Here is a 118,959-nt window from a genome sequence, read left to right as displayed (position 1 = left end):
AACTATACAGGTATTCAAGGGCAGGCTCTAAGATGGTTTAGATCCTACCTGTCCGATCGCTACCATTTTGTTTATTTAAATGGGAAGTCATCTCATTTATCATCAGTAAAATATGGAGTGCCACAAGGATCCATCCTAGGTCACCTTCTATTTTCAATATACATGTTGCCCCCTGGTAATATTATTAGAAAATACGGAATTAGCTTCCACTGTTATGCGGATGATACTCAGCTATATATCTCAATGAGACCAGATGAAAACTCTAAATGATCTAAGCTAACAGAGTGTGTTAAAAATGTAAAATATTGGATGACCAATAATTTTCTCCTATAAAATTTGGATAAGACAGAGATATTAATTATTGGACCAAAAAACAGTACACAGAATCTTGTAGATTACAATTTGCAGCTAGACGGATGTACTGTTTCTTCCTCTACAGTCAAAAATCTGGGTGTTATATTAGACAGCAACTTGTCTTTTGAAAACCATATTTCCCATGTTACAAAAACTGCATTCTTCCATTTGAGAAACATTGCAAAGCTACGAAACATGTTACCTGTTTCTGATGCAGAAAAGCTAGTTCATGCATTCATGACCTCTAGACTGGACTATTGTAATGGACTTCTAGGTGGTTGTCCTGCTTCTTCAATAAACAAGCTACAGGTAGTCCAAAATGCAGCAGCTAGAGTCCTTACCAGGTCAAGAAAATATGATCATATTACCCCAATTTTACAGTCTCTGCACTGGCTACCAATTAAGTTCCGTATCAGTTACAAAATATTATTACTTACCTATAAGGCCCTAAATGGTTTAGCTCCTGCGTGCCTAACTAACCTTCTACCACGCTACAATCCATCACGCTCCCTAAGGTCACAAAACCTTAGTTCCTAGTTCCTAGGATAGCAAAGTCCACTAAAAGACGTAAAGCTTTTTTTCAGCTTTTTTTTGGCTCCCAAACTCTGGAAAAGCCTTCCTGATAATGTTCGGGGTTCAGACACACTCTCTCTGTTTAAATCTAAATTAAAAATGCATTTGAATAATGCATCTCTTAAATTGTGACTGCAGTTGCATCTGATTAATGTGCATTCTTATTCTTGCTTGGGTTAAACTAATTAATTTTACCTTGTTGGAACAGCAGCTATGTTAATGAAGTCTCTATTTGTTTCTCTGTTTTGTCACGGGATTTACATCCCATGGTAACTAGGATTTACACAAGCTCCAGTCTGGATCCAGAACACCTGAGAAGAGATGATGCTGACCCTCAGAGGACCTCGGATGATGCTAACCCTGAATCAACAACAGAACTAACAAATATTGCTACAAGTGTGACTGCATCATATAATAATTGTTGTTAATAATGTTATCGTCTGGCTGACTACGTCTTGTATTAATCTTTCTGAAAAATCCTGTCATATGCACACAAACTGACAGTCACCACTTATAAGCTACTACTAAATATTGTAGAATCACAATTTTCTGTAAAGTTGCTTTGTAATGATTTGTATCATAAAAAGCGTTTTACAAATACACTTGAATTGAATTGAAGCTATTAGAAATGTTAACCATTTTAAATATTAATATAAATATCTAGCCCATACAAATACTGTATATATCCACCCATATCCACAAAAATGTATATTAAACATATAGGTTTTTGTATGTATATTGTTTTAAGTTGGATTTATAAATAAAATATATTTTGTTGACATATGTGGTTGATACATATTATACCAAATAAAAAAAATCATCACATAGATATTAATTACTAATGTACAAATACAAATTTTACTAATTTTACACTTAAATCTTCATCTCCCAGAATGTACATGTATTAAAATTAAAGCTTTATAGCTAAAATATATGGCAATATCACTATTGCCATTAGGCAATATATTTCAATATAGGATTGCATGCTAAAAATCACAAGTTACATAGATAATGGGTCATTTCCTATTCCTGTAAAATGTATTTTCCTAATCACTTAAACGAATTGAATTGCCGGCATATTTTCTAGTGCTGTATGATTGCACAGTGAAAAGTAGCATAATAATTCCTCTTCTTCTCATAGCATGTGGTTCACTGTAAAGCACTCTTCATATTTCAAAGTATGGCTTTTGTGTGAGTCATGAATAAAGGCAGCGGTGCAGTTGTTTGCTCTGCTGAGTTGTTAGAGGAAAACAGTTTTGGAACTGGCTAGGTAAGACTGTATGCGCAAGACTGTAATTTCTGACCTATCTGTCTGGGATCTGAGGAAACACACCAAGCACACCCTCACACATTTTCACTCACACTTACTGCAACTTTTGAATTGAAACATTGCATTACTACAGCTAAGCTTCAGCCAAGTGACATTCATACGAATGATTACTGATATTTTGGTTATTAGGTATTTGTGTTTGAGTCTTTTGGTTCATCATTTAGGAATGTATTCTGCCCTCTGATCTAGGGCTCTGACTCATGTGTATATCAGAATATAATTATATGAATGCTGATGATGTGAACTCGTTACAACTTTAAAACTAAGCTCTTAAACTTTTAACATTGCCAGTCACATTCAAGTTGCGCTGCTCTGAAAAAAAATATCTAAGGACTGAAATGCACTATAAAAGCTCTTATATATGGGAAATGTTTATAAATCCAATATTGCATTAGCATGAATTTTTACATTTATAAAAAGTAATCATATTTATTTAAATTCTGAATTGGTATACATAAACAAGGTCTCAGATTGTTCATGAACAGATTTTAATTTGAATTAACACACCAGTGGCTGTTATTAACATTATGCACAACATTTATCTGAGATAAAAAGCTTTTGTATTTAAAGGGGTATTAAGCAGGTGCCAGGGGAAGCTTGGAAATATTGTGCATTTTCTACATCTATAAATGAAATAAAGGATATTATGATATCCTTGATATCCTAAAACATGTTAGGATTATAAGGAATTGAAATGGTAATAAAATAAACAAAAACTAAAATGTATTTTAAACACATTATATATCAATACATAATTTAAATTCCATTAAATATTGTTTCACGTTTTTAGTAGGCATCACAAAAAGCTTTCAGCAGTGCTCCATTGCAAATTAAGGCCTTCTAAGAACTAAATTGTAAATAAATTGTAAATTGAACCTGAGAGAATTAACATAAATATATACCCATATATACATTTAGATAATTAAAATGACATTAGCTTTGCAGCACTTTCCACACACAGTGACGTGCCTCATCTCGGATAATAAGGGCTCTGTTGCTCTCTAGCGGTGTCAGAAAGTAAACCAACTCAGTTTTAGCCCCTCCCCATTAAACATCAAAATGGCCAGTCAATAGCATTCGAAGTGTTTAGAACAGTAAGGGACCAGCTAGTTTACTAACAGAATATACTGTGGCTGTTTGGAGCATCCCGATAGTTTATAATTCAATCAAATACACGGTGTGTCATTTTATAGGTGCGTTTTACCTGTAGTTTGATGTTCAAAATACGATACAGAACCTCTCCGTCTCTGACTCACTCCGGAATCATATTTAGTTGGCGCACCGGTACACACGTGGGTTAACTGCGTAGTGTGTTTTGGTGGAAAATCTCCTCGAAAATCACCGTCGATCCGGTTATTTGGACCATGCTGAAATCCAAGACATTTGTGAAGAAGACCCGCGCTGGTGGTGTGTTGAAAATAGTGCGCGAACATTACCTGAGAGATGACATCTGGTGCGGAAGTGAAGTTTGTAAGGAGTGTAAAGATGAAGCGCCTGTGCTGCAGGAGGACGCGTGCATAGAGAGCAACCTGTGCTCATATCCGCACTATCTAATCCCAGACACCAATGTACTTTTACATCAGGTATCTACTTTTTATTTAGTTCATTATTTCTTTTTTATTAATATAATCTTATTAAAATAAGCGTATTTGTTCTGAACAACTTTTGTAAACAATTAACTGTCATCAAAGTATTTGTGTAAGAATTTGAGGAAGTCTTATTTAGTCAATGTAACGTTATATAGCTAAACTACACACCAAATAAATCTATTACACATAAAAGAGGCAGGGTTTCCGGTGATTTTATATAACATTCATTCATTCGTTCGGCGTTAAAGGTTTCATTTCTAAGTGGGTGGCCCAAAAGCGCGAATCTTAGAACACAATTTACTTCGTCATAATTCATTCTTTATCATAAAAACTGTTACATGTCAACAGTAACACAATTTGTGGCATTTCAAATGTTCTTAATATGCAAAATAGACATTTCATAATGAAATATGCGCCAATTTGCATATATTACCAGAGGTGGGTAGAGTACCCAAAAACTGTACTCAAGTAAAAGTACTTATAGAAATATTTACTCAAGTAAAAGTACTAGTCTGAATAGTTACTTGAGTAAGAGTAAAAAAGTATCAGATAAAAAATCTACTCAAGTAGTTAGTTACTAGTTACTTTGGGTCATATATACTGAGCCTATTTTTATTTAGATATATAGATCAAATGTATGTGTGTGTGTATAAATATATATATTTCATCAGCCTTTACTCAAGTCTTCAATGTCACATAATCCTTCAAAAATCATTCCAATATGTTGATTTTCTATCAATGATGTTCTTTTTATCATAATCCTAAACAAAATCACAGGTTCCAAAAAAATATTAAGCAGCAAAACTTAGAATTATATTAGAATTATATATTTAAGGATCATAACTCTGAAAACTGGAGTAACGGCTGATGAAAATTCGGATTTGCATCACGAAATAAATTATATTTTAAAGTATATATTATATATAAATAACCTTGACACAGAGAAGAGAGAAAACTCCTCACATGACCGTTAAGTTACAGAACATCTGTCTGTTTACTTAACCGATATAGGTGTCATGCCATAACATATTTTTAATACGACTGACTTTATATTAAATGTGAATTTAACATTGAAAGTCAATGTGATATAAAAACTGCTACTAATCTTTCATTGTTCATAGAGAGAGCAACATTTACATTATCAAAAATCATTTTCACTGACAGTCTAGAGTTCAACCACTCTCAGAAACTCCCATTAAAATCACTGAAACTGTTAACACTGTGAAATCAATATCTTATTTGCCGATTCGTACACACATCTGCACTTTGTTGTTTCTGACGAGAGAATTTACCAGAAAGAGGTTTTCAGTCAGTGAGCGAGTGAAGGAAGCACCAGCATTTCAGCGATGACTCATCTGAACACCTCTGATTGGCCATTGCATTCATAAGCTCAACAGAATCGTGTGTGATTGGTTAAAATGCACAGCGCTGTAAAAACCCGTCTGGGTCAGCGCCAGCCAGCGAACACAGATCTGAATTTAGCAGCTGATCATATGACTCGCTGAACGTTCTCACGCCGGTGTGATTATATTAATATTAATAAAATCTTAATCGGCTATTTTTTTGTCTTTTGGAAGCTGCATTCAACTTGGTTCCCTTCTGTTATAAGTCACACGTACAACAAACTAATGTCACAGGTATCGTGTACTGTAATCGATAGTAGCCCAAGTTATTACCTGTTAAACAGTAGACAGCACACGCAGTGTTCATCTAATAAAGATCTTCATCGCTAGCAAATAATAGCCTTTGCAGATTTGCTTTCTATTCAGTGCAGTTCCATAGCCACGTTTTCAACGCATCTGATGTTAAACGATACAACTCTGAGTGAACCGCTTCAGACCCTCAGCGCACGCTGCATGGAACTGAACGAATCATTCAAACTGATTCATGAACCTATTCACTCGTTTGCCAACTGGTTTGATCAAGCCTTTGAACAGAATTGACTCAAAATAATGAATCATTCGCGAATGAGCATCCCTCATTGCCCAGAGAAAAGTAGACAGCGCGTTTGGAATAAACTGAAGCATTTATAACATTTATTGCATTAAGATAAAGTAACGAGAGGAGCGCCGCCCACAGTAACGAAGATTTTTTCCAAAAAAGATACTCAAGTAAAAGTACCCCTCTTTAAATATACTCAAAAAAGTATTAGTTACCCAAATAATTTACTCGAGTAAATGTAATGAAGTAAATGTAACTCGTTACTACCCACCTCTGTATATTACAGAACAGAAATTATTTTGTTGTATTGTTGGTGTTAAAGGTTATTACATGGAATTTAACATTTTCCTTTTTATCACTCATAAATAAGACAAAATAAATGAATAAATTATAACCATATTTTTAGGAATAAGAGATTTATGGTTAGTTAGGATAGGACAATAATTGGCCAAGATGCATCTATTTGAAAATCTAGAATCTGAGGGTGCAAAAAATTATAAAACCAATTATAAATCAAAATATTGAGAAAATTGCAATGAAAGTTATCCAAACAAAGTCCTTAGCAATGCATATTACTAATCAAAAATTAGGTTTGGATATATTTAAGGTAAAAAATTAACATTATCTTCATGGAACATGATCTTTACTTAATATCCTAATGATTTTTGACAAAAGAAAAATCTATAATTTTGACCCATTTGACCTATTGTTGGCTATTGCTACACATATACCCGTGCTACACATGACATATGGTTTTATGGTCCAGGGTCACAAATATTGAATTACAATATAGAGTCGCAAATAAAGTGTAAAAAAAATATAGGCTTAAATGTGTATTTAGGATGTTTTCTTTTCACTGGTCTGAAAAGCCAAATTTCATAATTGACCAGTCCAGTGCATGCATAGCACAATAGTCTTGCTTTGAATGAGCCTAAACTGATTTGGTATTCTATTCTGGCAGATTGACATTCTTGAGCACACTCTGATCAGGAACGTCATCATTCTTCAGACAGTTTTACAAGAGGTCAGACACAGGAGTGCCCCAGTCTACAAAAGAATCAAGGATGCTATTCATGAGAAGGAAAAGCACTTCTACACGTTCACTAATGAGCATCACCGGTAACACATTCTAAGAGGCTGGATTCCTCCTAACACTAGTTTTGGATTTGGCTTGAATACAGGTTCACAGACAGTGCTTGATGTTAGGGCTGTGCATGTCAGTGTCTCATTTTTATTTTTGTTTTAAGGGAGACATTCATTGAACGAGAGCCAGGGGAAAGTGCTAATGATCGTAATGATCGAGCCATCCGTGTCGCTGCTAAATGGTACGCAGATCACCTCGCTAAAAACACCAATGGTGGTTCACTGAAGGTGGTTCTGCTGACTGATGATCGGGCCAATAAAGAGAAGGCAGAGCAGTATGGTCTGACTGTGTATAGATGTAAGAGACACTTATTTTTGTTCTTTTTTTTGTTGTTCTCTGATATAATTCTGTTGTTTTTTCTTTATATTCTTCCATTCAAAACTTGAGGATGTTATTTTCCTCTTCAAACTAATACATACTTTAATTCAGTCTAAAGCAACACTTAATAGATTTATAATGTTACTAAAAAAGAAAAGAGTACACACACACTCATATGTGCGTGCGTGCGTGCGTGCGTGCGTGCATATGTATATATACTGTATATTTATAGTTATTTTAAATTGTAATATTTTACAGTATAATTGTTCCACAATCAGTTAAATGCAGCCTCAAAAGAGACTTCTTAAGACATAAAAAAAAATCTTACCAAACCAATCTTACCAAATAATAACTTATTATTACCGTAGTAATTTTTCTTGACAGCCCTAATCTTCATATATGGCATAATTATTATTTAATTTTTAATATTAATGGCGGTTTTGTATGTTCTTTTCTCGTGTAGGTGAGGAGTATATCAAGAGCTTGATTGGCAACCCTGAGCTTGTGGACAGACTCGCATTGAAACCTGATGACCAAGTGCGTACACTGTGATGGATGATCAAGAAAGCTTGTTTTTATTGTTTTATGTTATATTACATTATGATATGATTTGTCTTTTATGATTCATTATAGAACGAAATCATTGGCAGTAAGTTGCTGTTTCCAGAACATCTGCCCTTATCCAGGATTCAGAGTGGCATTAAGAACGGAGTACTGCTTCAAGGCACGTTCCATGCCAACAGAGATAACTATCTGGAGGGCACGGTCTTTATAAATAGAGAGGGGGAGGATATCAATGAGGTAAGGAGGCTATCATGTAGAAAGGATGAGGAAGAGATGTAAAGCTAAATTTCCCCAAATCTGTTCTCATGAAACTCATCTATGCCTTAGATGGCCTGAGTAGATTTTTAGCGAATGATCATTTTTTTGGGTGAACTATTCCTTTAAAAACATTTTTGAGCAGGAAAATCTTTTAACATCACGTGTTCTGGCAGGTTCTACTTCAAGGCCTTCAGAATTTAAACCGGGCCGTTCATCAGGATGTAGTGGCTGTAGAACTGTTTCCCAAAGAACGCTGGGTTGCTCCATCGTCTGTTGTGCTGCAGGATGATAGTCCAAATGATGAAGATGCTGAGGAAGATGAAACTGAAAATAAGGTTGAATAAGTCGTTTGACTTTAAAAGAATTGCTCAAAGGTCACCGTGTAGTTGAATCCCAAAGGTTCTCTTTTGGAAGCTGTGTAGTGTAGAACCCATAACTATTACAATGTACTGAATGTTGGAATATCTTTATGACCTGTATGTTGTGTTGTAGCTGAAGGGTGTGCCACCAAACTCTAGCGTTCTCAAGCCCACGGGACGAGTGGTGGGTGTTATAAAGAGGAACTGGAGGCCTTACTGTGGAATGCTCTCACAGTCAATGATCAAAGAGGTAACAGTGCTTTACCACTATACAATAATATAAACCAGTTTTATTTGTAGAGCTGGGATATCTGCATTCCCACTAGCCAATTTTCAGTCACTGAGTTCAGTCGATTTTAAAGACAACTCTCAACTTGCTTAAAATTTCTTGATGGTGAATTTGTCCTGCTTAGAGCTGATTTGAACTTTGCCCTTAGTACATTAAAAATAAAACAAATTGTGCAAAGGGTGATTGTTATACATGGTGATTGTATAGGTGTTTATTTATTTAGAAGTCTGGGCTCAGTAAGATTATTCATTTATTTATTATTACGTCATATTACTTTTATTATTAATTTCTTAAAGAAAAAGAAACTTTTATTCAGCACAGCGGCGGCCAGTTCTTAAAAGAAAATGACTACATACTGCTTCATTTAGGGTTAAAAGAATTGTTGCCAAACATGTAACATGTCAGAATGTTAATCACTGCAGTAATAATCCAATTCTATCCAAATGGGTTTTTTTTTTTTTTTTTTTTTTTGGCCAGGCAGTGTATATCAACGGTTTTATCAAATAAGCATAAAAGACCAAGATCAACAAATTATATAATAATAAAATTCAGTTTTTGTTAATATAACCACTGTATTTTGATGACTGTTAAGTCATTTTAAGAATCTATGTTTCTTGACAAATCTGATGCATTGCGTCAATTAACTTTTGAATTTCACACCAGGCAACAAGGCACCTCTTCACCCCAGCAGACCGACGAATCCCACGGATTCGTATTGAGACCAGACAAGCCGCCAATCTGGCTGGACAGAGGATTATGGTTGCTATCGATGGCTGGCCTAAAAACTCCAGATACCCAAACGTAGGTGTTCGTGATTTACGGTCTCATTTTATACAAATGATGACCAGTTTTAAGCCACAGACTTCCTCAGAGATGCTTTTTTTTTACAGTAGGTTATTTTTAATTTTATTGGTTTGTGTATATATAGGTTTATATTTTAGCCAGAAAAATATGCGTTGTACATAGAGTATAGCATATGCTAATTTGGTTCTCGAGTCCCTTGAAAGGCATGATGCAAACTTGCATTGAGGATTATTAATAATGCTTATTGTGTATTAATAGCCACCTTTTCTGAATTTTTATTTAGCCTTCGTGTGGAGGCCTGAATGCTGAGATTATATTTCTTTTCTTTATGTCTCTCAGGGTCACTTTGTGAAAAACCTTGGCTCTGCTGGAGATAAAGAGACTGAGACAGAGGTGCTTCTCCTGGAGCATGATGTTCCTCACCTGCCCTTCTCTCCGGCTGTTCTGAGCTTCCTACCCAAGATGCCCTGGAGTATCACTGAGGAGGTAGTGTAGTCCTGCGTGTCAGAATGTTTCATGAAAACAGTTCAAATGCTCAAAGCTTGATCTTTATCTGTGCTTTCCTGCAGGATATGAAGGTCAGAGCAGATCTCAGACACCTCTGCGTGTGTAGTGTGGATCCTCCTGGCTGTACGGATATTGATGATGCTCTTCATTGTCGGGAACTAGAGAATGGAAACTTGGAGGTATAGCAGCTTGTGTAAATGATCACAAGTGGTAAATCCATCGGGTTTTTGTATTGAGGGTGGTATGCTTTTGTTTTAGGTTGGTGTTCACATTGCAGATGTCAGCCATTTTATTCGGCCAGGAAATGCTCTAGATCAAGAGGCAGCAAGCAGAGGCACTACAGTCTACCTCTGTGGAAAGGTACGTATGGAATAATAATGGGCTGTATTAACAAATAGAAATGCACTCAAAACTGACAAATGAAAATGAACCGTTAAATAAAAGAAAAAAAAAAAGAAAAAAATCTATTAGTGTAGTTCTAAAGATTTTCAGGAGGAAAATGAAAATGCAATTTTATGTATTTATTTAAGCAGATATATTGCGCATTTTCTTTTAATTGGTAAATAGAATCATTTCTTTTCACAGAGAATTGACATGGTTCCGGAACTTCTGAGTTCCAACTTGTGTTCTCTGCGATCCAATGTTGAGAGGTGTGCTTTCTAGCATAACTACCAGTACTCAAGTGGATACCTTATGTATACTCTTCTTATTATATATTTACATAGTAAACATAATTTAAAACCTTCACTGTCTGATGAACACTTCCTCCCTCAGGTTAGCATTCTCTTGTATTTGGGAGATGAACCACAATGCTGAAATCATCAAAACTCGCTTCACAAAGAGCGTCATTAACTCCAAGGTTTGCTGCGTCTAATTTTCAAAAATGGATTTAAAAATGATGGGTTATGATTGGAATGTGCACTGTAAGGAACTGGTGTTGTTTTTTCACGTAAGGCCTCCCTTACATACGCCGAAGCTCAGATGAAGATCGATGACACCACCATGAATGATGACATCACGAAGAGCCTGCGGGGCCTTAACAGACTGGCCAAGATCTTAAAGGGTCGGAGGACTGAAAAAGGGTATTTCCATTTGAATAAAATATATATTTTTAAACATAGCTTTATACATGAAGCAGTTGATCCAGTTTGTAAGAGTTGCTTATTTTACTCATTTTCAGAGCACTGACCCTCTCCTCTCCTGAAGTGCGTTTCCATATAGACAGTGAGACGCATGATCCTATAGATCTGCAGGCCAAAGAACTCAAGTGAGTGCTATATGCATCTTTCTGACAGAGGTGTTAAAATGTTCATGATTTTACTCGATTGTATGGCGAAATATAATATTGTTCCCAAACTGTCTGTGTCTGGACTCTGGAAGTTCAAACTTTGACAAACATTTTTCTTCAGGGAGACAAATTCTATGGTGGAGGAGTTCATGTTGCTGGCGAACATCTCTGTAGCACAGAAGATCTATGATGAGTTCTCCGAATGTGCCCTACTGAGGAAACACCCCTCACCACCGCCATCAAACTACGACATCCTCATTAAGGCTGCAAAATCAAGGGTGGGTGGAAGTTTCATTTTTATATAACCCACACCAAAGGGGCTGTGTCTTATGATGCTGAACACTACACTGAACAGATTCCTGAAGGGTTTTGACTGACGTCCACAGCACAAACATTTATAAACGTTGCGTATACACAAAATAGGCATAGAAATTGCACACACAATTTTGTACCCACATAAAGGGATTTATAAAAAATAAACGTGGCATAAGAATTTTGCGCTTGATCACTTTTCCTGTTGCACGCTGCTTTGACGACAGCGAGGAGTGCTATAGATCTTTAATCTAAACTGCAGATCTCAATCTATGCGAAAATATTTTAGTGAGAACAGTGATCAATGATGTACACTTACTTCGATATTATGGGGGACACTGCTGGATTCAGTGATCCAACGGTCCATTGTTCGGTTTGAATAGGTCCAATGATAATAGCTTACTGTACAACCGCAGCTGCACGGAGGTGTTGATGTCGTGTGAAGTCATCTCTACAACATAATGAAAAATGCTACTGTATTTGAAGGATACAACTTGAAAAAATGTGCATGTTTTCTTTTTAAAATAGGCTACTTTGTCAGTGACTCGCCGAGTCAGACAATTCTATTTACACTGCAATTAATTTTGGCTATCCTTACCAGCAAAACTGCATAACTTAAGTTTGATATTAATTGTTTAAAACAATTTAACTACTATCTATATTCTAAAATATTTATCTGAGAACTTCATGATTTCGGGGAGGAGACGAGATGGAGATGCACTTACGCACAATCTTCCCCTGACTGGGATTTATAAAGGGATTTTTGGGCAGGTTCTGGAGTAAATTCATATACACAATTAAACGCCACTCTCAGCATCATGGGTAGTGTCAGAATGATTGATACCGTTTCACACCTATTTCAAACGAGACTTCACCTTGAGTGAATCAGGGCTTTTACACCAGTAGGTGGCGAGCAGTGAGTGTCTTTTCTATTGTGAGTTCTTTTCCTTTGATTTTTGCCTTATTCCCTTTTTTCCAGGACCTTGACATCCACACAGATTCAGCCAAAGCTCTGGCTGATTCCCTGAGCAATGCGACAGTTAAGAACTTTCTGTACTTCAACACCCTGCTGAGGATTCTGGCCACCCGCTGCATGATGCAGGCTGTGTATTTCTGCTCTGGCATGGACAGTGATTTCCACCATTATGGCCTGGCATCACCCATTTACACACACTTCACATCCCCCATCAGGAGGTGAGACGCACTGGACCACTGGAGTCGATTTAAAGGAACCGTTGACCTTAACATGAACCTTTTCTCATGATTTGCTTCTCATGCCAACCCACATGTGTATGCCTTTCTTGAGATGAACACAAACAAAGGTTTATAGAACAATACTCTGAGTCCATATAATGCTAACTAAATAGGCGCCCAAACATTGATGCTCCTAAAAGCCACACTGCCATTGTGACGGGAATCCATACGACCCTAGTGGATGAAAAAGAGGGAAAAAATACTAATATTAAAAAACCTATTTGTGAAATACAAGGCGTTACTTCTCGAGATACTGTTGAATGTGCATTCATAAGAGGGTTGCATATGGCAGTTTTGTGAAGCAATTGTTAATAGTTAGTTTAAAGAGTCAGTTAAAGGTTTTTAACATTGTTTATCTGGTGTTTTGAAATTGTGGAAAATCAACCTAACAACCGTTACTTGTCCGACATTGTAGAGAGATCATTCCAATGTGTCAAATAATGTTTTTTATTTTGTAGATATGCTGATATCATCGTTCACCGTCTGTTAGCAGTGGCTATTAATGCAGACAGTACATACCCAGAATTGATGGACAAGCATAAGCAGTCATCCTTATGCAACAACCTCAACTACAGACACAAAATGGCCCAGTATGCACAGAGAGCCTCAGTGGCGTTCCACACTCAGGTAAAGTGCAAACCAAAAAATCCTGACTTTAATGGTTTTTGGAATAACTGTCGCAGTTAACAGAAAAAAAAAAAAAATATATATATATATATATATATATATATATATATATGTTGTCTTTAATCTTTACCCTTTAGCTATTCTTCAAGAACAAGGGAATCATAAATGAGGAAGGCTTCATTCTTTTTGTAAGAAAAAATGCCATTATCATCCTCATCCCTAAGTTTGGAATGGAAGGCACTGTGTTCTTTGAAAACAAGGACAAACCCAGCCCTCATCTCAAATTTGATTCTGAGGTATGGATAAATATCAGTGATATCAGTGTGTGGGGCCAGGAGTTATTAGCCTTACAGGTCACGTTCATAAGATGTTGCATGCTTATGTATACATAATAGAACCATTTTTTTTTCTCCTCAGGGTCCTACACTCGAAGTGGAGGAACACACGTTCCACATGTTTGACAAAGTTAAAGTAACGATCAGCCTGGACGCTTCCAACATCCAGCATCAAAGGATCAGAATGGCTCTCATTGAACCTGTGGTATGTTTTTGTTTTCTAACTTCTAAATTATGATTAGCGTCTCCAACGCTGTGCAAGTCTCTTGAATCCATTCACGTTTCTTACAGCAAAATATTTTGAACTAGTTTGTATGATTTACAAGATAAAAAGCTGTTTAATTAACAAAATAAATCTCTAGGCTGATCAGGACTCTGAAATGAAGGTGTTTTATATCCTCTTGATGAGCATCATTTACGATAATTAAGGGATTTATTACACAACATCTTGCCAATAAGTATAATAAATGCACAAAAATAAATTTGTTTTTTTTTACAGTAACCATTAGTGTACATTTTCATTTATCCTTTATATCCTTATAGTTTATTGCTTGTGGTGATATCTCCCCTTAGTTTCAAAACGTGTTTATTGTTATTAGCTACAACTCTAGACACACGTTAGATCATCAGGATCAAACAGTTGAAACTATATAGAAATAAAAATAAAAAAAATTTACCACTAAAGTATAATTTTGTTTTTTTCCAGATCCCTGGGGTTAGTGTACCTGTACCCGAGTCAGAACCAGTGGCCAAAAAACCCAAGCTTGACTGCTGACACCTGAGCACCAAAAATCACAGGAAAAGCCTTCGGTTCATCTACACGGGAAACTTGTGTGAACGCATAAGTGGAAAATATTGACATGAAAGGAGTGTTGTTTTGTTGTGGTTTTTTATCAATTTACACCTGTATTGTTTTTGCTTTTGTCTCCATTTTAACTTGATAATGTACTGGTTTTTATAGTCTTAGACAAACGGTGGAATTATTATACATTCCATTTGAGCAATAGAAAACAGCATATTAAAATGATTGAAATTCTGGTTTTCAGTTACCTGTTTTGTCATTTGAATACAGCCATTTGAAATGGGCTTTCACAGAGATTATATTGTTATATTCAGGGTTGTCACTCACTCTTATCAATGAATTTCCATTACTTAAAACTAAGATGCCAAACCACAACATTTTTGAAGTTGACACCAGTGTGATTTTAACTTCGTTGATGTTCAAAAAACATTTGGCTAAAAACTATTTTTAATACAATCCACATGAACACCCAGCCTCAAGTCTTTTTGGGTATGATGCTACAAGCTTTGCTCATCATCATTTGGGAATTATCTGCCATTCTTCTCCTCATCTCTACACCTCTCAAGCTCTGCCAGGTTGGATGGGGGCAGATGCTCTTTTTCCAGAAACATTTGATTGGGTTCAAGCTCAGGCTCATCAGCTTCTTGGTCACCACTCTTAACTAAAGCCTTTTAGTTCTCTTAACATGCACTGTTAACTGTGGGTCCTTATATAAACAGCTGTGTGCCTTTCCAAATCATGTTCAATGAATTTACCACAGGTGGACAAACAAGTTGTAGAAACATCTCATGAATGATCGGTGGAAACAGGATGCACCTGAGCTCAATTTTGAGTTGAGTACATGTGATTTTTATTTTATTATATAAAAATTTGCAAAGACTTCAAACAAACTTCTTCCACGTTGTTATTATGGGATATTGTTTAGAGAACTTGGAAGAAAATAATGAATTAAGGCTGTAACAAAAAAAATGTGAAAAAAGTGAAGTACTGTGAATACTTTCTGGATGCACTGTGTACAGTTACAGGACCACATGATTAGCCTGAAAATGTTATTTTATTTTAGGATAAAGCAGGGTAACAAAATAATCCATGGTTTTTCCATAACTGAAAATTATATTGACTTATTTCATAACTTTTTCAGGCCTGGAAATCATCATTTTAAATTATTTGCTTTTCCATGACAAAGGAACCCTTAATATTGTGTTGTGTAGCATTCCAAAAAGAAAAACCTGTGCTTTAGTTATAAATGTTATATTTGCTCCCTTTGAGAACAGCAAAGCACACAGCTGTCAGTACAAGTGACTTTACTAATTGAACTCAGCTATGTACAACCCGAATTCCGGAAAAGTTGGGACGTTTTTTAAATTTTAATAAAATGAAAACTAAAAGACTTTCAAATCACATGAGCCAATATTTTATTCACAATAGAACATAGATAACATAGCAAATGTTTAAACTGAGAAAGTTTACAATTTTATGCACAAAATGAGCTCATTTCAATTTTGATTTCTGCTACAGGTCTCAAAATAGTTGGGACGGGGCATGTTTACCATGGTGTAGCATCTCCTTTTCTTTTCAAAACAGTTTGAAGACGTCTGGGCATTGAGGCTATGAGTTGCTGGAGTTTTGCTGTTGGAATTTGGTCCCATTCTTGCCTTATATAGATTTCCAGCTGCTGAAGAGTTCGTGGTCGTCTTTGACGTATTTTTCGTTTAATGATGCACCAAATGTTCTCTATAGGTGAAAGATCTGGACTGCAGGCAGGCCAGGTTAGCACCCGGACTCTTCTACGACGAAGCCATGCTGTTGTTATAGCTGCAGTATGTGGTTTTGCATTGTCCTGCTGAAATAAACAAGGCCTTCCCTGAAATAGACGTTGTTTGGAGGGAAGCATATGTTGCTCTAAAACCTTTATATACCTGTTTCGATTCAAGATGAATGGCATGCTCAATTCCTTTTAGGTTTGATTTGGGTGCTCTTCGGTCCAAGGTAGAACATTTAAAAAGGGCGTGTAGAGAAAAGAAATCTCTGATGGCCGAGGCACTCCTTAATTAAAATGTCTTTAATGAAAAAATGACATGTCCTAAATGGTCCATTTAGGACATGTCATTTTTTCATTAAAGACATTTTAATTAAGGATTTAGGACATGTCATTTTTTCATTAAAGACATTTTAATTAAGGAGTGCCTCGGCCATCGGAGATTTCTTTTCTCTACACACCTTTATATACCTTTCAGCATTCACAGAGCCTTCCAAAACTGCCCATACCGTATGCACTTATGCACCCCCATACCATCAGAGATGCTGGCTTTTGAACTGAACGCTGATAACATGCTGGAAGGTCTCCCTCATCTTTAGCCCGGAGGACACGGCGCCCGTGATTTCCAACAAGAATGTCAAATTTGGACTCGTCTGACCATAAAACACTATTCCACTTTGAAATAGTCCATTTTAAATGAGCCTTGGCCCACAGGACACGACGGCGCTTCTGGACCATGTTCACATATGGCTTCCTTTTTGCATGATAGAGCTTTAGTTGGCATCTGCTGATGGCACGGCGGATTGTGTTTACCGACAGTGGTTTCTGAAAGTATTCCTGGGCCCATTTAGTAATGTCATTGACACAATCATGCCGATGAGTGATGCAGTGTCGTCTGAGAGCCTGAAGACCACGGGCATCCAATAAAGGTCTCCGGCCTTGTCCCTTACGCACAGAGATTTCTCCAGTTTCTCTGAATGTTTTGATGATGTTATGCACTGTAGATGATGAGATTTGCAAAGCCTTTGCAATTTGACGTTGAGGAACATTGTTTTTAAAGTTTTCCACAATTTTTTTACGCAGTCTTTCACAGATTGGAGAGCCTCTGCCGATCTTTACTTCTGAGAGACTCTGCTTCTCTAAGACAAAGCTTTTATAGCTAATCATGTTACAGACCTGATATCAATTAACTTAATTAATCACTAGATGTTCTCCCAGCTGAATCTTTTCAAAACTGCTTGCTTTTTTAGCCATTTGTTGCCCCCGTGCCAACTTTTTTGAGACCTGTAGCAGCCATTAAATTTTAAATGAGCTAATTAAGTGGATAAAAGTGTAAAATTTCTCAGTTTAAACATTTGCTACGTTATTTATGTTCTATTGTGAATAAAATATTGGCTCATGTGATTTGAAATTCCTTTAGTTTTCATTTTATTAAAATTTAAAAAAAACGTCCCAACTTTTCCGGAATTGGGGTTGTACTAAAACAATGGTACATTCTACTGTGATGCCGTTTTGTTAATATATTAGATGACAAAGATGAAGTCTGATATCATCATCTGTAAGAAGAAATTGCAAGCAGATAAAACGATCACCATATTTATCTAGACATTTTATTACAATTTAGATGCAAGTCACCATAATATGTATTCCTAGTAGTATCTCCATGTTTATTAGTGAATGATTAATTCATAAATAATTTTAAGACTGTAGAAAAAAAGGCCCTATAAAAACAGCTAGAGGAAATGGTTAAACACCTGCCACCCTCTTCTAACAAATCACAAGTAATGAAAGCTACATTTCACAATCAATAAAACCCATACATAATCTTAAAACTAATTCAAGTTTTCTCAGTATAAAAGTCATCTCTTTTTTGGAGCAAGAATAAATACTGTAGATTAGTCAGTACAAAAACTTTCACAAGGCTCAGACAGTAAAACCAACCACGGTATTCAGCATTCATATGAGATGACATGAGCACCATACAGCTTAATGTGCCGCGCATGTCCTCCTCAGCTTTGGGGGTAAGAGAGTGTAAAGTGCCTGTTCTGTCCCTCATGCTCAGTGCGGCAGGGTGAGCAACTGCAGAACAAAACATTTCTTAGTGTGGCTATGCACAGTGTATTCTACCATCAAGTATAATAAAGTGAATACAGTGGATCTTGAGTGTACAAAACTAAAGCAACGAAACAGCTGAATGAAGTATTAAAATGTGACAAGAGTGAATGTTTTTTTTTTTTGTGAGTGTGTGAGACTTTACCTTTGGTTTAGTGTGTCTAGTGAAAGGTACACCCTCTTCAGCAGTGTGTGTGTCCAGCATGTCCTTACTGTGGCTGTCTGAACTGAGGGTGTCCATTAAGCTGGTAGTGCACACTGAGTGAGTGTTATAACCGCTATCCACCTGCAGAGAACATGAGGGACACATTAAGCCTAACAATTACTTAAAGACCATAGTCCACAATTCCATCATTAAAAGCTAGCAAAAATCATTAATAAAGCATAAACTTAGTCATAGTAACAATAATGACTACTACATTTTAGTCTCATTAAATAGTGCTACTATAATAAAACATAACTACGTTTCTTAGAGCAAAAGAGATTCAGTACAGCAGCAGCTGCTTCCAGACAGTTTTGCAGTGGTTTTATGTCAACTACACCTGCTGGGCTACTAATGAAATGGCTCTTTATTTAGTTGTCTAGTGTTTGGAGGCTACTTGGAAGCAGCTGGCATTCTGGTCATCTGACAGCATGCATACTAACCTGCATGCTAATGTCGTATGGTGTAATGCTTCCTTCCGCGAACATGTGCGTACTCTCAGCGTTAGGCAAACTGCCTGTTTGAGAGCTGGACAGTCTAGCTGGTGATGCAGTGTCCTCTTCAGGAACCCAACCACAGGATTCCTCTCTGCTCCTGCTGATGACCTCATTCTCATCTTCCCTTCTGTCAGACTCATTGTTTCCTCCACTGCCCTTCACAAATGGCTCGTCTTGATCCATCTGCTCAGAAACAGCCACGGAGGCCTCTGACTCACTTTCCCCAGATCGGTGTCCATCTCGCTGGACATGAGGTTCTGTCGAGTTAGCGTCCAGGTCCATGGGTGGTAAAGGTTCACTGGGATGGATGTTCTCCTTGTCCTGGAGGATTGGGTGAAGGATAGGGGAAATGTGAGAAGGAGAGGTCCACATACAGGCTCTGTTTCTGGGTCGGGATTGAAAGGGGGAGCAGCTTCGAATAGGGGAACAGCCCTCCACCAATGGGCTTTCTCCACATCGGTTCATGTCCATGACTGAGCCGCCCGTAGGAATGCCATCAGGGGACAAAAACGACAGCCTTTTCCTCTCACCTATAAAGACAAAGTTTTATGTGACTTCACATTTATCCAAAGTCTAAGCGGGGGTTTATGACTTGGTGAAGAGATAATAATTATAATTAAATTATATTGCAAATGATTCATTACAAAAATTATTAAATATTTTAGCCATTTACTTGCTGGTCACCTGACCATTACCCAACAACAGAGAACCATACACATGCAAATGTGTTGTTAAAGGGATAGTTCAATAATTACTCACCCTTGTGTTGTTTTATACCCATTTAGAACACAAATTAAGATATTTTGATGAAATCCGAGAGCTTTCTGATCCTGCATAGACAGCAAGGGTACTGACACGTTCAAGGCCCAGAAAGGTAGTAAGGACATCCTTTAAATAGTCCACGTTACAGTGGTTCAAATGTAATGTTATGAAGCTACTTTTTGTACGCAAAGAAAACAAAAATAAGGTTTTAATTCAACATTTTCTTCTCTTCTGTGTCAGTCTTCAATGTGGAAACTTGCATTCTGACATAGAACATCAGTTCATCATCTGTATATTCTGGTTCAAATTAGTGTGGCTGGGCAGAAAATTGCAAGCCATCATCTCTGTTAAGATCTTCAGACATTTTTAGGAAGACTGTTTTATGTACAGTGTGCATCTTCTGCTTGTAAACAAGCCCCAGTGCATCTGGGTTCTACGTTACAATGCTGGCTCCTGTGTCAGCAGCATCACACACATGCATTGTATTGTGCATATGCATTGTAACATTTAATGTATTATCGGATATCACAATATATTTAAAGAAAAATGTCGGAGGATTTTGAAATAAGCCAAGAGGAGACTAGTTTTCCTTTGCTAAGGTAAGGAAACCAAGTTTCCATCTTTGCCCGTACACACAGAGGCGCGCGTGCAACCCATATGTCTTCCATCTTACGCCTGCATGTCTTCCGCATCCCACAGTCAGCAGATGTTAGAAAAATCTGGATCACAGAGAGCAGCTGTTACTACACAGAGCCGTTGTTAACTGACTAGCTGCGCAAATACACGTTCATTATCAGCATTTATTTGCGCAGCTAGTCAGTTAACAACGGCTCTGTGTAGTAACAGCTGCTCTATGTGAAATCACGCACCTGATGGAATTTACCGCTGATTAGAGAACCGGCATTACTGACAAGATGCACATTAATGATCGGATAATCTTTATCATGCACCCCTACCGCTTACCCCACTGAAAGGCTTGGAAAAGCAAGGCCAATTTTTAATATAACTCCGATTGGATTATTCTGAAAGAAGAAAGTCACACACACCTAGGACGCTTCGAGGGTGAATAGAACATGGATGAATTTTCATTCTCGGGTGAACTAAACCTTTAACCTCTGTATTAATGTTACCTTCTCAGGGGCTACTTTAAGTAAAACATTTTTATGTCTACGGGGTTCAGCTGACAAAAAAAAGGGTTCAAGGAACCCCTGCACTACATATATAGGCATGCATACAACATAAAAAAAAAACCTGGCACCATCATAGATTTCTCACCTGATACAGGCGTCACAGCATGCTGAAGTCTGATGGGCGACAGAATAGGAGACTTGAAAGCAGACGACGATCTTTCTGAAAACATGGGACTTGCATCACTGCCCAGACTGTATGCTCGACCCTGGCCTTGGATGGGACTGGATGAAAACTGGCCCTGAAGATTACGGATCAAATACAATATTACATTTGAAAGATCTCAGATATCAAGTACCCTTGAACCACATTTTATTGTTCTAAGTACAAGGGTGTAGTTTCACCCTTGTAGTGTCATCATCTATGATCTGGTACATACAGACAAGGGCGTCCCAGTTGGAATGCCACACTGAAGTGGAGAGACAATAACAGAAGACACCGTCTCTCGACTGCTGGGAGGAACATTATGGGAATATCTGTCTGGGCTGGAAGGGGTAGAGGACTCAGAGCCACTGTCATGGCCATCAAGAAACAGCTTCCGCCGCAAAGAAGAGGAGCTAAGGCTCTCCTGCACCTGTTCGGTTAGCTCTTCTGTCTTGTAGTAATCACCTGGTGCAACAGAAAGGAAATGCTCAAGTTAATATCAAAATGTATCCAAGCAAAGAAAATCATGCAAATATTTGCCACATTTAAATAATAAATAGACAAGACCTGACACCCCAAAATTTAAGAAGTGCAATGAGGTTAGACTGTTAACAACCTATTTGCACTTGACCTTATATTGTACTCTGTCAAAAGCACTTTCAGGATTTTGTGAAGGGTGTTAGAGATATAAGTAGTCATTGCATAAATAGCTTGTAGACATGTTTTAATATGAATAAAATGGCAACCAAGTAAGATTTTTTAATTCCACTCGTATAAGTTTTTTAAAGGACAAATGTTGAATCTTATTTCTCAGTTAATTAAGTCATATGACCATGCATTCAAATATTATTAAGAAAAGCTAAATGGTGATTAAAAATAATTTCAGAAGGAATACAGAATGTCACACTATGGAACAATTTAAAGATCCCAGTAAAGTGATGTTAAGCCCCTAAAATACGAATTTTACCAAGGGAAACCCACCAAAAAAAAAAAAGTGTATTTTATCGCCCGGAACAAAACGCGATTGGGCTAGTTTTGAGATCAATTGGAAAGGGTTTTGTTTTTTAAACCTGGCAATCCTGATCTGAATGCACGTGCTGGAGATATACTAGGAGTGCCTTTACTGACTAGATGCGCGTGAAATCGCCTTCGATTTTTTGCACAGCCCTAATTACAATAAATAAAAAAATTCTATGTTAATATATTTAAAAATATCAATTATTCCTCTAATACAAAGGTGAATTTTCAGCATCATTACTCCAGTCTTCAGTGTCATGATCAGAAAATGTTCTAATATGTTAATTTGCTGCTCAGTATATATTGCTTATTATATATGTTTAAAACAGTTCTGTATTTTTGTCCAAACCTTTGTACATTTTTTGGATTATTAAAATGGTCAAAACCTATCGATCCTATACTTTTGAACAGCATTTTATTATAAACTACATGTTTGCCTTCATTTTAAAATAAAGTAATAATTAAAAAAAAGGTTACCCAGAACTTTTTCAAGATTGAAGTCCACAGGTAGAGACAAGACCGTCTGACAGATGGCTAAAACACAAAAAAAGTAAAGACCAGTTACTCTAAATCCAAACAGATACATTTCTATATTTACAGTCTTGATCACTTATAAACTGTCTTAGAGCTGCTTAACAAACCATTTATTTTCTTTGATGACTGAAGCGTCTCTGTTACCAGTGGGGACAAAGAACCTAATGAGACCAATTTAGTTAATATCTATGAAAAACTACATTGGTTGTAATAAAGTAGCATGAGAACATCTCTTGTTTTATGTTCCATGACTTACTGTTAGGATGTGGCATTTTTACTGGTTTAGCCGCTGGTGGTCCCCATGGAGAGGGAACAATTGCACCTTTAGTGAAAAACTGAACAAACAAAAATAATAACACAGCTTTCTCTCTAGTTAAAATAAAACATTTTTATGAACAGGCATTGTGTTATAAGAAGTAAAGCAGTATTACCTGTTCAATAGCATGTTGCCGTTTTTCCTCGATCTCAGCATCTGCCCTTGATGTGTTAAAACACAACTGAGTTAACATCATGAGAATATTAACAAATATTTACAAAAATAAATAAATATTATTTTAAAACACTTCAAATAAACATACTAACAGCAATACATACCTGGACTGGCTAAAAAACACAGCCTGGCGGTGAATGTCCTCTGGGTCTATTTCCACAGGAAGTAAATTTGCCATCTCATCAATCGACCATTTGAACTTGGCTGGTGTCTACAACAAACACCACACACACATTGACATTTCTATCCTTGATGATGATTTCCCCTCACATGCAGAGTCACGCACTCACCGCGGAGGAGCTCGTGGAGCTCTTGAAGACGGACGGGCTGGGCATCAGGGGCTCGTGCAGACGGTGATAGTCGTTAGGGCTCTCAAACGGGTTCCGGATAGCGGGTCTTCCAGGAGTCTCGGGTGTTATATGAATCTCTGCTGTATCCCCCATCTTAGAAACGGCGTCCTGCCAACCAGGCTACGTTTTAACAACACAGAAATGAGTGCAAGACTGGAGAATCCTTCAGAATATCAATATATAACGTTACGTTATATCGGTCATGCAGTTTGATTAACTGCGTTATATCATTGCATCTCGATTGTGATGATCAAACGATTATTGATCGGATTCTTTTTTTTTTTTTTTTACCTTTTTTTAGTCTGCAGTCTTAAAATCACATGTGTTTAAATAGACAAAAACGGGTAAGAAATGTTATTAATTAATAATACTCACAACGCAACGAAACTCAAACAAGCCAAACAGTGATCGCTGAATGGCTCTAACGTCTGATTTAATTTTCGCTCAAGAGGTGCTAGCCAATCACAATTCAGCAGTCCGGACGTAACGTTAACTTCCTTTTGAACATCTACAACTTTATTGATAGGATTGCCGCAACAAACACCGCGAGGTCTGAACAGAACTGCTTTCAGTTAGTTCGTTTATGGATTGGAGACTGTGTGATGAGAGATTTGAGACGCTGCCCGTTTTTTAATTAGCAAATTGTTGGAAGACATCAGAGATTAACAGGAGTAGACGTTTTAGGTCTTCTGAACGAATGCTAGTGCTTTGTTATTGTCGTTAATTATTTAAATAGCTTTAGCACGTAGCATCATGGCCAGTCCCGCGAGCGCGAACATGAACGCTGTCCGGGAGACTATGGATGGTATGATTAAAATGTTTACAAAAAAGAAATACTCTTTTTAAAAATGCTGTTTTTTCGAAACATAATTGAAATCTGTATTGTTACACACTGGTTTGCACACTACATGATTCATTCTCATAAATCGCACTGTTAATTCAGTGGAGCAGTTATGTGGCTCATGTATCTCTGTGTTTTGTTCTTACATGTCCAGCTCTCCTGGAGATATCCAGGTTGTTGAACACAGGATTGGACATGGAGTCTCTGTCGATATGTGTCCGTCTCTGTGAGCAGGGGATCAATCCCGAAGCTCTGTCATCAGTTATCAAAGAGCTCCGAAGAGCATCGGACGCATTAAAGGTAACGTCAGTGTATGTATTTGCAGTGACAGCCTTATTTAATCTTCACTCATTGGTTTTATCCACTCTGCCTTATTTTGCTTTGATGCAAAATCTTGCATAACTACAGGGCTTAAAGTTTTCCGACACCAAGCCGGATTTCCGACAGTAACAGTAGCCAGTCAGAATGTTTTGCTTTTATAAACATGATACGCGCATAATAGTATTCAACTGCAGAGTCGCAGCTCTGATGAATGGAGAAGCGCGACAAAAAGCTGTGAGGCGAAATGGTCAAATATATCCATCTAGCACGTAGCACGTATTTACATAGAGAAGCTCATTATAAAGCAGTGGAGCTTTGTAAACAGCTCAGAGTAATCATGTCATCTCCATAAGAATGATATGATTGCCAAAACATATTTACCGGGATTTCTGAAAAGGTCCTGTTCACACATGATCTATTAATGGTAACTTTACCAGTAAAGACAGTATGTGTGAAAGGGGCTAAACTCTTCCTCTGTATACGCTTGTGAATTTTATTTGCTTAACGTAATCTGGAAAAAATGTGTGCATTATCTCATTAGATTTGTAACGTAAATCATTTATAAGCCTTTGCCAACACAGCAGATATATCGACCTACGTCTAAATATGCCATTGTATTGTACATAGCGATTTCAAAATAAATGTTTCTGCACGAGGCCAAATATTAAAATTGAATGGATTTAAACATTGTTTAATCAAGCTGTAAAGTTAAACGTAACCAGGCCGTTGGCGCCCTCTGCAGGTTTTTGTTGTAATACATAATGTACTTAAGTTATGTTAATGTTATATATATAGGCATATTACATTATGTATTTTAACAGTGTTGTTCAATAGAATCTTGTAATTTCATGGTTTTGATGTTTTATTTGAGCCAATTATTATTGCCTCATTGTTAGTTTATATATAAATAGTCATACTAAAGCCTGGTTTTCACTTAAGTCTGTTTGTTACAACAACAACAAAAAAATTTGGATTACTCAGTTGTCAAAATAATTAGTAGATTAATTGATTCCCGAAATAATCATTAGTTACAGCCCTAGATTAGTTAAATATTTCTAAATACAACTGCATTGTTTTACTTTTTGTAATAAAAAGACCAACTTTTTTTAGTGAAAACTTCTTAAAAACAGTATTAAAATATTGTCACATTCTAGTGAACCAAGTATCTGTACTTTGTCTCATCTCATTAGCTAAGTGTATTGTTTCACCCCTAGTGTCGATAAGCAATGATATAGCTCATAATTTTCCAAGTGTATGATACAGCTTTCATTCTGCAGGTCAATCATATATTTATGAAAAAGAAAATCAGTTTGAATAAAGAAAGCAATAACTTTGCCATAGTATCCTTTCAAATGTTAAAGTTATCACAGTCATTGCATGCTTTGCATGTGCTGCCCCGCCCCACCCCCGGAAAAAGTTCATGCGCAGGATTTTTTTTTTGCTTTAACCCCTGTATCTATGCATATATTCAGTAACCTAATAAAATTAGGTAATGTCTGATAAGTAAAAATTTCAAAGTGCAAATCCATGCATACCATGCAGTTCACATATTGTATACTCAGTTTGTTTACCTGGTAGAAAACATTGAAGTTTCTGTAAAATGATTACTAAGCAATGTATGTTTTTGGCTGATTAGAAATAACCTGTTCAATTTCTGCCAGAGGAATAATTTGAAGCAAGTACTCTATTTTAATGCAAGCAGATAATATTAGGCTTGGTGGGGATTTTTCCACTTTTCAGCATTCATTTGTCACTACTAAACTATTTAAATAAAAACCGTGAATGCAGATGTAGCTTATATGCCTTAAATATACCATTTACTTTTATTTTTTAATCAAATGTGTATTTGTTGTTTTATTTTGTCATTTCTTTAACTTTCATCTTTTATTGATCCTTTAGGCTTCTGAAATCAGCACTAGTCAAGGATGACCTATCAAAATGTCATTGATGATGGAGTGGTCCCTGTTTGAGACGAAAGAAAACTGCACAATGCATTGTGTATATAAACATGTACATAGGATTAATTTGTTAAAGCAGTTGTTTTGCCTTGTGTTTGACCTACTTTCAAGTGCCTCAGGATGTACAATTGGACTATTAAAAGTGTCCTGTTTTTCCTTTTTGTGTGTTATTTAAATATTGTTTGCTAAAAGGAAAAACATCCTCAAAATAGACATTACTATGTGGAATCCTTTTTGCCTCCGTTTAAGTCAGTAAAAAGGGTGTGTGAAGGTTTTTTTTTTTATTTTTTTTTTACCCTAACTGTGTTGTTTTTATGTGTACCTCTGATCATTAAAACACTTCATCTGTACCTTTATGTGCGTTTACGTCTTTTAACCACGTGATGGCGATAGCAGTGCATTTATAGTTAATTACTTCTGCTTTGTGTTGTCATAACATTATAATTGCAGTCCTTTACCATTTATTTCTTTTAATCATTTACGGTAAATGTCATGGCCATGCATATTACACAATAAAGGTTGGATCAGATGTTCTCCAACTCACAGGTGCTTTTTTGCACAGATCTGACATCAGTCTCTGGGAACGATAAAGGTCACGCTTGGTAGAAGCACTGTGGATCTTAGATCAGCCAAAAAGACATCATACCTGGCGAGAGCTTCATTAACACCCAGCCGTGCTGAGAGGGAGAGGTGGCTGTGTCCTTGGTTCCTGCAGACAGGAGGCATAATGTTTCACTCCTGCAGCGAGAACTCCTTTATGTGTCTAATCACCTCAACCTTATGTCTGCTCTTATTGCTAAATATTAACCCCGAGTCCAGTCGTTTCTCAAACAGACGTTTTCGGCAGAATGTGCTATAGTTTAAAGAAATAATTAACCCAAAAAGTAATACATCTCTTTCTCACCAATGGATCGGGTTTCAAAAAGGGTTCTGATAGAGTTTGTGTGGAAGTTGTGGCCTAGTGGTTAGAGAGTTTGACTTCTAATGCAAAAGTTGTGGGTTTGAGTCTCAGGCCAGCAATACCATGACTGAGGTGCCCTTGAGCAAGTTACTGAACCCCCAACTGCTTCCTGGGTGCCACAGCATAAATGGCTGCCCACTGGTGCATGTGCCCACTTTGGATGGGTTAAATGCAGAGCATGAATTCTGAGTATGGGTCACCATACTTGGCCTTTTATTTTTATGCTTGAATCCACTAAATAAGGCTATACTCATAGTTTGAGTATGGGTCAAGGGTGCACCATCTTCAGGCCTCTCCACTGAGTCACCTTTTAAGAAAGACACAAGCAGCAGCAGCATGTGTAGAAAGATTGCGACCGCTTGTTGGAATGACAGGTGTTATCAACTAAAGCGGACCAGGCGTGTCTCTTCATGAGGCCGGCTAATGATGCACAACGATGGGGTAGTTTATTCCTCACTGTGAATTAGTATCATAAAGGTTGCCACAGTGACAGTGACATCACTCATCAGTACCAGCGAAACCTTTTTACAGGCTACATTTGAATGACCCATCAGTCTCCAAACAATATGCATCTGACTCCTACAGCATTTGAATGTCGTTCGTGGTCAGTTTTATAATCGATTTTATTCAAGATGAACACAATAAAGAGTTTGCAAGTGAGCCTACACTGGCTTTGGTTAATTGAACCTCTAAAACGGATGAAACCAAATAACACAATTAAGTATTCTGAGGTTGATGTGTAATTATCACATTCCCATCCTCTAATTCATGCATTAATTGCTTTAATTAGCAAAGCAATTTAAAAAACAATGCTTAGCTCTGTAATAGCATCCACCTTCAGTAACTGTTTATGTAAATTCCCTTGTGTTCGGTGTAGGTTAATGAAATGTTTGTTATTAAATGGGAATTCTGTGTGTTCAGGTATGTAATTATCAATAGTTTAGCTGTAAATTGAATAATTGTGTTTTAACCTTTTAAGTGATGCATGCAATGCAACAGGGTTCTTTGTTCACAGCTATGTGATAAACAGCTGGTATTAATCTAAAGCTGGTGGAAGTGACAATACCCTTGTGCAAGGTTAATTGAAAGTTTAAAATGTATAATTGTAGGTTATAATCCCATTATTTTTCTAAACAATTCCTTTAAAAAGAATGGGTCTGATGACCGTTGTTGAAATATTTTCTTTCAGCAAATATTATGGCCCTTGGACCCTTCTTGGAGTTGGACGTTCATTCTCTGCAGAAACCTAAAATTCCAATAGCATATTTTAAAACAACTAAGCACAATACAACTTCTTTAGACAAGTGTCTAGCTTAAACATACCATATATTGTTTAAAGGTTTGGGGTTGGAGCACTGAAAAAAAAGGTAACTTCAAAGGTTCAAAATATTATTTAATATCACTGAACCAACTATCAATATCCAAACAAAGTTTTATGGATTAAATCAGGAAATAGCTCAATTGCAGATTACCCCTTTTTACAGTGTAAAAAAAATTGTTTTTGTAAGAAGCCTTTTGTGTTCATTATGCATTGATCTCAAATCAAGTAAAAAACATTGCACTGTGAAAGATAATTATAAATAGGCTATTATTATAATTAACTGTTTACTATGTAAATACATTTTAAAATCTAATTGATTCCTCTGATGTAAAACTGAATTTTCAACCGCCATTACTCCAGTCTTCAGTGTCACATAATCCTTAGAAATAATTTTCATATGCTGATTTGCTGCTCAAGAAACTTAAAATTTTATCAATATTGAAAACAGTTGTGCTGTTTCATATTTTTTTCATATATTTGTGGAAAGGTCTACATTTCTCCCCCAGGATTCTTTAATGTTCAGAGGTTCAAAAGAACAGCATTTATTTGATATCTATCAACTAAATTTACACTGTAAAGGTGGCACAAAAGCACATCTAAAGTGGTTATAAAGTGCTGCATGGCATAGCAGGTGGTATAGGATATCTTGATCTATCTATCTATCTATCTATCTATCTATCTATCTATCTATCTATCTATCTATCTATCTATCTCTCTATCTCTCTATCTATCTATCTATCTATCTATCTATCTATCTATCTATCTATCTATCTATCTATCTATCTATTTTTTAAACTCAAGCCTATAACCCAAAAACTTTGTGTTGTTGTTTTTTAAGATGTAAATCATATTGTATGAAACGTGGTTCAACGTGACAATCGCTGTGATTTGTCTCACAACACACGTTACGTTTCTTTTGGCGTCGATTAATCTTTGCACAGCCTCCTCACGAACACCTGTCAAAAGACCTCTATGAGAGTACTTTTCTTTCACTCTTAATAGGCTAATACCCTCTCATGTGGTCACAAATAACTCTACGTCCGGCAGACTTGAACTCTTCCGGATGTTAAGCCTGTAACTAACTTCATCAGAAGTGCATCAATTCCCATTAGCTGCAAATGAACGTACGCGAGGCGCGTCACCTCAATGCCCGTTTGATCAGCGGCGCCGTTTAAATGCCACTTCGATTCTCCGAGCGTCCGGCCCGAGCTTCCCAATAGACAAACAAAAATGGGTTGATAATACTAATGCTCGTGTTGTGACAGCGCTATTTATAATGATTAATGATGCCGTGTTTTAGTTGATTACAGTGCCGCCGAGTTTTTTCGTACTTGTTTCAATTAGTGTTGTGAAGGTCGCTAAACTAATCCCTCAACCCCGTACGCATAATCTTTTCCCATTAATAATCATACAATGCTCTCTGCCCTCTTGCTCATTTGAATCACAGGCTCTGCTAAAGGAAAAGACATCTTCAAGTATACTGCTTTAGACAGGAAATATGATGATGATGTTGATGATGTTTGGTGTGCTCTTCCCAATGCTGTGACTCACTGACCTGCTCCCTCAAGGGATTTCTCAATTGGGCTTTAGCATTTAATACATAGTTATTTGTCTAATTAGAGTGGATGGAATGATATTTAGGCCTCATGAATTTGATCTGCTACCGAACTCTTTCTCTGCAGGCTTGAGTGGGTCATATATTATTGTCGACAAGACCAGAAGCAACCTGTCATTTTCTATCAGGCCCAGTTCGCTGTACTGCAAACAGAGCTTTAGATAACACATGACTATATTTAAATTATTTTTATGTGACAAGATCCATGTGGCCTGTAAAGTGCAGCCAACAACAATACATTACCTTGGGGCATATTAGGCTACAGCTGAAAGGATGTGGTGCTGACAGAAATGTGTTGGCAGCGTAAAATTTCCCATATATTGAGAGCGTTTCAGATGTCACATGGTTGAGTTCAGACCCTATTACATGTAAATGGAATGTTACACATTTTTAAAGAAGTTACAACTATACGCTCTGAAGTTTCCTGTGAATCCATATATTCAGTATATAAGCAATTCATATGCTGCAGGAATGAGTCCTAAAATCACTATTGCATGTTACTGCTGGTGTTCCCCAAGGCTCAGTCTTGGGGCCTATTCATTATTTATTTACTGCTTCTTGTACAAATTTTCAGAAAGATTGGAATTCATTTCCATTGCTATGCTGACAAATTTTTACTTATCTTTAATGCCTAATTATTTTTTCTTATTTTATTAATTCTCTGTAAAGCTGTTTAGCTGAAATAAAAAACTGGTTTTCATCTAATTTCCTTAAACTTAATAGTGACAAAACTGAAATTCATCTTGTAAGTATGTGTAACATGGAGTCAGAGACGTTCAGATCCATATGCAGTATGTTTAATAAGAATGGTCAGACAGGCAGAATTCAGGTAACAGCATCAATAGTGTCAAGGTATATCCAAAATCAGAAACAGTAACAAGCAGAGGTCGGGGCAGGCAGCAGAGAATCACAGTCGGTATAAACAATCCAAAGTCGAACACGGAAGGAACAAACACTAGGATAACGCTTGTAAATGCCAGGCAGAACTAAACAAGACTTCGCAAACAGTTGGTATGAGTGTGCTGCTTATGTGTGTGTGTGTGTGTATTAGCTGCAGGTGTGTGTGTAATTAGATGAAGGTGTGTGTGTGTGTGCGCATTCAGTCCTAGGTATGAGGCAGGATGGGAATTGGAGTTCGGAATGGAATTACAAGATGCCAGAGTCCTGAGTGGAGTGCCCTCTATAGGAGTTCATGGGCACTCCAGCTGATGATCGTGACAGTATGAAGTCTAATCTGGTAAAATCCGATAATTTTTTATGACTATTGACCAGTCAATTCTTTTTCCATCTTCTCAAGTAAAAAGTCTGGTTGGTGTCCTCCATAGCAACTTATCTTTAAGTCATCACTTAACAATCAGAAACAGAGCGCCTCGTTATCACTAGTTTTATTTTGATCTCCTGGGTCCGCTATTAGCTTATAGCCCATTAGCATCAGCGGCGTGGTTGCTGCTAACTGCGCTTACATTGCTAATACTCTATTCACACACATTACCACTGCTGTACTCACTGTTACTTGCTTTAATGGCGGATGAATGTCTACCTTTGATTGCAGGCGAGGACACATTCGCAGCTCGAGCTCGAGGCCGTGGGGAAGCAGATTCGCGACCTGGAGGTGAGGCAGGCCCAGGAAACATCCCGGGCTGACACTCACAAGTCCGGGGTAAGTATACAGCGTGCTGTTAACAGTCCCACCACGTCTACTGTGTGTGTTTCTCTGCACAGGCCCGGTGCAACCAGGATGTGATCTTCCCAGATGTCCTTCACTCCGGCGCCGGGACACCACGGACCCTGGATGCATCCACAGCGGAGGACTTCAGCAGCCTGATCGAGACGGTTCGCAGCACGACGCCCACGGCGACGATCATCGTGTCAGGACCACTGCTCACGTATTGACGAGGACACGAAAAGTTCAGTAGACTTTTTGCTTTAAATGAATGGTTGTTATCATGGTGTAAAGAACAGATACTGCTATTTGTTAATAACTGGAATCTTTTCTGGTAGCGTCCTAGGCTGTTTCGCGCTGATGGCTTGCACCCCAGCAGAGTTGGAGCGGAGCTGCTCTCTTACAACATCTCCAGGACACTTCGCTCCATGTGACTAGTAAGACAATTCTCAAATAACCATTATGATGACTTTTGTTCCACCCGCTTAAATGATAAAAGTACTTGCACTGTACAATCTATTAAGACTGTGTCTGTTCCCCGAATAGTGAGGTCAAAATATACATTTAATGTAGGATCTAGAAAAAATCTTATTGTGATTAAACCAGAAACATGTAAAGTAAATGAACAAAAACATTCTTTAAAGTTTGGGCTCATAAATATTAGATCACTCACACCCAAAGCAGTTATTGTAAATGAAATGATCACAGATAATAGTTTTGATGTACTCTGCTTGACTGAATCCTGGCTAAAACCAAATGATTATTTTGGTCTAAATGAGTCGACTCCACCAAACTACTGTTATAAGCATGAGCCCCATCAGACTGGTCGTGGCGGAGTTGTTGGAACAATATATAGTGATATTCTCAATGTTACCCAGAAAACAGGATACAGGTTTAACCTATTCGAAATACTTCTGCTTAATGTTACACTGTCAGACATGCAAAAGAAATCTAATGTATCTCTTGCTCTGGCTACTGTGTATAGACCACCAGGGCCGTATACAAAATTCCTAAAAGAATTTGCAGATTTCCTCTCAGACCTTCTAGTTACAGTTGATAAGGCGCTAATCATGGGAGATTTTAATATTCACGTTGATAATACAAATGATGCATTAGGACTTGCGTTTACTGACCTAATAAACTCTTTTGGAGTCGAGCAAAATGTCACCAGGCCCACTCATCGTTTTAATCATACACTAGATTTAATTATATCGCATGGAATTGATCTTACTGCTATAGATATCGTACCTCAATGTGATGATATTACAGACCATTTCCTTGTATCGTGCATGCTGCATATCACTGATATTTAACTATATGTATCAGTGTTACCGTCTGGGCAGAACTATTGTTCCAGTCACCAAAGACAGATTTGCAAATAACCTGCCTGATCTATCTCAACTGCTATTTGTACCCATAAATACACATGAATTAGACGAAATGACTGACAACATGGGCACTATTTTCTCTAATACATTAGAAGCTGTTGCCCCCATCAAATTGAAAAAGGTTAGAGAAAAACGTACTGTGCCATGGTATAACAGTAATACTCAATCTCTCAAGAAAGTAACTTGTAGTCTTGAACGCAAATGGAGAAAAACTAACTTGGAAGTTTTTAGAATTGCATGGAAACACAGTATGTCCAGCTATAGACAGGCTCTAAAAACTGCTAGGGCAGAGCATATCCACAAACTCATAGAAAATAACCAAAACAATCCAAGGTTTTTATTTAGCACAGTGGCTAAATTAACAAATTACCAGACGCCACCTGATTCAAATATTCCACCAACGTTAAATATTAATGACTTTATGAATTTCTTCACTGATAAAATAGATACCATTAGAAATACAATAGCGAATGTAGATTCAACAGCGTCTAACACTTCAGTTTCATCCATCGCACCCAAAGATAAACTGCAGTGCTTTACAAATATAGGACAGGAAGAGCTAAATAAACTTATCACTGTATCTAAACCAACAATATGTTTATTAGATCCTGTACACACTAAATTACTGAAAGAGTTGTTACCTGTAGCCGAAGAACCGCTTCTCAATATTATTAACTCGTCGTTATCTTTAGGTCACATCCAAAAACCATTCAAGTTGGCGGTTATTAAGCCTCTTATTAAGAAATCAAAACTAGATCCTATTAAACTGGCAAATTATAGGCCCATTTCAAATCTTCCATTTATGTCTAAAATTGTAGAAAAAGTTGTGTCTGCTCAATTGAGCACCTTCCTGCACAAAAATGATCTGTATTAAGAATTTCAGTCAGGTTTCAGGCCCCACCATAGCACAGAAACTGCACTAAAATTACAAATGACCTGCTTCTTGCGTCAGATCAAGGCTGCATCTCATTTCTAGTTTTACTTGATCTTAGTGCTGCGTTCGACACCATAGATCATGACATACTCATAGATCGATTACAAAACTATACAGGTATTCAAGGGCATGCTCTAAGATGGTTTAGATCCTACCTGTCCGATTGCTAACATTTTGTTTACTTAAATGGGGAGTCATCTCATTTATCATCAGTAAAATATGGAGTGCCACAAGGATCCGTCCTAGGTCCCATTCTATTTTCAATATACATGTTGCCCCTTGGTAATATTATTAGAAAATACGGAATTAGCACACTGTTATGCTGATGATACTCAGCTATATATCTCAACGAGACCAGATGAAACCTCTAAATTATCTAAGCTAACAGAGTGTGTTAAAAATGTAAAAGATTGGATGACCAATAATTTTCTCCAATTAAATTCGAATAAGACAGAGATATTAATTATTGGACCAAAAAAACACTACACAGAATCTTGTAGATTACAATCTGCAACTAGACGGATGTACTGTTACTTCTTCTACAGTCAAAAATCTTGGTGTTATATTAGACAGCATCTTGTCTTTTGAAAATCATATTTCCCATGCCCTAAATGGTTTAGCTCCTGCGTACCTAACTAGCCTTCTAGTCAAGTCAAGTCACCTTTATTTATATAGCGCTTTAAACAAAATACATTGCGTCAAAGCAACTGAACAACATTCATTAGGAAAACAGTGTGTCAATAATCCAAAATGATAGTTAAAGGCAGTTCATCATTGAATTCAGTGATGTCATCTCTGTTCAGTTAAATATTGTCTGTGCATTTATTTGCAATCAAGTCAACGATATCGCTGTAGATGAAGTGACCCCAACTAAGCAAGCCAGAGGCGACAGCGGCAAGGAACCGAAACTCCATCTGTGACAGAATGGAGAAAAAAAATCTTGGGAGAAACCAGGCTCAGTTGGGGGGCCAGTTCTCCTCTGACCAGACGAAACCAGTAGTTCAATTCCAGGCTGCAGCAAAGTCAGATTGTGCAGAAGAATCATCTGTTTCCTGTGGTCTTGTCCTGGTGGTCGTCTGAGACAAGGTCTTTACAGGGGATCAGTATCTGGGGCTCTAGTTGTCCTGGTCTCGGCTGTCTTTCAGGGCAGTAGAGGTCCTTTCTAGGTGCTGATCCACCATCTGGTCTGGATACGCTACCATTCTACCACGCTACAATCCATCACGCTCCCTAAGGTCACAAAACGCTGGACTTTTGGTAGTTCCTAGAATAGCAAAGTCCACTAAAGGAGGTAGAGCTTTTTCACATTTGGCTCCCAAACTCTGGAATAGCCTTCCTGATAATGTTCGGGGTTTAGACACACTCTCTCTGTTTAAATCTAGATTAAAAACACATCTCTTCCGCCAAGCATTTGAATAATGTATCTTAAATTGTGAGTATAGTTGTATCTGATCAAATGTGAATTCTTATTCTTTAGCTTGGGTTAAATGAATTAATTTTACTCTGTTGGAACAGCAGCTATGCTAATGATGTCTCTATTTGTTTCTATGTTTTGCCACGGGATGTAACTAGGATTTACACAAGCTCCAGTCTGGATCCAGAACACCTGAGAAGAGATGATGCTGACCCTCAGAGGACCCCAGATGATGCTTACCCTGAATCAACAACAGAACTAACAAATATTGCTACAAGTGTGACTGCATCATATATTAATTATTAATTATTAACAATATTAATAATGTTCATCATCTGGCTGACTACGACTTGTATAAATTTTTCTACAAATCCTGTCATACGTGCACAAACTGACAGTCACCACTTATAAGCTATTACTAAATATTGTAGAAACATAATTTTCTGTAAAGTTGCTTTGTAACGATTTGTATTGTAAAAAGCGCTATACAAATAAACTTGAATTGAATTGAATATTAATAATACTGTCGTCCGAAGATGGTCCTCGGGAGGAATTTGCCTTCATAGAGTGGACATTGGTGAGAAATGAATCTCCGTTCCCTGCCAGTTCCCAGGGATTAATCGCCAGTACCATCGAACTGCCCCACCTCCTCTCTCCATCATCTTCACTGGTTCCATCCAGCCCTCTTTCATCCTTGGTTTCCTCGTCCAGCCCTGAGGGGGCTTCCAATCCTCCAGTGCCCGCTGCTAGAATGTGTCCTCCAGTGCCTACTCTTAGAATTTGCCCTCCAATGGCCGCTCCTTGAAAATGTTCGCCTTCCCACCCACTCCAGCCTCCTCCACCACTGTCGTCTGGCAGCCCCTCTGCTTGCCCTCAGCCCACCATCATTGCAGTGTGAGCCCCGTGGGACTTCCATCCTTCAGTGTCGCCATGATCTGAGTGTACCTCACCTCAGCCTCCAGCCTCCGAGGCCTGGACTCTGCCTCGGTCTGTTGACCCATCAGCTCCATCATGGCTCCTAGCTTCCTCCTCTCCTTCGTGGTCCGGCAGTCCACAAACTTCACCTGGCTTCCTCGTCCCTCCAGCTCCGCCTTGGTCTGGTGTCGACCCTCTTGCACCTCCACTCCTCTGGCTTAGCCTCATTCCTCCGTCAGGCTCCTTCATCCCCTCGGCTCCACCTCAGTCCTCTGTCGCTCTGGCTTCACCTGGCTCTTCAGCTCTCCATCTCCGCCTCGGGCTCCTCAAAATTAGAATGAAGTTTGTGAGTTGTCCTCCAAACTAAATTACCAGTATAATCATATTTTTGTAACTGAAGCAAGTTGTCATATATATTTTTAATATTATATTTTACACCATTTAAATTACAGTTTGTATTGGTTAATATAATGGTTTGTGTTATTTTGTTGTTGTTATTGTTTTGTATTTCAAAACACGTAGCGGCAATCAGTGCTGTGTATGTCTCTTTTTTTTCAGAAGCTGGTCCTGCATCACTACAAAAGAGAACTTCTTCTCAAGGCAACTGAGTCTTTTAACCGCAGCTTGCTCACTGCTGTAGCTGAGTGAAGGTTATTTGCCAGCTGAATGACCCCTCTTGTTTAGGTTTGATGGATGTCGTTGAAAGTGAACACAGCTAGGGGTCTAAGGGGCAGAATGTGTGTGTGTGTGTGAGAGAGAGAGCAAGTGAGTGTAAGAAAAAGGATGCTCTATGATCTGTGAAGAACCAGAGCGAGAGAGAATGAGAGTGTGCACCTGAGTGTTAGCATCAATGCTTATGAGGCTTATCCATCAAACTCAACACACAGCTATGCACGAATGAATAACCCTCGCCCTCTCTCTGCCTCAAGAGGAAAGGATAAAAAAAATCACACTGCCTTTGAGGTCACAGAAGTTGTTTGTGGAAAAGTTCAGTTCCATGCGTTTTAAAGGAAGCGTTCTTCCTCACAACAGGTTACAGACCTCTGGAATGGATGGTAAAGAGGAGATAAACCTCAGGAAATAGAAGAATGAAAAATCACAGGACAAATCTGAGCATTCCTAACTCTACAGCGAAGATTTTATGTTATATGTGTCCACATTTACTGTCCAAGAGCTTTAAAGCAATGTTTTGTAAATGGCATTATATAAATTAAATAACTGTTTGACTTATTTTATGAAGCTGATTTATTTTAAAGTTTACCAAAAAATGAAAATCATTTACTCACCCTCTTGTCGTTCCAAAACCATAAGACTTTAGTTCATTTTTAATTTGAAACATAAGAAGAAACCTGAGAGATTTCTGTCCCTCTACTGAAAGTCATTTTACCCAAACTGATGGTTCAAAAAATTGATAAAGAGATCGTAAAGTCTTCTGAAGAGCCATAATTGCTTGATTTACAGATTTGATGTTGGTGTTTATTCACATGCACGTAAACATTAATCAACACATACTGCAACACACTGAGAATATGTGGTAAATAGAATCTAAAATGTGCTTGCTTGCAAAAACCGATGAGATTTAGAAGGCTATGTTATATTTGACATGCTCTATGCAACATATGTGTTGATGAATACTTATATAAAAGCTTAAATTAAAAATCTATTAATTAAATAAAGTGGGTTTTTTTCAGTAATTCTCTTATTGACGCCAGTATAGGTGATGACTTGTTATGAGTGAGCCAATGAATCATTCAGTCAAGTGATTCATTCATAAAAACTATTTTTATTGTGAAAATAGAGAAAGTTTATGGCAGTGTTGTATCTAAAATGCAGTTAATGTAATACAGTACATAACTTATTTTTTATTGAGTCGTTGTATAAATCCTGATAAAACATCTTTAACCAGCCTAAAGCTGGGTAATCTGAAAGACCAGCTTAATCCATCTAAGACTAGCTTAGGCTCTGTTAAGTCTGTTATTTATTTATTTACTTCTTAAGCAGGGAAAGCAGTACTTTTGTCTGAATATGCCCTAACATTGTATGTGAAAAACAGTGAAATGAGTAGTATGTCCAAATCTGTTGTTTTGAGTTTTTTTTTTTTAGAATAACCTTTTCACCCTTTCCTCACGTACAGTATATTTAAAATTAAACTTGTTCATTGAGAGTGACATGTTCAAAAAAGTTGAGTTTTCCACTCTTCAGGGAATATCTTGTTCTGCATAATTACCCAAATTTGATTGGAACTGAACTTGACTTCTGGAGATGACTTTTAATGAATGTAAATCAGGCATCTCACATCCCCACAATTAATTTTGTCTGTAAAAAAAAAAAAAAAAAAAACTTGTTAGAAAACAGAAAAAAAGTGTTTAAGCGCTGACAGAGGAGTGCTGTCAGGCATTTTTCTACTCTATCTCATCTCCATGACTGGCACTCTAGAGATATTTTCCCCTCCCTGACTTTGATCATGGAAGTGATGTTTTAGAAGAAGCTGGAGTGAATTCCAATGTGAGGTGGGCATCTTTTTAGCATACCTAAATAAAACTGGGTGCAAACCCACCAACCCCCACCCCCAAATTGAACTAGGCTGGAAGTCTTAGCTTTAATTTCATGTGCAAGCCTTCACATAAATATATTCTATCTTAAAACATGTCGCTGTCCACAACAAGGTCTCACGGAAGAATAGACGTCTCGAATGTTACGTCACACCCACAGTGAGGCCAGGTCATAGTCTTTGATTGATTGAATAGATGCCTGCTGCAGTAGATTTGAAGCTATGTGACGTCATTCAAAACGCAAGCATATAATTTCATCAAATAGGATCTTTTATAAAGTGAAAAAGAAATTGAGTTTATTGATGGACAAGTTTAGTACCTACAATAATTGATTAGCATGATTCAGCTTGCTTAGATTTTATTCCCATCTTTCAACATGTCAAAGGTTGCTGTAAAACAAGAAAACTGCTGTTGGAACAAAAAAGTATAAAATTAATTGTAGAATAATTTTCAAGTCTTCTAAAGGAACAAAAAAAAAGTATTATTTTATGCAACAAGGCAGCACAGTATATCTGCACCATATCAGCTTTATACCAATATTTGTATTTATTTTATTTTCTCATTTATTTTTATTTAACAATAAATTGTATTGTTTTGGTATCGGTTGACATTTGACACACACAGCTTTGGGCAGTGCATGCTCATATCCCATATTTTTAGATATAATTTAGATTGGTTGTTATCAATCTAGGCCCCACATTGTCCAACAGAATATTCAAAGACCCCCCCCCCCCCCCCCCATTTACACTACAATATTTCTGCTGTAAATATGACAAATCTGCTTGGTTTCAAGCTTTTTTATTGATATTTTCATTCATTCATTCATTCATTCATTCAACAAAGTAAAAAACAATCTGGAAAATTCAAATAAAACTATCGCATTTGAAGTTAGAGATCAATTAATATGTTAATAATAATGTAACTAAGGTAGTATATTAATAAAAAATATTTTATTTTAAACTCATCCTTTGGCTTCCTTGGAATTTTACTGAGGCCCTCTGGATGAGAACTATGATTTAGATTACTTTTAATAACAAATTACTCACTTATCACTTTTTTTCACATATTTAACAACACTAATGATTTAATAAGACCTTTAAAAGTATTCTTTAACTGGAAATCTGGGTGAGAAAAAAACGTCTCAAGGTTACGTATGTAACCCTAGTTCCTTGAAGGAACGAGACGCTGCGTCGAAACGCTTTTGGGGAACGTCCCTGACGAGACCGACTCTAAATATCGTGTGCAATCAGTCCATCGGAAAGGCGTGACGTCACGGGCGGGGTGACGTAGCGACCAGGAAGCTATAAAAGCACGTGCCGTGCAGCTGGCTTCAGCTTCGAGTAGGGAAGCAAGCGCCGGCAGGGGTGCCGGGAGTATGGCTCTGCGACGCAGCGTCTCGTTCCTTCAAGGAACTAGGGTTACATACGTAACCTTGAGACGTTCCTTCTCAGGAACTCGAGCTGCGTCGAAACGCTTTTGGGGAACGATGTGCCCACGCTGCCAGACTTCCAAATCCCTGCCTAGTGTGTAGTCAAAAGAGCACAGCTAAGACGAGAGAACAGAAGAGCCCGGCGTGGCTCGCATGTCAAGATTGTAAAATCGGACAAATGTGGAGGGCGTGGACCACCCCGCAGCGTTGCAGATGTCCAAGAGGGACACACCTGCTGAGAAGGCCTTGGAGGCCGCCATACTCCGAGTAGAGTGAGCCTTGGCCCCCAAAGGAGGGGGAAGACCAGAGGACTCATAGGAGACGTTGATAGCCTCGACTATCCAACGACTAAGGGTCTGCTTGGTGGCAGGAGAACCCTTGTTAGAAGGACCGTAGCAAACAAGCAATTGGTCTGATTTTCTCCACAGGGCAGCTCTGTGGACGTATGCGTCCAGTGCTCGCACTGGACACATACAGTTTAGCTTCTCTTGGTCTGGCTCCCGAAAGGGAGGAGGACAGAAGGCCTGCAGTACGATAGGTTGTGGTGTAACAGAGGGAACCTTCGGAACGTAACCCGCTCGAGGGTATAAGAATGCTTTGGCCATACCAGGGGCAAAGTCTAAGTAGGTAGGGGCCACCGAAAGGGCCTGAAGATCTCCAACTCTCTTTAGTGAGGTGATTGCCAGTAACAGGGCAGTTTTAAGTGTCAGATGTCTATCTGAGATATCTTGTATTGGCTCGAATGGAGCTTTACAAAGAGCCTCTAGAACCACAACCAAATCCCAGGGGGGAACACGGGATCGTACTGGAGGTCTCAGCCTCAGCGCACCGCGGAGGAAACGTGTAACTAAGGTGAAGAATAGGATTTTTGCAGTGTGGCAAATTTATACAGTCAGATTGTTCCCCTTTATCCTTGAAGCTGGGAATAAATCCATACATTCTAATCTAACGAAGAACACATTCAAAGCAATTCCCCGAAACCCACATCCATCTTCAGGAAAACAGGAAACTGGTGTTTTTGCGTAGCTTGAGTTATGACACCAAGCGTCAGTGGCTGCATCAAATTTCATTCTCTTCTGAAGGACCTTCGTGGAAATGGCATGATTAATCCATCAGGGGACGTGGCTATGCAAGGTGTATGCATGGCAGGGGGAATTAAATTACAGGGCTGTTGCAGGGACCATCCCAGCACAGTACATTTGAAAGCATGGCAGCTTTAGCTGATGGATGTCCATGGTCTTAATAGGCTGCTGGTGTGTGAATTGAGGCATTGACTCCCTCCCACTCTACGTCCTGTACATTGGTGTTAAGGGTGACACAGGGGATAAGAGAAAGTAAAACATGAATTTGAGTGGATAGGTATGTAGATAGGTAGAATCATGTCCATGAGGGCTTATAAGCATATGATGATATATGATTTTAAATTACATACACATTGTTGTCTCTCTCTATACAGTACAGTCTTTAGTTGAACATATTGATTGGAGTTGTGCAAAGGCATCGGATGTACATTATAACAAATGTTCTCTTTGCATTATAATAGAGGAGTGACAAATGTGCACGATCGATGAACAGAAGGTCAGGGAATGGACTCTGGCCGCAGCTCTAATAGAGAAGTCAATGAGGAACTGCTGTAATCACTGTAGTGAATTCAATAAAGGAATGTGGAACTGAGGGAAGCAGGCAATTACTGCCAATTACTTAAAAGTAACTAGAAAACATCAGTGTTAAATTCCTCTTGAAATGCATGAAATTACTTTTAACGGAGCCATTCATTCAACAGCAACAGTTTTATTGTGGAGATATGTTGGTAAATGCAAAGTTGTAACACGAGAAAAGAGAACAGCCAATGATTGTCTGACAGTTTTCAGCAAATGTGAGAAATCACCATCAGCATTAAAAGCAGAAGTGAACTCTTAAACCATGCATATATGAAATCATTTAGAGTGGCCCTTTAAAAATGTTATTGTAAAATAATTGTTAAAATATTGGCAGATAACACTGTGTGTATAGGCTACTATAGGATTGTCTGACTGACCGGAGGACTACACTTCTTGTGAAATGTGTTTTGAAATGTCACTAAGCCCAAGTGGCAGGCTGTAAGTCTCAATGAAATCGGGTACGTAAGTGGCTCCTGCTGTAACAGGGATATCATGATGCCTCTGAGAAGTGCATTTTGATAATTGAGATGAATGTCTCTGTGCCTCAAGAGACACCATAAGTGTTTATTCTGAGATTAGCGGTTGTAAATGTTGAGAACCCTTACCAACCATAGGACCTGAAGTCATGAGCACTTTTGGGTATTTGCAAATAACAAATAGTCGTTGACATTTCAGTTTAATTATTTTCACTTCCTAAATCCTTCACAATAGATGGCAGTATAAGCTTTATATACTGTCTCTTTGAATGCTCTACCTCATAATATAACAAAAAAAGTGGAAAATTCTTCTTCATTAAGCAGCAAGTAACCTGTTTTTCTTCTTCACCCCATTACTTAAAAAAGTGTTGCAAACGCACAGTAAGTTGGTTTATTCTCTTTCTCAGTGTTGACCAGTCATATACTCGTAATGTCCATAAGGGGATGATGTATAATCGCTTTAATCATTTCTTATTCAAATTTTCACCGTGCTTTCTAAGGCATATCAATTTTGTTAATACCATGTAATTAAAATATGTCAGTGCACTACAACGCTCTGGCTGTATTAATGACCGTGAAAATTGTTTTAATTAAATAGCCAATTATATTAAAGCCCCAACCATGAGAATTGACATTTAAATGAGCTTTATTTAAATTGCTTTCAATATTGTTTCATCAGAATTTCTCACGCGGCGAATTAATCACTTGCCCATGTGCATGTAAAAAGCGCTATTAACTATTGAAGTGCTGTTATTGTTCATTTCATTTCAAGCATGGATTCATACAATATATGGCTGTCCTGCCATAAACTTTGTAACCTTTCCAAGTTGCATAACATAACCAACATAACAGACAACGGCTTAAAAAACACGCTCACCGTGTAGTCTGTTGTTCTATTTGTTTATCTTTACTGTGAATATTATAAAGGGTACCTTGTAAACCTTGCTCAACATAGCATGAGTTCTTGTGAAGTTGATGTTTCAGATCTACCTGCTCTGAAAGAAAGGAACGCACGTGCGCGCTCTTCCAAACTCTTTTGTTTCTTGGCTCCTCCTCCGGACCACAATGTGACAGATTCCACTTGTCCGAGCCCGAGCGCAGCTCCTCACTTATTCCCACTGTCACTATCACGCTTTGATCGATGTCGTGACGCACAGACAGCATCTCGTTCCCCCCCGTGCCAGGCTGATTTTACTTAGCGAGTTGTTTTTGTCGTTGTTTTCTTAATTCTCCCGTGATCCGTTACTTTTGTCCGAACACTTTCAAGACATTTATTTAGTGCTGAACATGGCCACACCGGCTGCTCTGCTGCCCGCGACACCAATGGCCCACGCGCCTCCGATGTCGGTCCCCGCGGCAGTCAACTCCTCGACCCCGGCGACCCTCTCGCCCTCACTGTCCGTCACCCCATCCGGACCGAGCCTCTTCAGATCGGAACTGCTCTCCTCCGCGAGCCCGGGCATCCCCATCGGAAGTCTCCCGCACAAACCCGTGTATTCCACTCCTTCTCCGGTGGAAAACACCCCTCAAAACAACGAGTGTAAGATGGTCGAGGTCCGAGGCGCAAAGCTCGCGTCTTTCACTGTCAACGGCAACGAGCTCATCTGCCTCCCGCAGGCGTTTGACCTGTTTCTCAAGCACCTGGTCGGTGGACTGCACACCGTGTACACTAAACTCAAACGTCTGGAGATAACGCCTGTGGTGTGCAACGTGGAGCAGGTTCGCGTCCTCCGTGGACTCGGCGCGATTCAGCCCGGAGTCAATCGCTGCAAACTTATATCGAGAAAAGACTTCGAGGCTCTGTATATCGACTGTACCAATGCAAGGTAAATATAGCCTTCTCAGAGCTACGCGGGATGAGTTGGCATCTTTTCTATACTGTAAACATACTCTGAAAAGTTTTTAAAAGTTGCACTAAAGTAAAAATAGTTTAAGTGCTTGGCACACTGCACTATGCAGCTTTATTGAGCTCCAATCAGCACTGTATTTTGCGCAGACAAACTGTTTATTCTTTGCTGAGCACTGCACATTTATCTGCTTATGATCCAGTTTGAACAGTTTGACCTTTGATAATCGTGCACATATCAGGTTACTTTTATGCTGAAATGTGTTGAATATACAGTAGGCTACATCACACTTACCTTTTGGGCAGAACAGGTGTCTTTCACCATCAGTCAGGCAGTCAGAATTGGACTGAATGTAGCTGTTTGATTCTTTCTAAAACATATCAGGTGAGAACAAAAACTTTTGGAGATAAATATGGAAAAGTGAGAGGGAGAGAGATCTTATCAGTTTATTATATAAATATTTAATGGGACTAGTCCTCTTTTGTTACTAATGTCAACTCACAGGTTAATCGGCAGTTGTCTCATATCAGATGCACCTCAAGTATCACTTCTAGGAGTCATATAATGTCTTTCGTTTTTTTATGACGCATGCAGTTTTCATTTGAATACTAGAATGAATTTGCAGTGACTCACAACGGGGCATAATTATACACGTGGTCAGAACTGTTAATCCCTTTGATCTTTTATTTAAAAAAAAAAAAATCACAAAAAAAAATCTAACCTTTCATTGGAGAATAAGAATTTAAAATGGGGGAAAATATCATTATGAATTAAATGTTGTTTTCTCGAATACACATTGGCCACAATTACTGGAAACCAATATAAATTCTTATGAGTAAAATATATGTGAAATATATTCCCATTTACATTTACATTTAATCATTTAGCAGACACTTTTATCCAAAGCGACTTACAAATGAAAACAATAGAAGCAATCGGACCAACGAAAGAACAACAACAGTGTACAAGTGCCAAGTCTCAGTTAGTCTAGCGCAGTACAAATAGTTTTTTTTAAAGAATAGAATAGAATAGAAAGGAAAAGGTAAGTGCTAGTATTAGTTGGCCAAGTGCTGGTGAAAAAATGTGTCTTTAGATTTTTTTTTTTTTGAAAATGAGTAAAGACTCAGCTGTTAGAATTGAGATTGGAAGGTCACTCCATCAGATAGGCACAGTCCAGGAAAAGGTCCATGAGAGTGATTTTGAACCCCTTTGGGATGGCACCACAAGGCACCATTTACTTGCAGAATGCAAGTTTCTGGAGGGCTCATAAGTTTGAACTAGTTAGTTTAGGTATAGGTGCAGCGCCAGTAGTCGTGTTGTAGGCAAGCATCAGTACCTTGAATTTGATACATGCGGCTACCATTCATATTCACAAATTTGAGCAGACCAGGATGATTATGAACATGAAATTATCCAGCCATGGCTTTCTGTTTCACAGGAAGTATAAGTAGGAGGGAAAACAAAGGCCAAATTCCAAATTAATCACCCATCACAATTAGAAAAAACAAAAATATATTTCTGATGTGCAGCAAAAGAAAATTGAGCTTCACAAATTAGAAAGTGGCTTAAAGAAAAGAGCTAGAGCAGTGAAAATTCCCATTTCCACCACCAGGGCAATAATTAAAAATTTCCAATCAACAGAAAATGTTATAAATCTGCCTGGAAGAGGACGTGTGTCTATATCGTCCTAATGCACGTTGAGGAGGAGAGTTTGAGAGAGAGAGAGTCGTCTTCAAGGATCACAGCTGGAGAATTGCAGAAAGTTGTTGAGTTTCAGGGTCAGAAAACCATTTTAAAAATTAGCAAACAGCGCCTACATCACCACATGTTGTTTGGGAGGGCTTCAAGAAAAGAAATAAAGAAAATAAAATGCTTTAACCAAAAAACTATCTCCAGCACATTAGTAGTCAGACACGAATGGAACTTCAAGCCAGACTGGGACTGGCTTCTATGGTTAGATGTAACAAAAAAATGCTTTTTTAGCAGCAAACACTCAAGATGGGTTTGGTGAACACAGGGATAAAAAGTACCCCATGTGTACAATAAAATATATTGCTATATTTTTAATGTTGTCGCCCTATTTTTATGCTGGAGGTCCTGGACATCTTGTTTAGATACATGGCATCATTGATTCTATCAAATACAGATTAACAGGTAAAAAAAATCTAAAAGTTACTGACTCTGTTAGAAATCTTATAATGGGCCATGTTTGGATCTTCCAACCGGACAATAATCTAAATACAAACCTTAAAAACAACACAAAAATGGTTCACTGAGCACAACAATGCAGATTTAATTCCATATCCTTCTTTGATTATGTTTATCAAGGGTACCAAGAATTCTGATCACGTGTGTATGTAAGCACATGTAGTTACTGAATGTTATTATCAGTTCAGATTACTGGTTATAAAAGCTCTACATTCTGTTGAGCTGTCACTGTTGCCTATAGTTTTCTGCTGACATTGTTGCTATCAAAGTTTGTGCGCTTAGAAAACAACAACCTTTATTAGCCTATTAATAAAGCAAATTTATCTGACATTTAGAGTGATGGAAAACATACTGATGCATCTGTGCGTGAGTGCACTTAAAGAGTAGGGATAGAAGTATCGATACTCAAATAAAAAAATACAGTTACTCAGCCTTTTTTCACTGATTTTGTTTACCGTTTAACTAGAAATGTAATGCGTAGGCCTATAATATGTATTGAATTGGACAAATAGACTATGTTAGGGGATAACTGGAATAGAACTATTTTCCTGCTCATCCAAATACAAGCAAATTCTGCTAAGTATCATATCATAATTGCCATTGTGATCAGCTTAAGTTTATGATGCTTTTTGGAAATGCAGCCCAGAGCAATGTTTATCAGAGAACAAAAAATAAATAAATAAAAAATAATATGGATCCATTAGATTGTTATTTCACAGTTTTTTCGTAGGCTACACTTGTTTATCAGTTAAAGAGAACTAAGTGAGCCTTGTTTGAAAGAACAGTACAGCTTCGCTTATCTAAACCTTGGTGTCTGTTAACAAATTTATGACCCCAGCTCATAGCTGCTTGCTTATTAAAGAGCACATTTCGGCAGCCATTGGCACTGGCGAGGAGATGTTAAGCGCTTGTGACACAAGTTACTGGAACGAGATTAGAATCTGATTCCTGCCTGAGCGCTCGCTCCCCGGCGGTGTCTAATATAGAAATTGATTCTCTGCAGAAATTAATTAATTTTTCATATTGCCCAGAGCAGCAGATTTAAAAGGGTGCTCTCTAACAGTCCTCCCGCCCTTTTTGCCTCCACTTTGAATTATATCCTAATCGTATTAATACTTTTAATGCCTCAGGATTAATCAGGAAATTTACAAATGTGTTTTGAAATTTGTATCACTCCTGGCCTATAATTTGCTATTTGTTTCTCACTGGTCGTGAAAATGCATCTGACCAACTCTAGCTCAAAACCGCCAAACTTAAATGTTTCTATTTCTGTATAATGACTATTTAATTGATGTCTGGCATCCTAATGTTTTTAATTTGGCAGAGCTGAATGGAGATCAGATAGCAAGGGCAGACAGCGTGGGCTAAACTCTTGGACCTCTGTCCCTTGAGTTCTCTAAAGACATAACTGAGAAGGTTAAACTGAGAGACTGAGGCCAATGCAATACTTTACCCGAATTGGTGGCTAATTTCATTCATATATTATTTTTTTTTACTGTTTACTTCATCATTATTTTTTTAATCATATGAAATTGCCACCTCGTGAAATAGTTTTGTCATAGATTTTCTTGGCCTGAGTGCAAAGGGTGGCTCAGAAATGATTCATACTGAGTCAAAGTTTGGCACTTTGACTCATCATGACCGGATAAAGAGATTCTGATCAACTGGCACGTTATTGTTTCTTTAAATAGGTTTTATAAAACAACACAAGTTAACAGTAGAAGAAAATAAACAGCAAAACCACCCATCCACCCCATGCTGTGAGACACAAATAACTTTCTGTGTCCTTTCTTGAGCTACGTTGCTGTTATTCATCAAATCAGTCTACTTCCTCAGCGCTCGTCTTTGCTGAAAAGATATGTCTTCTCTGACCGTCATCTAATCCATGAGCTTTTTCTGGCAGACAGAAAAAAATGCCCTATAGGTGCTGACTTGGTCTGTCTGTTTTACAGAGTCATTCATCACTCCGAGCATTTCCTTTTATGACTAAATTCTAACGGTAAATGTTTTGAAGCAACAAAACGCATCTTGGATCAGCATAAAAAATAATTGTTGATTTACTGCAGCACTTCACAATGCTCAACAGACTTTGTAATCGGTTTCTGTTGCACACAATGTTTTCCATTATTTAAAGGCTGATTCACTAGCATGGAAGTTTTGAATGTCCATAAAAGGCATCTGGCTCGGCGTGTTTTTGTTTTTGCTCGTAAGAGTAAAAAAAAAAAGCCTATGTCTTCTCTTACAGTTAGCCTGCACTTAGTCAGCCTTTATTTACTGAATTATTTATTTTCATAGAATTACATTCACTTCCAGAAAGTCTTAAATGGACGTGATGTATCCTTTGTGTTGTAACCTTTCTCTCAGAAACTCTCCATCTGTGAAGTGGAGCTTATTGAAGCCTGTGTGTTCATCAGTGTGTGCGTTTGTGAGAAAGTGAGATGACAGTCGTAGCTTAGTGCAAACCTTTTGCGAATACTCTGCAAAAATGTATTTGTGTCTTTTTCCTGTCTCAGAGTTCAAGTTGTGTGAATGCTCGGTGTGAGAGGATTGTGTCAGTGTGTGTTCTCTTTCTCTGATCTCCAAATGGGAGACATTTTAAAGGCCACGGATTAAAGCTCGAAACAAATACCCATAGCAGAAGTGCCGGCACCCTAGACAGCAAATTATAAACAGACAATTAATTGATGTCAGTGTGATTGCTTTCATTTAAAAATTCCCCTTATCTTGTACTTGCCCGCTGTTTTTCCTTCTGTCTCCTGCACACGTACTGTACACAAATGCACTTACCTCAAACAGACGTCTCTGTCTTCCCTTGACCTTCAGGTCCTTTGCAGCAGTAATACGAGCCTCTATCAGTCAGCAAGGTTTGATTCGGCCCTTCCACAGTGTGTCAAGTAGGAGTGAGGGATTAGTGGAAGGAAAATAGAAGAGTGTGTGAATGTGTGACACAGAACCAGATCTGTAATTCATCCACACTATTTTTTTTTGCTCTCGTATTATCACGAAAGGTTTCAATTGTCACGCTTTCAAGGCTGCAGTATATTTTTAATCCTCTAATATCAATCATTACATACATCTGTGGAGTTTATGGTCGGCTGCTGTACATGTGTGGTTGAAATAGATACCCTTTGTGTGTGTGTGTGTGTGTGTGTTCAGATCTCTCAAAGCTTTAGTGACTCTATTGGAAACCGCCGATGCAGCTGCTCAGACAGCTGATAGCTTTGTAGTGGCATGCTGCGTATCATAAAAGAAATGTGTTAGCGAACTAGGGCTTAAAATACTGTTGATGTCTTTATGGGGCTATTGTGTTTGCAAGTGTCCATCTGCTGTTGTGGGTGCAAGTGTAACTGTGTGTACTCGGAGATGAGGTGGATTGATGAGAGTTTGGAAAATATCACCTTACATGCAGTGTGTGGGTTCCTTTGTGTGTGTGGTGTTTGTTTAGAGATGCAGTCAAACAGAACATGGCTAATTACATGTTTATTGAAATGCACATTGTGTACTTCTAAGAATTGGTCACAAAGTAAATCGCTTAGATAACATTTGCCAAGGACATAAATGTAAAAAAAATAAAAAATAAAAATAATATATATATATATATATATATATATATATATATATATATATATATATATATATATATATATATATATATATATTTTTTTTTTTTTTTTTTTTTTTTTACATTTATGTTAACATTTATATATATATATATATATATATATATATATATATATATATATATATATATATATATATAAGAGAGCTATAAAGATAATATAGATAATATAAACCTTTAAATCTAAAGATTTTGTTTACATGTGTCAACAAATGTGTTCTTATTATACCAATTAAAAAATTATAATTAATTTATTAAAATTAAAAATTAATAAAGTGAATAGAAATAAATGAACATATTTTCCATGGACATTATATATATACATACATGATATTTGTTGGTCATTTCACATGACTTTGATTTGACATAAACGTTTTTCAGAGATAAACAAGCAGTGAAGTGAAAAAAAGAAGAAAAAAAAGAAAAAAATTATCTCTCTCCCTCTATGTAAGTTATTATTATTTAGTAATCGAACATTTACTTATAGCTATTTATTAACCAATAATATAATAATAATTATTAATATTATTAATTATAATAACATGCCAGACTAATTAAACATGTTTTTTTCAATATTAATTTGATATTAATAAAAATAAATAAAGTCAAAAATATGTTCATCACAGAAGATATGTAAAATGTGAAGAGGTATAAGAGGCATAATTTTTGAAAAATAACTTTTCACTTTATTTCATCCACAGACAATCTTATATGCGATACATATTTGAGATCTAAAGAGATGATGATTAAATCTAACAGTCTGGATATCTCTTTTATGTTGAACTGAGGTTTAGAGTTTATCTTGAAGTGGTTGTGGTCTGGTATTGAATGGATGAGTTACATTCATATCAGCATAAAGCACCTCTTTATTGGGCATAAAGTTCATCATGGGGTTTCAGCACTTTGTTCATTATTGTTCTTGATCTGTTTGATCTGTGGGAAACTCCAGCTGCTGTTTATCACACACACACACACACACACACACACACACACACACACACACACACACACACACACACACACACAGACTTCATAGAGTAGGTGTGCACCCATTCATGTTGGTCTTTAGGACATAACGTTGCTTAGTTCTTGTTTTTTTTCTCTCTCTCTTTTTGCTGAGCTGGTGAAACACACTGTAAAACGAATGGATTACTCTGATAACAGCTGTTCTCACAATGTTGCGCACAAGTTAAATATGATGTCTGTGGATGCAAGGGGCCTTAATCATAAAACACAAGCAGAACAGATCTCTGTGTAAATCGTAAGTAAAGCCGTTTGTACACAAATTGTACCAAGGGGTTTATCCTTAATTGACAAAATTCTCATTCGGTGCTCAAAAAGACAGTTTTTTGGATCCATTAGCTGTTTGCATATGATGTGTTTTAGCATCTGATAGTTCTCTGGTGTACTCAGTGTAATGGTGGTGTAAGCAATGCTCTGAAAGTTCCCCTGGTGTTTACAGAATGTTACAGAGCTAATGAAACACAGGGGGACATTAGAGATAGAGTAAACATGTCTTTTCAAATGGAGTGTGTGTTTGTGTACGGGCGTGGAGGGCAGAGGAAAGAATGTGTATGTGTGTGTGTGTGTGTGTGTGTGTGTGTGTGTGTGTGTGCGCACTGGCACTGGCGGCCTCTGTGGGAAGGCGAGCCAGCATGGAAGAGAGGAGGACGTCAGGGGGAGATTTTAATTAAAGTATGAAATGAGAGGTCACGCGCTCTGACCCCCCCTCCACTCACTACACACACAAGGACATGCTATCTCTTTCATACTTTCTCCGTTTCTCTCTCTCTTATACACACGCTAGCAGTCTCCTCTCTCTCTCTCTCAGCTTGATGAGTTTTCCATGAAAGGGTTTTTCATTAATTCCACCTCAGGGAGTCTCTCTTCCGGCTCCCTCTGAAGCACATGGAAATCTAAAGTGTGTGTGTGTGTGTGTGTTTCTGTTTGTACGTGGCCACCGTGATGTTTTGACTCGGTCTGATTATTAACACACTGTTCTGGCTGTTTGATCATGAAGTCTCACACACAGACACACATGGTGGATGATCTCGTTGATGAGAGAGGATGATGGACAGGACAGAAATGGTTCGTTAGTTTCCTGTGATTGCTTCATAATGGGACATTTTAAACATTGAATTACAGGAGGTTTAGGATGATTTAATGCTGAAAAACACCTGGATACGGAATAACAGGAAGTGATAGAAACACTGTGAGCTTCAGTTTATTCTTTAGAATGCTGCTCTACTTTTTCTTCATATTTAATCAGGATAGGCTCATTGTTAATAATGTGCCTCTGCCTGCATTCTTGTAAAACCAATATAACAAAACAAAAACATACCTATGTGTATATGCAATTCATTGCAATTTCCCCTACTTAAAAATAAACACTCGTGGCAGTAAAACCACAACTTTTTTTATATTTCCTTTTACACAATTTAATATTACAGGGGTAGATTATAATTTAATAAAGGCTTATTTTCTTGCACAACACTATGTTAATAATAATAATTCCTTACATTTATATAGCGCTTTTCTAAGCACTCAAAGCACTTTACATTGTAAGGGGGTATCTCCTCATCCACCACCAGTGTGCTACAGTATGTGTTATGATCTTAAAACACTTTTACAACAATCTCCATATATTTGGCTTTTCTGATGTAGTAAACTTGCTCGGTAGCTCACCTGGTACAGCATTGCAATAGTGATGTGTAAAGCAAGTCCCGTGTAACACGAGTCACAATAAAAGAGCTCAGACTAGTAGAAGCAAACTAAAATGGCACAGTTGATTCGACATATTCTTTTTCATCTCATGTTTGCTTTTGGAAACACTATCGGTTGGATTTAAAGTAGGGTTTAGTGTCGATTTTTCAAACAGTTCGAGAACAAAATTCTCAATTCTCCTTATAGAAATATATTACGCTTACACATTTTTGAATAAAAAACAAACATACTAAGTGGAGAGATAACATGGTCCCAAGAACACAGAAAAAGTGAGAAAAAGGAAAAGCCAAAATGTTACTTATGTTGCTAGAATGTTACAGGAAGTTCTGCCACAACAGACAGCCAACTATAAACTGTCTCTGCATTTAGCTCATTAAATATACATATACGTTTTAATGAGGTAGTCTCTGATATTCAGTAGTTCAATACTCAACATGTGACATAAGTATAATGGAAACTCTGCAGGTTTCTGTCCTTCCATTGTCCCTCCAAGTCCAGGTAACTAAAAAAAAAATGAATCAAGTGGATTGATCCAAGTCTTGTGAGGAGATAAGAAAAGGCACAAGAACAAGCAAGGTTTATCCTAGCATGTGACGCACATGTGACAGAAACAGAAGGGACAGGGAGAGATACCTCTTAGGTTTTTATGAAAAATACCTTAATTTGTGTTTTGAAATTTAAGCAAAGTCCTACGGGTTTGGAATGACATGTAAATCGTAAAAATTATTTTTTTATTTTTTGGTGAGTGATCTCTTTAATAATGAAGAAACATTATTATTATTCTAGTATGTTTCAGAAAAGATCAAATTAGAGCAGATTCACGGTAGGGACCTTTCCACTGCTGGACAAGCACGTATTAAAAAAAGTTGCATGCTTCAGGCATACTGTATTTCTCCACTGATTTCGAATCTACAGTGTGAAATCTCATGGTTACCCCAAGGATTAATTACTAACCCAGGTTAAAGTATTAACAGTGTGTTAACAATTAGTATGAAAAGCCCACACATGTCGTATTAGTTCAGCCTCTGGAAACACTTGCCAAACTTTTATTCTCCACATGAGATTCTCACATTGATTTTTTAAAGTGACATTAAAGCGATGATCATGATTATAGAGTTGGTCAAAATACTGATTCCCCTTTGTTTATAAATACAACATGACATGAAATACGCCAGAGCTTATCCACAAGTCTTACATTTATCTTTGGGAACACACATTAAGATATTTTTATGTTCTTGTTATTTTTGTCTATCATTTGAAAACCCATGCAACTAAAATGTTCATGCATTAAAAATGACAAAAAAATAAATAAACTATATGAGTCAAGTGTTTTTTCGCAAGTCATAACATTTTCAAAAGCATTCATCAAGCCACATGTGTTGAGAGCATTAAATATGGTAAACACAGTGTTTGACACATCAGAACACCAACTGGATTATATTATGTATGATTATTATATTATACTGTATATGATTATAAATGATTCAGTTTGCTTTTTGATGTGTGATAGCTTTGGTTTAGTGGATTTTTAATGGATGGAGAAAAATAAAAAGAGACTATTAAAAATATCTTATTTGTGTTCCAAAAATGAACAGAAGTCTTATGAGTGTAGAATGACATGAGGCTCAGTAAATTATAATAGAATTTTCATTACTGGGTTAAATGCCATTTTAGAACAGCAGCAAATAAAATGAATTTAATAAAAACATGTTAACAGCTCTAGCTGATTTGTAGTTAGAAGTTGTAAATGCTTTACTTTTTTCCTACCAGCATCAGACTGTCATTAAATATATATTAAAAACAACAACAACAACATTAGATGACATTTCCATGGTTAATCTCAATGTTATCAAAGAAATTGTCATTCTTTGCTATAGATCTACTGTAAGAAGTGAGAGTCTGAAAAGTGTTACAAAGCTTCACGATTAAGCAGTTTCACCCCTCTGGCTTTGAAACTAATGAGATTCTTCAGTCAAAAATGTCAAAAACTAATTGAGATGTCCAGACCTATATTGCTGTATCTAGGTTTGACAATCACTGCTATGTTTAGAACCAATCAAAAATCAAGAAGCAACGCATTTTGTTTGTGATGTATCTGGGAAACGTGGTGTGTAGAATGCAGATGTTTGTGAAGTGCATTGGTGGGAAGTAGACTCATTGTATTAAACTCAATGGGTTAGGTGTCCAGGAGAGAGAGGGGACAAGTCAGAGAGAAGGAAATAAGATGGACAATGCATGAACTGGAACTGAAATATAATGAATAAAAACAATACAGACAAATTGTAAGAATTAAAATAATAAAAACATCTAAATTACTAAAATTTTTACTAAAATTGAAATGAAAATGGAACATATTAAAAAAAATCTCAGTGATACCAACCCAACACTAAATCTTCTTTGCCATGACAATTTAAAATAATAAAATAATAAGATCAACATTTTATAAGATAATTATTTGCTGTGTTTACTTACACTGAAGTGCATGCATATTTGTAACCGAAGAAAAGTCTTTATATTTTTTGTGGGAATCAGCTTTATGCCACAAATGCTGTTGAATGAGCTTAACTTGTACTGAACTCAGAATATTCTGTGCTGGCAAAAAGGAAGTATCCATTTGTGGGAAAACTCCGTTTAACAAGCCATGTGTAAACAAAGTGCATGGGAATGCAAAAAGAAAGTGAACACCACTATGATGCCATAAACTTTTTTCTCTCTCTTCTCGCTCACTTTTTCTGTCTTCTTAGAGGTAGCGCTTCTTTAACTAGAACAGGATAATGCAGCAGTAACACATAAGGGGTTTTGCCTAAAGCTTTCTTCACGCCTGTGACCTGATTAGTGTAGAGAGGACAGAGGAGGAAGTTTTGCATCTCCCGAAAATGTGGAGAACAGACGAAAATAGAGATAGAGAGATCACAGTGCAACACATTGCTAAAAAAAAAGAGACAGAATGGATACTAAGGAACGAGGAAAAGATTAACCTGTGTAATGGTTGTGTCGATTTCACCTCATCTTTTTACACAACTCTTCTTACTGTGGGTCAAAAGAAAGTGGCAGTGCTTTTAAACAGTCCCCGTGAGAAGGTAAAGTTAACACACACACTGACACACGCGGCCCATATCTGCCAAAAGCTACAGAGAGAGAGAAAAGCAAGTGATTTATATGCCAGCATGTGAAAATAAATATTTTTGTTGTGGACTTTTATTGTATGAAGGACAAAAGGAGGAGAGGAGAGGAAGTGGGATGTTAAATGACCTACACATGCACAAGACACGACTTAGATTATGTCCTATATAGAGGTGAGTACACAGCTGAGCTATTGTCCCTATAAATGGCAGGTGTTACTGGCTTTTATTACTCTTGTTCCAGACCACAATGTTGTTCTGTGATGGAAAAACACTCATTCAGAACTCCAATAAATGTATTATGCTAATCTAGTGCTATGGTTCTTGCTTTTCAGTGTTATACATGACTGAAATTACAATTTCTTCATATTTGCTTTTTTAAAAATAGCTTTCTACTAATTGTTCCGTGTAACTTTTGAGAGAGAAGGAACTTAGCGTGTTCATTCAAATGAATATTTGGCCTCTCTGCTATCTTTTTTTATTTTTTTGGAAATATGCTCTTTTATCTCTGCTTGGTAAATCCTAAAGTTCTTTAAGCATTAACATGAAGGAAATACTGGCTTATATAGGTCTTAAAATTCCTCTAGTAATCCAGAGTAGCAGCTTTATAACCCTCCCTCGGATGATAGGATGTCACCTGTCAGGTCCCTGTTGGCTTCTTCTGTAATGAGAGACAATAATAACAGCAAATTAAAGAGCTGCAAGAACCTGAACGGGAGAAATAGACTTTTACAATTAACCTTTTAACATCTGCCAGAGATGAGATTGAATTGTTCCCTGGTTACAGTATGATCAAACTGACCTGTGAACTTACAGAACTGAACTGATGCAATGCATTGCAGTTTTTCAAATAGAGAAAAAAGTAGTTTAATTATTCATTTGGTTCATAAGATGTACATTTTATTGTTTTGTTAATAAAATACTTGCCTTCTCTCTTTTCCCAAGCTTTGTTTTGTTACTTGCCTCCTTCCACAAATATGATGTACTTTTATATCATTAGGGTCTAACCCGATCTTATGAAAGGGCATATAAATAGTATGCCAAATAAAAATGAAAACTTGTGGTACTGATACACAAAAATGGACTTTGGCGTGCATATGTTGTGGGGTAGATGCGTATCATATGTACAGTACACGAAACCTGCGTATCATATGAACGGCAACAATTTTTTTTATCATATGCATTTCTTATCATATGCATATTCGTTATCCTTTCCTATCAAAATGCATGCTACGGATGCGAAAACACAGAAAATTTGATCTGATCCAGGGAAATGTCTGTGGGTGATTTACTAACAATGAGCAAATAAAAAAACAGACGCAACATCTCATTTACATATGACCAATGCAAAATTAGTGTAGTTGCAAATAAACAATAAAGAAATAAAGAAGCCACAGTACCTTGAAAAAAACCTTAGGCCAAGAAATTAAGGTTTGCTAGAAGCTTTGATAGACTTGGTATTGCGTGACCCCTAGAGGGTTCCAAGTCGTTTTCTATTCCCGGAAGCAAATAAAAAATAACATGGCTTGATAAACAGTATGTTTGTATAATGTGTTTATGGGCGGTCGCGCAGTTAGTGGACACTTGCGAAAGCCCGAAATTGCTTTCCTATGCAGAGTGTTTTTTTAAGTTTCACTTTCGCTTTCTATATACCTAATCCATCTTCTGTGCAGTGCCATTGTCAGTATGCCATGGTAGACGCACATAAGAGCATGCTCTCTCCGCCGGAACTGTCTTGCATCACTTCTTAGTCTTCGCAAAATCGTTGTTACAACATCGGATGACATTGTCTCATTTGATGGTCATAAGTGTCTTCATATTGCGTTTGTAGCTGATAAAAGAAAATCAGTAAAATAATAACGATTGCACTACGAAAAATCTCCATGATTAGCCCGGTTTCGAACCTCCTGCTTTTCCCTGCTTAAGAATTTCTGTCCAATGAATGGATGTCCTTAGCACACGTGTTGTTTTGTTTACAATTTCTGGTTCACTTGCAAAAAGGGAAGTGTGAAAGCAAACTGCACCAAAAGAAAAAAAGCAACATTGTATTTGGTCTGGACCAAAGTAAGCAAATTAGCGGACTTTCCTGGTGTATGTACACATGCTTTTTTTGGCTGTTAAATAATAGCGCAAATGCCAGTGATTTGACGAGCGCAAATGTTCATATTCAATAAGGTCAAGCGCAAAAATAACTGTGTCCATGCCTTTTCAGTGCTATTTAATCTCTGCAGGTCTTTAGTGAAACTTGACAGTACAATTTTAGTGCCAAAAAGATGGTTTGTGGTTAGAGAGTTTGACTCCTAACCTTAGGGTTGTGGGTTTGTATCTCGGGTCGGCAATACCACGACTTAGGTGCCCTTGAGCAAGGCATTGAACCCCCAACTGCTCCCCAGGTGCTGCAGCATAAATGGCTGCCCACTGCTCTGGGTGTGTGTTCACGGTTTGTGTTTGTTCACTGCTCTTGTGTGTGCACTTTGGATGGGTTAAATGCAGAGCACGAATTCTGAGTATGGGTCAACATACTTGGCTGAATGTCACTTTCACTTTCACTTTTTTGCGCTGACGTAAGTTGTTAGTAGAACTGGCCCATATTGTTTAACTGATATTCAATTCACTGTTGCCAAAATTACTGTTAGTTATCAAACTTAAAATGGCTAATTCTTCTTCTTTTTTCGTATTTATATAGCATTTTTTAATTTTATTTATATATCTAAATACAACAAATTTTGCCCAAAGTGCTTGACAAGGTACACATAGAAAATAGCATCATCAACATTAAAAGAATAGTACAGTTAAAAATAATGTTACAGAATAATACAGTCCTAAAGCAACACTGATTTTAAAATGCCATAGAGGGTAAATTAATTTTTAATTTTGATCTTAAGATATTGTGAGTCGGTGCCGTTCTGATAGCTAGTGGCAGCTTATTGCACAGATTTTGGACCTTAAATACCATGACCAGCATTTTGAACTCAATTCTGTATTTTACAGGTAGCCAATTCAACGAAACAAGGATGGGAGTGATATGTTCCTCTAACTACCTAAAGCATTTACATTTTCCCTGTTTACTAAACCAATTTAGTGTTCCCTAAACTTGTGACACCCACATAGCAGGCCTGTCTTCATTTGGATTCTTTCTAAGTAAACAATATGTTTCCATTTTCCCCATTACATAAATTATTTACAAATGATCTAATAAATAAATGTGTTTAATTTTCTGTCCTTAATGGGAATTCTTCATCAGTAAACGCAAACCAAAATTTGGTGCCAAATTTTACTGACCGACAGAATTTGAGCTAAATAAGAGGGGCCTGTTTTTGTGACGTCACACAGACAGACATCTGAGATCGGCTCGATTTGAGAAAGGGGAAATTATTTAACAAAAAAAAAAAACTGGGTTAATTTTTATAATTATAGTATGGTTTTGTACACACACTGCCAACACACATTTCACTTCAAACTGTTTGTAAATGTGCATGTCGAACCCGATAACCCTATTTAGCCAAAAGATGGCAATCATTTGGAAGTCTCTCAAAACTAGTTGAACTTCAGCTTACCCTGACATGTTTTTAAACGACCGTATAATATCTTAAACAAAAGCAAGACAAGATGGTGTAATGGTTCACTTCATATGGTACATATTTACTAACATACAAGACAAGTCAACAACTACTAAATGACTCTGTTACACTCATCCTTTGCTCATCGTTCATTTCCGCCTGCTTACATGCTGCAGTTCAGCTTAAAACATTTATTCGATTTTTCAGACTGTCTTTTTTGTTCTTTCCCATCAACACATTTGAGAGTATTTTCATGGTTCTCTGATTAATATTTGATATAAAATAATGGATTCTCATAGTTCCTGAAGCTCTGGAGCAATGCACGGTAAATGAAATGTAATTTCATCAGTTGTTTTTATTTGTAATTGTGTATAATCTGTTATTAGTATAATATGAGTTTTTGTTTCTGATGTCAACAGTCTTGTTAAGGCCAGCTGGCTGGCTGAAGTATGTATGAAAATAAAATATTACAGTAACACACAGAATCCTGACTGACTCACTGACTGATCTTGTTGAAGTTTATTGGTGTGGCTGTTTGTGTGTGAATGTGTACGTCTGTTTGAGGAAGCAGTCTGTTTGTGAAATGTTTACAGTACTGCTTTTTTCCATTGCTGTTATTTCCTGTGCATGTGGATATTTGTGTGTGTGCTTGTATGCTTTGGGAACAAGAATGTTAAAATGTGTGTGTGTGTGTTTGGGACAGATGTTAAGTCTCTGTCTGTCTTTTTCTCTCCCCTTCTTTCTTCGTTCCCCTGTGGGGGCCACAACACTTATTTACATTTCATTCATCACATAGAGCCGCAGATTGAAACACAAACAGTGGACTGTTTGGGTTTAGTCTTTCACTGCGATAAGAGCTCTGATTACGCCCCATCATGAAGGAACTTCCTGTTTGAGCCCAGAATAAAGGATGTTTGCTCTTATCCTCTCAGCTGGGCTTTTTTCATCAAAGAGCAGTTCAGTCTTAATGTTTTTCCATTTGTTTCAAGCTGTCTTCAATTCATATTAAATGTAAGGTAATGCAAAAAAGTTTTCAAAAGTAAGATTTTTGGAGACAAGTCAAGTCACATTTATTTCTATAGCACTTTATACAATACAGATTACAGTAATAAACAGTATTTGTTTAGCAAAACTGATTCATTATGAAACAAATACAATTTCAACTGTAAAACAGCTTTACAGAAGACATGATACAAATGGTAACATCTAACTTACTGTGCAATAGAAACAACTTCGATTAAGCCCATTGTAAAACATGATTTTTTGAAGCTGTAAATAAAGCAAAAGATGACTGCAGTAATTTTACAAGCAAATATGAATTCATAATTTCATGTTTAATTGTGACGGCTGTGTGAAGGAGGAGCTGGAAACAAGTGCGAGTTAAACAGTTTAATGAATATGAAACAGACAAACAAGGGTACAACACAATGCTGGGAAGACGACAATCCAAGACGGTGGTGAGGCGGTGAGGAATCCGGATGGTGGCGGTGAGAAGGCAGCAGGAGAGGATGGCACAGGAACTGCGGGTAATCGAGCCGAAGGTAAGTCGTGATGCTTTGTGGAAGTGCGGAGAGTGGATGAGGTTCTGGGGGAAGACACGGACATCCAACGCAAACAACACAGAAGCAAGAGACAGAGATCAGACATGAAACAACGTTCTCACAAACACAAGACGTGAGACAAGCCAATATATAGGGAGTGTGTAATGAGTGACAGTGCTGCTGATGACAATTAACGGAGACGCCCACAAACTAATCAGTGCAGACGCGAAACACACAGACTTCACCACAAAGTGCAAAACCCAGAGATCACGGTTTACCAACCGTGACAGTAACCCCCCCTCTAAGAACTCCTCTTGGAGTTCCCAGAAGGCCTACCTGCTGATTGTAATCATCAATAAGGGAGTGATCCAATATGTCCCTAGCAGGTACCCAACTCCTCTCCTCCGGACCGTAACCTTCCCAGTCCACCAGGTACTGGAATCGTCATCCCCTCCGTCTTGAGTCCAGAATACGATTAACCGAATAAGGCGGTTCCCCATCTACAAGATGCGGCGGCGGGGGAACCGGAGTAGGTGGATTAATACGTGCATAAAACACGGGTTTAATTTTGGACGCATGAAAGGTGGGGTGTATCCTCCTGTACGCTGGAGGTAGTTTGAGGTGGACTGTCACCGGACTAATGATCTTGGTGATAGTAAACGAGCCAATACATTTGGGAGCTAATTTATTAGATACGGAACGCAGAGGAATGTTACTGGTAGAAAGCACACCTTTTGACCCATGACGTAAACGGGAGGCTTTGACCGGTGGCGATCGGCCTTGGCCTTAGTGCGCTCCCTCATCCGGAGCAGAGTCTCGCGGGCTCTGGTCCAAGTGCGGTGGCACCTCTGGACAAACGTGTGAGCGGAGGGGACCGCGACTTCAGATTCCAGACTGGGAAAAACTGGTGGCTGGTAACCTAAACTGCACTAGAACGGAGAAAGGCCCGTAGCTGACACTGGTAACGAATTGTGAGCGTAATCCACCATAGAGAGTTGTTGACTCCAGGAAGAAGGATTCTTGGAGACCAAACACTGCAACGTCCTCTCAAAATCTTGGTTGGCTCGCTCAGACTGTCCGTTACTTTGGGGATGATAACCCGAAGACAAGCTAACTGACGCTCCTAGCAATTTACAAAACTCTTTCCAAAATTTGGATATAAATTGAGATCCCCTGTCAGAAACCACGTCTACCGGGAGGCCATGAAGCCGAAAGACGTGATCTAGGACAGTGACCGCTGTTTCCTTGGCTGTCGGTAATTTGGGCAAGGGAATGAAATGTGCCGCCTTCGAGAACCGGTCCACTATGGCCAAAACGACCGTCATGCCATTAGAGGGCCGGAGGGCGGTAACAAAATCTAGTGCGATGTGGGACCAGGGTCTCGAAGGGACAGACAGCGGTTGAAGGAGCCCATCAGGAGGTTGGTTAGATGACTTCCCACTGGCGCAAACTGAGCAAGCCAAAACAAAATCACGGACGTCACGAGCCATACGTGGCCACCAGAATCGTTGTTTCACCAACCCATTAGTTTGACTTATCCCTGGGTGACAAGCCACGTTTGAGCAGTGACCCCGCTGGACGACTTCGGACCTTAACCTCTCCGGCACAAATAAACGGTTCGGTGGACAACCGGGCAGAGGCATTACCCCTTGTAAGGCCGTCTTGACCTTTGACTCGACCTCCCATACGAGTGCTGAGACCACTAATTTCTCAGGTAAAATACACTTCGGGAGTCACCGGGCGGGTGGAGGGATCAAAAAGACGTGATAAAGAATCAGGTTTGACATTTAAGGAACCCGGGCGGTACGATCAAAAAAAAATCAAAGCGACCGAAAAAAAGTGCCCACCAAGCCTGCCTGGAATTGAGTCTTTTGGCAGTTCTAATGTATTCTAAATTCTTATGATCGGTCCAAACAATGAAAGGTACCCCTGAGCCTTCCAGCCAGTGACGCCACTCCTCTAAAGCTAATTTGACTGCCAACAACTCTCTGTTACCAATGTCATAATTGCGTTCAGCAGGAGATAATCGATGGGAAAAAACCTGCAAGGATGTACCTTATCGTCCGAGACAGCACGTTGGGACAACACTGCTCCTACCCCAACCTCTGACGCATCGACCTCCACCACGAACTGCCGTGTGGGATCAGGGGCCACAAGGATGGGAGACAAAACGAAGCGGCTTTTGAGGTTAGTGAACGCAGTCTCAGCTGCGTCCGACCACCTGAACGGAGTACTGGGAGAGGTCAAGGCTGTCAGAGGTGAGGCTAGTTGGCTGAAATTGCGAATGAAACGCAGATAGAAATTGGCGAACCCCAGAAAACCGCTGTAGGGCCTTACGGGAATCTGGAGATGGCCAATCTATCACAGCCTTAACTTTCTCAGGGTCCATAAGTATTCCCTCGGACGAGACGATATACCCTAGGAAGGGAACAGACTGTGCATGGAATACGCATTTCTCCGCCTTGACAAAAAGCCCATTCTCAAGTAACCTCTGGAGCACTCGTCTGACGTGTTGAACGTGTTCCTGGAGAGATGAAGAAAAAATCAGTATGTCATCCAGGTAAACATATATAAACTGATCTACCATATCTCTCAACACGTCATTAACGAGTGCTTGGAAAACCCCTGGTGAGTTGGAGAGCCCGAACGGCATCACCAAGTATTCAAAGTGCCCTCTAGGGGTATTAAAGGCGGTTTTCCATTCATCCCCCTTCCTGATGCGGACCAAATGATAAGCATTACGTAAATCCAATTTTGTGAATACGGATGCTCCCTGTAACCTCTCGAAAGCTGAAGATATGAGTGGTAACGGATAAGTGTTCTTTATCGTAATGTTGTTCAGCTCTCGGTAATCAATACAAGGTCGCAGAGAACCATCCTTCTTACCCACAAAAAAGAATCCCGCCCCCGCTGGAGAAGAGGAAGGACGGATGAACCCAGATGCTAAGGAATCAGAAATGTATTTCTCCATGGCCTCCCTCTCAGGAATAGAAAGAGAGTATAACTTGCCTTTAGGCGGAGACTTACCTGGCACTAAATCTATGGCACAGTCGTAGGGACGATGCGGAGGAAGAGAAGCAGCACGGGACTTACTGAACACCTCCTTCAGGTCCAGATACTCTGTGGGCATGTTTGGCAAAACCATGTTCTCCTTCTGAAAGACAGAAACAGGGACAACAGGACAAATAGAAACCAGACAAGACTCATGACAACTTTCACTCCACAATGTGACTGTGTTGGAACCCCACTCCACTCCTGGATTATGTTTTATTAACCAGGGGTGACCTAACACAATAGGAGCTACAGGGGAGTCCATGAGGAAAAAGGATATGGTTTCACAATGATTGCCAGAGGTGAGCAGAGTGATGGGTTCTGTGTAGTGTGTGACGTGAGGCAGTTCCTGGCCGTTGAGTGCGGTGACATGGATGGGAAGAGACCCAGGCCGGACAGGAATGTTCAGGTGATGTGCAAGGAGTGAGTCGATGAAATTACCTTCGGCTCCGGAGTCCAGAAGGGCGTGACAGTCATGAGTGGGATTCTCCCACCGCAGTTTCACCGGAAGGAGAGTCGATGATGTTGTTGAGGACTTCCCAGTGGAGATCCCACCCGATAGTAGCCTCAAGTTTACTACCGGGCTGGCTCTTTTACCGGGCAGGTGAAGATGGTATGTCCTGAGCCTCCACAGTTCAGGCATAGTCCTTGGGACCTCCGCCGTTCTCTCTCCCTCCGGGACAGCCGAGCTCTACCCACCTGCATGGGTTCGTGGTCGTCGACGGGACCGACCGCGTTCTCTCGACTCGAGTGCCCCCTGTCTAGAGAGATGGTATGGCGCTTAGGACTGGTCTGACGACCCAGGCGATTAATCCGGGCATCAACTCGTAAGGCTAAGTCAATAAGACCGTTGAGTGTGGGGGGCAGCTCGAGGAGGTAGATCTCCTTTTGAACACGGTCGGCCAGCCCATGCAGGAATCAATCCCACTGCGCCGCCTCGTTCCACTGGCACGCGGCTGCCAGGGTGCGGAACTGAATGGAGTAATCCGTGACTGAAGAGGTTCCCTGATGTAAGTCTGAGAGCTGGTGAGCAGCTTCCCTGCCAGCCACGGCTCGTTGAATACCCTCCTCATTTCCTCCGAGAGGGAGTGGAACGAGGCGCAACATGGATGTTGATTTTCCCAAACCACCGCGGGCGGCCTTGCCCGACAGTAGAGTGAGCGTGAACGCCACTTTAGATTCCTCGGTGGCGAAGGTGCGGGGCTGCAAGGCAAAGTGCATGGAACATTTATTTGGAAAAGTTCTGCAGATAGCTGGCTCACCGGAGTAGTTTTCTGGCGCCGGAAGTCGCGGCTCAGGCCGGAAGTGGTCCTGGGGGGTCTCCCGGGGGACGGGCGGTGCAGGCGCAGTGGGAGAAGTGAGCTGATGGATCTGCTGGGTGAGCTCGGACACCTGTGCCACCAGTGCTTGGATAGCGCGTCCGGTGTTAGAGATATTTCCCTGCTGCTGATCCATGCATTTGACACTGTGGTGCATAAAGTCTGTTAGAGTGTTGGTGCTCGCTGCTTCCATGATGGTGAGAATGTTCTGTGACGGCTGGGTGAAGGAGTAGCTGGAAACAAGTGCAAGTTAAAAAGTTTAATGAATATGAAACAGACAGACAAGGGTACAACACGATGCTGGGAAGATGACAGTCCAAGACGGCAGTGAGGAATCCGGATGGTGACGGTGAGAAGGCAGCAGGAGAGGATGGCACAGGAACTGCGGGTAATCGAGCCGAAGGTAAGTCGTGATGCTTTGTGGAAGTGCAATGTCATCAGTTATGAAACATCTTCAAAGTCGGCTCTACAAAAGACAGTAGTGTCATTACTCAGCTCAATTCAGTTCAAGTTTTGTTCTCATCAGATAGCATAAGTGCCATCAAATCGATAATATTACTGAATATTTATTGTATTTTAAACCCCAATTGAGCAAGTCCAAGATGACACTTACAAAAACTAGCAAAACACCCTCCATACTGCAAAAGGAGTGGACAAATTCACTATTTATGATGAAATTCACCTGTCAGAAAGAGTCTCTGCTAATGGGTAGACAAACACATACACACACACACACACACACACACAAACACACTACACTCTCTTATTCTTCGCTTCATTAACCCTGAATATTAATATGGTCATCTCGGCTTCTCGTTCTTTTCTGATTTGTTTGTTTTCTCCAGCTTATCCAGAATGACAGCTTTACAGTGAAACAGGTAGTTATTATAAAGATAAGGGACTGAGGTATCTATCTCTCTTAGTTCCTTTTTCTGTTTGTGTATTCTAAAGTAATCAGTTTCCTCTGTGAAATACAGTACGTCCTGCTCTGACTGCCCTCTCTTATCTCTTTGTGCTGTGGACCCAGATTTAAATGAGTCCCTATTTACTGCTTGCATCAGACATAATAATTGAAAAGTACATCTGAATGTTTGTCAGTGGAATAGAGCATAATTAGACGCCCCCCCCCCCCCCCCCCTTCATCCTCTAATTCTTTCTGCCTCCCCCCCCCTCTTTTGTTTGTGGCAGTGGGCAGCCCAGAGGGGGTTGTGCCCCTTTCATACCCCAGTAATTGATGAATTGTATGTGGTATGCAAATGAGAATCCATAAATCTTATGAATGACAGCTTAATTTATGTGAGCCTTAATGAATGCAGGATTAGATTTTAATTAAATGTCCTCAAAGGCACCCTGAGTTGTACATTGCATTTTTGTTCTCTCTCTCTCTCCCCCTCCGACTCACATTTTCATAGACTACCATGTTAATCTTAAGTCTTGTTTCCTGTGCACATCTGTCCTCTCAAATGAAGTATCTAGAAAAATTGCAGTGATAAAAAAAACTCTTCATTTTGTGAACAGAAGGGGGTCATAGTTAATGAATCATACAGGGAGAGAGAGAGAGAGAGTTAAAATGGAGTCTTATCTGCTGATCTCTCTTTGAATTTCTTGAGTCATTTCCACTGCATGGCTTAACCACATTTAATCTGATTCCATCAGTATCAGTTTAATTAAAATATCACCCCATTAGGAATTATTAAAAATGTCAGCCTGTTAGGCATTCAGCATGGCTGTAGGAAGAGAGAAGACAGTCCTTCATCAGAGCTGCATCATTAGCACTAGAGTTCGAGCACGTCTCTCAAAGTTTGCTGTTATTGTGAACTGAATCATGGCAGCAATGCCGGACAGAAGATGATCATGTTTGTGTGGATATAAAACACAAAACCTCACGGGTTTTAACTGGTTGGTGGTAAAGCTGAGATGGAAAGACCACAGAATGAAATCCACCTGGATCTCATATCTGGAAACACAGATGAGTGTGTGTGTGTGTGGGTGTGTGTGTGTGTGTGTGTGAGAGAGAGAGTTCATGAAAAGACGTGTATTAGGATGAGTTGAAATAAAATTCTGTTCATAAGTCCTTAAAGAATCTAGGTTTAGAAATGTGCAAGATTCTTAAAAAAGCACTCTTTCTATTCATATTAATTTCATACGGTTGTGATTTTTATTTTTAAATCATATATATATATATATATATATATATATATATATATATATATAGTTTACCTTAAACAAATGTTGTGGAAAAGTTAATTTATTTCAGTAATTCAATTCAAATTGTGAAACTTGTGTATTAAATAAATTCTATGCACACAGACTAAAGTATTTCAAGTCTTTGGTTCTTTTAATCGTGATGATTTTGGCTCACATTTAACAAAAACCCACCAATTCACTATCGCAACAAATTAGAATACTTCATAAGACCAATAAAATACATTTCTAGTTAATTGTTGGCCTTCTGGAAAGTATGTTCATTTACTGTACATGTACGCAACACTTGGTAGGGGCTCCTTTTGCTTTAGTTATTGCCTCACTTTGGCGTGGCATGGAGTTGATCAGTTTGTGGCACTGCTGAGGTGATATGGAAGCCCAGGTTTCGTTGACAGCGGCCTTCAGCTCATCTGCATTGTTTGGTCTCTTGTTTCTCATTTTCCTCTTGACAATAACCCATAGATTCTGTATGGGGTTTAGGTCTGGTGAGTTTGCTGGCCAGTCAAGCACACCAACACCATGGTCATTTAACCAACTTTTGGTGCTTTTGGCAGTGTAGGCAGGTGCCAAATGAAAATGAAATCAGCATCTTCACAAAGCTGGTCAGCAGAAGTGCTCCAAAGTTTCTTGGTAAATGGGTGCAGTGACTTTGGTTTTCAAAAAACACAATGGACCAACACCAGCAGATGACATTGACTTTGGACCACTATGCAACAGTCCAGTTCTTCTTCTCCTTAGCCCAGGTAAGACGCCTCTGATGTTGTCTGTGGTTCAGCAAATTCCTTGACATGTCTGTGTGTGGAGGCTCTTGGTGCCTTGACCCCAGCCTCAGTCCATTCCTTGTGAAGTTCACTCAAATTCTTGAATCCATTTTATTTGACAATCCTCATATGGCTGCGGTTCTCTCGGTTGGTTGTGCCCTTTTTTTTCTTCCACTCAACTTTCTGTTAATATGCTTCGATACAGCACTCTGTGAACAGCCAGCTTCTTTGGCAATTAATGTTTGTAGCTTACCCTCCTTGTGAAGAATGTCAATGATTTTCTTCTGGACAACTGTCAGATCAGCAGTCTTCCCCCATGATTGTGTAGCCTTGTGTACCAAACTGAGAGACCATTTTGAAGGCTCAGGAAACCTTTGCCGGTGTTTTGAGTTGATTAGCTGATTGGCATGTCACCATATTCTAATTTGTTGAGATAGTGAATTGGTGGGTTTTTGTTAAATGTGAGCCAAAATCATCACAATTAAAAGAACCAAAGACTTAAACTACTTCAGTCTGTGTGCACTGAATTTATTTAATATACGAGTTTCAAAATTTGAGTTACTGAAATATATGAACTTTTCCAAGACATTTTAAATTACTGAGATGCACCTATGTGTATATATATATTATTTTACAAAGCTGTTTTAATACAGTATTTGTTTATGGTAAACTTCTTTTACCAAAGGTTTTCCTTTTCAAGAATTTAAGTTATGATATCAGAACAGTAGGACAGTAAAAAAAAAAAAAAAAAAAAAAAAAAAAAATATATATATATATATATATATATATATATATATATATATATATATATATATATATATATATATATATATATATATATATATATATATATATATATATATATATATATATAAAAATACAATTTAGGAATGTCAAAAATTTCAAAAGTCAATGTATGTATGGATTTAATTTTATCCTATTTTTTAAATAAATAAATAGATCCAGTCAAAAATTTGCATCCATGTAAAACAGCAGTCATCTCTGTCAAAGACAAACACAAACACACACCCTCTTACTCTTATTTTGTGTGTGTGTGGGTGGGGGAGAGAAATAAACCTGTGATAATCCTCTCCCGTTTCAAAGGTCAGGCGCTGTGATAAAATAGCTATTTTGTTCATTTATTTACTCTCTGCAGTGGACAGATAAAGAAACACTACAATTAGGGAATTGAGAGAGGGAGATTTTAAAAGGGCAAACGGCGGGGAGTTTAATATTTTATGAAGGATGATTGGCGCTCACAAGCAACGGGGGAGGTGTGAGCGGAGGATCTGCATGAAATAGAGAACTTTATTTCTGGAATGCTCAGCAAAATGATGAAGACATTTTTTTAAAAAGTAAATGCTTTCCATTAAAGGTTTTCTTAATACCTGACACCTATTCAGTTGCACATAAAGATACACAAGAATCAAAACAATCAGAGGTGGACCATGTTGAGTCAAACAGGTGAAAATGGACCATAACCTTGAGTTAATGCAGATGTTATTTGTGTTTTTCTGAGAGCCATGGCTGATTTTAGCACATGTAAACTCAATAAATTTAAATTGCACATGAATGCGCAGGAGCAGGTAACAAGGTGTGCAGCATGCATTATACATGAGCAAAAAATCGGCTGATTATGGAAAAGGGAGATGAGTCTACTGTGTGATCTAATTAGAGAGAAAGAAAAGGATAAGGGAGGGAGTATTGGAGATGGCAGAAAAGACTGTCCTTGAGAGTATTTACTGACGCATGCTAGTATGCATAGTAGATTAGTCCAACTCTGAACAGAAATGTGTGTGTTTGGGTGTGTGCTAGACATGCCTTGATTTTTTAAAAAAAATGTGGGAGAATGGGACTAGTTGTCACACATTTTACTGCAGTGAACATTTGACAACTAACCTCAGGCCTACTTGGTAGTTTCTAATCATTCTGTACCTTGTCTACACTTCAGGTGAATGACATGATGCAGCAAAAATACAACATTCCCATTATAATTAACCAAGATGTCTACACTGCAACTTCTAATGTGCAAGATGTGCACTGGCTTCTAGATGGGTTGTTACATGTAACCAAATAGAAAAAGCTGTCTGACATTTGGTGTCCATCTTTCAGCTCCAGACCTGGCAGACCTCCTAAACGAACCCAGAGCATGACATCACCCGAGAGCCCTCACGTCCTGCCCCACTCTGTCTCCGGACTCATGTCCTCAGGAATGATGTCTCACACTGGTAAGAAAATGAGGAAATGCTCCTACCTCACTGTTACTGCCAGAACAAATTATTTATAATTTATTTGTAATTTATAATTAAAAATAAAAGGATAATAGGCAAAGTTAGTAGTCAGATAATGTTTTAAATTAAGAATTACACTGTGTCCTAACCAGACATGATACAATATAGTTTATCTTTTTGTGAAGAAAAAGTACATACTTTGTACATGTAACAAAATAGTAAGCATTAAAGGGTTAGTTCACCCAAAAATGAAAATCCTGTAATTAATTACTCACCTTCATGTCGTTTCAAACCTGTAGGACCTTAGTTCATCTTCGGAACACAAATTAAGATATTTTTGATGGAATCTGACATCTGTCTGACCCTGAATAGACAGCAACGCAACTGAAATGTTCCCAAGTCCAGAAACGTAGCAAGGAGATCTGTAAAATAATCCATGTGACATCAGTGGCTCATCCTCAATTATACAAAGCTACAAGAATACTTTTTGTGAATACTTCATTTAACAATTAGTCTCATCCGCATCACCCTGTTGCCATTTTAGAGAATATCCTCTGGACGTATGCTGTACTGTGTCAGCTGCGTCACGCCGGATCCGTTTCCTACGTTGTTGTGATTTGATCTGAACGGAAACATCATGACACAGCTGACACATAACAGCATATATTTACGGATATTCTCCAAAATGGCACCAGGGTGATGCGGAGGAGATGAACTGTTGAATAAAGTCGTTATTGTTTTTCTTTTTCTTAAGCTCAAAAGTATTCTTGTAGCTTTGTATAATTGCGGATTAGCCACTGATGTCACATGGATTATTTTATAGATCTCCTTGCTACGTTTCTGGACTTGGGAACATTTAAGTTGCTTTGCAGTCTATGGAGGGACAGAGAGCTCTCAGATTCCATCAAAAATATCTTAATTTGTGTTGCAAAGATGAACGAAGGTCTTATGGGTTTGAAACAACATGAGGGTGATTAATTAATGACAGAATTTTAGTTTTTGGGTTAACTAATCCTTTAAGCAAGCTTCGTCATAACTGTGTCTTTAATAAACACACTGTTGCTTAGTTACGTGCATCCTGTCACCATTTAAACTGCCCTTTCAATCAAATTGTCAAAGTTAACATTATACATATTTTGTTTGATTTAATTATTACATATTGGATTAAATACATATATATATATATATTGTTTTTATTTATCACTCCAACCCCTTTCTCTTCCAGTCCCTCGGTGTTGCATATCTGCCATGTTTGTAGTTTTTTTTAACACTTTTTATGCATGTTTGTAGCTCAAATCGAATCCTCATCCCCTGCGCAATTTGTTGTGGCCAATATTAGCCGTTAGAGTTTGCATTAGTCTGCACTTTGAATTTCTACGATAAGTCGTAAACCATCCGGTTATAAATTTTTTAATAATATTTATGACGGATAGTATACGAACTGTGATGCAGCATCACACATAGGGCTGGACGATTTTGACCTAAAATCAAAACCTCGATTAATTGAACATTTTACCTTGATTACGATTAATGATCGATTATTTTGTTTAGTGGTTTTTTTTTTTTTTGCCCTCCTAGTTCACTGACAAGGTTTGTACTGTAAATATGATTGACTATCAGCAGTTATTTTATCCATGTTCTTAACATTTCTTACTAGGGTTGGGTATCGTTTGAATTTTATCAATTCCGATTCTTATCAATTCCTAGTTTCGATTCCAATAAGATAAAAAAAATCCAATATAAAAAAAAAATAAGTCAAACATTTAGATGTCAAACATTTTTACAAAGCATTCTGTTGCAGCTGAATAACATGAGCAAAAATAAGCATCCTACAAAACACTGCAAGAGGAATTTTGCCTGTGATTAAAAAAAAAAATACCATAGCAAAAACAACTAGATTAATATAAATTTCAAATATTAAAGTGTTAAAGACAAGTAATAAGATAGGTCAGTAATAAGAAAGGAACAACAAATCAATAAGCAATATCATAAATAAATACAACTAAACTAAATTTCAGGTACAGAAACTGTAATTAAAACTTTAAAAACACTGCATAGTTTTCTGTATCATAGTTTAGACTCGGAGCAACCTTTTCTACAGTTAAAATACACAGAACAGTCCGAGAACGGACACAAACCAGGAACCCAGCGCGACCGCCGACCGCTGCTCTCTGTGCACGCGCTTGTGCTTCATGTGCGCTGCACACAAACATGCAATAATACGTTTGAGATTCTAAGCTACTTTAGTGATAAATCACAGGACAGTGCTGACAACTAGTTTTTGTGTTTTCCTCTGTGCGCGCGATCTTCACATCTACTGTTTATATGAGTGTTCGTGCCACAATGCAGCTGCGCGAAATGGTAGCTCGATATAATAATACACATCTGTTCATCTAATCGCTTGAATGGCCAAACCATAAAACAAATACAACTGACAAAGTTTAGTGAAGACGCAAGGCTCACCGCTCATGCGCCATCACTATGTGTTGAACCGGCGTTCACCTCCGTGTTTTTCTTTTATGCCACTGACTAGAGAGCAGAGTCATGTGGCTACACATGTGCTAGTATGCTTTTAAGGGGGAAGTGTTAACAGGATTAAAAACCGAGATAACCGACATGGGAAATTATGTCGGTTAGAGGTTATGAATTTATTTTTCGATTAATCGTCCAGCCCTAATCTCACAATATTTGTCATGGAATACACTCATTTGTTCTCATATTGTTTGAACTTAATTGTTTCCTTTAAGTAATTTTTTATATCTGAGGTAAATTATCCATTGTCGCTTTTATTATGGCTTACTTTCCGTAAAAAAAAAGGAACATTTTAAATAAAAGTAAATCTTTATCACCATTGTGGCTGTCTTGCTTATTGTGACAATGAGTGGTTTTGTTTAGGTAATGGAGTTACAAGCATCTTTAGGCTGAAACAGGAAATATGGTGATTTATGTAAGATTCATAGCAGAAATGTATTTTAAAATGCAACTGAAATAATAATAATGAGAAAAATGACTGTTTTCAAATAGGTTTCCCAATTTTGAGCTTTACAGAGCCAAGGGGGGGGGGGTGTTCAGCCTACGAATGCTTTAATATAAAACTAACTTCAGTTCAGTTTTCTTTATCTTTTTAATTCAGTTTCTTGAGATTCAGTGCTTATTTTTACAGACCAGTTAAAGCCTGTTATATTTCTGTGTCAGTCACTTTAAACAGCACTTATCTGAAGTGATAATAAACAATCTGACTCATGCTGTGCTGTGGAAAAGTCCAAAGCCAACAAAACACAGCTATTGTTTCCACACTCACAATGCAGGTTTGCCCCGTCTTGCCAACTCTTATTTGCCCTTAATTGTGTTGTGATATTATGTTTAAAACCTATTAGATTTTGCCTGGAGATATGTTCACCTCAGCCTCTGTGGTGTCAGCTCTCCTCTTGCTCAAAAGACGGTTGGTTAAAGCATCACAACTTCTGTCCATCCTGCATCCTGAAGCTAAATGCACCAACTTCTAAGCTGCCCTTCTCTTTGTGTATGTGCGTGCATGGTCTGCTCGTTATGACTTCTCAAAGAGAGCCCAAAAAGGGCTACATTTATACTCGTTTAGAAAGAGCAGGTGATGGAGAGAGAAAGACTGAGAGGGAGAAAGAAAATGCTCAATAGCACAGGCCTCTTTTATCTTCAGCAGAGGTCACACTATCAGTGTCAGCCACAGAGATGGGAACTCAAAGGCCACTAGGGAGATAGAGAGAAAGAGAGAGAGGACAGTTTTTTTCCCTCTTTGAGTGGATTGCAGACTGAGAGTGGGGAATGCTTTGATATTGTCCTCTTCACAGGCTGAATAGGGACCTTGGCTTTCATGCTCTGATCTTGACATTTAGTGAAAGCATTTGGAGAGCAACTGAGAGAGTGAGAAAAAAAACACCCCGCTCCTAAAGCTCACTGCCAGAGCTTGCCTCATATTTGCACATAACTGTTGTGAATTGCAGGCAAATGCCAGCGTACGAAAGCTCTAGAACAACATTTGAGAGCAGTTTGCTCAGACTAGAGTGCAGTCTTTAAAAGGATAGATCTTAAACACATCGGAACTGGATGGATACTTTCAGAAATTTTGTTTGTCTGTATGAAAAAAATAAGTCAAACCAAAGTTGATGCAATGTTATTTAATAAATTAGTCAAAATAAGGCATTGTTCACCTGACTTACTTTATCCAACCATGTTTAAAGGAGCAGCATTTTGGTTGTTGTCACGCCACTGAATGGGAAGTTAGGATTGCACATGCTTAATTTAATAAATGACAGTTAATACACTTGTTATTACAATATTTGTTGTATTGCAAACTGGCCCAAAACTGTATATCCAAAATTTATAAGATTAGGAACACTACTCATGTTTTCACAAATTGTGTAAAAAAAAAATCTAAAAGTAAGAGTTATGTTGAAAACTTTATATCTTGGGTTGTGTGCATGTATGATGAGTGGAATTCATAAAAAAATGTGCTAAAAACACAAATTTAGATGAACTGCCTATTCAGTGCAGGCTCAGGTAATTGATGTGTGCACTAGTGTGGATACAAAAAAAACAACAACAAAAACATGTTTGTAAACATTCAATTATATATTGTAGTTAGAAATGTATTATGGAGTTCTGTAAACTTATTTGAACATTCTAATTCTTTTACAGCATTTATTAAGCTTAGTTAATTTCAACATAAGATTATAATAATTTATTTATAATAAATAAATAAATAATTTTAACATCTCAAGTTGTGTAAATTACAAAATTATTATTTAATAAATATATACATTTCTTTTTCAGTTACTTTTTTTGTTTTCTCATTCTCCAACAAGTAAATAACAAAAAAAAAAGGTACATCTCAAAAACATTTTCACTGTTCCCCAGGGGGCTATGTTAGAATGATCTCAGCCTAGAAATCAACTTTAACAAAACAACCTTCATTTTTGAAGAAAGAGAGTAGCATGCAATATAGTTGCGTGGCTAGAAGCAGCTCTCTGTGCAATGAAGGGAAGCTAATTGAATTTTAATTGAATTATAATATGTGTGCACTTGGGGTACACACACATACACACATGCACACAGTTAACAAGGATTATTGGAGACTTGCGACAATGGGCAGGTGCCAGCAGCCTTAGTTATCAGCATAAGACAGGGGGAGCAGGTCTCAAATTACAGAGTCACCTCGTTTAGCTGATCCAGGGCCTGCTCTTCAGAGCTGGTGTCTCATGGTAGATAGACGCAGGTATTAGTAAATGGACTGACTGCAGAACAGTAATGTAAGCCAGACTGTAGCTTTGGGATGACGCTGTGAGTAATAATAGACCTGTTGTTATCATCTAATGTTACAGTGTCAGTGTGCTCTTCTGTCAAATTCAGTTATGGGCTGTGAAATATTCATAATTACTTTCACAAAAGCATTTGAATGAGGCACATTTTGGAAAAGCAGTGAGGTGAATCTGTTAACAGTTATTTATATTCACATATACTCATGAGATTTAGGCAGCTGAAATGATAGAATTGTTTTGGAAAAGGCAAAGAAAACGTAATGATTATGAATTAACACCTTTTCTTTCTCTCTCTCCCTCTCTCTTTAATACTCTGATAGGCCTAACAGCTGCCACACTTGCTGAAGCCATGAAGAAGAAGATCAAATTGGAGGTGATGAATAGTTACCATGGCAATAATAACCACGGCACAGATTCTGAGAATGGTGACATCACCTCCAGCATGGGTAAGTGTCAGTTCATCTCTTAAACTGAAGCTCAGATGTCAAACTAACGTAAATGCTCAGACCTATGAAACCTGGTCCAACACTATTCATATATATTAGTGCTGTCAAACGATTAATCGTGATTAATCGTATCCAAAATAAACGTTTTTGTTTACATAATTTATGTGTGTGTACTGTGTATATTTATTAAGTACATGCAAACACAGACACACTCAGTATATATTGTGAAAATATTTACATGTATTTATGTTTATATTTATATTCATATAATTTATATTATATATATATATATATATATATATATATATATATATATATTTAAATATATATATTAACATAAAATATATTTCTTAAATATATTCAGTACATCCATGTGTGTGTATTTATTGTGATGAGTCAGCTGCCTCCTCCCTGATTATCATTGGCACCCCGTCCTAAATCGCTGCCCTTCACCAGGCTCCCGACTGGAGTGGGTTTGTGAGAGGAGGGGCTCTGGACGAGTCAGGGCTGGCGGCGTGTGATGGGGCACATCTGAAGGAAATGGAGCCTCATCACCGCCGCTGTTTGAGAGCCTAATGCGCCTCTCCTCGGGAGACCGGTCTCTTCCCCGTGCATGCACACTGGTGTCCTCGTGGGTCCAGGAAGGGTGCGTTTAGGGACTCCTGTGCCACCAGAGACGTGAGCTGCCGGACCCGCGATCCGGATGAGAACCGCACCCGTTTTCACGGCCGACGGGCCAGGATGCCGTGCCGTCCATCCCCTGCCAGCACCGCGGCCAATGAGAGTGATGCGGCCGCTAGAGGAAGCTGCCGCCCCTCGCGCCCCTGACCGAAGAGGTGAGCGTGTGCGGCCGCCAGACTCCGCCCCTTACCTGGACCCTTCCTCTATGAACACGGCCCGACCCACTTGAAACCTGCAGCACGACGAGGACACCAGATTCCCTGTTGTTTTGGACACTCTTCCCCTTTGGCCACCTTTATCCCCTGTTTCATTTGATTTTCTGTTAATACATAATAATATACACAGCACACATACATATATTATGTAAACAAAAACTTTTATTTTGGTTGCAGTTCATTGCGATTAATCATTTGACAGCATTATATATACATTTTTGGTTGAACTAACACTTTAATGATCTAATCTAAATGGTTTACAGCCCACTAGATAACTAGGTTATTTTAAGATTGTGACGTATGAAGGACCCAAAATTGCAAAAAAGAAAATTGTTTTCACTTCTGCAAACAGTGTTTGGATAAGAAATTAAACACGATGCACACTATCCTTAAGGCTGAAAACAATGTGTTCTACAATTGGCCAAAAATATCAAACATGTTTGATATTCTCCGACTGGATGGAATCCAGTTTGACGCTAAACAATCTGGGTCTGTTTACACTACACGATTTTCTATGAAACCTGACAACTCAAATCTGCAGACTGGCTTTGACTTTTGGCAACTATTGGCGACGTCTCTGGACTGTAGTTTGGCGCAAAAATCATGAATTCCCGCCTTTACAATAACAGCAAACACTCCCCTGTCTGTCACTGGTTAGTACTACAAGAAGTCATGCGCCAAACTCAATGTCATCGGTTCTGCCAGGGGTGTCACATTAGGACACTTAAACATACAGTTTGCTATACAGTATTTACTTTTTTAAAAACCAAGTATGAATCATTTAAAATAAAATAAAAAATCATTTTAAAGTAAAAAATTACACACTGCAGCTTTAATAAAAGAGAGAAATTGTCACTATTCTATGACGCAGTGCTTATTTTCCAGAAACTGTCACTTGATGCGGTGCTTATTTTTCAGAAACTGTGCATTGTAAGCAGATTTAAGCAAGAAAATACCATGAAAATGAGGTTGTGACCTTTCAGTGGAGAAAAAGTGAAAACAGAGGCCAGGATGTCACAGCGAGAGGGATAAGTGTGAATAAGATTAGCAAGGTTTTACCCACAAATGCTAATAAGAAGGAGTTTTTTTATCTTCAGCAATTTAGAGTGAGAATAACCTTGAGTGTGGACTCTTGGTGTGGAATATTAATACAGCTGAAGAGAGCTGAGTGGTGCAGAACAGCTCTTTTCAACTTTCTTTCCTTCATCGTTACATCCATCCTCAAAATGTCTGTCTCTTTCCATCTCTCAGGTTCGGTGGTGTGTAATTTTAATTCTGACACAATGACAGCTTTGTCTGGTGAACAGATCTGAAAATGTCAGTCTCTCATGCCTGTGTTTTGAACATGAACCCTCATCCACTGGTCATATAAATATTTACATTTGACAAACACAACTGTTCCCAGAATAGTACTCTAAGAAATGTGATACATCTAAACCCTGAAGAGTGAACAGATCTGTAGGGATGTGTGGCATGTATGAGGCTGGCTAGACAGATACGGCAGTGTTAGAGTGGAACTCCAGTGGCTCTGATCCATTTGGTGATTGGGACACTGTTTTTAGCAGCTCCCCCTCTGCCATGATTACCAGGATATGAGCTCATCTCTGGTTAAATAGAGGTTCTTATAACAGCTGTGCCCCTGAGCAGGAAGTGGAGGGCTCTGGATATAGTCACACCGTCCTGTCAAAGAGGAATTTAGAGAGGATGTGTCTTGTTGAAGTTGAGTTGGTAAAAGACAGCATCAAGCTATGTGTATTGTACACATAGGGCTTTTTTAGACATAAGATTCTCAATAGGTTTTACTCCATAAAATTTATTTTACATTGGAAATTGAGTGGTTAGCCAAAACGAAAAAGGAAAAATGTTCTCAAAATCAACATTGAAATTTATTAATGTATTTAAAATACCAATATTTATTCATGTTCTTTTATTAAGGGTAATTTATTAACATTACCATGAAAACTCAAGAAGCTTGTCTTCATAAATGAGTATTTGGCCTCTTGAGAGTATTTTTTTCATTAGCTAATAATTAAATGCAGTCATGTCATTTATTTATTTATTTATTTTAAAGAACAAACTAAAATTCCAAAGTAATTCCAAAATGCCATTGAGTGCGATAGGACACATGTCTTTTGACATTAACACAAAAGTGTCTTCGCCCACATTAAAGTTAGATCTATAATATCCATCCATTTTTAAACCACTTGTGTATCCTAGCCCATCCCACAGTTTTGTGCCATGTATAATATAATATAATATAATGAAAAGAGAAGAGAAGAGAAGAGAAGAGAAGAGGTAAAGATGGAGGATGTGAAGTCAAGAAATACTGTATGTTGTGGTCTCCAGGGCTGCAGTTCCTCGAGCACATCCACATGTCCATTAGAGCCTGTCTCTCACTCTCATGGGATTGAGCTGACAGATAAGCCAAACTTCGCCAAAAATTGTAATAGAAAAGAGATGGGATTCCTGCAGAACATAATAAGGAATAATTGGATGATAAAAGAAGAACAGTTAATGAAGTGAAACATTTCCCCCCTTTTTCCTTTTAATTCCTATAACATCATTTTAGAATCAGCATAGAAATGAAACATGAATAAAGAAAGTTTTCAGAGGAGTCACCGAACAAAAGATGACATCCCTGACTTTCCTCAAAAACTCTGTTTCTCACATGTTTTAGCTTCAGATATGCCCATGTGATCTTCCGTTTATATTTTCTATACACTCTCAAAATAAAACAGAAATTAAATCTGTAAATATAAAGCAATCAAGGGTCGGTTGGAGAGAGTGACTAAATGATGACAGATTTTTCCCTTGATTCTCTATTAACTTAGTACATTCTTATAAGACAAAAGCCCAGATTTAGACAAAGACTGAGCTGTAGAGATAAAATAATGGTGCATTTTACTGCATTTGTGTCACAAAAGTTTCATCCATTACAGCAAAATGCATAATTAGTTGTAGTCTTGACTCATAGGTGAATAGGGATGTAGTGTTATCATAAATAAAACTTTTTTCCCTTTATTTTGAGCACTTGGGGTTGAATTTAGGTTTTCTTTCCATTAACGTCGTATGGAATACAGTGACCTTTAGGAAAAAGGACTGAAACATGAGACAGACAAAATGTGAGAAGACTCTGCTACACTGAGTCTGCGCTTTTTATAATTAGACATAGAGATTGGTGTGAAAGCAAAGGGAGAATTTGTTGAGTTGAATTGAGCTGAAATGTGGTTGTGAACTCTTGCACAACCGTGAAGAAAGATGAGAGATTTGATAAGAAGCAATATGTTTGGTTGCAGCTAGGGATGGGACGGTATGAAAATTTAATATCACGATTATAGTGACTAAAATTATCACGATTATCAATATTATCACGGTTTTGTTGAAATGAGATGAAAGTGTTCAAAAATAGTTGATGCTCACACTGAAAACATTTCAGCAAGTTTTATATTTAATAATCAACAAACAACTAATAAAACAAGCAACTCTATGCACTTAATTTAAAGAAAGATTAAATTCTGTGGCATTTCCTTCCTTACAATGAAAAGTGTAGAAGCATAGAAAAGCATAGAAAAGTCACTGACTTTCGCCATTCCTTCTCGAAAAAAAACAAAAAAAAACATTGTGCGCTGCGCTTGCGCCAGACTGTTGCTGGCTGGACATGATTTAATAGTGAGTTATTAAAACCGCGATAATCAAACACGGTTTTAATGATAATTCATTTTTAAACGATATTACTAACCTTCAGCACATTTTATCACGGTTATCAATAAAACCGGTTATCGTCCCATCCCTAGTTGCAGCCAACTGGAACAAAAAGGAAAGTGTCATTTCTGCACTACGAGAGGTACAAGTGATTCTACTTGACCCTATGTTGTTAGGTTCAAGACCAAGAGATCACTGTTTGGCTGGTTAGCAAATCCCTGTAAGATTTTTTGTGTGTGACCATATTCCTTCACACCCACAAATACAATGGCAATCAAATGTTTGGTATCTATACTTTACTCTTTTTTTTATTTAAGTATTTAAATGAAAAAAGAAGATATTGTAAATTATTCCTGTGATCGCGAAGTTGAATTTTCAGCATCATTACTCCAGTCTTCAGTGTCACATGTTCCTTCAGAACCCATTCTAATATGCTGATTTGGTGCTCAAGTATAATTTTTTATTATTACAAATGAAAACGCCTGTGATATGTGTGTTGTTACTTGAATAGAAGTCATCCTCCATACTTGAGCACTTTCTAGCACTTAATATTTAAAGATTTAAAGACATTATCAGGTGTAAATAAAAATACACAAATGAAATATTTGTCTTAGTTAATTAAGTTTAAAATAATAATACTGACTCACATTAACATGTCTCCCTACTATGAGTGTATTTTCAGTAAAATGACCATACACAGATTTTGTTTGTATTTTTGTGCTTTAGTAATGTGTATGTGTTTTTGTGCACATGTTTTTTCCACAGACTCTCTCTCTCTGTTGTGTGTGTGTTTTGGATTACACGCAGCAGATGCCTGATGCTCATTGTAAACACAAGTAATCACAAGCAGCTGGTCGAGACGACTGCCTCTCCGAGTCTCTGTGTGGCAAAAGTGTGTGTATGTGTGATGTTCTCTGTCTTGAGCACTCAATCATTCTGCTGTGTGTTCCTCTGACCAGACAAACAGTGGGAGTGTGGGAGAGCACTGTAGTTCAGCACGCTGCCTGTTAAGACTTCCTTCTCCAATGTTGCCCTGAGCAAATCTTATATTCTGTGTTAAGAATGAATTTTGAACTTAATTTATTTATTTTCTCAGCCATAGATCATCTCATCTCTTCTCTCACAGCCAAAGAATGAAAAGTTCTTTTCATCTATGTATCGAAATATCTGCGCAGTCATTAACTTTCCACGAACGAGGCCCCAAAACCCTTCAAGGGCCTCACCACATAAGCCATTTTTCCATCTCTCTTTTTTATTCCTCTCTCGTCCCCACTGCGGTTGTTGTTGCTTGTTTTGTGATTATTTCCATAAGGGAAGTAACTCGACAGAAAGCACATGAAGGCATCATTAATTTCATCTAAAGGAGAAACGAGACTTCCGGTTTTCCATAACCCCCTTCCCCACTCCCTGCTGACGGGAATGTGGAAATTACTCCATGGTGTCTAACCACTACAAAGACCAGACCTAAACGCACAGACTGAACACCTAGACCACAGCTGCTTACTGGCAACCACACCTTTGTCTGGGAAATAAAGCTTGTCTATCGCTACTGTTTTATATACGGCTGTCAGGCTGGAACACGTTATATACCTTTAATGGGGAAATTGAGAAAACAAATAGTCTTATCGTAGGTTAATAATTAATCGAAGATATTGTAGTGTGTGAGAAATAGAGGTGGGATCAGTGCTGTCAGGCCAGCAACTGCTTCTCAGATGTGTGAGTCTCTTCCTTTCTCACACACCTGCTGGTGGTCTCTGTCTCAGGGGAGGTTGGCCTGAGGAAAAGAGAGCTTCTGCGGTACCTGCAGGGGTTACAGCACATGAGCAGGAACTTTTATGACTGTGATTAAAGTAGCAATATAAAGGAAAGGGTTTCCAGTAGCACTATGAAAATTGGAAGCCTCATATCTGTGTATAATTAATCTAACTTTTGAAGTTTTTTGTTTTTATTATTTAATACATTGCATAGGCAAACCCACAAAAAATGTAGATGTTTAAATAAAAGGAGAGGATTTATAGCAAACAGTAATTCTACTGAAATATCAAAATGCCTTAATTTGGCATAATTTGTCACATTCCAAGAATAGGGTATAAAATAAGGCAGAATGAGTAACAAGGTTGCAAGTATAACTATTTATTTATTTGTTTATTTATTTTTTAACATTTAAAAATCATTTTATTACAATGCAGTGTCAGATTTGTGGCTACATTGTACATTTTTTGTTGCTGTTTCTCGTTTGAATCCTTTCCAGGTGTTGTGTTGTTCTGTTGTTCTCCACGTCATTTTACGCAACAGTTTGTGCCCAGTTTTGTACCAAGATCCCTGTTGTGTTTGGATTTATCCAGCCGAGTACTTGGCTCCTTCCCAGCCCTGTCATTAGTCTTCTTTTGTTTCCTTTCCTCAGCGTTCACTTGTTTTGTTTCTCCTTTTTTATTAAACGCTAAATATTTATACAATTTGCAACTTCCTGTCAAAATCATTTACACTTCCACAATAGCTCGGGCTCAAGCGTACAATGGCAACTGCTGCGGGGGAATATTTTAAAATGGCGTGCCTCCAATTTCTTTTAGCCCTGGGCTCTTTTGTTTTAGGTAAATATAGATTGAAAGCTCGTCGTGAGTGATATTGGCCACCATGTGTTTGAGAAACAGGCATCAGTGGTACTGCGGCGTTAACAGACGCCCGCGGATCGCATTGTTATTCTTTTTGCAGCAGGAGCTGAGACATAGGCCCCTTGAGATACGGATTAAGGGTGACGAATGTTGATGCATTTGGCTGAGTTCCAGTCTCATTCAATAGTGTCTTTTTGGATAGGGAGGGGGTTTAGTGTTTCCTTGCCACTTTGGCCCTTTCCCGAATGTGCTTAGAAGGCCAGATAATGCTCCTATCAGCATTTTCTAGCGTAATATGGCAGTTTCAATTCCACTTGAAAAGGCGAATTTTGACTTTAAGAATATTAGTGACACTTAGCGAAGAAGACGGAGCATGTTCTTGGCATGTACTTGTGCTTGGCTCAGATCCCTTTTCCATCCATACATCAGTCTCCTCAGCACTCAATGGCTTTCTTTGATCTTGCTTTCACTTCCTTTCTGTCGCCCGATCACTGTGACTAACCTGCGCGTCATCCGTTTCATGAAAATCAGGGGCTTTCTTTCTCTCTCCGTCTCTGACTTGAAATGTCATGATGAAAGTAAGGAGAACTTTCATTTGTAAGTGGCCCTTCAAGTCTCTGTGGCAGAGAGAAGACCTCTGACCCCCCGAGCTGCCTGGTATTTGGTTGAAAAGCAGAGGGAGATGGAAGGTCTTGAAAACTATCACCTCCAAAGGGCTCATCATCTCCTGGCCTTCCTTCTCATCATCCGCCGCGAGTATCAACCCTAGTGAATCCATTAGCACAAGGCCGACACAGTTCAGGAGCTTCTCTTAAAACGACTGATGGGAAATGAAAAAGTCTGTGAGAGAGAAACTGCCGAAATGTCCTCTCTCTCTGTGTCTCTCTTTCATCCTTCGCTTTCAAAGTGGCGGCGGTGTACGGGCGGCCGCAGCGTGGCTGAATGTAACCTTACGCCCTGACCTGTTCAGTTGTGAGAGGATCTATTTCCTTTTTCTGCCGTTATTCCTCTCTTGAGAGTATCCTCTCACATTCCTATAAAGCATAACACTGTTAGAGTGCTGCGAGGGATTGGATCAGCACACTAAAACAAGCAAAACACCGGTCACACAGCAGGCGTATGTACTGCAGTCTTGCTGTCACGTAGCTTGTTGTGCTACAAATAGAGTGTGTGGTCTAATTTATCACGGGGTTGTTATGTATGAAGACGTTTGCAGCAGTCTGAGAAGCAGCTAATTGGTTTGAGGTACAGACTCCAGCAGCTCTTGTTATATTTGTAGACATGCTGTGCCATAATGGCACATCTTTAAAGAGAGCTCTAACAAAGCAGAAAGTGATGAAATTTCATAAAGTGAAGCATCATAATTTGGAACTATTTACAAGCTGTTTTTCCTTACAGTGTGTTGAGTGTTTGTTAATATCCTCAAACTGATGGTGCAGCATGTGTTATTTTAATGAGTTTGAGTTTGCAATGCTACATTTTTTTCAGGGTTTCCTGCCGTGCAATAAAGTGTTTATGCAAAAATACATATTAGGTTATAGTTATGGATGATTAATTAAGGTATAATTATTTGTGTTTCTGTACAGGTTTGGAACTTCCGTTCATGATGATGTCACATCCCTTGATTCCAGTCAGTCTGCCTCCTGCCTCGGTCGCCATGGCGATGAACCAGATGAACCATCTCAGCACTTTTGCCAATATGGCAGCCGCTGCTCAGGTCCAGAGTGTCCCGTCCAGAATGGTGACGTCAGTTATAAAGGTACAAGGATGCAAACTGTACATACAGTTCTTAAGAAATGTAAAGGGAAATTTTAGCCCAAAAATGAACATTCTGTTATCAGTTACGCTATTTAGTTTCATGTTGTTCCAAACCCATAAAACTTTTGTTCATCTTTGATAGAGAAATGAAGGTATTTTCATGAAACAGAGATTTCTGTTCCTTCACTTATATGGAAATGCGATATATAATGTATTGCCCTATATCAAGCGTGTTATATGTTACCTATAAGGCCATATATAATTTTCACATATGTATGTTCTCTGGGTGAATATATAGGTTTATATAGGTTTGTCTTTAGTTATATGATATCAACATGTATTAAGGGGTTTTAGATGTGTATACATGTACATGACAAATATGTCCTATAATGCATTAAACATAACATAAACATGCATATTTACTGGCTCTATAGAGTACATATATATATATGGAAATGTTTCAGTTTCTAATGGGTTCCGTATATGTTTCTACTTCATGCTTCACACTGAATGATGAATGATTTTGTTAACACTTCAAAAATAAAGTTCAATTTTTTTTTACTATATTTAATACATTTATTAACATTAACTAAGAATTAGCAATACATTTGTTAAAGTATATTTATTCATCTTTGTTAATTGTAGTTAATAAATATACAACTGTTAGTCCATGTTAGCTCAGGTCCAATTAAATAACTTTATTAGATACAACTTTTGATTTGAATAATGTTAGAGTAAATGTTGGGCTCGGTCAACATTAAGATTTTTCACTGTTAGTTTGTTAACTAATGTAATTTTTTTAACATGTTATATGTTACCCAGATCTGTTCATGTTTTGAGTGAAGTTTTTCTTAATATAATTATTCTTCACACAGTGTACTATTTAGAACAGTATTTAAATTCCACAGCAGAGAAAGTTCTTCTGCAATTATTTAGAGTTTATTAGAGTTTAATCTAAAATGTATGACCGATTACGTTTGTGTTCACTATCAGGAGCGAGTCCCAGACAGCCCGTCACCTGTCCCGTCTCTGGATGATGGCCGCAGGTCCGGGAGCCACTTATCCTCCAGACAGAGCAGCAGCGTGTCCAGCTCTCCTGCCCACACAGAGAGCTCTTCTGACCGACCACGTACGTCTGCTTGACTAATAAATGTCTTAAGCCTCGATGTCTTATCACAAATACTACGCTGCATATAACGTCAAGATTTTAGTTGTCATTGGAGTCATGTTAGCTGTAATAATATGTATACTTCTACATTTTCATTTCTGTCTGTATCCTCTTATATGACTAAAACCAAACTTACTGTTTCAGCAGAGTTTGGTCCCTGAGCACTTAACACTACGCTCTCACGATAATGTGAAACTACACATATAACCTTACAAATGTGCTTTTAGAATTAAGAAAAAGGTGATATCACAGAATCTACTAAAAGCAAAGCCATCAGAGCAGTTCATGTGCATTGCTTTAACCGGAACTAAAACTATGCAATTACAGATAATGCCTTCTACTTTTTTCAGTCTATTATCAGACACATTATAAATCTTCCCCATGATATCGGATGGCGGTGGTATGATATCATTTGGAAGCAGTATGTGTTTTAAATCCTATTTTTGACAAAACTTAAGTTTAAATCTTGTAATCCTTTTTAGGCTTTTTGAGATAATATTATCTACTTGTATTTTGTTTTAAGCTTGTTCAGTACAAGATATGAGTGAGCCTTTCATTATTGAATTAAAACATCACACTCTACCATTCAATAGTTTGGGATCGGTATGATTTTTTAAAAGTTTCTGAAAGAAGTTACATGCATGCCAAGGCTCTATTTATTTGATCGTCATTAGTATTGACAACAATACTATTGTGAAATATTGTTATAATTTAAACTCTTTTCTACTGTATTTGAATATATTGAAGTTTATGATGCAAAGCTGAATTTTCAATCTTCACTGTCTCATGATCCTTCAGAAATCTTTGTAATATGCTGATTTGCTGCTCAAGAAACGTTCCTTAAGTTAAAAACAAATTAATATTTTTGTGGAAATCTTTTATAACGTTATAAAAGTATTTTCTTTCACTGTTGTTTAATGTAATGCATCCTTGCTGAGTTAAATATTATAAAAAAAACTTAAATGGTAATGAACATTTACACAAAAACATATACAGTAAATTCAAAGCTGTATAGAACAAATTTTACACCTACTAGAATGGAGGATTGGGCTTCACGGGTGAGGCTTTTGTATCTGTGTCTTTTGTTTGCAAAATCTGTTTATATGTCCCTCCTTTTCCTTTAGATTTACATCAGAATGGTCTTTCTTTTGGCCATGCCTTGTTAGGCCTGTCTCCAAGTGCACCACCAGGCCCAAAAGAGGGGGATCTGGCAACCCATGACACAGGCCATGAAACAAAGAGGGCTTCTACAGAAAAAGGTATGATGCCAGTAATATTGCATTCTGTGTTGAATAGAATTTGCAAATATAAATATATCCAATTATATTATTACAAATATATCCTATTAAATAATCTTTTATAACTTTTATTAAATAGCATTATGAGATTTCACAGTTTACAAACATTATTACTGGTGAACAACCCAGATTACAGTTTAAACAGTACAAAAGTGCTTATTACATTACAGTTCACCAAGGTCAAAACATTTAGCAGTGACTGCACTTTTAGTGTTCTTCTATGTTATAAAAACACGTTTAAAATTACACAACTGGAAAAAAAAAAAACCGTCATGGAAAATGCAAGCAATTTTCCGAAACAGATTTAAAATTGTGTCTGATATTTTTCCTTTAGCTTAGCAGATCATTTATCAGCAGTGGTTTAGATTGACTGCAGAAAAGGATTGCAGATTTCGCTGGTGTGTCATCTAATACTCAGTATATTTCATTTCTATTCATACATCATGCGTATTCTGAGAAATCAGTGAGTACTCTCACTCACAGTTCTTTGAAAATTATCCATAGAAGTAGAAATGGCATGGCAGTGGGGCTAAATTAGTTAGCGATTTGCAGAGCGAGAAGTAATGAACAAGAACCCCCCCACCCAACCAACTTCTTTACCCTGGCCCTCCTGGAGGTGTAATTTTCCTAATAACCTCCCAGAACCCTTGTTTGGTTTTTGCGTTTGAAGGCATTCATTAGGCTAATGAGGACTTTGCAAGGACGAGCAGTCAGCACAATTTCCTCTTTGTGCTGTAGAGAGCAGACAGTGAAAGGAGGGCGTTTGTGTGACTGAGCACAGCCTTTCGGGATTTGGTGAAATCGTGGAGCTCACACAGGTGCTAAAACAGGTTTGGAATGACATGGGTCAATAGATAATGTTACAAAAGATTTCTATTTCAAATAAATACTGTTCTTTTGAACTTTCTGTTCATTAAAGAATTCAGTGGCTGTCGATTGAATGATGCAGGACTTTTGTTTAGTCTGAATTCATAGCTACTTCACAAAGTCTATCAATGCAGAAAGATGCATTTTTAGAACCAAATGGTTTAGTTTTGGCATCAACCAGCAGGGTTTACTCTTTTTTTAACATTAACACATTAGGTTCAGTCAGAAAGCATAATGATGGTTTGCTCTTACTATTAGAGGAATGGACTACATAGAAATGGCGTCATGATGTTAAATTCGAGTGTGGAAATCATGCAGTCCATCAAGCCAAATGCTTTCTTGAAAACGATATTCTTTATTTTTGATTAAAAATACATTTCACAAAAGGCTGCATAAATTTGAACAGTTAAGCTCACTGTCATAAAAACTATGTCCTGTCCTTTAACTAGTTTTGATTTTGAAGTTGGCCCCTTGGCACAATTCCAGGCCTGCTGAGCTCTTGTGAAGTTTCGTCTCGAATTTTATGCATGCTGATTTGATGAAACTTCAAAAATCAATGGCTCTCCCTTTGTAGAACATCATTCTAGACTCTCAGTCATTGCCAGGACACCTTTACCAGTCGCTAGACTGAAGGATAACTTCCACCTTCATGTTCCTGAAATTAATCTTTAGGGGCAGCGCTGAAAGTGTGAAGATCAGAAGTTGTATCTCTTCTTTATGGCTTGTCAAAAACTGAGAAGTTCAAAGACAAGTCCTTTATCTGCCTCGGAGCTTTTCAACTTTCATTCATTCTCTGCTTGCTCTGTTATGCTGACTGTGGAGGGCTTTACTGTTGGACGCAGAAGTTCATTAGCCCAGGGAATCCAAAACAAGAGGGGAAAATTGACCTTGGTTGAGGAGATACACTATGATCTAACAGGCTGCCAGTATTTTTTGCTGGAAAGCAAGTGCACACACCTTAATAATTCAATGGAGGAACAATCAGATTTGAAGGCACAGGGAGAGATGGAGAAGAGAAAAGAGAGTAGTGCTAACTCAGCACTGATTGTCCCTCCGGGGCACCGTAGTTCAGCGGCACGGCGCAAGCTTCCTCCCACTGAGTGCTCCGGTGGCCAACACTAATCACATTCCGGCAGACACCATGCTTTTAGGAACCCTAGAGGAGAGGGAGGGAGGTGAGAAAGAGCGAGATCGGCAGTGAGGGGAGTCGACGGTGAGCGAGAGCCGGCCGAAGTGGGAGACCGATTGCTTTCCTCTTTGAAACACCTTGAATGTGACAGAGGCATCTCTCATCTGCCAAGATGTGAAGATCAGATAGTGTGAGATTAAGATGCTTTGGTCAGCTAAGTGAATCTGCAGAGATAAGGGAGGGGTGAGTAAATCTAATCAGAGCTTATCAGGCACAAGGAAGGTGAGATTTTGAGCACCTACTTGTTTAACTAGATGGATCCTGAGGTAAATATATATATATATACTTTAAATACAGTATGGGCAAAGAGCTGGGCTAATGCAGTTTTAAAGCGAAGGACATTCAAGAACAAAAATACAAGGGATGCTTGGGGTTAAATGATGAGGATGTGTATAAGGAAATGGGATGTACAGAAAGAAATAGGTATAGACAGAACAATAGACTGACTGAAAGACTGGGAATGATTTATAAACTTCTGTAAGGCTCCTTAGTTTACCTGTGACATCATCTACAGACTGACTGTGTATGATCTCAGCACCCCAAAAATGAAAATTGTATCATCTTTTAATAATACCCTGCCCCATGTCATTCCAAACCTGTGACCTACACTTTCAGACACTTTCAGTGTCACAAGTATTAAATGTAGCTTGGGTGAGAAGCATGGAAGCATTTTTAAAGCATGGAATCCAAACACTAACTTTGAGTAGTGAACAGACCAAATTTTAAATTGTTCTGCACCTCAAAACACAAGACACGCAGGAAAAATATAATGGCCATAAATGAATAATTTGTTCTTATGGCTATTTATTAATTTAGTTAAATTGTGGCCACATTGCACTCATTTGTTTCAATCATTTTAATTTATTTAAATCATGGCCACAATTGAACTAAAATGTGAATATATCATTGTGGTTCTCAAACTTTTTACAGCAGCAAATCCCTGGGGCATTTTACATTCTTCTGCAGGAGAGGGCTCTTCCACTTAATCTGCAGCCACACCTTTTCTATTAAAGAACAATATTTGCCCCTTAAATTGATTTACAGGTGCATTTTTTACGTTTTATAGAGGAAGATATTTTCTACCCTTATTAATTATATGTCATGTTTTATGTCATATTCTTAATATTCCATTAAGTATATTTGTAACAATGTACAAACTTCAAACTCATCGGGAAGAAGGAGACGGGAACCGGCGGACAATCAAATAAGAATTAATAATAAAAAAAACCAAAAAACAGCACAAAACACAAACAAAAACCAAACACAACTTAAATCCAGGCCTGGTCCTCTCTCATCCTTTACTGTCGTTGCTATATATTTATATCCTTCCATCTCCTCCGTGGGACTCGAGACCGGTGGGTCGAGCAAGTGTCGCTCATTTCTCAATCACTCCACCGGCCTTGCCCCGTTCCCACGGCTCTCGGCCCCGCCCCACTCGTCACAATATTATTAATACACACTAAAAAATGTTGGGTTAAAAATAATCCAACTATGGGTTGGTATAGCACCATCCCATCTGTGGGTTATTTCAACCCAACCCATTGGGTTAAAATCCTGTTGGGTTAAATGTTACCTAACAAATAAAAATGACTTAATACAACCATATTTTGAAACGACTTTGTTGTAAATTACAGATTTTATTTTAATATGCAAATTACACATTTACAAATATATTTTAAAATATTTTATTTAAATGTACAAGAATGTCTAAAAATACAACTGACATTTTCAAGATGTACAAATGTTTCAATTCAAATTCATATCAAAACACACAAACGTGCAAATACAGGTCACACCTGTGGCCTAATGTTTAGAGAGTTGGACCTGTAACCCAAAGGTCGCCGGTTCGAGTCTCTGTGCTGGCAGGAGTTGTAGGTGGGAGGGAGTGAATGAACAGCGCTCTCTTACACCCTCAATACCCATGGCTGAAGTGCACTTGAGCAAGGCACTGAACCCCCAGTTGCTCCCTGGGCGCTGGATATGGCTGCCCACTGCTCCGGGTGTGTGTTCACTTCTCACTGCTGTGTGTGTGCACTTGGATGGGTTAAATGCAGAGCACCAATTCCGAATATGGGTTACCATACTTGGCAAATATTACGACTTTCAAATAAAATGAACCTAACATATAATAATAAAACAAAAAATAATCATAAAATCAAGTAATAATAATAAAAATATACCAGCTGCTGGACCTACTGATGATCAATAAAATAATAAAGTTTTTTACTGATTACAAAATACAAAGTTTTTAAGGAGGAGACAGTGTGTTTGACATTGCAACAATATTCAATATGAATAAACCATAAAAACACTATTACTGTACAATTAATTAGGCTTTTCTAGCTTAATTCTAATGATTTCGTCGAACTTTCACATTTCACCAGACATTTTTATCAACTTTAAGCAATACTTGTCTAAAATGTTTTGCAGCTAATCTTTTAATGTATTAATGCTGGCGAACAAACAGGAATAGGATTCCTCTCTGGGGGAAACAAACGGACTAAAGGGATATATGTGTAACCCAACGGTTGGGTTAAAAAAAAAAAACAACGTTTTTTACTGTGTATAATAAATAAAGCAATAAATTATGGCAAATCTAAGTAATACTTGTGTATTTAAAAATAAAACCACCAGTAGGTGGTGGAAAGTAACTGTCTTAATTAGCCAGGCGTTGTGTCATTCATTCATTCATTCATTCATTTAGTAACGAAGCAAAGTGCTGTAGTTATGAATGGGTTATCAATCACTGGCTCTCCAAACCATTCAAAGGTTATTAATCACTGACTCTTCAAATCTTTGCAGATTTGTTCACTAATGAAACTCTATGTTGCTTGGAGACGTACACCAGATGATATAGATTTCGTTGGAACTATTATTATTTTATGTATTATTTAAAATGATCACTTAATATTACCTTTTTGGTTGAACTGTTGTAAAAAGTAATGGCATATTTGCCATCGTTTGGATATTCAGGGAAATTTGCATTCTTGCTCGCATCTTAAACATGAAAACAATAACATGCACATCTGTCTGTATCGAAGAGAGTTAGTCCGTGTCAATATTTACAGTAGGTGAAGATCTACTTTAAAGATACATTAAACAGCAGCGCGATTTGCTAAAACAGCATATTTGGCTCGCTGCTTGTGTGGATCCAGTCAGTTTTGACCGCATAAGATGAGGTAAAATGATTGGATATCATGTATTTTACAGTTTATGGCATTCCCATTTTCCTATTTTTACATTAGAAATGACATTTTGGTTTGTCAGAAATACATGTTTGGTTTTATGTTACTTTAGGTTTGGGTAGAATTAAATGAATGCCAATACCCCAGTTTGAAAACCACTATGTTTTGCTGCAGTCTTCACATGAATTTTCAAAACTCCTGCAATAATCCAAACTGATCAAACTTGTAAATCTACAGCTAGTCAATCCTTTACAAACCTAACTTATGTAACTGACATAAAATCCATAGTGTGTCATCAAAAGATATGATATGACACTACCATGAGGTTACATGCTAAAACAGAATTTACTGCCAATAGAGTAAATGTTGCCACTGTATCATATGAATCTATACACCCTTTCAGGGTGACTAACAGTAATTTGCCATTCTCTACCATGGCCTCTGTTTACAGTCGCACATGGCATACTGTAATGGAAAATTCATCTCTCTTGTACTCTATCTTACTCTATGCTTTATGTTCTCTCTCTCTCTCTCTCTCTCTCTCTCTCTCTCTCTCTATCTCTCTCTTTCTTTCTATTTGCATTGCTTATACTGCAACAATAATTCATTATACTTTTTGTGAATTAAATGTTTACATAGATTAAACTCATTTTGTGTTGTGAAAGGGATACTTTGTGATATTTTGTTTTGAATGAATGCAAATGAAAGCATGCTGAACAAAATGAATTTTTGATGAAAACCAATTAATTAAACAGCAAATAAAATCCGTTAAAAATAGTCTTTAAAAAAAAGGTGTCATGTTATGCTTGTGAATGCTGTTTCGGGGAAAAAATACTGGAATTGCTTTTTACTGTAACATAATCAGGCCCACACAGTCGGTTTACTTTATAATGTTATAAATGGTGCAGTGAAATAATTAAAGGGACAATCCCTCTGAAGAAGCCTGCAGTTAAGTGCTTTGCTAAAGTGAACAATTGTGAGAACATGCCTTGCTTCCTGTCAAACCTGAGTTTGAACACTATTTACAACCTTATATAACAAATATATAAACAGAAACTTTTATCACTGCAGTGGAAAATGTCTAAATGTAGTCAATCTCTGGACGTAGTTTAACAACCCTAAGGATTTTGAAGTTTTTCTTTTGGTGCAGACTTGTTATAGCAGTTCAATAATTTTGAACTTGCATGCCCCCCTACCCTACAGTATCTAATTGTAATGCCAACACCATATGGCTGTACTGTATTATGCTAATAGATCAGCTGTGTTAGAACAGAAAGTCACCTTTCTCTTGCTTCCCTGCTGACATTTTTATTAGCATACACAGGGCTGGTTATTCCACTACAGAACTATGGATACCTGCGTAAACCCCATGCTTTAATACAGCCTTACAAAACGAACAGAGCCCATCTGGTCTCACTGTGCAAATGTATTAAAACAGCTTTGATACGTGCAATAGTGGAGCCCTAGGCTAAAGAAATAGTCTAATATTTTGAATTTTTTTGCTGGAGAAACCCTACATAGGTGTAGGTATAAAAAAAACTAAATCTTGGCCAGCTTGTATATTTACAGCACTGAAGATAAAAAAATACTACAAAAGTGTTGTGTGTGTGCTGTGAATTGGCCTTAAGATAAAGAATTTCAGTCCATTATTTGTGAAATCAAACAGAATTCTGCTGTCAACTTGTCATGATTTCAAATTTCATAAATAGCAGCTATTTATATTAGGTGTAAAAACATGTAAATAGTGTTAACAGTGTAAACACTGTCCACATAAAGTATAAATAGCAACAAATAGCATCTTGTTTAGATAAAGTGTGAATACTTTACCATTTTTAAAGAAATTAATCATTTTTATTTGTCAAGGATCAACTGATCAAAAGTGACAGTAAATACAATTTCAATACAATCAAATCAATGCTATTTTTAATCAAATTAATGCAACCTTCATGTGCAGACTTCTCACTGAGAATCCCACTGATCTCAAATTTTTAACTGATGTATAAATAGAATATGCTATTTTAACTGAAGTAAAAAAATAAAAATAAATAAATATATATATTAAATTAAATGTATGCATTTAGCAGATGCCTTTATCCAAAGCGACTTACATTGCATTCAGGCTATCATTTTTTACCTATCATGTGTTCCCGGGGAATCGAATATATATATATTAGCATTGATAGGCAAAGTTAGTAAAAACAGCTATGGTTGCCTGTTTGATTTCTTAAATACACTGCCGGAAATAAAACAGCACAGTGCATAATTGATTCAGTACTGAATATCAGACTGTAATTTTCCACCAAATTTAGATAAAAATGACAAATTAAAAGAAGAAATGATGTGCGATTCATAAGGATTAGACCAAGGCTAATTAAAGATTAAGATCATATTGGTAAAGTGGCAGAGATGAGAGATGAGAGGAGGAGTAAAATGAAATTGCCCTATTGAGACAGACTCTAGTGTTGCTGTTAGTTCTGGATAGTAGGAACCATACATTAGCAAACTCTTTGAAGTGAGTGACAATGACAAGATCAAGGCTTCAGCCTGATCAAAAACAACATTTCTTAGTGCTCTGTATCTCAGCCTCTTCCTGAGCTTCAAGTGCTTTGGTCAGTGCTCTCAGGGTTTTCTTAGTTTTAAGCCTTCATCGAATTGATTAAACCGGAGACATTGCTGATTCTCCACAGGTGAATGGACTGATATTTAAAAAAAAGTGCACTACAAACAAAATTAGCGTTGATGTGTAATGACCTTGAATCATTATGATGCTAGTGTTCTGCTCTCAAGACTCATGGATAAAAGACTGAGGATGTGATTTCAGAGAAGAACTAAAACATGCTTGAATATGGAGAACTTGTAAACATGTTTGGAAAAATCACAGTATCCAAAATATTCACACATTTGTGAATATTTGTGAATAAAAATAAGTGTTTTCACTCAAAGCTGCATTTATATATATAATATATAATAATTGCTGATTTAATATGCTGATTTTCTGCTCAAGAAACAATCATTATTATTATTGTCAATTTTGAAAATCATGACAATTTATGTTCAAGATTCTTTGAAAAATAGAAAGTTAAAAGAAACAGCCTTTATGTAGAATAAAAATATATGTAATGATCAATTAATTTCGTCCTCGCTTAATAAAAGTATAAAAAGTACTCAAATGGGAAGTGATATTACATTTCTGGTCATACTTTATTTTAAGGTTCAATTGCTAATAAGCAACAAGTTAGTACTTAGAATTGGTCTCTATACTAAAATATTTGCAAAAATCTTACTAACCCCAAAATTGTGAGAAGTTATGCAATTTCTTTTTTTGTTTATTGAATTTTTTAAAGTTATTTAAAGGTTATTAATGTTCTGTTTTTTTTTCTTTCTTTTTTTATTATGGCAGAAGAAAATGTCTTGTGCACACCAACATCTCGAAACAGCTATGAGCGAGTGTCTCATTCTGGGCCAACATTACCCCCAGGATTCCCTGCTCCACTGCTCTTTCCTGAGGGCCTGTCCTCCATAGAAACCCTTCTTACCAATATACAGGTATATCAAATAATTCAAAATATTTAGCATAAAGATTCACACTGCAAATCTGAAGCCCATTTCCTCTTTTCCAGGGTCTGTTAAAGGTGGCTATTGATAATGCACGGGCACAAGAGAAGCAGGTCCAGCTGGAGCGCACAGAGCTGAAGATGGAGCTGTACAGAGAGAGAGAGCTGCGAGAGACGCTGGAGAGACAGCTCTGCGTCGAGCAGAAAAACAGAGGTGATTATTAGCTAATCTGAGACCAGTCCGCACACAATGCTTTGCTTAAGAAGTGGGCTTCTCTGCAGACCCCTGATCAGGTCAGATCTAAGTGTCCCAGTGAGCACATGTGCCTTTTTTCTTTTCAAGCAATTAAGACTTTAATTCAGCAAATATGCATTCATTTGATCATAAGTGACAGTTAAGTATTTCTCTAATAAATGCTGTTCTTTTGTATTTTGTGTTTATATAAAAAAATGCTGAACTAATATGAATTAACCTGAATTAATTTATCATGGTTCATGTGACACTGAGGACTGGAGTAAAGACATCTTTCAAAAACATAAAAAAATCTAGAAATACTTTAGATTAGGCAATACATATTTTCCCCTCAATAAACTCCTAATTCGCTGCTTATTAATAGATAGTTAAGGTAGTTGTTAAGTTTAGGTATGTGATCTACAGTAAAATATGGTCATGCAGAAAAGGCGTTAATATGTGCTTTATAAGTACAAATAAACAACCACTATGCTAGTGATATGAACGCTAATAAGCAACTGCAGTAGTTGATAGTGAGAACTGGTCCCTAAAATAAAGTGTTTGTTTGACACCAAGATGTATATTCTGTGTATACATTGTTGCATATCCCATTTCATAAGTCAGTTGGACATTTGAATTTTTTTTGATGTTTAAAGGAATAGTTCACCTAAAATGTTTTTACTGTGTTTTACTTCTGTGTTTTAACGGCATATGTGTAACATGAGGATACATAAATAATTAACTGAGCTTTTACTGTTTTATTGTTCCTTTAACATTTAGGATGTAGGTAAATCAGTGACATGTTCCCGTTTTTAATTTATTTAGTAAAAATGAATTAGTATTAATTCATTTAAATGAAGGATACAATTCATACATGGAAAAAAGTTTGCATAAAATTTGTCTTTCACAAAAATGCTGAAAAAAATAAATACAACAGGAAATAGAGAAGAACATGACTATGTGTCAAGGTCCATATGTTTCCTATAATAAATCAGATCATTTGACCTTTTTATGACAATGCGAAGTTAGTTCAAGTTGTCATGCATTAGTTCAGCATGTCCTGTGGTGCAACTTCCCAGAAATATTAACTAATTATTCATGATAATTTAATAAAAAAGTATTGTTTTTTTTTTTGTACCTTGAAAAATATATTTCAAATGTAAATGATTCAATGATTAAGATTCAGTGAGCATTCACATGTATTCAGTGTAAGGCAAATTATTTTTTAACACCATATATCCACAAAAATACAGAATAAACTTTTCTTCAAAATGGTATAAATGCTTTCCAATCCACATGAAACTTGAAACAAAATTTGCATTTCTTGCATTTCTTTTCAATGCATTTCTAAAAACCTAAACTTTTCTTATCATGGACATTCTTTTTTTTTTTCAGTGTTTGCTAGATGTTTGTGCAAAACAGAACACAATGCCTTGGCAACATATATGTGCTATCAGCAAGTTTTCACTTTCACTATGCATGAATGATGATTGACAGATATCTGCAAGATAAGCTGTTGCAAATTTAGTGATTCCACTCAAATTAATGATTTAACAAGAAAAGTAGGTCTGTGCTTTCACATTTGAAACTGTATCTGCATTGAAAGAAGAGCTCATCTTCAGTTACATGTAATGTTTTGGGCCCACATCACAAAAACAAGTAAAACAGGTTCTCACATCTAACTGTCCATCACTTGAGCTTTTACATCACGTTTACAAACAAATAAATTTACACTCAATTTAATCTCTTAATCTTCTGTTCTCCAGAATGTATATACAATCATAGTCTACATAAATCAGAAACCTCCAAGACAGCCGTCATAAAACGGCGGAATCATTAAAGAAGGTGACAGGGCAACATGCATCATTAATAAATGTTGTTTAATTAGAGAGCCCCTCATCTCATATTCTCCTGTCGCCCGCATTGTGCTCCAGATAGTCATGTTACTGCAAATTCAGCACTTTCCTTCAGCCACACACACATACACAGACACTGAGAACTGCCCTTTGTAATTACAAGTACATATTATGATATTAGTGTGAATGATTTATTATCAGCATAAACAGAATTGCCGTGTTAATATTCGCTGCATCACATTTGATGAGGATAATGAATCTCCTGCATAATTCATCAAATCAATTGGCTCTTCCATTAGTGAGAGATGTCTTTATACTCCAGCCAACTGATTCGAATCGGTTTCTGTGTTTTATACCCAGTGGTTAGAGAAAAGATTACGAAGAAAAAGGTGGTTTGTCCTAGATCACTCACAGAGGAAAGACTCTATCAGACAGAAAGCGTTTTTTTTTTTTTTTTTTTTTTTTTTGCTGACTGTGCCATCTGAATTAAGCTCTTACTGCAAACTGGAAAATTAACATGTTCCACTGGGCTCCAGGCTAGATTCACATTAGAAGAGCGGTATATCAGACACAGTATTTAGTGAAAGGCTGAATAAAGGCATGTGGGACAGCATTTCATAGTTTGCTATAATTACTTTTTGCTGCAATGTTGGATTTAATGTAATAATATTTCAGTTATACAGTAGCAAAAAGTAATTATTCAAAGTTTAATGCAATATGATATAGATATAATACTATGAAACACACTACTGTTTAAACATTTGGGGTCAAGATATTTTAGGTTAAAATGAAAGATAGAGCTATGTGTCATCAGCATAGCAATGGTATGAGAATCCATGTGCCTGTATAATAATAATAATAATAATTCATTACATTTATATAGCGCTTTTCTAGGCACTCAAAGCGCTTACATTGTCAGGGGGTATCTCCTCATCCACCACCAGTGTGCAGCATCCACCTGGATGATGCGACGGCAGCCATAGTGCGCCAGAACGCCCACCACACACCAGCTTACTGGTGGAGAGGAGACAGAGTGATGAAGCCAATCAGTGGATATGGGGATTGTTAAGGAGGCCATGATGGTCCGAGGCCAATGGGCGAATTTAGCCAGGATGCCGAGGTCACACCTCTACTCTTTTCGAAAGACATCCTGGGATTTTTACTGACCATAGAGACTCAGGATCTCGGTTTAACGTCTCATCCGAAGGACGGTGCTTGTTGACACTATAGTGTCCCCTTCACTACACTGGGGCACTAGGACCCACACAGACCACAGGGTGAGCACCCCCTGCCGGCCTCACTAGCACCTCTTCCAGCAGCAACCTAGTTTTCTCAGGAGTACTCCCATCCAGGTACTGACCAGGCTCAACCCTGCTTAGCTTCAGTGGGAAACCGGTCTTGGGCTCCAGGGTGATATGGCTGCCGACATATGTATGATGGGACCCTGTGATTTTGTGTATATGGAGAATAGGAGGGGTCCAAGAACTGATCCCTGAGGAACTCCAGTGACAAGTTGATGTGCTTTGGATACCTCCCTTCCCCAAGCCACCCTGAAAGACCTATCAGTAAGATATGATTCAAACCAGCGAAGTGGAATCCCTGTGATGCCCAGTGATGAGAGGGCAGTCAGAAAGATCTGATGATTGACAGTGTCAAAAGTAGCAGATAGATCCAGCAAAATGTACTTGAGAGAGCAGTCGTTGTCGTAAAGATTCTGCGATCGGCGGCGATCGAACTGAAGTTCCTGATAAACTGCCGGTAGAAACCCCAGAAAATGTTGTAACTCTTTCACTGTCTGAGGTTGTGGCCACTCCAACACTGCCTTGACCTTGATGCATCCAGAGAACCGGCCCCCCAACCTTGTGGAAGACTCCGGCGTCGCCTGCTTCCTCGCATCAGGAGCCGCTTGCAGGGGGAGGGCTCTGTTACAGAAGAAGCTCCCGTCTCCTCCGCACCACCAGAGGGAACTGTCCCCTGAATATTAGCAATCTCTCGTTCTGACACCATTTCCTATCATCCCTCCTACCTGGGACTGGTTAAACTACAACGCCTGAGTATAACTCCCGCCTGATCACGCATCTGCACCTGCACCTGCACCTCATTTACTGACTCACATAAGTCACACCACTGCACAGACTCCTTGGAGTAAAAGTCTTGATTTGCCCTGGCTATCATTTTCGAGGTGTTATAGCCGTGTTTTGTTTCTTGTGTTTCTGACCCTGGTCTGTTTCTCGATTCTCTGATTGTTCTCTGCCTGCCCCGACTTGAATTGTTCTCTTGGACTCTGCTTGTAAACTACTTGCCCTGATCTCTTGCCTAGTTTATGATTCTGTCTCTGCCTGATCTTCATTTTCCTGCCTTGCCGGTATTTGACCCTGTATTGTCTGACTACTCTCAATAAAGCTGCAAATGGATCTAACCCCTTTTCATGTGTCACAACAATATTAGACTGATTTCTGAAGGATCATGTTACATTTATGACTGGAATGATGGCAGTTTTGCATCACAGGAATAAAGAACATAACACAGCATATTACAAAACTGTCATAATATTTCAAATTTTTACTGTATTTCTGGTCAAATAAATGCAGCCTTTTCTTAAGATACTTCTTTAAAAACATTTTAAAAATCTTTTAAAAACCATTTCCAAATTTTTTAACAGTAGTGTACATTCCTATTAGTTAATGTTCTTATTTATTTTTTCCATATTTGCTTTTCTCAGCACTCATCCAGAAGCGGCTGAAGAAAGAGAAGAAGACCAAGAGGAAACTGCAGGAGGCTCTGGAGGTCGAGTCCAAGAGAAGAGACAAGGCCGAGCAAAACCTGCAGCGGACGGCCTGTAGTGAGAGATCACCCACTCAAAACGGTTAGAAAGCACATCACATGACCACCACCCTCAACTGTAAGTGTGTGTCTAGAAAAATAAAGGATTTAAAAGCATCTGGGTTATTATTGGATATGTAGCCAGATTAATGGTTGTTCAATGACAACTGGTACTGAATCAGTAGATTTTTTTTGATTAAACTGATATATTAAATCTACTCGAAACCTTTACCTAATAGTTAAAAAAGTGAGAAAAATTTTGGCTGAACAACTTTTAACACTATTTTTTATTTCTATCGGACTACAACAGTGATTAGTCAAATGTTATATATATTTGTTTAATAATTTTTCAAATTTGTTTGCTGTATTCTTTTTGCTGTTTTTATTTTTATTTTCTAAAATTTTTGATTCACCCAAAAATGAAAATTAGCCTGTCTCTAGGGTGTTTTACTCACGCTCGAGACATCTTAGGTGTATATGACTTTCTTTCTTCAGACGAATCCAATCAGAGTTATTTAAAAAAAATTATTCTTGCTCTTCTAAGCTCTATCATTGCAGTCGGTGGGTAATATTTTTCAACAGTCCACAGGATGTCAAATAAAGTGCACACATCTGTAATGAAAAGTGCCTTTACACCGCTCCGGGGGGTGAATAAAGGCTTCCTGTAGCGAATCCATACATTTTTTTAACAAAAATATACATATTTGACAAATATAAATTATACGCAAATATAAATATCTATCCATATTTAAATATCCATATTGTCATATGTGCAAGCCATTCTGGTGGATGACGTAGGACATCGGCGTTTCATGATTAGTGACAAATGCAGAGAGAGAACAAAACAAAATGCCGGTCATGAATTCGAAACAAAAAATGAGGATTTGTAAAGAAAAATGTCGGAGGATTTCAATATTCGATACAGAAGACCGGACCAACACCGCCAGGCACAAGCATGAGCCTCACGGACCCCTTTCAAGATCAGGTTAATGCACTCCGAGGGACACTCACGGCTACAACTGCATCCCCAACACCATCGAGCACTTCCGTCAACGATGCCAGCACTTCCTCACCTTCCGTTCACGCCAGTCCAATGGCCCGGCCAGCGCCCTACTCTGGTGCGGCGGAGGAATGCAGTTGTTTCCTCCTACAATGCTCACACTTGTACCCCACTGAGAGATCTAAGGTAGCCTTTGTAATTTCTCAACTGCAAGGTAAAGCACTACTGTGGGCAGATTCAATATGGACTGAAAATAACCCAGTTATCCAGTCTTATTCCAGCTTCATCGACCATTTCCGTGAAGTTTTCGGCAGACCAGCTTGGGACTCTTCCATTGGTGAGAAGCTGTATAATCTCAAACAGAGGAAAATGTCCGTCAATGAATATGCCCTTCAGTTTAGGACTCTAGCGGCCTCCAGTGGATGGAATGAACAGGCTTTACTGACTACCTACCGTCAGGGATTGGAACTTCGAGTGCGGTTGCATCTCGCTGCATACGAGGACACCATCGGGCTAGAATGATTCATCCAGCTGTCCATCCGCTTCGCCACTCGTATGCAGTCGTGCCTCGAAGAGCACCAGGGCCAGGCGTATTCCTCTACGCCACTCTACCCACCAGAGGCCGTCAGCTCCCCAGAACCAGCCAGTGAACCCATGCTACTAGACTCCTATCATCTCTCTATGGCTATGGAGGAATCCACCGCTGACGTGATTCTAGGGCGCCCGTGGTTAGAGCAGCACAACCCCGTAATCTCCTGGAAGACGGGCAAAGTCCTGAAGTGGGGTGACGCCTGTTTCAAGAGCTGCATCTCAGGTTATCCAGTTCCAGCCACACCTTCCCCTGAACCTCTTCCAGTCTGTTCCACATCAATAGAGAGCCCAGTGGAAAACCAATCCATCGCCATCCCTCACTGCTACACCCCCTTCAGTGACGTCTTCTGCCCCAAACGGGCCTCCAAGCTGCCTCCACACCGGTCGTGGGACTGTGCAATCGATCTGCTGCCGGGTGAACCAGTGCCTAAAGGAAGGATATACCCCCTATCCATTCCTGAGCAGAAGGCCATGGAGGAGTACATCAAGGAGGCGCTGGCTCAGGGTTATATTCGTCCATCGACCTCCCCTGCTGCTTCGAGTTTCTTCTTTGTGGAGAAAAACGATGAAGGTTTAAGAACATGCATTGATTATCGGGCTCTCAACAATATAACGGTGAAGTTCAGGTACCCACTTCCCCTCGTCCCAGCTGCCTTGGAACATCTCAGTGGTGCCACTGTGTTCACCAAGTTGGACCTCCGCAGCGCCTACAACCTCATCCGGATACGAGAGGGGGACGAGTGGAAGACCGCCTTCATAACCCCTACAGGCCACTATGAATACTGCGTGATGCCGTATGGACTTGTTAACGCCCCCTCAGTATTCCAGGACTTCATCCACAAGGTGCTCCGGGAGTTCCTCCATAAGTTCGTCCTAGTCTACATTGATGATATCCTCACCTACTCCCGGAGCCTGGCAGAACATCAACACCACGTTGCGGAGGTCCTGCAACGCCTGAGGGCCTACCAACTGTATCTCAAGGCCGAAAAGTGCTCTTTCCATCAGCCCTCAGTGCAGTTCCTTGGATACAACATCAGCAGCAGTGGCATCCGGATGGACGAGGGGAAGGTAAATGCCGTCAGAGATTGGCCCACTCCAACCACCATCAAGTAGTTACAGCAGTTCCTTGGCTTTGCCAACTTCTATAGACGGTTTATACAAAACTTCAGTACCATTACCAGCCCTCTCACCAGTCTCCTCCGTAACAAACCCAAATCTCTCTCCTGGACTCCTGCAGAGGCCTTCCACATCCTTAAGGAGGCCTTTACGACCGCCCCACTCCTGGTCCATCCCAATCCCGACCGACCCTTCGTCGTGGAATTCGACGCCTTGACAACTGTAGTGGGTCTCAGCAGCAGGGGAATCCTAGTTGCCTCCACCCATGCGCCTTCTTCTCCCGGAAACTCAACCCGGCGGAGGTCAACTATGATATCGGAACTGTTGGCCAACAAACTGGCCAACAGAATCGCGAGAATCCCGAAACTCCGGAAACCATTCTTCCAGAAAGAGTCATCGTCTCTCCTATTACCTGGTCCGCTGAGACCCTTCCTCCTACCAAGCCTACCACCAACACCCCTGCCGGGTTGCCCACCGGAACTTCAGTATATTCCCAGGACACGGCGCACTCCACTCATACACTCCGCTCACACATCGCTTGGCAATGAAACCCTCTCGTTGCTGAAGGAATGCTTCTGGTGGCCCAATATGGCCTCGGATGTCAGGAGGTACGTGAATGGATGTACAAGCTGTGCCATATCCAAAAGCCCTCGCCATCTTCCATCAGGCAAGCTCCATCCTCTGCCCGTTCCCAATCGCCCGTGGTCACACCTAGGGTTGGACTTCATAACCGATCTTCCTCCTTCAGATAACAAAACCTGCATTCTTGTCATAGTGGATAGATTTTCTAAATCCTGTCGTCTTCTTCCTTTGAAGGGTCTGCCCACGGCCATGGAAATGGCTGAACTGTTATTTAATCATGTCTTCAGGTACTTCGGCATCCCAGAGGATATCGTCTCGGACCGAGGCCCCCAGTTCATCTCCCGGGTATGGAAGGCTTTCCACTCACTCCTAGGTGTGGCCATCAGCCTGTCCTCCGGGTACCATCCCCGGGCAGACGGAGAGGAAGGTTCAGGAGATTGGATGCTTCCTCCGTACCTTCTGTCACGGCCACCAGAACTCCTGGAACCAGTTCCTTGGGTGGGTCAGCTACCAGCCACCTCTATTCCCCTGGTCAGGTGAACCCTCGGATGTCCCCGCCATCGACTACTGGTTCCGGGAGAGGGGTCTGGGACGCGGCACACCACCAACTCCAGCGGCTTTACGCAGACGTAGAACGACAGCCGACCTTCGCCGATCAGAGACCCCAACGTACCAACCTGGTCAGAAGGTCTGGCTGTCAACCCGGGACATCCGCCTGCGTCTGCCCTGCCGCAAGCTAAGTCCCAGATTCATTGGCCCATTCATCATCATCCAGCAGATCAATCCGGTCACGTACAAACTCCAGTTACCCCCTGAATACCGGATTCACCTCACATTCCATGTGTCTCTCCTTAAACCTCACCATCCTTCTGTCTCTCCCTCCACAGAACCTGGCGAAACGGAAGCCCCCCCTCCACTCCTCCTAGACGACGGCGCAGTCTATGCAGTGAGTGACATCCTGGACTCCCGGCGGCGTGGTGGACAACTGAAATATCTAGAGGACTGGGAAGGATACGGTCCAGAGGAACGTTCCTGGGTCCCACGCAACGACATCCTGGATCCTAACTTACTCGACACCTTCCACTCCAATCATCCTGACCGACCAGAAGAGGGCGTCCACCACGTCGTCGGGGTCCTCGGCCCTCAGGAGCGGGCCTTGGGGAGGGGGGTACTGTTACAAACATGCCAGGTTCCACCTCCACGCAATCACTACGCACGCCCTCACCGGAATACTAAGCACATCCACCTGATCCTCATCACCACCCAATCACCTCAGCACCATAAAAACCACACACATGCACTCAATCGATATCCGGTCTCGTTCGCGACAAGGCCTTACCTTTATGCTAACTCTAAGGACTAACTCTTCTTCTACTTACCTCTCTCCAGCGGTTCTCCAAAGATCCAGATCCCCAGTGTGCGTGTGTGTGGTTCACCTTCCTCCTCTGACGTCTTCACCCAGCCTGCACAGATCCATCCCTCACTCCACCCTACACTACCTGCTCCTCTGCTTGTGTCTGTTCAATAAACCATTCTGTCTGTTACTCCTCAGCCTCTGTCTGTTACTCCTCAGCCTCCCGGGTGATCCGTAACAAATATAAGCCAAAAGGAGACTGGTTTCCTTTGCTAAAGTAAGGAAACTTTGCTTCTTTGCTTTTGTTGTCAACAAACTCGTGAGACTAGAATATCTAAGAGGTGCACAAGCGACACATACGTCCTGCATCATCTGCCAAAACTGCTTGCATGTATGTCAGTCACCAGAAGTGAGGAAAAAAAGTGTTTATTACATTTGAAATATGGATATTTTTCTTACAAAAACACATAAATTTGCTACAGGAGGCCTTTATTCATGCCCCGGATCTGTGTGAGGCACGTCTTTATATGGATGTGCGCACTTTATTTGACGTCTTGTGGACTGTTGAAAAAAAAGCATCCCCCTACTGCTGTGATAGAGCTTAAAAAAGCAAGGATCATTTTTATAATAACTTCTGTTGGATTTGTCTGAAAGAAGAAAGTCATATACACCTATTGGGTAGAGTACCCAAAAACTTTACTCAAGTAAAAGTAAAAGTACTTACAGAAATATTTACTCGAGTAAAAGTAAAAGTACTATTCTGAATAGTTACTTGAGTAAGAGTAAAAAAGTATTGGATAAAAAAAACTACTCAGGTAGTTACTAGTTACTCTGGATCGTATACTGTATATCTGTAGTCTATTTGTATTTAGATATATAGATAAAATGTATGTAATTTATGTGTATATAAATATATATGTCATCAGCCTTTACTCCAGTCTTCAGTGTCACATAATCCTTCAGAAATCATTCCAATATGTTGATCTAATATCAATGATGTTCTTTTCAGCTTTTCATTCATCAAATAATCCTAAACAAAATGTCACAGGTTCCAAAAAAATATTAAGCGCTTAACTGTTTCCAGCACTGGTAATAAATCAATATATTAGAATTATTTTTTGAAGGATCATGACACTGAAAACTGGAGTAACAGCTGATGAAAAATCTGATTTGCATCACTGAAATAAATTATATCTTAAAGTATGTATTATATATGTATAAATAACCTCTGACACAGAGAAGAGTGAAAACTCCTCATAAGACATCTCCCCTTCATAGATTATGCTAGAAAATATGCGTTGGTCAAAGTAGCCTAATAATGTAATCTATTAACTATGCATAAAAACCTGTCTGTTTACTTAAGTAGTAAATATGGGTGTCATGCCATAACATATTTTTAATACGACTGACTTTATATTAAATGTGAATTTAACATGTTATATAAAAACAGCTACTAATCTTTCATTGTACAGAAAAAGAGCAAATAACATTTACATTATCAAAGAACATTTTCACTGACAGTTCAATCACTCTCAAAAACTCCCATTAGAATCACTGAACACTGTGAAATCAATATCTTATTTACAGATTCGTACACACATCTGCACTTTGTTGTTTCTGATGAGAGGATTCACCAGAAAGCGGTATTCAGTCAGCGAGCAAGTGATTGAAGCACCGGCATTTCAGCTATGACTCATCGGAAACACCTTTGATTGATTAACAAACCAATTCATTGGTTTGCCAACTGGTTTGATCAAGCCTTTGAACAGAATTGACTCAAAATAATGAATCATTCGCAAATGGGCATCGCCCAGAGAATAGTAGATGGCGCGTTTGCAATAAATTTAACCATTTATAACTTTTATTGCATTAAGATAAAGTAATGAGAGGAGCGTCGCCCACAGTAAAGAAGTAAAAGTACAGATTTTTCCCCAGAAATTTACTAAAGTAAAAGTACCCATCTTTAAATATACTCCAAAAGTATTAGTTACCCAAAACATTTACTCAATTAAATGTAACGAAGTTGATGTAACTCGTTACTACACACCTCTGCTTGAGGGTGAGTAAAACACAGGCTAAGTTTCATTTTTGGGTGAACTAACCCTTTAAACTTATTTAGGCTGGTATAAGGATTGTATTAAAAATGATTTCAGTTCAATTTGATGAACATAATAAATTGATGTACAAAATGTAAACAAATATTTTTTATAAATTTTCTATTAGTGTGACTCAAACCAGTAATGGAGTAGTTTGTAAAACAGAGGACAGCTCAGGGATAAGTTGCAGATTTCAAAACAACTTAAATTTGTAGATAAATATGAAAAAATAATTATAAATTACATAAACGGCACAAAAGTTATAAGGAAAGCCATGTGATGTATGGTTACCATTTTGTTAAATAGATACCAGTATTATACACTTTAAAATGTGTCTTATTGGTATTTGAAGACAGACACATGAATAAAGTCAAAGCAACAAATAATCCATAACCTTACTGATAACTCTTTTCATGTTAACAGACCCTCCTCAACAGGAAATTGAGACAAACCATAACAGCAGCAAAACTGACACTGACAGAACAATACAAGGTACTGATGTCTAAATGGATATTTAATCTTTTCATATTGTGTCGTATTGTTTCTTCACGGATCTATATTTAAATATGTTTTCCCCTGTAACCTTCAAAGTCTTGAAAGAAATGATCGCAGATGGATACCATAATGAATACAATCTATCCTATCTATGGTGTCCATTATGGTATCTATTATTTTCTTATGTTTGACAATGTATATGATAATGTAAACAGAGCCCTGATGATGTACCACAAGCCTTTGCTAGAATATTAAACATTTAAAAACATTGAGAGTGAAATTAAATGAAATGACACTGATGCAAAATTAAAAAAAAGAAGGAAAGAAAGGATAAAGACAAAAAAGGGGAACAGTAATTAATGGGTCCCTTAATTGTCCTCATGAAATATTTGCATGGGCATAATTTACATAATCTACAAGTAGTAATTAATCTTTCAAAGAGCTTGCTTTCTCTTTTCGTCTTGGTTGAGAGGAAAGAAAGGATAGGGCTCGTTTTGTGTCTTTGACATTTATTAAAATACTGCATCTTCTCCATCTCCACACACGTTAGAACATTATGGATTTGTCCGTTCATTATACGCTGCTTGTGACATCAGTCAAGCTTCATTCATACCATTTATTTTTCTCCACAGATGGAAGACTCTTTCTAAAGTCTACAATGATGTACTGAAGAATGAAGACGAAGAGTAAATGCATTCATACTGTATAGAGGAGACTGTAGTCAATTGCCTGGTAAATAACATCTGCAATTCTGCTGGAGGACTGATGGAAGACAATGAAGCAATTTCATAGGCTGATGTCAGTGTGTTGCAGCACAAGGACTTGACAAGATTATTATGGCCACTGAAAGTCAGCATTCAGTAGAATGAAGCGTGAGTCACCTATCCTCATGAGATGGCCGAGAAGAAAATGCTATCACAACACACACCTGGATGAATAACCAGGTTTCCAGGAGACTTTTCGCAACACTGAGAAATTAAAAGCATTTTATAAAGCATTTCAATCTGCCTGACTACACTGACAGATTAAATATTCAAATAGACTTTGCCATTTTATGCCCTTTTATTGCCCATTTTACGTCAATTTCAAAACATCATTTCATGAAGGGAGGTGTCTGAAGAGAGATTTGAATTTATTTAGTTATTTATCAAATATAGACACTGCATTTAAATACGTATTGTGTATCTGTCTGTTATTTTGGAAAAAGAAGGTATAGCTGGCCAGATTTAATTTTTTTTGTCATTGTTGTATTTGGGATCATAGCAGATTTGTCTCAAAATTCATCAAATATGTATGTAAAAGTGTAGATATGCTACTGTGCATTGTATGCTGTAGACCTAGGAAATCAATACAAACATTTTTAATAAGATTTCTTGTATCTAAGTTATTTTTTGTTCAGTTGCCTTTTATTATCTTGCTCGACATGGAGAGCATGCTGGCATGTCGTTACTTCTGTCCTGTCCATCTGGAATACAATAAAGTTTTTCCCACATGCTTTACAAGGGAGATATTGACTGATACTTGTTATGTGGGATGTATTTGTGAAGTCATCAAACACAAATACCCTGCCACTCTTCTTTTTTTTTTTACTTCCAAGACACAGTGACATATTTCTTTGTTTTGTAATTTTACTGTATTTTATTATTATTTTATATTAGTTTATTTTGCAACATGCACAGAAAGACACTCTTGTTCCCTTTTATCAATGTATAAATGTTTTTTACTTCCAAGGCATAAAGACATATTACTTTGTTTTGTAATTTTACTGTATTTTATTATTTTTGTTTTATTCTTATTTTACTTGCAAGACAGAAAGACACTCAACAATGGTAAAAAAAAAATTGCAGTGCTGCTTTATTTAACTTGAAAGCCATTTATTTTATTTGACCTGACATTTATTTTTTATTTTTACTTTCAAAACAGAAAGATACTCTTGTTCTTGTGCTTTTGTAAAAGTTTGCTGTGCTTTTTCATTTAATTTTATTTTTACTTTTATTTTATGTAACTTCCCAGACAGAAAGCCATACGGACAGACACTTTCTCTTTTCTCAAGAGTGCATGTACAAAATGTGTTGATGCAGCATTTAGCCAATCACTCAAGCTGTAGTGTTTAGAGGTATACTCTCTCTCTTTCTCACTCTGAACATAATAAGAAGCCAAGAGAGATGAATAATTGACTGATTGTTGCATTATTCAGGCCCCTATTGTGGAAAAAAGCCCAGTCTCTGGCACATTCCAGGTCTCTCTGGCATATTGAATATGAGGTTAAAGTTTCAATCAACCTTGAAAGGGAGAGGCATTTTTCATCGGCTAGCTCGTGTATCAAGTTGATGCACTCAGAGTTAGTGTACAGTTCTGTCCAGAGACTCCAGAAAATACTAGATCTACTATCCATATACTAAAATTGAAACTACACTAGAACTAAAAATGCATTATCAACATCTGGTGATTCTTAAAATTGAGTCTGGCAAGTTTGAATTTGCACATAATTGTAGTGATATGCAATCAATACTAGTTGTTTGCCCCTAAGGTTATCACTTGTATCTATTTCTATGAATCTCAGATTAATTTATGGGTCTGTTAAGAACCCCAATGACTCTAAACAAGACATATCCAGGGCCTGTTGAATGGTTCGGCACAGTCTGTAATAGATCCAGCCACGACGGAGTAGCGTAAATGTAATCTAATCAGAGAGTGCCTATTATCCATTAGCACAGACTGCGGTAGAGGTGCAGGACAAGTTATCCAAATGAGCCTTAGAGCGGGATGAGAGTCAGGCCGTGGACGTGTAATGAAAGGGCAAGAGAGTAGCGCTCAGCTTTTCAAACCTTTCACTGTCATTACTAATTCATGTTGCTCCTTCTCGCTCCTAATGAGAGAGAGTTGGGGGAAAGGGAGAATGGTGCGGGATAATGTGCCGTGAAATTGACTCATTCTCAAGAGGAGGAAAGGGAGAGGAGATCAACTTCTGATTTTAAACTGCCTTTCGAGGAAATGATGGTGCATTTAGTGATCCTGACAAAAAAAGGGGACTGTTTATTTAGTTTGGCTTTTTCTTGACAGAGAAAGAAGAAACGAAGTTAACAGGCAAAATGTACAGCACCCCCCAAAAGCATCTGGACAATTAAAAAGCACTTAAAATTGTATGAATGACTTTGCATTATCAAAATACCAAACCAGAAATATAGTACAAACAATTGAAGGAAACCACTGAAGTGTTCAGATACAAACTATTAAAGACACATTGTTCAAATTATTAGGACACTTTGTAAAATGTCAGTGCATGTTCCTGGTTAATGTGAAGAACTGCACCTGTGGTTCCTCTGCTAACATCTGTGTGAACCTGAAGATAAATGACTTCATTCATCTACTAAAACTGACCTTGGGACTGGCTGCTGAAAGGTCATTTTACAGTGAGTTTCGATTTATTAACATCATGAACTAACATTGAACAATACTTTTAGAGCATTAATCTTGATTAATGCTCATTTCTATATAACAGTTTTAACAGTGAAAGCAAAATGATCATTAATTAATTTATTATGAATGCATAAATCAAACATAAATTTAACTTTTATAAAAATGGAAATAAATCTATTTTAAATTGACAAATTAAGTCATCTTTAAACTACTTAATTTATCTTTTCAATTTAGGTGAATTAAACATCTTCTAAATTATCTTTTAACACAATACATTTTTAATGAACATTATAAATGCACAAAAAAATTACTTTGTTAATTTTTAGATCGTGATACTGATGATCCATTAATAAATGTAAAAAAAAACCTTCATTGTTACTGGTAGTGGCAAAAATGGCACAGAAAGTACAGAGAAAGATTCTAGCAGATGACACTTGATTTGATTTTTTTGTGTCATATACAATAAAATAGGTCCAAAAATAATTTTGGCGGCTGAAAGATCTAAGGTATCATTTAAACTACACATCTGAGACCTGTACATAAGTACACATATAACCTGAAATCATACATGCCAACAATATGAATATTAATTCACCCCCCCCCCCCATTCACTCATTCATTCATTCATTCATTCAGTGAATGAACTCATTCACTTGAAAATACATTGAAACACCAGGATATATGAGGAAAACTAATACATTTTAAGTGATTTCTAGACCTGAAAAAAGTCAATGAAAATTCATAAAATCTTAAACCTGACAAATACTAGACAATTCATGTATATTAGCTGGTTATAAAGAGTGGGAACTGTGAAGAACATTCAGCTCTTAAAATATCTGGAATCCTGCAACTGAATTTAGTGTCGGAGCCTTGGAGTCAAAAAGGCTGAGAACAAAACATTCAGTACCCTAACATTCAAAAGTTTGATGCATTTTAAACAATGGCCAACAACAAAGTGGTCAGAGGCCCCAGGGCCTTGAGCTCAGAGACCTGTATTCACCCGACACACAAACTGATATCGACAGGCAAACCTAAACGTGTGCCAGTGACTGTTGCCACAATGTGAAATAAATAAGGAAATGAGAAATGCTATTCATCCCAGTCCAGGAACCTCCTCAGCATAAATAGTGGCTTCTAAAATCATTATAGACAGCTCTGATGTTGTTGATGTTGTTGTGAATGTTAAACACATTTTTGTTCTTGTGAATGCGACTATAATTCTCACAACTGCTATAGTATTTCTTAGGTTTATGACAGTTTTCTGATATTTGGACATTGTATCTCACAATTAAATATCTGCAGAAAGATGATTTTGTTAAGTCAGTTTACAATGTTGTAAAAAATGAAAGGCTGAAGTTATGATCTTAGTTTTGGTTTCAGGTTTGGAATAATATGAAGGTAAGTAAATGATGACAGAATGATCTTTTTGTGAATATCCCTTAAACGCACAATTGCAGTATGTCAAATAAGAATTACAAGATTGTTTTTGTGTGGTTTCGCAGGGAAAAATGCAATAAGTGTGGGCCTCAAAAAAAACATATAATCAGTTGTTGGTCAAGATGAAACCTGGACAACAACACACTCATTTCTCACATTACTTTTTGCTGTAAGGATTTGTGTATAATGAGAATGTTTGTTTTGTTTGTTTGGTCTGTTTTTTGCCATTGCCTTGTCACTAGATATGTGCGAGTGTGTGTGTGTGTGTGTGTTTTCACTCAAGCTGCTTGACAGGGGCACTGGGTGCTTGAGAGGACTTATGTCCCTTCGCTGGACTTCTGACAGCTGGATTGGCTTGTTTTCCCTCCCTCTCCCTGGGGGCTTCGCTGTCAGCTCTATACTCAGGCAGATTGTGAAGAGAGAGATTAATGGACAATGAGGATGGCAGAAAGGGAGAGACATTGAGATAGGGAGAAGAGAAAAAGGACGAGAAGAGGCCAACTGCCATCTGCTCATTTCCTTTTAATGGACAGAGCAAACAGCAGGAGTCAGTGCTGCCGACAAATCTGGATTTTCTTTATTACATGAAGAAACGCTCTAATTTGTGGAGACTGACAAAGACAGAAACATTGCTACTTTTTCTTCTATTCAGGTCTTTTACCCTCCATTCTTCGGTTCTTTTTTTATGGAAACAAGTGTGATTTGGTCATTATCTGTCTGGCTTTCAGGCAAAATGTTGGTTGGTTTCTATTTAGCTTCCATGCATGTTACATGAGCACACTATTCAAAAAGTTGTTTAATAAAATATGTAATGAAATACATCAGAAAAATAATGACTGTCTTTGTTAAGTTAATACGTTTCACATTCAGTGAATCTGAATTTGACGTTATATACAATAAGCTACTTCTAGTGAAAGATCGGGGCTGTTTCACCTCTTTATGACTCTCGTCAGCATTTCTCTTCATTAATCTGTTGGCCCTATCACCACTGGCTGTAAAAGCCATATTTCATGTCTAAATTTCATATTGTAAAGCCTATGAATACAGCCATGGAAAAGTTAAAATAGTTTCATTTAGCATTAGCAGTTAATCGCGAACATCAGAAATTCGATAGGACAAAAAAAAGGAATGAAACAAAAAGGAAAGGAATAATTTCAATAGGACTATTGTTTATCTTCCCATTAGCAAACATTTTAATACTAAAATGATGCATGGGAATTAAGGTGTTAGCAGATGAATTCAAGACGGCTCTGGGATCAATTTTCCATTTCTTCCATGCACATGTGAGATTTCACTGCTCTGAGATTGCGATCAAAGAGCAGTTTGTACTTCTGGAAAGTCCTTGCATGACAGACCCATGTAATTCAGGCTGGTCATTAAAACTAATTAGACTTACCCACTTTAATTTAAGGCATCTGCAATTGGTTTCCCATCAACTCATTATGGGTTAAATCCTCTCAAAATGATACAGTCCTGTAAAGGATAATGACATGATTAAAATGATGCTAAAGCAGTAACTGGGAAAGAATGCATGTTTTAATTTTACTGTTGCCTGTTGTGTAGGCCCTATTCCAGCAGAATTAATGACCTTGACCTTATTGAAAGTGGCACCATTTTTGACAGAATTGTACTGTTGTTTAAAGGGGTCATATGATGTTGCTAAAAAGAACATTATTTTGTGTATTTGGTGTAATGAAAAGTGTTTATGCAGTTTAAGGTTCAAAAAACATTATTTTCCACATACTGTACATTATTGTTTCTCCTCAATGCCCCCGCCTTTCTGTAATGCTTCAAATTTTACAAAGGCTCATCGTTCTGAAAAGCAAGGTGTGCTCTGATTGGCCAGCTATCTAGTGCTTTGTGATTGGCCGAATACCTCAAGCGTGTGACGGAAATGTTAGGCCCGTACTGTGATGCATGTCCTGCCACAAGACAAAATGCCACAAAACAAAAATAATAAAACTCATTACGAACTAGCTATTTGTTGCATCCAGTGGGGACATAATTATGGATTATAATGACTTATACTGTGTTTTTACGCGTTGCATCGTGTAAACAAAGCCATGTCTGAATTTGTGATCGGAGAAATGACAAACAACAAACGCTACTCTACACTGTTCAAAACTCATGTTTAACATAAACATAAACAACTTAACTAATCTTAAAACCAATTTTGTTATTCCATGCTGCAGAAAAGTTCATAGAATTAACCCAAATTCACACAAATTGGAAATTTTGTCAGACATTAGGGTGAGTATAGTTTGAAGAATCTTGGTAACCAAACGGGTGAATATAGCCATCGTCTTCCAAAGTATTTATCCTAATATGGAAGTCAAATAGTGAAGTCAACTGGCTGATTACCAACACTCTTCAAAATATCTTCTTTTTTGTTCAGTAGAAGAAAGAAACTCATGCAGGTTTTAAACAACATGATTAATGATGCCAATTTTAATTATGGGTGAACTAACCCTTTAATGTTTAGCTAACAAATGTACTCAAGTTGAATCATGCAAAAATACTAAATAAATAAGGACGAAAAACAAGTATAAAGATGTATGTTCATAAACTTAAAATGCAAAATGCATATTGTATCCTGTAATAAAAATATGCTCCTGATACCTCTCATATTCTTTCCCTCATTATTTTCCTCACTTCCTCTTTCACTCATTTTCTTCCCTCTTCCACATCTAAAATCTGCATTAAGTAACATCATTTAACTCCCTCTCCTGAAGCTGGCTGTCTTTATGATAAAAATGTACATTTTCAATTAGTAAGGGTTTGTTCCAATTTTTCTATTTACTGTCCATAAAGGTCAAAAAAAGCTAACATCAGCTAATATTACATGCAATGTATGTCAGCTTAAGTTCTTTGACAGTGTTCATGCATCTTAGCACTCTACATTCAGTTTACTTGCCCTCAATTGTGCCAACATTTTCACTGGCCCCGCCAAAAACAATGCTAGATAGATAAAAAAGAGCAGTATGTTTAACAATATGCTATTTACACTGTTAAAATAGCTGAATTTTCTGCTATTTATACTACTAATTGGAAATAGTGGCATATATCCGCACCTCAGTTTTATAGTACATTGTAAAACAGTATGCAGTAATAACATATTGAGTGTAAATTACAATTTTAATTCAAAATACAAAATGGATGCCACCTTATTGGGACAATAAATAAGCCCTTCCTAAAAAATTATTCACCTTCTATGCCACTGGAGCTGATAATTATCAGCCGTCTTTTATAGTTTTGACTATCCCTATCACACATTTGTGGGTGGACAAGTGTGTAGTTAATCACAGTAATAGCGACCCAACATTCTCCTCAGAATATTCAGCAAACTGACTTAAATCAGAATTTAGTGCGAGTAACAGTAATAAAGTAAAAATGCTCTTTTTATTTTATTTTATTTTTTAATTTCTTTTATTAATGCTAAGGTCCCAAAAAAAAGAACAAAGAATGTCAATATTGTGTACAAAGAGGTAACATTACATGCAAAGCACCATTTATAGACGTATGTAAACATAAAAATGAATAATATCATTAAAAAGATTAAATAAATTCAAGTAAAAATGCTCAAAGTGAATGAGATGAGACGAGTGACGTGCTGAGTGATTGACAGGAGGCGTGGCTATGAAGGACTTCGGTGTGTGAGGAGAGCTCGCTGTCAGAGAGGAGAAAACTGCTGATACCGTTTTATCGATCCTGCAGGAAAGAAAACAGTATTGAACCGTTTTAAATATTTCCGAATACCCTACTATTTGTTGAAAAAAAATATTCTTGACAAAACTATTAAAAAAACCCAAAAGATTTGGGGCTTTTGATAAAACATTTGGGGCCGGAGCCCCAGAAGCCACCCTCCCGCTCCACCCTTGGTTGTAATGTGGATTTCTAGTTGTGTCCTCTTTTGGACGACCAAACATAGTATTTTTGCCTTCACAACGAAACAGCGTCTCCACAACACGGCACTGGCGGCAACAGCAAGAATCAAAGATTACAACTTTCTTTGCTGAACATTTGGGCGGTGTTATGGAAATCTTCCCACATTGTGATGTAGACATGTGGGGGCGTGTTAGAACCAGCTATTTTAAGGGGGTGTGGTTGACTTAACTTTTATAAGAATATCTCTTTGGGTTTGAGACTTTAGTCTTTGCAACTTTACAGATCTTCTTTATGCACCAAGAGCTTATAACACTCCAAAGATAAAAGAAAACTTGAAGTCACATCATATGACCCCTTTAACAACATAGCAATTGTTTAGCTGACAGAAAGTTTTCTGAAAAAAAAAACTCTCCATTTTGAAGTTGTTCTCAATTACATGAATTCATTTTACTTGTTAGCTAAAGATGAGCTATTTCCTACAATGTTCAGACAACTGGAGCTCCAGTTGTCTGAACATTGTAGGAAATAGCTCATCTTTATCAGGGACCATGCATTTTGAGCCAGTCTGGAGCACCCCAGGAACCTCCATCGCTTGGCGATAGTTGGGACACAGAAGCTGGATGTCTTCTATCATCTCTATTAGTCAAGACTGCTGTGTCCTATTTCATGATTATCTTATGAAAACCAGCAACTCCCCATAAGCGTTGCCACCGCCAGCCCGCGCAACACGTCTAAACACCCAACAGATGGTCATTACACAAAC

The 118,959-nt window shown here is 38.1% G+C and overlaps 4 protein-coding genes across 6 annotated transcripts; 3 read left to right on the top strand and 1 right to left on the bottom strand.

The window, feature by feature from the left end:
- The first annotated feature begins 3,360 nt into the window (after nt 1-3,360).
- dis3 (DIS3 exosome endoribonuclease and 3'-5' exoribonuclease) lies at nt 3,361-14,649 on the top strand. The gene is made up of 21 exons (XM_059554196.1): nt 3,361-3,840; nt 6,749-6,906; nt 7,035-7,228; nt 7,713-7,786; nt 7,883-8,050; nt 8,245-8,406; nt 8,564-8,680; nt 9,383-9,520; nt 9,863-10,009; nt 10,093-10,209; nt 10,289-10,390; nt 10,616-10,680; nt 10,805-10,889; nt 10,985-11,112; nt 11,211-11,297; nt 11,440-11,596; nt 12,610-12,824; nt 13,343-13,511; nt 13,649-13,807; nt 13,929-14,051; nt 14,553-14,649. The coding sequence occupies exons 1-21, from the start codon at nt 3,622-3,624 to the stop codon at nt 14,619-14,621; spliced, it is 2,853 nt and encodes a 950-aa protein (XP_059410179.1). The 5' UTR covers nt 3,361-3,621; the 3' UTR covers nt 14,622-14,649.
- A 3,354-nt stretch (nt 14,650-18,003) lies between these two features.
- bora (bora aurora kinase A activator) lies at nt 18,004-24,220 on the bottom strand. Of its 2 annotated transcripts, none has more exons than XM_059554168.1 (12): nt 24,079-24,220; nt 23,644-23,823; nt 23,458-23,564; nt 23,295-23,340; nt 23,120-23,198; nt 22,971-23,024; nt 22,807-22,863; nt 21,548-21,777; nt 21,256-21,409; nt 19,165-19,748; nt 18,665-18,805; nt 18,004-18,486 (listed from the first exon to the last, which is right to left on the bottom strand). In XM_059554168.1, exons 2-12 carry the CDS (start codon nt 23,794-23,796, stop codon nt 18,466-18,468), a joined length of 1,626 nt encoding a protein of 541 aa, XP_059410151.1. In that variant the 5' UTR covers nt 23,797-23,823; nt 24,079-24,220; the 3' UTR covers nt 18,004-18,465. The 2 variants fall into 2 exon arrangements, with proteins under 2 accessions (XP_059410151.1, XP_059410152.1); XM_059554169.1 differs by having other exon boundaries at nt 23,644-23,811; nt 24,079-24,184.
- On the top strand, nt 24,144-27,006 carry LOC132143705 (mitotic-spindle organizing protein 1-like). Of its 2 annotated transcripts, none has more exons than XM_059554171.1 (3): nt 24,144-24,508; nt 24,699-24,855; nt 26,779-27,006. In XM_059554171.1, the coding sequence occupies exons 1-3, from the start codon at nt 24,457-24,459 to the stop codon at nt 26,792-26,794; spliced, it is 225 nt and encodes a 74-aa protein (XP_059410154.1). In that variant the 5' UTR covers nt 24,144-24,456; the 3' UTR covers nt 26,795-27,006. The 2 variants fall into 2 exon arrangements, with proteins under 2 accessions (XP_059410154.1, XP_059410153.1); XM_059554170.1 differs by having other exon boundaries at nt 24,181-24,508; nt 24,699-24,844; nt 26,765-27,006.
- Nucleotides 27,007-44,266: 17,260 nt separating this feature from the next.
- Nucleotides 44,267-110,810, top strand: dachc (dachshund c). The gene is made up of 11 exons (XM_059554167.1): nt 44,267-44,978; nt 71,222-71,337; nt 76,955-77,080; nt 85,877-86,049; nt 87,042-87,177; nt 88,341-88,475; nt 97,156-97,301; nt 97,376-97,523; nt 102,120-102,263; nt 109,383-109,451; nt 110,087-110,810. The coding sequence occupies exons 1-11, from the start codon at nt 44,440-44,442 to the stop codon at nt 110,122-110,124; spliced, it is 1,770 nt and encodes a 589-aa protein (XP_059410150.1). The 5' UTR covers nt 44,267-44,439; the 3' UTR covers nt 110,125-110,810.
- Nucleotides 110,811-118,959: the final 8,149 nt, after the last annotated feature.

This window comes from Carassius carassius, chromosome 7 (genome assembly GCF_963082965.1).
Source record: "Carassius carassius chromosome 7, fCarCar2.1, whole genome shotgun sequence".
Lineage (NCBI taxonomy): Eukaryota > Metazoa > Chordata > Actinopteri > Cypriniformes > Cyprinidae > Carassius > Carassius carassius.
This window is presented reverse-complemented; position numbering and strand designations above follow the sequence as displayed.

Bases quoted from the DNA above. Each gene is read 5' to 3' on its own strand.
- dis3 (XM_059554196.1), top strand. From the start codon at position 3,622: ATGCTGAAATCCAAGACATTTGTGAAGAAGACCCGCGCTGGTGGTGTG. The intron at 11,113-11,210 runs GTATTTCCATTT...ACTCATTTTCAG, and splicing joins GGTCGGAGGACTGAAAAAGG to AGCACTGACCCTCTCCTCTC. The intron at 11,298-11,439 runs GTGAGTGCTATA...ATTTTTCTTCAG, and splicing joins CTGCAGGCCAAAGAACTCAA to GGAGACAAATTCTATGGTGG.
- bora (XM_059554168.1), bottom strand. From the start codon at position 23,796: ATGGGGGATACAGCAGAGATTCATATAACACCCGAGACTCCTGGAAGA. The intron at 23,341-23,457 runs GTATGTATTGCT...TAACACATCAAG, and splicing joins GTGTTTTTTAGCCAGTCCAG to GGCAGATGCTGAGATCGAGG. The intron at 18,806-19,164 runs GTTAGTATGCAT...TGTTCTCTGCAG, and splicing joins CATACGACATTAGCATGCAG to GTGGATAGCGGTTATAACAC.
- LOC132143705 (XM_059554170.1), top strand. From the start codon at position 24,457: ATGGCCAGTCCCGCGAGCGCGAACATGAACGCTGTCCGGGAGACTATG. The intron at 24,509-24,698 runs GTATGATTAAAA...TTACATGTCCAG, and splicing joins TGTCCGGGAGACTATGGATG to CTCTCCTGGAGATATCCAGG. The intron at 24,845-26,764 runs GTAACGTCAGTG...TTGATCCTTTAG, and splicing joins GAGCATCGGACGCATTAAAG to GCTTCTGAAATCAGCACTAG.
- dachc (XM_059554167.1), top strand. From the start codon at position 44,440: ATGGCCACACCGGCTGCTCTGCTGCCCGCGACACCAATGGCCCACGCG. The intron at 86,050-87,041 runs GTACAAGGATGC...GTTCACTATCAG, and splicing joins TGGTGACGTCAGTTATAAAG to GAGCGAGTCCCAGACAGCCC. The intron at 109,452-110,086 runs GTACTGATGTCT...TTTTCTCCACAG, and splicing joins CACTGACAGAACAATACAAG to ATGGAAGACTCTTTCTAAAG.